Here is a 144,179-nt window from a genome sequence, read left to right as displayed (position 1 = left end):
GACACCCTCCAACAAACCACAGAGCAGGTAAGGGCCTGCAGTGCAAACTTCCCTGTGTTGCTCTGCTAACATGCCTTAGCCCTAACCTAGAGGGACCACCTCTAGGTGTAAAAGAATAATGTAGCTTCCAGACCTTTTCAATTGGCTTTTCTGTTGAAACTCCCAATCTGCTACCAAAATGTCCCTGCTGTAAGAAACTGGGTAACCCCTCCAAATCTTTAATGGGACTTATTTGTATTTCACCATAGGAGAATAAGATCCCACAATGCTAGTTAGTACCAATTGTGGTGATTGTTTTTGTGATGTAGGTGCTTATCACTGGGAACTGGACAGAGAGCACCAAACAAGTTTGACAGGAGGCACTGAGCAGCCGGAGAGGATCAAATAATAAAAGGGGATTACATTTCAGTGAATTTCCCACACATACACCTCCCATTTCATAGCCCTTCTCTACAGTCGAAATTTTATAATCTGAAAAATTTCACTGACATTTCCCCAGACTAAAAAGGAGAGCAAATATTTCACAGAACTGTTTGTGAATTCCCTCAATTTTGATTAGCTATATCCTTGATCCTGATTGGGCTCACTAGGTAGTAGCATAATAATAATACCCAGATATTGAAAAATACATTACCAAGTTAGCTTCTTTCCTATGGTCTACTGCTTGTGTCAGAATCACCATGGAATTCTTATAAAAAATGACAAGGGACTTCGAGCAAATTGCTCCATCAGTTGTACCACAGTAGTAGTTGTCCATGTGAATCCAGAAGCTCTGAGAGTCAGGCTGGATTGGCTTCACCAGGAGATAGGTGCAATTCCCCTGGAAATTATAATATGTTCCATCGAAAGTCACGTAATGTTCATTTCCCCACCCACTGCAAACACCTAGAAAGTAGAGACAGGCTTAAAGTTTGGTTTACTTTGGGCTTTCCAAATGTATGTTTTGTCAGTGACATTTGAACTCTGTGATATCTGATAGAGTTGCATCTTGTCACACAATGTTTCTTTGGCCAGTCTGATAGTATGACCTTTTTCTTTGTGACATTTCATCTCCACTGATATACTCATTTTAGTGGTCTGGTTTTGGTAGTTCTACCAGATTCCCCATGCCATAACAAAGATGAAGTGTCCCCTAAGAGAGGGCCACAAGAAAAGTTGTATAATAAGATATAACACGTTTCAGTGTCCTACATATCCCTGATCTGATACAAATGCTTTCTTTCCTTAGCCTCTTCTTTCCATACTCACTCACATATGGTCCTTTTCCATCCATTCTACTTTCCATTCTAACACCCCTACTGTGCCATATCCCTGCTCCCTTCGGCTTCCCATCTCCCCTACTTATTGTATTTACTCCCTTACAATTCCTTCCTAATATTAATTATAGAAAGCTACACAATAAAAATGACTGGTTTAAGTACTCAGAGTAGTTTGCTTCTGCCACAGTGATATGCACATTTAAGTATGAAGCAATCCCATTGAACCGAGTATAATGCAGAGCACAATTTGAACACATGGATATACGTCACTTGAGACTCAATTTAAAAACCTTATGAAAGTCAGAATCTAACTGCAATATTACTTACACTGACACTCAAACACTTCACAGCAGCCAGTTTCATCATAGTGTTTTGTGAGTGGGAAACCATTGACACAGAGGTTTAATAGCTGAGGAGGGCAATTCACTTTGGACAGTTTAATATCGTTTCCACCTCCCAAGCAAGTGGCAATTTGACAGTTTCCGAAGTCCCATGATTCATTAAACTGTTGACATTTTAAAAGAAAGAGGAAGGGAGGGATATGCATGAGAAATTAGTGTAATTTTCAGAGCTTTAGTACATGTAGGGAACAGGCCACTCAATTAAACACCTAGCATGAAGAATTTCATGCTATTTCATTCATTATTTAACTCTGGGGCTCTTGAAACATAATAATCAATGAAGACTTCATACCTATTTCTATGCAATACAATATTTTGTATAAGACCAAGTATTGCGATCATGACCACTTCTGATCTTTAAAGACCAGTTTGAAAGAGTAGTTTCCTAACTTACTTTACACTTCTTGCAGGGAAGGCACAAATATGATCCACCTTCGCATTGCCCGGATGTTCTGTTGCTAGGCGCAAGACAGAGAACCTTCATGGATCATATTGTTGTGTGCTATCCATTGCTTAGTATGATATTTTTGTTCACTCACCTTTCTAGGAGGACTGAGATATGAACAGTCTCTCATAGGAGTTACGTTGGGAGCAGATGTGTTTGCTGCACTTGGAAGAGAGTTTTCACAACGTCCATTCTGTAAAGCTGAATGACAGTGGTTGCTGGGCTGCTCAGGAGCTGTGCTCAGTCTTGGAGTGGTTGCACATTCTCCCTGGATTAATTCACTGTGGCATGAGGCATTACATACGGAGTAAAAACACCGACCCAAACCATCAGTTGTCTGAGATATGATACTCCCTGTGAGACCAGAAAGTAAATTACTAGAATTGAATTGTCCATGAGTTTGACATACTTTACCAGTGATGTTGTCATGAATTATCAGTCTCCATGTGGCACAGTATCACTTTGAATAGGAAAATTCCTCTTCTCCCACACTGGCTACAAACTGAGCAGTAAATTTTACTGGCTTGGAATGACTATCTACAGTACAGCTGATGGCCATAACCAGTTGTGATAGTCAGTCTACAGTTCTCTGAATCCAGCATAGCTGGCAGAGACTGGGAGAACCTCTCATTCATTCAATACACAACTCTTCTGCCCATAGATAAGTACATTAGTCAGAATTGTACATGTATACCAAAGAGAAGCATTAGGCCATAAGGTAATGTTTGTTAGCTCCATTGTGTGCAGTGTTCACAAAACAAAGTCAAGGGGATGGATGGCTCAGGATGCTGGCAACAGAAATAGCAGGGCCTTTCATCAACCATCTTTGGGAGAAAGTTCATATTCCCATGTCGATTTTGAGCCTTACATTCTAGAGAGTTTGGGTTCAGGGTTTGTAATGTAGCCCCCTGAAGACTGGATCTGGACGAATGGATCAGATCCAGGTGCATTACAAAGGAAAAATATAAGAAGAGTATCTGGCTATGGTATTGTGAGTATGACCAGTTTAAGGATATTTTAGCCAGTTCAGAGATCTGACTGACTGAAGAACAATGACTGTTTTATAATTAGAGAACTGATGGCTCCAGCGGCAGGAATCTGTATTTGCTCAAAAGCAAGTATTTTACTGAACAGCCAAACATTTCTACCCCTATACAAAAATGACATAGATGAAAGAAATATTCAGTTAGACTGCTACTCACCCTGAAATATCAGGTGTCCATTTACATTGCAGTAGCATGGGGATGCCCTTGTTATGGCTAGTGCTGATGTGGAAGAAGGTGCTTCTATAATGTTCTCTACTCCTACAATAATTAAAAACAGGTGACATTCTAATCCTGTATCATGAACCAGAAGATGCTAAATTTAATCTCCCCCCCATCATCTATAGTAGCCTATGTAACTGCAACACATGGAAAAAACAGAAGACAATAGAAAGAAGAAAAGTCAAATTCACTGGTCTTCCATTCCTCAAATCCCCCTTTTATCTCTCTTAAAGAAACCCTCTTTGCCCTTTCCAATCCTCCAGGACCTCACCTGACCTCCGTGACTTTGGGGAAGTGATTTCTGATTCTTCATCTGCCCTTTCCTTGGGCTTGGGCCCTGTTGATTTGGAGACATGCAGGTTATTCAGGTAGTGTTTAACCAGCCCACTTCATTTTGCCTTTGACTGCTCTCTTCTTTTAAGCTGTTATTCCATTACATGTCCTCTTACTGCTATCTCTGCAGTGACAGGGCTACTGAGCACTTTGCTCTATCCCTTGTCATTTGTTCTCCCACCCAGTTGACTAGAGCAGCTATACTCTCTTTTCCCTTGTCCAAACTTATATCTCTGCTCTTTGTGCAAGAAGCAGTACATTGGGTCATTTTACTCTTTGATTTTGCTTTCTTTACTATATTAATGCTATGTAATTTCTCCTTCTTTCCATTTATTTGTTTTTCGTTGATTCCTGGTTTCAGTTTCAGGTCCTTAAAAAGCCCTGGGTGCAACTACATTGATCTTTCACTCCCTCCCTGCCATGTTTTCTTTGCAATGGGAGTATTTTTTGGTTTGTCTTAAATATGGGGTCTTCCAGAAACAATCAGCTGGCTGGAGGTGCTTTTCTTTGCAAATGATGATCCATGCGGATTGGCTGACTTCTGGCTGCAAGGCAAGTGTAGCAAGGACAGTGCTGTGAGGAATGAGCTGGGGCCAGGAAAAAAGGTTTAGAATAAAAAGTTGGCATTAGAGCTATATGATATTGGTACTGTTGGCAGCTGGATGCAAATTAGAGCAGCCCTGATGTACTGGGAATCTGCAAAAATGGCATAAAACCATCTTTGCCCCCATCTGTCTGGTCCTTCAGCTCAACCAGACTAAAGAATGTGGCTCCATCTCTCTGGGACTTGTACAGTTTTGAATTATACGCAGCTCTTACATGTACACTGTATTATACACATAGAATTTTTCAAGGACTAGGAATCTTGGCACAATTGCAAACTTTGATATCAACTAAAATACACCAAAACTTATATAAACAAACTCTAGTACCTGGCTCCTCTATAGCAGGCACCATTGTAGGAGATGTTCCACAAGGAATAAATGTTCTAATGATATTCCCATTAGGGCCACAGACAGCCTTCCAGCAGCTGACCCCATCTGTTTGACTGTATATACTTTCATTTAAGGTGTAGGTCTTTTCCTGGTAGCAGCAGAGGCAGTCTGAGGCAGTGAGAGGGTAAATGCCATGGCAGCAGATAACATCACACCACAAACCAATATAAACAAAGACAAAATAACCCAGATTTGCCATAATCCACCCCAGACCATCAACTGTAAAGTAAAAGGTGCTCATGGCTGCAGCGTTCACTCTGTCTTTTGGTGCAAATATGTGCTTTAGAATCTAAATTTCATTTTAAACAAATGGATCCCATTTTTGCACCACTGGTGGCCAGAAAGCTGGCTTGACTAGTTCCCTTGTGTAAAGGGAAATACTGAATAGCATAGAGTCATTAGGTTTCAGAGTAGCAGCCATGTTAGCCTGTATTCGCAAAAAGAAAAGAAGTACTTGTGGCACCTTAGAGACTAACAAATTTATTTGAGCATAAGCTTTCGTGAGCTACAGCTCACTGCATGCATCCGATGAAGTGAGCTGTAGCTCACTAAAGCTTATGCTCAAATAAATTTGTTAGTCTCTAAGGTGCCACAAGTACTCCTTTTCTTTTTATAGGGTCATTAGTAGCATAGAACTGCTATTTTAAGCCAGCCCTGTGCATAACAGGCATTCCCATAAGAAAGTGGATGTAGATGGGATGTCCCTATGCATTGGCGAGACCCTCTATGGCACAGTGGCTTTCCAGGAAGCTACTGGACACCAACATTCACCAGCTAATGGGGCAGGTAACCACTATCAAAAACTTTAAATACACGAAAAGCCTCTCAGATCTCCAGGGAATGTGTGCTGAAGGTAATAAAGGGGAAGCTGTGTAGTCCAATGAATAGAGCATCATAGTGGCATTACAGAGAACTGGTTTCTACTTCTAGCTCTACCGCTGACCTGCTGTGTGTCCATGAGCAAGTCACTTAACCGCTGTTTCCCCACCCACTCTTTGTCTGTCTTGTCTATCTAGATAGCAGGCTGTTTAGAACAGAGGCGGCCTTGCATAATGTGTTATGTACAATACCCATCACAGCGGGCCCCATATCTGTTGGGGCTTCTTTGTGCTAACAGAAAACAATTATTAATCATCAAGCTGATGGGAAGGTTACCCTTGGAGTCCTCTGTGCACAGTTTTTCTTTAGGGTTGCTGTGGACAAACAACAAACAAATGTGATTAATGCTTTGTTGCCTTAAATCCTTACAGAGTAGCAAAATAAATTCACAACTGTATCCAATTAAAAAGAGAACCACCTTCTGTTAAGAAGCTGATGAGAGCTGAACTGCAGAGATTTCCTACTAGCAGAGCCCACGTAATGCCTGGCTAATAGGTGAACTCTATCCAAACCTCTTAGTATCCCACTGACCTACCACGACACGCAGTCAAGCAGGGAGACACACTCCCTTTGTTCCTCATCGTAATACGGCTTCTCAGTGCTGCATTCTGGGTAACAGCCTGGAAAGTAAACAAAGAGCATGGAGACTTTTGTCTGAGTAGTAAAGACCCAAATGCAAACACACACACTGGAATAGCTGTAAAAGATATGTATTTATCTTCACAGACAGAGCTGGAATTCTTCATGAACAGATCACCTGTCCCCTCTTTTTTCTCTCCCTATAACCAGCAACTATTCGTTAACTATAGATGACCAATAATACTCTTATAAACCCAGCATTAGTGACCCTCTAACTCTGCAAGACTTTGAAGGCATCAGGTCAAGTTTGCCCTGACTTACGCCCCTTGATGTCAATACAGTCACATGGGGAGTAAAGCAGGGAAGAATTTGGCCAGCGGTGCTCTGGGGAAGTTTGATTAGTCTTCCAAGGAAAGACAAAGCGACCCCATTGCTTAAGACATTCAAAACAAAATTGGACTAGTTTAGGCCCCTACAGGAAAGCACTTAAACATATTTTGACCCATCAAAGGCAAACAAGAATTACCTTCTAAACTATACAGCAGGTTACCACATTTTCCCTGTGGATTCCTGCAGGTCTTTAGACAGGGGGCTCCACAAGGCCTGTAGAACCATTCATGTTTGTCAGGTGGATTGTAGTAATCACAGAACACAGCTGGAAGAGAAAAAATGCCAAATCTCAGATAATGGATAAGGTCCATGTTCTAATTCTTTAAAGCAACAGGGCTCGCTAGTCATGCACCTGCACAGAAGTTAGGATTTTATCCTTCTTATCTTGAGTATGACTCACTGTATGGAGAGTACTTCTTAATGTGCATTTCTGTCTGTGAGTACTTACGACAAATGCTAGGTCTCCTCCAGTCAATACAGACACCGACTTTATTACAGCTCCTTGAATAAGCAGCTACTGAGGTACAGAAGCACTCACAGTCTCCCACACTGTCACAGCCACAGAAGTCAGACACACAAGACTCATAATATGGCATCGGGTTGATCTAACAAAATAACAAAAACTCTGTTATAACACGTATTCCTTCTCAGTAGTTTGTCTTCAGAGGAGACAAAGGGCTCTAAAAATCTGCCATTCAGTGTCAGTTTCTTTGGCAGAATCTGGATGGGCCTATGTGGGAAGTTGATATTTAAAGGGATTGGGCTATTTGACTAGCATTTTAAGCTGCCTTGTTTTCATTTGCTTGGATTGTTTTGGTAGAGCTGGACCTTATAAATTTTTTGATTCAAATGTATAAAATGATGAAACCTGCACTGAAGGTACCTTTAGAACATATGCTCTGTAGCATAGGACTAGAGCTGTTTAGAACAGCTATCTATTGTGAGACCTTTCTAATAGGCAGGTATCACTTCAAAGTAGCTAGGATAAAATCCTGGGTCCACTGAATTCAACTGGGCCAGGATTTCACTTGTCTTTAGCAACCATATGCTATATTATCCCAAAGGTTTCCAGCCAGTTCTTAGATATTACCCTCTTCTAGCCAAGCATTATCTTTTGGGTCTTTGGTCATTTAAAACAAGTTTCATTCTATATTTCCTTGAGAAGAATACAATGGGATTTCACTGGTGTAACAGTGAAAGGGTGGTCTGTGTAGCTCTTCTGCTCTTGTGTATGTATAAAGCTCTCTTCAATAGTAATAGGATTTGTGTATGTAAATCTGCTGCACAGAGAAGATAGAAAATGCCTCTGAAGTGTCAAGAGTATTGAGAAAATGAGAGAGATCACCTTACTGTGGCAGGCTCCGAAGACATTGCTCTTGATAATGCTGCAGTGCTTTTGCCCCAGTACAGATTTGAAAGGCTGATCAGCACACAGGTCAGTCATGTTTATGTTTGAGCAGCTACTGGTGACTTTCCAGCTGTTCCCAAACTCCTGCACTCTCATCTCCACTGACTGCCCTCTGGTGGTAAAGTCATTCTTTGAACGGCCATCAAAATCACCACAAAGGCCACAGACTTTGCCCTGAAGAATTTATACAGATTATAAGAAGTGCTTTCTAAAAACAAAATGAGATCTGCTTTTGCACGGAAAATGAACTAACAAACTGCTAGTAAAAGCCTAGTAAAAATATTTGCAAATTCCAAACATTCCCGAAAACACACCAACCTGCAGAATACTTCTTGGAAAGAACTGAGATATAAGTAACAAGATGTAGCCATTAAAAGCCTATATAGCCCTGTACTCTGTCCAGGCTTTACATCTAGCTTCAATAATTTGAATATTTCATACTGATGTGATCATGAAATAATTTAACTATGGCAATAAATTAGTGCCCTCTTACCCATTAGAGTGAATTCATTTTCATGCCAGGATTTTTAAACACGGGCTCCATTTTTGCAGGCATAATTTTGAGAAGAACCCCCCCCCCAAAAAAAAACAAAACAAAAACAAAAAAACAACAACCCACCTCTGACAGTTCATTACTGAAAGAAAAGTTGAGAGCACCATTAGTCACTGGCACATAATTGGCCACCATAGAAATGGAGGCACAGTTTGAAAATCAGTCCCTCAGTTGCTGCAGTTGTACCCACCTGGAAAGAGGGTGCCACCAGAACCATTACTGTGGTCTTTTGGTCCCACATGAAGGTCATTCCCAAGGAAGTTTCAATCACAATGTAAACCCCCCTGAGATCCAGCTTGTAATTCTTTACAGCATCTGGCTCAGTGGTTATCTCCTGAATTTTTCCTTCCAGGAGTCTGATTTCAATGTTCTAGAATAAGGAATTAAAATGCACTGAAGGAAACAAGGATGGAGTCACAACTGACTAGGAAACATGGCATTACAGACAGACAAACTTTTATCCCATTCTGTGCAGGAGTCTCATTCAGATCATTGCATCACACCCCATCCTATTTCTTCTACCCTTGAACTTCTGCATCTTGGCCAAGGTCCCACTGGGACAATTTACACCCATGCACCATCACTGAAGTCAACAGGGCAGAATTTGGTCCCATGACTCCATGGCCACAGAATCTTTCAGGGTAGCTTCCTCAAAAAGCCTTTTCTTGGTCACAGAAATCCACTTCTGCTGGAAATTCAGCTGCCATCTTGAGTTCTGCCTCATCAGCTCCCTATAGCACACACTCAGACGTGCTGGAATTCTCTTATAATGCCTGCCTGTCTCTTCCTCTTCCCATCCCTTAAATGTCCACACTCCCTTCACACATTCATCCGTTGCTGTCTTCCCTGCTTCCCTCCCATCCCCATCTTAAATGCCCAGTCCCCCCAGCACCCACTGATCTACTCTGTATGCCCATCCCTTCCTACCCTCACCTACCACTTCTTCCTTTTTGGCCATAGGGCTTCATTAGGGACATTTATTAGCTGCATCACAGTGTTAGGGTATAGTAAATTCATGACTCACAAAATTAAGTCAGATATCCCATTCTATCAGCTACTCCCACATAATCCAAAGTTAAGGCTGGACTCACCTCCAAAATCAATGTGATCTTCAAGGAACAGATGGACAGTGATTTCCCACACGCATTGTTCTGAGTTACAATTCGGAAGGTGCCATCATTGGGGTTATTGGGGCAAAAGTCCTTGTACAAATAAAGAAAACCATATCTGATCTTGTTATCTGACTAGCACATGTCTTAGAAATGTCCACGAGGGAGTAGTAAATGATCTATATTTCTAATAATTGACTCCACATTTATTGTCTTTTTTTTTTGTTCAGAAAAAGTTACAGGTGGGATTTTCAGAAGCGCCCAGCATTAGCCTATCTCTTCTTATGCTGAAGTCAAGGGGAATTTTAATAGGGAGAAGAGGTAGGTGAATGCTGAACACTTTTATAAGACCCCACCTGACATGTCCAAAAATATACAGGAAAACCATTCTGTAATGCGTTTTTCGCTCTGCACAGGCTCTTCACTATGAGCAGAACTGCAACCTCTACATTTCAAAACACTGAAATAATAGAGGCCTTGATTTCTACCTCCCTGCAAAAAGAGTTTCACTGCATCTAAGGTCACTAACATGCAGGTTTAACCTTCAGATGTTTCATTCACAAAAAGGCGTTGTCACTTTAGGACTGCCTGGGCTGTAGAAGCATTTGGTTTTTCATGAGGACTCAGAATTAGCCTACTCCACAAAGCCGTGCTGTTAGTGAAGTCAGTAGTGTTACACCAAGGATAAACCTGGCCCTCAATTATGTTCGCCATCTAATAGCACACACCCAACAAACAGAACACACTGGAATCAGGCCGGCATTATTTGGATGTGGGTTGGGAGGGCCAAATGCAAAAGGAAGTGTAAAGAAATCTAAACTGGTTAAACATACAGATTACACTACTTTAAGACCAGATCTCTTTATTGCTGAATGATCACCTAGAAGCCAATGGTCCAACACAAGGAGTAAGGCCATGCTGAGACTAGGAAAACAGGTCATGTTTTAAAAGGTTAGCTATCACCAACACAGACAGGGTTTTACACCTTTAAACACATGCTTGATGGTTGTGGTTAACCCTAAGATTTCACCTAGTATTTTTCTAGTCGAGATATGGCCCATTCATATCAAAATCTGGCCCTTAGAATCTCCACCACTTCTCCAAGGATACACTGCAGCCCCTTCACATCACCTCTGAACTGTGCCCTGAAGTCTAGCTGTGTTATGGAAGTCTAAATTAGGGTAAATTGGTGGAAGGAAGGAAGGTATTTATCAGGAAAAGTAATATGATGGCGTGGGCTGGTGACACCAACTGTGCTACCTACACGCAACTCTGAACGTGGCCCTGAGTCAGCCTCCACACCTTTCCCCCCAATATCACAGGACAGAGAGTACCCCCAATTTCATTATTATCTCCTCTCAGATTTACTTTTTCAGTTAGCTTGGCAGTCTTAGCAAGGAGACCAGGGACAGTGAGCCATGCTACTCAGCTGTCAGGCAGAACCTTCTCTTCGAGATACCAATGCATTAGTCACTCAGCTCAAAATCCTGTGCCCTGTGCCCAGCTCCCTGTGCTTCAGCTCTCTCTGGAGAGAATGCCTCCTGCTCTGTAGCTCCTACTTCAAACCAGAGATGAAGTAGAGATTACAGTCTTAGTGTCTCAATTCTACCAGGGTAATGACTAGTGCATCTACATGGCACAGGATTCATCAGTCTTGCTCTACCCCTTGCATCTGTGTGTTAACTTAGAGGGAGACGCCAAGGAAACCAGTGCCCCTTGTGTGGGTGTTGATATCCTGATTGCCCTGCCCTTGTGTGGTGGAACATCACCAGGTCTGATATAGTTTGGGATCTTCTATACCCATGCAGCGGTGGAGGGGCAGGCTCTTATCGGTGCCTATTATACTTGCATGTGATAGCCATCTAGTTACTCAAACAGCACTGCAACTTGAGCCAGTGAAGAGCAACAGCTCTCAGACAGGTAACGATGCTTTGTTACCTGAGCAAGAATATAATCGCAATCTCCCATGAAATCAAACTTTTCTCCATCGAAGCTCAAGTAATGTCCATTTCCGTACACAGTGCACGTTCCCTGGCAAGGGTTCTCTGTGCAGTTCCACTGTCTGTTGTTACATGTGCTAGGAGATGGAAGGCAAAATATTACAATCTTTACATCAAAGATGGTTTTACATAACTCTGGATAGTTATGGAATTACTGAACATTTAAATTAATCCCTTTTAGTGGATCACAGAACACAGTGGCCTCTCATACTAGCAGTGTTGGACTGTATGGTACTTTGAGGCCTTGCTTTAATATTGTCTTAACAATCACAAAAAGAACACGAATGTTTAATATTGAATGTCAAAGCTGGGCTTCAGGCAGCCAGAATAGTAGTTAGAGCCAGAATCCACAGTCACAAGACAGGACTCAAAAGTCAGCAGGATCAGGATAGCAGGAGGTCAGAAGCAAACAACAAACTGGAGACCAGAAACAAAGTTGGGAACCTGGGTCAGGATGCCAGGGAGATCAGAGGCAAGAGATAAACTGGAGGTCAGGAACCATAAGTCAGATCGGAGGAATCAAGCCAGGTCAGGATACTAGAAAAGCAGGCTCAGAGAGTAGGATGCATACAGTGTAGCAGGGTGAGCCCAGTTGTTCAGACAGCTTCCTGATCCTGCTGCTGGCTTCAGTAGAGCCAATCAGCCCTGGGAGTGCACCAACTGGACATCAGGGGTGGAGCCTCATACTGAAACTGCACTTCATTGATCCTAACTAAGCTGCTGCTAGGTGGAAGGTTGGAATATAGCGGCTCTTGTAGGCCTGGGTTCAAGACTGTGGATTGTGTCATTAAGACACGTATTTGACTTTTACATTTTGTTCTTTTGGTTGTTTAAATTGCATTAAAACAACGAATGAATTTTCCCAGTGTCACCCACATAAAGACCTGGAACCTGATAGTGAGGATTTTGGGGTAGGTCACTTTGGAGAAAGCCATTTCAACATTAATGAAGCATCATGGGAAAAAATCAGCTCTTAGTTACACAGGTGTGTATCCCATCTAATTCCGGTGACTTCACTGGAATTACACCAGATTCAGATCAGTGTGACCAAGGGCAGAGTACTTAGCCTGTGACCTCTTAAAGGCAGGGACTGTAGTTTTTTCCTACGTGTGTACAGAGCACCTAGCACAATAGGACATTGATCTTGATGGGGCATCTAGGTGCATCTGTAACATAAATAATTAATAATGGTGGTTTGGCAGCACAGATTAATACTTAATGCGCATACAAAATGGTGATCTACTGCCCACAGGCCAAACAGTCTTATGGCTTTTGGCTCTCCCTTAGTCTTTGTGTCCCACTGAAATGCTTGTGAGGAGATGGATATGCCATTGTCACCTAGATAGCCAAACATTTATTTACTCTTCCTGACAGATCTACAAGATGTTTCTGGACGTCTCCTCCTTGTTGAGGTGATCCTTCAAAGATATCAGTCCAACATGCTCAGCCACAAACTGCAGGCTCTGCATAAACTATAGCAGCAGCTGGAGAAAGGTTGGTAAGGACGGAAACCACCACCAGCCTCACCCCTGTACAGCTGTGTCATGAGAGGCCACAGTCTTGCTTTGAACCAGGCAGGGATTTTCATGTTTCAGGCTTCAGGCAGTTATGTGCATGACCAGTTCACAGAAGAGGTCAAAGGTAATTTAAGGTGGGGATGATACCTGTTGTTGCCATATATGCATATGAATTGGTGCAATGTGGTGCAGACAGGAAAGAGTAACACCTTTCCCCTTTTATACCTGGTGGAAAAGTGGGGTACTGAAATGAAGCTTCCACAATGGATGGGAAGATCCTGCACAGATCTCAAAATACATCCTGTTTCTGGGCATTAACTCTCATTTTTTTACTGGCCTGCATTTTACAAGTTATTACCTTATGAAGAAACAAGTTATAAGATGTTGTGGAATATCATACCATGTGTTACAGCGGACTGTGATATTTTCCCCAGGGTTATAGAAATTTCCTCCATGGACACAAGGGCACTGGTCCTCAGCAATGCAGACCCCTTTACCATCAGATATAAGCCCATTGGGACACATGCAGCCAGAGACACATTCTGTGACATACTGTGAATATACAAATACAATGCAAGGTGATGTATTAATCATCCAGGAAGGAGAAAGAAAAAGTGGAGACAATTTAGCTCTGGTTGCTACATTGCAGCTGCCAAATCAGAAGTCAAGCTGGTAGCTTTCTAAGAATCAGGTCCATGATATTCATTTGGAACCCAACTGGTTTACAGATCTATGGCTTTCTGTGCATTAATTTATTCTATACCAGTGGGAAATAAGATTTTAAAAATCATCAAATTAGACTGCTGCATATTCATTAACATGACAATGACAGGCATGGTGACAACGTGGGTAGCTATCGCTTCTCTACTGTTATCAGTGGAAAAGGTGGTTTGTGAGCAGTGCAATATTAGCATTTGTTATGCATGATCATGCATGCAAAATAATAAATAAGCCATGCATGTTCTTATTGATATGAATTTAGCCCCTTACACACTGCATGTCCTGTGTCTTACAACTTTTCTGACACTCAGATCCAGTTGCTCCTGGGCCGGCAGAGCTGCAGTCAAAGTAAAACATAGGAGCAGGACAATCTGCAAGAGGGAAAAGCCATTACAGAAGGGTCAGTTGGTGAAACTGGAATGGATGCCATCAAACAATTTGTGCCAACGTAGACATTTCCCAAAATACTGACTGAGCATGTCAGCTAGGACTGGGGGAGTTTCTTTTATACAATTTTGAGCTGTTGGCTGAATTCAACAAGTGAAACTGACAGACATTTTTTGTCTTTTCAGATGTTTTCCCCATTGAGGAACTTTACAAAGAGTAAATATTTTTCTTTTCTATAAAATGTAAGACTAATACTCCACTGATTTTCCTTATGAAGGTCAGTCTCTGGAGGTCTCAACTGTACTTATTCAAATTTAATATTTTTTCTCAAAATAATTTTCCAATATAAACAAAAATGTTCACAGAAAATTTTCATTTTGGTTGAATTTTTTTTCATTTTGAGGAAAAACCAGAAAAAAACGTTGTTCAGTAAAATGTTTGGGTTTTGGTAACATTTTTCAGTTTTTTGGTTTTTAAAAACTGATCATTTTACTGAAAATTTGAAGTGAAAATGGTTTTGGAAAACAAAAAAATTGTTAAGTTTTCTGTTTAGTTATTTGTTAAAAACAAAAATTCAAATCGGATGGCATACGGGAAATTCCTGTCCCTTTCCCCTCATGGGAAAAGGGTTTCTTATACTGGGATGTGTGTCAGATACAGCCTGGAAATCCTGTGGAGCAGCCTTGCTGTAATGCCCAATCCCACATTTGTAGTGTTGAGAGACCTCACAGTTAGAATCCTCCACCCTCTTGCCATTGGTTATCCCCATATCTGTGCCCTCCCACTTTGGTATAGAAGGGGAGATGCCAGGCTTAGACAGGAGCACGCTGCAGACAGCAGCTGCTCCCCCCTTCCTCTTGATCCAATGAACCTTGCTTCCACTTTATGGTTTGAATAGACTTGGGGGACAGGGAAGCATGGATCCCCCATCCTTTCACACTTGTCAGTTTCCACTGGCTTTAACTTCTCTCCACTGAAGGATTGAGTACCCAACCCTGGACATAGGAATCCTTTGAGTCAGGTGCTGGCTTGAACCAGAGAACCAACCTGTCAGGAGCAGAGCCAGCATGAAGCTACTGATACCACTTGTTCCTTGTATAACTGATTTTTTGTCAGGCTATTAAGGATCCAGGGAAGAAGCAGAAATTATTGGATGACTAGATGGACCAACCTTTGAAAGCAGAGCCAGCACTTCACATTGACAGTCATCGCTAAAAAAAAAAAAACCTGCTTCCACACCTTTAGGATGCAAAAGACCAAGTTCCTCCCTGAGAGGTCTTCTGAGAGATCAGTAACCAAGCAGTATTAAAAGGCCTTGATATTTTCTATCTATATCAGATCAATGGCATGATATAGAATTGCTTGTGAGAGAACTCATTCATACATATTCATTTGTACACATCCGTACACATATCTCTATTTCTACCCTGTCAGAGATTGGAATTATTTGTGATATTGGAAAGAATGCCCTTTCTGGAAAAGAAGAAACACAGAGGTGACAGACACCTCACAAATTCTAGATGTGTGTACATTTGAGATGATGTGTTCAAAAGGACAGAGTCCGAATGAACCATCTTTCCATCTTTGAAGGACTAGTTATTAAAATGACCTGAAGCATCTAGAAGTGAAAATTACCCTTTTCTCATCTCATGAACTTTGAGAGATATATCTATTTTTGAAGAGTTCAGCAAGTTTGATGACATTTTTATAAAGAAAGTTATCAATAGGCTAATACTCACCACTATAATTAACACATTTCAGGGAGAAGCAAGACATGCATACAACACAGCTATCTGTTAAAAAAATCTGACAAATACATTGAAAACTACTTTAAATTCTAAATTACAGCTCAATGGTAGAATTTAGCAAAATCTCACCTTTTTTCATTATAGCTTCTCCAATGCAGTCTAATCTTCCTCGAATACATTTGCTAAAAATATTTCATAAAATGAGAAACATCAGCTCTTCTCACATGTAAACGAGAAAGAAAACATTATCTAAAAGCTCCACCACACAGGAGAATATCAGCCACACCACAGTGAGTGGTTCATGTAATCACCCATATGCCAAGATGGAATTATCACCTCAGAGAGAGAGACAGAGAAGGGCATACAACTTTTAGAGTTCTCTCACTTGCAACAGACTTTTTTTTTTATCTTTAGGCAGTTCACTTCAGCTTTCTGCATCTGTTTCGCCATGGTACTTACCTACTTAAGAGGGGTCTTGCGATGCTAAATTAATTAGTGTTTATAAAATACTTTAAGATCCTCCAGTGAAAGGTTCTGTATAAATGCACATTATTATAATTACTGATTCTCTGTTATTCGGTGTAATATTCTGAGCTGGTTGAAAATGCCAGTTATTTTTCATGGAAAATTAAATCCTTTTATTGTTTTAGTTTCTGTCAATTTCTTGATTATTCAATTCTGGAAAATTATGATTCTCAAAGACCATTTTTGGCTCCAACGTATTCTGTTTTTGAAAAATGTAAAAAATGTTCTGATTTCCTCTCTCATTTTTCATTTCAAAAAGAAGAAATTTTCAGTGAAAATAAAAATTTTCCGCAACAAGTTGTAATACTGGCAAAAAAGCCATTTTTCACAAAATTACAAAAAAGTGAAATTTCAGTCAGTCCTAATACTGCATGAGGAGGACTCCTGAGGCCAGGCCATTCATAAATCTACCATTGTGTCCCACATTTGCTTCCACCCCTACCATTCTTTTTTCTTTTTCTGCAGCTCATTATTCCTTCCCCACTTCTCCACTGCCCTCCTATCTCCCTGCTAATGTCCCTTCTACTCTGCTAGCCCCTCTGACCTCCCTCCTCCTGAGTTCTGATCAACTCTCCATTTCTTTTCCCTTTCCATGCATTCCACCCCTGCCCATTGCAGCTAATCTCTCCTCGTGCTCCTACCAACTATGTGTGCCTCTCACCTCCCATGTTATAGAAGCCTTTTGTTAACTCTTAGAGCACTTGGATTAACCACTTCGGGGTTTGTCCATTGGACCATGGTGGAGCCAGTATTGTTAAATAGAAAATCTCATCATTCCTTGGTATGATATAAATTCGTTCAGAGATTATTACTTGCATAGACTGCAGTGTATGTTTAACATGGCAATCCATCTACCATACATTCTTCGGTTCATCTGAAACAACTTACCACATGAGTTTGTCCTCTTGGAACGATTTCCCAGCTTGAATCGTCTTGTCTTTATAGTAACATGGACAGTCATCTGGAGACACGCATTCATCAGCATTTAGGTAGGTCCCCTTGGGACAACCACAGCCCTCTACAGGAGTACTCTGGACATTACACAGCAGATCAGGCTCGCCCAGGGAGCGGCAGGAGTGGTTACAGAACTTCACATCATAGCTGAATACCATCGTTTCAGGACAATCCTTAGAGACATCTTTGCAAGACAAATAAAACAAGGACTGAAATGGGTTTGTGACCTGCAGTGTTAAATTTCACCTCTTGATGTAGGTGATAATTACATATACTGATAACTACATATACTGACAGGTTTCAGAGGAACAGCCGTGTTAGTCTGTATTCGCAAAAAGAAAAGGAGTACTTGTGGCACCTTAGAGACTAACCAATTTATTTGAGCATGAGCTTTCGTGAGCTACAGCTCACTTCATCAGATGTTTACCGTGGAAACTGCAGCAGACTTTATATACACACAGAAATCATGAAACAATACCTCCTCCCACCCCACTGTCCTGCTGGTAATAGCTTATCTAAAGTGATCAACAGGTGGGCCATTTCCAGCACAAATCCAGGTTTTCTCACCCTCCACCCCCCCACACAAATTCACTCTCCTGCTGGTGCTAGCCCATCCAAAGTGACAACTCTTTACATAATCAAGTCGGGCTATTTCCTGCATAGATCAAGGTTTTCTCACATCCCCCCCACCCCCATACACACACAAACTCACTCTCCTGCTGGTAATAGCTCATCTAAACTGACCATTCTCCAGGTTTAAATCCAAGTTAAACCAGAACATCTGGGGGGGGGGGTAGGAAAAAACAAGAGGAAACAGGCTACCTTGCATAATGACTTAGCCACTCCCAGTCTCTATTTAAGCCTAAATTAATAGTATCCAATTTGCAAATGAATTCCAATTCAGCAGTTTCTCGCTGGAGTCTGGATTTGAAGTTTTTTTGTTTTAAGATAGCGACCTTCATGTCTGTGATTGCGTGACCAGAGAGATTGAAGTGTTCTCCGACTGGTTTATGAATGTTATAATTCTTGACATCTGATTTGTGTCCATTTATTCTTTTACGTAGAGACTGTCCAGTTTGACCAATGTACATGGCAGAGGGGCATTGCTGGCACATGATGGCATAGATCACATTGGTGGATGTGCAGGTGAACGAGCCTCTGATAGTGTGGCTGATGTTATTAGGCCCTGTGATGGTGTCCCCTGAATAGATATGTGGGCACAATTGGCAACGGGCTTTGTTGCAAGGATAAGTTCCTGGGTTAGTGGTTCTGTTGTGTGGTATGTGGTTGTTGGTGAGTATTTGCTTCAGGTTGCGGGGCTGTCTGTAGGCAAGGACTGGCCTGTCTCCCAAGACTTGTGAGAGTGTTGGGTCATCCTTTAGGATAGGTTGTAGATCCTTAATAATGCGTTGGAGGGGTTTTAGTTGGGGGCTGAAGGTGACGGCTAGTGGCGTTCTGTTATTTTCTTTGTTAGGCCTGTCCTGTAGTAGGTAACTTCTGGGAACTCTTCTGGCTCTATCAATCTGTTTCTTTACTTCTGCAGGTGGGTATTGTAGTTGTAAGAAAGCTTGACAGAGATCTTGTAGGTGTTTGTCTCTGTCTGAGGGGTTGGAGCAAATGCGGTTGTATCGCAGAGCTTGGCTGTAGACGATGGATCGTGTGGTGTGGTCAGGGTGAAAGCTGGAGGCATGCAGGTAGGAATAGCGGTCAGTAGGTTTCCGGTATAGGGTGGTGTTTATGTGGCCATTGTTTATTAGCACTGTAGTGTCCAGGAAGTGGATCTCTTGTGTGGACTGGACCAGGCTGAGGTTGGTGGTGGGATGGAAATTGTTGAAATCATGGTGGAATTCCTCAAGGGCTTCTTTTCCATGGGTCCAGATGATGAAGATGTCATCAATATAGCGCAAGTAGAGTAGGGGCTTTAGGGGACGAGAGCTGAGGAAGCGTTGTTCTAAATCAGCCATAAAAATGTTGGCATACTGTGGGGCCATGCGGGTACCCATAGCAGTGCCGCTGATCTGAAGGTATACATTGTCCCCAAATGTGAAATAGTTATGGGTAAAAAACTTCAAATCCAGACTCCAGCGAGAAACTGCTGAATTGGAATTCATTTGCAAATTGGATACTATTAATTTAGGCTTAAATAGAGACTGGGAGTGGCTAAGTCATTATGCAAGGTAGCCTGTTTCCTCTTGTTTTTTCCTACCCCCCCCCCCCGATGTTCTGGTTTAACTTGGATTTAAACCTGGAGAATGGTCAGTTTAGATGAGCTATTACCAGCAGGAGAGTGAGTTTGTGTGTGTATGGGGGTGGGGGGGATGTGAGAAAACCTTGATCTATGCAGGAAATAGCCCGACTTGATTATGTAAAGAGTTGTCACTTTGGATGGGCTAGCACCAGCAGGAGAGTGAATTTGTGTGGGGGGGTGGAGGGTGAGAAAACCTGGATTTGTGCTGGAAATGGCCCACCTGTTGATCACTTTAGATAAGCTATTACCAGCAGGACAGTGGGGTGGGAGGAGGTATTGTTTCATGATTTCTGTGTGTATATAAAGTCTGCTGCAGTTTCCACGGTAAACATCTGATGAAGTGAGCTGTAGCTCACGAAAGCTCATGCTCAAATAAATTGGTTAGTCTCTAAGGTGCCACAAGTACTCCTTTTCTTTTTACATATACTGAAGGCTCTTCTCCAAAGGAAAGTGTTGTATCCCTCCTTGCCTAAGGTATTTAGAATTAATTAGCCAAAACACTGAAATATATACAATGCTATCACATATCAGGGCCCAAAAACTACATACTTCTAACATGTCCTTATGTTTAAAAACAAACAGCAGCACCCCCAGCACTTACGCTGACTGAGGTTTTTCCAGGCTGCACAGTTCCCTGTGTTGTTCCCCAGCAGGTCGGACTGCCAAAGCAGACCTGCTTTGCTTTCTTTCTAGATGTTAGAAACAGCATAATTGCCCACCATTAAGTTACCACACTGCTCTTTCTGAGCAAGAATATTTATTCTTAAAGCAAAAGCATGAAAGAAAACATATCAAAAATAATAAAAGAACCTACACACATGCTAATGAAGCTTAGCAGAGATCACCCTCCCCTGTCCAACCCCAACAAGGGCTCTGGCAGGAGTCAGTCCTTCAAACCCCACACAGGGGCTTCTCTGTGGCTACAAGTTTGTAACTCCTTTTGCTCAGAACAAGAACCCTCATGAATAGGTCAAGTCCTTCCAGTTCTTCCCAGGAAAAACTGGGGGCTCCCTTGGATAGAAGGACCTGTCTGTTTGCTGGATCAGAAAGCAGGGCCTGAGTCAGTTTTAACTGACACTATTTTATCCAAAAGTCCTTTCTTTGTCTGTTGGTACTAAAGAATCCAGTTTGAACCAGTATATGCAAGCCTCTTCAGGTGGTGGCACCCCTCTGGAGGTGTTATAACCTGAGAGAATTTGCCTAATTTACACACACACACACACACACTGTTCTTTGCTCCTGGAGGAGCTGTGGTCACCCTCTCCCATGAAATTACATACAGTCCCTGGCCCACAATGATACATAAACTTAGTACAGTAAGATCTACTGAAGATATGAGACTCTCCAATTAGGAGTAATTTGAAAAAAGAACGAACAACAACACTATTATTGTAAGTGCTGGGCAGCTGCCAGAGAACTCTCTGCTGATGACATGCTGTTGCCAAGGAAACGACATGTAGATTCTAGAAGCTCTCTGGAGAAGAACAGAAAGATGGAATCACTCATGGAGCATCCTTTGGGAAAAAGAAAAGCAAAGCCTTTGGGCTTCTCTGTGTGGACTGAAAGGCGAAGTATCAAGTCTAACAGCCCTCAGTTATCCTTCTGAGCAAGGCTGATCAAACTGCATAGGCTACTGAGGAGCGGCATCTTCAAATCTCTGCACCAAGTACATGGTAAAATAACCTTGGCTTACTCTGAGGGGTAAGTGGCTCATGCCATTTTAGCTGGTGCCAGATTACAGGGAAGAGCCAGAATGGCGGATATAACCATGAGGAGGGGCAGGGCAGCGCAGTGTCCTCCATGGCTATTGGCCAATCCAAAGGCCTCTAAAAGGGAATGAGACTTGGTGGTGTTTGGCAGTCCAGGTCTAAATTTGATGGAGGGCTGAGCCAAATTTTGGAGCCATCAGAGGGACAAACGCTGCTCCATCATTCTGCCTTTGCTGCATAGGTAACTAGTTCAAGGATGAGAGCTCTACTGTGGGATTTTCTGAGAAGATGTTTGATTACACTATTCACTGTTAAAGATGTGTAACCTTTGAGGTTTGAACTGCCTTGCATCTGGCTGCAGGCATGTCCTTTTTTAATGTCTCTGCAGTATCTGAAAGAGCCTTGGAAATCAAAGCAGTGTGAAACACCAGTGAAATGGAGCACACTCTGGCCTATTTACTCATTCTCTTATGAATAATGCTGCACAACAGATTTTATTCTTAGCACTAGTATGTTCCCAAAAGGGTACTTATTCTTCTTTACACAAGTCTGAAGGCAAAGAAGTATTGTGAAGGTTGAACAATCAGTATTTTTTTCCCAGCATTAGAGGGTAATTTGGGTATTGTTTGAAGCTGATATTACCAACTTCATCATGAGTGAATGGAAGTTTTGTTTCTTAAACCAATGCTACAGCCCTCTCCTGCTTTTCATAATGTAGTTCCTAACTTTTGGCACACACTGGAGTGCATCTTGTTCCACAATTCTTCACCTGTCACGAAAGCTTTCAATAGACAGACACTGTATATAATACATACAGCTGTATGTTTCTACTCCAATCAGCTGTAGAATACACTGTGTTCCTTTTGAATTACTGTACCAAAAATTTGTTAAATTGCTCGTACTGTAATTTTAAATTCTTTCTACTACTCACTACTCTAATTACATTGTTTACCTCATCTGGAAAATTCAAGTAGCCTCAAAGGCATGTAATTAACCAATAGATAGACAAACTAGCAGATGCAAGGGGAATCTAAATTGCATATATACCATTATCTTATGGCTTTATATTCAGAATGGTTTCCAGTCATGAAATCATTCATAGGAAAAGTGAGATCTTCCAAAACTGCTGTCAATGAGAAGCTATTCTCATGCCAATCACTTGGGAATTATTGCAAACAAACCGCACTTATGATAGCAAGAGTTAATCAGGTGAATCTACTGATCATCAATGGAAGCATGACAATGCAGAAATAAAAATGAAGGTAATGGAGAAAACTTAGTCCCCAGGTGTTTATCCTCATACAGTACCAAGCGAGGTCAGTGGAAGGTGTACCATTAACTTCAACAGTGAATTGATCAAGCCCCAAAGAAGTAACCCCATTTAGCAAAAAGAAGTCTGTGATGTTATATATACCCATTTATAAGCATAAATGCATTTACCCATATATACCCCAAAGACTATTGAAACGGTCTATAGGAGACACAGATATCTAGTAGTAAGATCAGAACGCTGAAAGCTAGACTCCTATATTATTCCTGTCTATTCTACTGACTTGCTATGTGGCCTTCTGAGAGTCATTTATCACTTCATGCCATAGACTACCCATCTTTACAATGCGGATATTAGTACTTAAATTACAGGAGAGTTTGTGGGCTGAATTCATTAATACTTATGAAGTATGTTATGATCCTCAGATGATATGTGCAAATACACTTTATGCAAGAAACTAATACTTTAATGTAACATAAAAAATCAGTTTAATTAAAATGGTGCAAGTTTGTATAGAGGTATGGACTGTAATGGTAGATGTTGTCGGTCAGAAACTGAACAGAAATGGATCCTATGGCAGCCAAGACTAAAATATATTGAGAGTCCTTTGTATTCAGAGTTTGCCTAATTCCTGACCATGCTATGCCTTGATTTAGCTAAGGATATTAATCCCTCATTTTCATGAATGCTAAATTCATCCATTATTCCCATAGAAAGAACACACAAGGTCAGACCCTCGGCTGGTTTCAATCAGTGTAGCTATCTTGACTTCAATTGGGGAACATCAATTTACAACAAGCTGAGGATCTGGCCGAGAGTATACTTCTATCCTAGTTCTAAGATACCTATCACCTTGGCATGTGAGCACAGAACATAATTGTTTCAACAGCGTCAAAGCTCCAAAATGTGTTCTCTATGCACATACACATGTTAATATGTTACACATACCACAGACCCCATGCCTCCAGCCCTTCAGGTGTACTCCTCTTGCAGCACAATCCCTGGAGTATGTAGAGAGCACGCTACACAGGGCTGCTTCACTCTTCTCAGCATTACAAGTGTCATAAACACAGTTCTAGGCAATACACAAGGAAACGGATATTATGATGAGAGCCCGAGCAGCAGAAACAAAGAGCCATTTTAAATATTTATAGGATCATAAGCTCGTTGCCAGGGAGACTTAACCCTCAATATTGGAAAGCCAAATAATGTTCTTTTTTTGGATTACAAAGCAAATAAATTCAACTTTATTATGGGACAGTGTTTGCAACTTTTAAGGTACATGGGTTATTGCCTCCTCCTAATGATACACATTTGGTTAGCTGAGACTGAAACCCTGATCCTCAGTCCTCCCTGACATCAGTGGGAGGACTGGGCCAATAAATCTCACTGAAATCAACAGGAGCAGCAAAATTATCCACAACAAAATTCATTCCTGGTTTTGGTTAATTGCAACATATTTTAAACATAGCTGGCACATGAGTTTTCAATGAGCTTTAATAATTTGGAACATTTGAAAGGTAACTTACAAGCCATTTTTTAAATGGACCCAAAGGCACATTGGACAAGACAAAGTTAAAATCCCAGGTGATTTCTAAGTGACTTGTATCAAAAAAACACTGGATTTTTTTTTTCAAATTTTTCAGAAACTTCTTTACCTTCAGAATAAACATGGCCATTTTCAGGCCAAGTCAGCTTTTCCGTATCATAATTACAGAGATGCAAAATCAGGGCTTTCTAAGGACAGTTTGTTGCCATTTTAATAGGGAGTAACTAATGTCTCTTCACCACAAAGAGTAAGATATAAAAGCTGCTGATGTTGAATATATTCTTTTTTTTAACATCTGAATTTTAAATGAAGCTAAGTGTGAAGCCAAGATGTTTCAGAAGCACTGATCTGTATTATAACATCTTTCTTAGAAGATTCCTTAAGTAACATGTTAAATTACCTTCTAGGTATAAACAAAGTGCACAGAAAGCTAGTGTCTTACCTCCATCTATTCAGTTTCTTTTATTCAGACCTTAAGACCTAAAAGTCTTATCATTTCACAATGAAAATGAGCTAGCACCATTTGTGGCAAGATATCAAACTAGTTAGTTTAAATACCTTGCTGGTTATGAAAGCCCCAGTCCAGCAAAACACTTAGGCCTATGCTTCACTTTAGACATATGAGCAGCTCCATTGACTACAATGGGGCTATGCATCGGAGCTCATCAGCCTCCTTTTCTTTGGAATCTTTTTGGTGAAAATGGGTCTGTGATGTTGTCTAATTAAAATATAATCACGCAAATCATTATTTCTACCACTGTTATATAATTGCAATGAATCTTATATAAAATGTAACTCATGGCCAGAAAGGGTTAAACAGCTTGCAGGCTGAATGACCCAACGCCAACCTTTAAAGTCATGTTAGAAAGGTATGTGAATGGTAATTAGGACCATTCATGGTAAATAAGCTAGAACTTTGAAATGCAAACCTATATTGTTAGAAGTTAGAAGCAATACTGATTGTGTGTATCTTAAATGCTAGCCAGGTAAACAGACTGTTCCTGTCTGTCACTATAACTATTAATTCAGAGATCAAAAGGGAATATTAACATTTAGATAAATCTTGGGTGAAATAATGTCATTGTCTATATGTCTCTTCAAAGTTTGTGATGATAGTGGTGTTTAGGAAACAGAAGGTTACATCAAAAACCTATTGTTTACCCAGGACTGCATGGTCAAGTGGAGGCTAGAAAACCGTATAAAAGACCATTGGGTCCTGATTCTGTCATCTCAGATCTGCTTGAGCTTTGTACAGGGGAAGCTTAGGCCACAAGGACTGAGATCCCAGTTCTCATTGCTCAAACACCCTGCAACGACATTGGACTATAACCTATGGACTATTTCTGAAAGAACTCTTTGCAACTACAAAATTCAAAGCTCACCATCTCTGCTTTGAATCTGAACCTCAATGAATTGAACCCATGTCTGTATGTATATTGATCTTTTACTCATACTCTCTCTCTCTCTCTCTCTTTTCTTTTTTAATAAATTTTAGTTTAGCTAATAAGAATTGGCATAAGTGTGTATTTGGGTTACATCTGGAATATTCAATAACCTGGGAGGTAATGTGTCCAATCCTTTGGGATTGGTAGAACCTTTTCTTTTATATGATGAAATTAGATTTTCAGAAATCGTCATCATATTTGACGTGGGTACATGGATGGAGGCCTGAGGCTGGATTACTTTAAGGGAACTGTGTTGTTTGAACTTCTGAGTAACCAGTAAGGTATAACAGAAGCTGTTTAATGCTGGCTTGATAAATCTAAATATTGAATTATCCACCAGCTTTGAGTTTTGTCTGCCCCATTCTTTGTAGCTCACCCTAATTGAGTGATCCCAGCTGGTCCCCACTGGGACCCAGGTCACAGTGGCATAGTTGTGCTAGGATACACATTACCACAGGTTAATTGGGTTTTTGGATCAGAACCACATGCTTGTCAAAAATTAATTTTGATATTGGAGAGTTTAAAGGTTACAAATCAGTTACAATGAGTGACCCATGATCAAGATCCTGACAGAAAAAGCCTGAAAGAGTTGTGCTCACAGAGGGAGTTGTCTTTTAAGAAAAAGCCCCAGAGCAGGAACTGAAAGATCTGTTAATTGCCAGTGATAAGTAAGTAGACTCAGCGAAAATGCTTTTAGTGAGAAACCAGCAGCAGTTTGAACATGCACAAAAAATAGCTGATATGAAAAGAGAAGCTGCTGAAAGAAAGCAAGAAAGAAAGCAAGCAAGAAAGAAGCCCATGCAAGGCACATGGAACGGCTGGCCGCTGAGGAGAGGGTTGTCAGACTTAAGATCCAAATCAAAAAAGCAATGGAAGAACAGCAGAAACTGTATCATCCTGAAAAGCCAGCTCCTCTCAACAACAAAGATAGGGATAGAATCTATCCAGTTTATAACAATGTTCTATGACTCTAAGCAGTTGTCTGTGTGTAAACAACTATACCCCAACACTGCCACCTTTTATGTAAATGCTTTTAGTGTGAGCTCGGATAAAGATAGCCCTATAACTTGTGCAGAGAATGTAAAAATCACTGGTAAAAGCTGTTTAGGGCAAATTACAGCTTCTAATACCACTCTGTTAAAGCAGATCTTGTCAAAAAGGAAGATTACTTACCAGATAAGAGTGTGAATATTGTAAACCTCTATGAGTTTACTGTAAGTGTGCCTTTAGCCAAAATCCACCTTGAGTGGAATGGTGTTAAACAGGAAGCTATAGCTGGTGTAAGGAAGTTATTGCCTAAGGATCTTTTGATTGAGGATGATATTAAAGCTTTGTTCAGTCAGGTTGACATAAACTAGTCACAGGAAAGAAATAATCCTAAACCTGTGTCTATTAAGAGCAAGGACTTGCCTATGGAGCGTTTCTCCGAATGTTTGTCTGAGAAAGATAGCTGTTTATCTGTGCAAAAAAGCAGTTTGTCTGCAAATGAAGTTTCTGAATGCCTGTCTAGTATCTCAGAAATGAATCTGGAATTAAATAAAGCACAGAGAAAGCTCTTTGCTCAGGAAAATGTTTCTCTAGAGCAGATTAAAGTTGATGGTCAGGTTAAAGCCCTAACCGAGGAAGAAAAGGGTACATTCTTGGTGAGTAATGGATTGTTGGCTAGTAAAGCTTCTAAAAGTGAGTCTAGCCAATGTAAAAGTGAGTTACTTAAAGTAGCTCAGTATGAGCCACTGTCTGTGGAAAGCAGAAGTTTGTCTGTTGGAAGTGGCAACTTGCCTGTTAAGGAAGCTGTCCCACTATCCAAGCATTTGTCTGTGAACAGCCATAAGTGCTGGGACAAGGGAAATGATATCCCAAGCTGTTTGTCTGTTAAAGGGGAATGTTTCTCCAGACAGAAGGAGACAGAAGAAGGCAGGCAAAAGAAGCCTGTCAGCCTGTGATGGTTGAAAATTTATCAAATGACTCAGAGTTGATTCTGGATACAACTAAAGCCCAGGAAGAAAGTGGTCCTAAATTTGTGTCTGCTAGAAATAATGACATTGTAACCAGGTTGCTTTCAGTTAATGTCAGAAATAGCTCCCAGAGACCAAGCAATTCTGATGCTTCTATTTTGCCTGTTGCTAGTGTGCTGCTGGGTAAAGATATGACAACCTCATCTTATCAGGTTGATATCATAGCCAGGACACAAGGAAAGCATAAAGGTGATTTGACTATGCTGCCCACTGACAATGTGGAAACTTGTGACAAGGAAGAAATGGTTCCTAAGCTTGTACCTGTTGTCAGCAAAGAGAGCCACAGGGGAAAAAACACTTCTAACCCTTTGACTATGAAGTTTAGCAGCTTGCCTGAAAGGATGTTGTGTAAAAATCCTCCTAATGTGCCAGAGGTGATTCTGGATGCAAATGAAACTCAGCAGGTGTTTGGTGATTTGTCTGTTGTGCCAAAGTCGGTTCTGGACATAACTAAAGCTCAGAAAGAATCTGTTGCCGTGCATGATATTGCAGAAGGAAAGGAATTTCTGGGTGAAATCTTTGAAGTCTGTGAGAAGTCAATAGCTGTGCCTAGACAGGATGAAAAGGAATTGCTTCCTTTGATTGTTAATGGGCCACTGTTGATAGTAAACAGTCTCTCCTCTGAGGAAAGTGTGTTGGTGCCTAACGGCCAAAGTCTTTTAAGTAAAAATGAATCCACTGAATTTGCTTTGGAAAAAGCTAGAGTGGATAGCTTAAAGGAGGTTTCATTAGCTAATATTGGAAGTGAACAGTCTGTGTCTCAGGTTCAAGGAAAAGGCTGGATTCCTGGCTTTACACAGAAAAGCAGCCTTATGAATAGCCCCATAGAACTTTGGATTTGTCATGTGATTTCTTAGTAAGCTCTAATGTATCTGATGCCTTGTGGGTGCAGAAATTGGTAGCTGAAAAGCAGGAGAACTGTAATTCAGACATAATGATAGAAGGCTGTGTCTCTTTAAGGAATGGTGTCTGTGCAAACTGCCTAGCTGACAAGGGAAAAAGGAAAGGCAAGCTAACTCTTAAAAAGCAAAAATGCTTTCCTGTATCAGGGCTTCAATGGCACCATTTAAAGAGCCACCTTTTAATGAGTTTTAACTATAATTTTTATTTTCCATAATTTAGCACTGCATCTTAAAAACTTGACAATAAAGCATCTTTCTCTATAAATTTTATCCAGAGCAGCAAGGCTGACAAATAACATTGGTATGTTTCTACTGTAATTCCCCCTATGTTTCTCACATAGCATGGCAAAAACATGCTATTTCAATTTACTTCCTTGTTCATGCAATAGCACCTTCGATGATGTCAGCACTGCAACTCTGGGAAGAGGGTTTGTTAATTAATTTGTGCTATCCCAGCTGGTTCCACAAACCCTTGCAGAACATTCTTAAACTCTTGTTTTATTACTTCCTCATTGGCATCAGTGCATTTATTTTTAAATAGCAAGTAGAATACAACAAGTAATCCCCACCTGATAAGAATACATTTATGGCAGGTCAAGTTTTGGACTAGACTAAAACAATTCCTTACCTTGACGTATAAAGAGGGATCTACAACAGAATGACAGGCAGCAAATACACCACTTGTATTAGACAGAAGTTCACACCAGTGCTGCCCAAATTTTTCTGAAAGAGAAAATAGGGATAAACTGCCCAAAGTCACATATGCAAATTTATAATCTCCCTCTTTCTCAATGGGCTTTACAAATCTCTAAAATGTTTTTCATCTTGAAGATATTTTAAGACAGTCAGGTAAGAGTGGAAGGAAATAGTAGACAATCAGAAACCATGGTGATGAGTGTGATTAGATTGACAGATATAGTGGACAGTTAGCTATACCCCTGTCTGAACATTTCCATTTGCTACTAATATCAGTCCTCTGATTTAGGTTTGCAGAACAGATGTTAGAATGCATTTTTCTTATTTCAATCAATTTTTTCCAATCGCTTCCAAAGACATGATAGAATTAGCCATGTGATCATCAGCAAACTGTAGATTTCATAACACATGGTGGCACTTACCAGGGCAGATCTTGCACTGAAGCCAAACTGGGAGTTTTGGGTGCACATAGGTATAGCTTGTTCAGAAAGGACAGGCGGGAAAAAGGGAGAATGTGTTGCCCTGTATATCAAAGATGTATACACTTGCACTGAGGTTGAGATAGAAATGAGAGGCAGCCCTGTTGAAAGTCTCCAGGTAAGGAAATAAGGAATAAAAACCAAGGGTGACGTTATGGCAGGGGCCTACTGTAGACCACCTAACCAGGAAGAAGAGGTGGATGAGGATTTTTTGAAACAACTAAAAAAATAATTGAAAGCATAGGACTTGATGGTGACGGGGGATTTCAAATACCCACACATCTGTTGGGAAAATAATACAGCAGGGCACAGATTATCCAGCAAGTTCTTGGAATGATTGGAGACAATTTTTATTACAGAAGGTGAAGAAAGCAACTAGAGGAGAGTCTGTTCTAGACTTGATTCTGACAAATGGGGAGGCACAGGTTGAGAATTTGAAGGTGAAAGGCAGATTGGGTGAAAGTGATCATAAAATGATAGAGATCATGAGTCTAAGGAATCATAGGAGGAAAAATAGCAGAATAAAAACAAGGGACTTCAAGAAGGCAAACTTTAACTATCTTACAGAACTGGCAGGTAAGATTTGATGGGGAGCAAGTCTAAGGGAAAAAAGAATTCAGGAGAATTCGCAGTTTTTTAAGGAATCATTATTAAGAGCACAAAAGCAAACTATCCCAATGAGTAGGAAAGATAGAAAGTTTGGTTGGAGACCACCCTGGCTTAACCAGGAGATCTTCAATGACCTGAAACTCAAAAAAGTTTGATATAAAAAGTAGAAACTAGGTCAAATTATGAAGAATGAATATAAAAAAAAAACCACACACAAGCATGTAGGGATAAAATTAGAAAGGCCAAGACACAAAATGAGATTAAACTAGCTATGGACATAAAGGGTAACAAGAAAACATTGTGCAAGTACATTAGAAGCAAGAGGAAGACCAATAAAAGGGTAGGCCCGTTACTTAATGAGGAGGGAAAGACAATAGCAGAAAATGCAGCAATGGTCAAAGTGTCAAATGTCTCTTTTGTTTCATTTTTTACCAAAAAGGCTAACACTGTTTGGATAACTAACATAGTAAATGTCAGTGTAAATGGGGTAGAATCTGAGGCTAAAATTGGGAAAGAACAAGTTAAAAATTACTTAGACAAGTTAGATATCTTCAAGTCAGCAGGGCCTAACAAAATACATCCTAGAATACTTAAGGAACTGGCTGAACAGATCTCTGAGCTATTAGTGATCATCTTTGAGAACTCATAGAGGACAGGAGACATCCCATAGAAGTGGAAAAGGGCAAATATAGTGCCTACCTATAAAAGGGGAATAAGGAGAACCCAGGGTATTATCGACCAGTAAGCTGAACTTCCATACCCAGAAAGATAAAGGAGCAAATATTCAAACAATCTGATTGTAAGCACCAAGAAGATAATAAGGTGATAAATAACAGTCAACATGGATTTGTCAAGAACAATCACATGAAAACAACCTGACATCCCTCTTTGACAGGGTAACATGCCTTTTGGATGGGGGAAAGCACTGGATGTGATATATCTCAACTTTAGTAAGGCTTCTGATACTGTCTCATATGACCATCTCATGAGCAAACTAGGGAAATATAGCCTAGATGAACCTACTGTATAAGGTGGATGCATAACTGGTTGTACTGAATGGTTTCCAGTCAAGTTGGAAGGTCATATCATCTGGGGTCCTGCCTGGATCTGTCCTGTGTCTGGTTCTGTTCAATATCTTCATAAATTATATGGTTAATGCCATAGAGAGTACACTTATAAAGTTTGCAGATGATTCCAAGCTAGAAGGGGTTACAAATGCTTCGGAGAACAGGATTAGAATTCAAAATGATCTTGGCAAACTGAAGAAATGGTCTGACTAAATAGGATGAAATTCAGTGAGAACAAATGAAAAGTTCTATACTTAGGAAGGAATAATCAATTTCACAAATACAAAATGGGAAATGACCACCTAGGAAGACATACTGCAGAAAAGGATCTGTGTGTTACAGTGGATCACAAACTAAATATGAGTCAACAATGAAATATTGTTGCAAAAAAAGCCAACATCATTCTGGGATGTATTAGGAGGAGTGTTGAAAGCAAGACATGAGAAATAAATCTCCCACTCTGCTCAGCACTGATAAAGCCTCAACTGGATTATAGCGTCCAGTTCTGGGCGCCATATTTCAGGAAAGATGTGGACAAATTGGAAAGTCCAGAAGAGAGCAACAGAAATTATAAAATGTCTAGAAAACATGAGCTACGAGGAAAGACTGAAACAAATGGGTTTGCTTAGTCTGGAAAGGGAAGACTGCAAGGGGATATGATAAAAGCCTTCAAACACTTAAAGGGTTATTATAAAGAGGAGGGTGATACATTCTTTTCCTTACCCACTGAGGACAGCACAAGAAGTAATAGGCTTCAATTGCAGCAAGGGAAATTTAGGTTAGACATTAGGGAAAGTTTCCTAACTGTAAGGGTAGTTGAGCCTGAAACAAAGTATCTAGGGAGATTGTGGAATCTCCATCAGTGAAGGTTTTAAAGAACAAGTTAGATAAACTCCTCTCAGGGATGGTCTAGATAATACTTAGAACTGCCTCAGTGCAGGGGACTGGACTAGATGACTTACAAAGTTCCCTTCCAGTCTTACACTTCTATGATTCTGTGAGGCTCATCGGGCCAGATCCTCAACTAGTGTAGTATGGTGTAGTTCCACTGATTTCAGTGGAGCTATGCCAATTTATATCAGCAGAAGATATGGAGCATAATGTTAATAACAATATATTTTTAGTCTTTAATGTTCTTTAGTCTAATACATCTTCTTTGGGGTTCAAATTAATCAGTGATCAAATCAAATGGAAAGTGCCACATCTTTCTGCATTAGTATATTTGTTCTGTTTTAAAAACAAAACTACCACCTTTTAAACATGGAAGAACAAACTTTTTAGGTTATATCCACTTCCAGAAGAAACCATTGTGTTCTCTCTTCTAATAGCACTGGAAGACAGGAAGCTCTTGTGACCATAAACTCCCTGGTTAAAAGTTTTCTAAAGCATTATAGGCTACCCAAAATACAACAGACATTTAGCTCTGGAACATCAGTGAGAATAAGTACCTTTGTCCACACTGTTTGCACAAGGGTCCTCAAAGTTGTCTTCAACATCAGGACAGCTGCCCCTAGTCTTCCATGAGTTACCAAAGGCTGAAGCTGAATCCTCCACAACTCCACTAATTGTTCGAAAGTCATCAATCTGGATGTTGTTGAAATTGCCACAAAGACCTGGGTGGGGGATAAATCACAATCAAATGGTATAAATAGGGTTTTGAGATTTAGAGGGATGAGCTTAGCTCTCTGGTGCTCTAGGTTTCTATCCAGGAAGTAGGAGACTTGTCTTGCTTGGCATATTTAATGTTCACACAGTACACTTTTTTAAAGGTATAATTTTTATTATCTATACTACAGTAGCACCAAGGAGTCCCAACAGAGACTGGTGTTGTACATACACACAGTGAGAGACTGTCCCTGTCTCAAAGAGCTTACAGACTAAAGAAATGGCAAAAAAAGTTGCAGAAACAGAATATTACCCCTTTTTACAGGCAGGAAACAGAGGTACCGAGAGGTCAAATGACTTTTCCAGGGTGTAACAGAAAGTCTGTCGAAAATATAGGAATCTAATCCACATCCCTTGAGTCCTGGCCCAATATCTTAACCAGTTTTCCTTTATAGTCTAATAATTCAAAAGATTCTCACATACCACACAATATGAAATTCAATTTATCTACCTCAGCAGAGTGGAAGGATTTAGTCAATTCTACCTAGACTTTAAGTTTTTATTGGAGGCATGCAAGGTATTTCAATATGGCTCTCAATTCATTAAGGTCAAAATGGAAGCAAGTAATTTGGACAGGAAGGGTGGTGGATGTACCATTATAATATGGGTAGACATCAAGAGCATAATATACTGTACCAGATGTATGATTTTGGTAAGAGTCATCCACTGTTATGAAGAGCTGCATAATGGGTTTTATTTGCACTTGAATCTGTACTCCCAATGAGGTCAAGATGTTGATGTAGAATGTAGAGGGTCTGAAGATAGTGATGCCATCTAAAAATACATAAATATATCTTTACCAAGAAAATATGCACAAATCTGCATATATGTGAAGAGTGGACTACAAATGTACACCTCCATTTGCTTGCTCACTGAACAGACAGTGGCCAGAAACAGATGCTTCAGAGGAAGGTGCAAGAACCCTGCAGCAGGCAGCTGTGGGATAACCTGGGGCAGATGTGAACACTGAAGAAGGAACACTTACCTCTAGTTATTGGCAGCACCGCAATGAAATTATTGATATAGACGTTTCCACAGGAACAGAGTCGGATATTCTGCAAATGGAAAATGAAATATGCCACAATGACAATCACATATCAAAGAAAGGGATGGAATTGGTGTCACATTCTGACATGCTTCAGCCTTCGAAACTTGCTTACAGAAGGGAGGGTCTTTAATAAATCAATACCATTGAAGACTCCTCCGCCCCATAACACAGTTTGATATTATCTGGTGAATGGTGTGGTCCAGGGATCTGTGCAGCAACACTGAAAAATTCTGAGAGCTGTACTGGAAAAAAAGAGAACCCATACCCTAAGCAATATCCTCGACAGCATGTGTCTCACTTAACTTTTTTGAGGACAATAGAGGAAATTTACTTAGGGGAAATTTACATCTTCAGAGCACTGTGCAGACATCAGGCCTGATTCTGTTCCCAGAGGAGTCAATTGGAATTTTGCCATAGGCTAAAGGGGGAGCGGGATCAGGCCTTCCATCTGGAAAACGATGTGCTGTTATGGTGACTGTACTCCGCAAAGGAGATTATAGCAGATACAGCACAAGGTAACAAAGGTACTGTCAGGTCTCAAGAATCTTATTGATAAGAAAGTTATAAGGGACCTGGGCTTCTTTTTATTTCTTGGAAAAGAGGAGATGTTTTTGAAGTAGAAATACTCAAAATTATGAAAAGGACTGCAAAGGCTGATAGAGATCCTTTTTGAACCTCTTACCACTGTGAAAAATGCAAGAGGCAGAATCTCAAAAGTTAGGAACCTAGGAGAAAACAGAGGATTTCTGTAGAACTAAGCTGGTAAACATATGGACCTGATCCTTAGCTGGTGTAAAGTGGTGTAACACCATGAATTTCAATGGAGCTAGGTTGATTTACATTACCAGAGGAGACCCATAAAACTGAATTCAAGCCCCTTTCCCTTTTCCCTTCAAAACAGTCAAGAAGGAATGCTGCAAGGGTGGTGATACTTCAGATTTGTTTTTGGTGGCTCTGCCTTACCCCCACCCCATATATGTATATAAGAGTTGCCTGACTTAGTTTGGAGGAAGTTCCCAGGAAACATAATTGAAGCAAAAAGTACAAATGAATTCAATAATTCCTCAATGATTTGTTCCTGGAGTAGGAGAGTATGTGGATTATCAAAAAGCATGCGGGTTAGAGAAAGAATGGTCTTGTGATCAAGGAACCTGACAGAGACTCATGAGATCTATGTCTGGTTCCTGTCTCTCCCACAGACTTGCTGTGTGGCTTTGAGTTAACTCAGTCTCTGTGTTCCACAGTTATCTATCAAATCGGACAATACTACATCCCCTCTCCCAACCTTCATCAGTCTGGTCTGTTTAGACTGTAAAATCTTTGGGGCAAGGACTGCCTCCTCCTATGTTTTTATACAGAGCCTAGCACAATGGAGCTCTGATTTTGTAGGGGAATATTACAAACATTTAACCGAAAAAGTGCAGGCATGGTGGGCCAGATGATCTTTCCTGGTCCTTACATTTCTTTTTAACCTAAGTAGTTACCAATGACTTACAAGGGCTCTTAATGTGACTAATACATTCTTCAGGCAAGTCATAGTGCTTGATATCCCACACTGAATGATCTCTCCAACAACCACAAAGCTGCTGCCAATGTCCTGAAAAGAAGCCAGAAAAACAGGTATGTGAACCATTTTCTATCATATAATGAAGAAGCAAGCAGTGGGGAGAATAGATCCCTAAAACATTTACAGGGAAATGGGAAAGGACCCAGGCATGCCAACTACAATTGCAAAATGTTATCTTTCACTCCCACTTTCAAAACCATGCCCATTAACCTTTCCCTTATGGTCCATTCCTTCAGTATCTGCTACTAATCTATTTTTCAAGGGCTACTTGGAGGTGGGTCTTTGGAGAAGAAGAGGCCAGCTCATCCACCTTCCTTTGCCAGACAATTGTCCACCAGGACAAAGTGAGGAAATCTAGGCTAATAGGTCCACTAGAAAAATAAATATTTTTTAAAACTTATTTAAAATGTGTTGATGCAGAAAGGACCCACTGATAAGCACAGAGCAGATGGGATCCAGAGTTACGAGGTAACAAATAGGACCACTCATGCTTAAAAGTTAAGCACATGCTGAAGTGCTTTGTTAGATTAGGAGCCATCTGAGCAAATTAGGCAATAAAGCTCTAACATAGCTTAACTTTTTATCCTAAATAGATTGAGAAATTAAAGAAGCTATTTTTCATACCTTAGCTAAGACATAATGACAATTGCCATGAAAAATGAACTCTTTGTTATCAAACGTAGTAATGTGGAATCCTCCCTTCACATTGCAATTTCCAGAAAGAGGCAGAGATACACAAACCCATTGGCCCCCAGCACAGGTACTATAAAAAAAAACAGGAACAGTTATAACCGGAATACATGTAACGAGATATCATCTGTGTCCAAAACTTCAGATGTCTGTATAAATCAGTCACATCTTCTTCCTCTTGTGAGTAGAGCTGGCTGAAACTTAGAATTTCCATTTCATCGGAAATTTCAACATTTTGAAATTTGTATCCATTCTGAATCAGAACAAAAACAAGTATTTTCAAAATTTCCTGCCAAACAGAAATTCCAAATTGGAAAAATTTCATTTTGGAATTCTGAAATTTTGTTTTGAATTTTATTTTATTTTATAATATTTTTTATTTTTACATTACTTCATAACATGCACTAGTGTAAAACTCACACATCATAATGTGACAGACTATAATGATTGAAATAGTCTATTACTTTTATTTCATTTCATTTTTAAAATAATCAGTTGCAGCCGCTACTTAATACTGATTGATTGATTGATTGATTATCTTCCTTTCTAGACCAAATAGTTTTCTTGTCATGTTGTAATGAAACAGTTTGAATAAAATTTCAGAATTCCCTGAAACAAAGCTTTGGAACTCCCCAAACAAAAATTTCAGAAACAATATTTTTTTAAATTTAGAAATATTATTTTGCCACTGGAATGTCAGAGACAATTGACACATTTTTTAAACAACGTGTCAGTTTCTATCCACAATGGCATATTCGGTTGGAAAAACATTTCAATGCAAAGTTTCAGACCAGCTCTAGTTAGTTTGTTACTCAGCTACCAATTCAATGCAATGCTCCTCCCAAATGTATAAGGCTTTGCATCATCAGGCCCTGAAAGAATAAAAGCTTACTGAAATTAATAGAAAGAAATTCACTTTGGGTACTTAAAGAACTAGTTGAAGCAATCTTGGAATCATTAACCATTATCTTCAAGTGCTATTTGGAGGATAAGTGAGATCCCAGAGGACAGGACAAGGGCAAACATAGCACCTATCTTTCACAGAGGGGGACAAAGATGACCTATGAAATTACAGACTAGTCAGCCTAACTTCTATACCTGGAAAGATACTGGAACAAATGATTAAACAATCAATTTGTAAGCACTTGAAGGATAATAGGCTGAATAAATAATAGCCCACATGGATTTGTCAAGAACAAATCATGCCAAACTAACCTATGTTCCTTCTTTGACAGTGTTATTGGGCTAGTGCATAGGGAGGAAGCAGTAGACATGATACATCTTGATTTTGATGAAGTCTCTCATGACTGTCTCATAAGCAAACTAAGAAAATATAGCTAGATGAACCTACTGTATATGGTGGGTTCATAACTGGTTGGAAAACGGTACTCAGAGAGTAGTTATCAACAGTTCCCAGTCAAGCTGGAAAAAAATATCTGCAGGGATCTGTCCTCTGCCTGATTTTAGTCAATATCTTCATAAATGATTTGGATAATAGCATAGAGCGTGCACACAAAGTTTGCAGACAATACCAAGCTGGAATTCAATAACAAGTGCAAAGTACTATATTTAGGATTAAAAAATCAAATGCACAAATACAAAATGGAGAATAAGTGGCCAGGTGGTAGTACTGCAGAAAAAGGTTTGGGGGTAATAGCGGATCACAGTGAACTGAATATGAGCCAACAATGTAATGCAGCTGTGGAAAAGGTTAATGTCATTCTGGGGTGTCATATATAAGAAATGAGAGGTTATTGTTTTGCTCTACTTGGCACTGGTGAGGCCTCCTCTGGAGTATTCTGTCCAGTTCTGAGCACCGCACTTTAAGAAAGATGTGGACACACTGGAGACATGTTTAATCTTGAGAAAAGTAGCCTGAGGGGGGACCTGATAATGGTCTTCAAATATGTTAAGGGCTGCTATAAAGAGGCCAGTGACTAATTGTGCTCCATGTCTACTGAAGTTAGGACAAGAAGTAATCGACTTAATATGCAGCAAGGGAGACGTAGGTTAGATATTAGGAAAAACTTTGTAACTATAAAGATAGTTAAATAGCAGAATAGGTTGCCCAGGGAGGTTGTGGAATTACTACCATTGGAGGCTTTTAAGAACAGGTTAGACAAACACCTGCCAGGGATGATCTAGGTATACATGGTCCTGCCTCTGTGCACACGGATGTACTAGATGATCTGTTGAGGTCCCTTCCAGCCCAACACTGCTATGATTCCTTTAATTCAATGGGCTTTAATTCAGGCCCTTGAAAGGGACACTGACTATTTCAAAACCCAGGATGTTATAATTAGTTGAGAAATATCTTACAGATTCTAAATCAATAGCTTTCTTTCCCCAGTGTTGCAGAGAACATAAAAGAGTCTGTATGCAGGACCTACACTACTTTGTGCTGCAGATGCAGCTGTTCAGCAGGTATGGAGAACTCAAGATAACAGGCAACCTTCATTCTTAAAGCTATGCACATATAAGGAAACCAGCAAAACATGGGCATATTGCTTGGACTTTATGAGGAACTAGGGATAAAGGGAAATTTTGCAAATAGGAAAAGACAATGCCAGCAGGAAAAACAAACCTGTTTGTTGAGCTTCTCAATGGACTCTAGAATGATGAACAAAAGAGTAAAATGAAAACTGGCAAACAGCATACATGACAGGTCTTCAGTGAAAACCTTCTAAGGTGAAGACTAGAGATTGGCTCAAGCTGCAAAGTTTGGACCCAGACCAACACATTCTCAACATTCAGGGGGGTTTAGATCCAGGGTTTTGAAGCAGACCATTATTTCTATAGGAACTAATTGTGAATGCAACCCACACTAACACAGTGTAACTGTCCCACCATAGTGACTAGACCACATAGAAGTTTGAGTCAGCTAATGCCTCCAAGCTAACAGACCTGATCCTTGATCTCAGACAGGGGAGGCTCATGCTTTCAGATTCTGAAGTCTCGGGTTCAGTATCTGCAAATGACTCCCAACTAATGTCAAAACTACATGATGTTCAGATCTCACTCTGACAGTGGGTGGTGGTGATCAGATCCTAAGTTTTGTATCAGTACTATCTTTAGTTAAGACAAATATTAGGACCGGGGTATGGAGACAATGACATTTAACTCATCAGTGCTTACTAATAAATGCATTTGCTACATGAATATAATTAGGATTGTAACAATACCAGTTTTGCGAAGGCGTAGAGTAGGACCCTCCGCTTGCATAGACTTTGCCTTGAAACATGCATGGACAGGTGTCAATGGGGATGCATTTGTTGCCATTCATGTCATCAAGAATAGACCCTGTTCAGAAACACTGGCTAATTAATAGTTCTTAAGTGGGGAAAGACACTGAAGAAAATTGAAAAAGTAAGAAAACACAATACATCATACTTGGACATTTCTGCAGGTCTGGCTTGGGGTGAATATGTTTTAAAGGAAAATAATGTCTTTTTGGTCATTGTCTGTAGCATTCTGAAAGTTCATCTGTTAGCTGATAGGAGGCATTTCTCACCATGGCTAAAGTGCAAATGGTTTTAATTGCAATGTGCATTTCTGATCCCATGAGGCTGTGTATTGTCACCTTGCTGAAAAGTGACACCATGTGTGGCACTATTGTAAAGGGCCAAATGCAAGATTATGATCCAGACTCCATCCATTTCTAATACTGGTTCAGAAATCAGAAAAGAACTTCAGGGCCGCAAGCCAGCCTCCAGTTATCTATGTGCAAGCCTGCATCTGCACACACATTTTTTGTATTTGACTTCAGGAAGAGTAAGTTCCCAGTGATTTGGACACAAATCGAAATCTTAACTGAAACCATGGAGGTGCCTGACTACCCATCCAGGCTCACACAACATTTCTCTGCCTATATTCTCCCCATTGAGACAGGTTTTCCTTCCATGCTCCTTCCCCAACCAGAGCTTGCCTTTTTCTCTGGTTCTACACCAGTGACCCTCCTGTCTTCCTTTCCATTTTAATGAACCTGATCCTTTAGAGGACTGGACCAGGAGAAAGAGATGTAATTCAAACCAGTCTTTACATTAATCCATTCTTCTGTTATAAGAAACTGTTGGTTCATCCCTAGTCATCAGTCAATACTGGATATTCCATGACTGCCTGGGATAATTCATGCAAACTTGTAAGACACAAACTATTATCTATCTACTTACAAGTTTTCCAGACATAGGAATGTAAAATTCTGTCTACAGTTTTATTTAAGTAGGTTCACATTTTAATGAAGAAAAATGCCTTTCACTGAACAACAAGAGGTATCTCCTCATTAGTCCCTTGATAAGCAGGGCCTGTTATAAGAAGGATGCTACTTTACCAGCAGGGCAGAAGCAACCATCAGTACATGGGGCTTTACAAATCTTGCTCCTCTCTGGATTGGCACATGTGTCGGCACAGGGGTTTCCACATTCCATATATTCCAGGTTATTTGGACATTCTTGGACTGCAAACCCAAATGAAGCAGTTGTAGAGGGTAATGTACTAAATCAATGTTCTAAATGTGGTTTATCATTTTCCAAAGGAAACTAACAATCTTGGTTATAAAATGTTCTATCCAGAGCATTAGTATAATTTTATCCACTTTAGGAACCAGTTAAGTATATGGTTACTTTGGTTTTATGAGCCAACAGCTCTCGCAGTTTTTAAATTGGAGGGCATTATAGACTGTAATGTTATTTACACTAATGATTCACTGTTTACTCACTCTCAAAATGAAGTACTCACTGTTGTACCATGCTCTGTCAGGCAGATGATCATCACACACACTCAGAAGCTTGGACTAAATACCTGCATTATTAACCTTTAGTTAACTTGCTCAATTCTTGGAATAATCATTCTAAACAGAGAATTTTATGAAAGTACATAATTTCAGAAGCTCTTATAAAACACATTAAAAGGAACACTGCAGTTTCCTTCTCTGATAAATACTGCTAAGGATATATAAATTTTTTCTTGGATGCCAACTGAATTGGTTACTGAATTCAAATTCTGTAGTTACTTACAACAAAGATCTTTGGTTCTCCATTTCCCAGGGATTCCCCCGTTCAGGACACAGTCTCGGGAATACTGGCTAAGGGTACTGCATATGCAGCTGGAAACCAAAGCAGAATCAGAAGAAGAATTCTTTGCACAGATGCACATGTCTCCAGTGCAGGTGGCTACATAGTCATCAAAAGCAACCACTCTGGAACAGTTCCCAAGATGGGCTAGGAGTTTCTTGCATTTTGATATCTATAATGAAAGAAAAAGGAATAATCCACATCTTAACTTGGGGCCTGATCTTCAGCGTAGCTCCATTGACTTACAGAGTCTGAGAGTTTAAGGCCAGAAGAGACCATCATATCATTTAGCTTCAATGAACTCTCCGGAGCTATGCTGATTTACACCAGCTGAGGATCTATCCCATGATCACTACGCCCACAGAAAAGGCCTGCCAGACATCTGATGTGCTCATTTGCTGTTCTTCTTGGACTGGAGGCTGTAATTCACTCATGTGCGTTTTTCCACTATAAACATCTGTAATGCTATAACAGCAGATTCTTACAACTTCATTTTGGGCTCTGATTCATGTTTGGATTCCTGAAGAATTTTAATTCTTTGAACATTGTTTATATAATATTTGCCTCAAGATAACCTCTGGAATTGTACTTTATTGTATTTCAGGGAAGTTTATACTTACTGTGACACTGGCCGCACACACTTACATATTTACTACATTTATTTTTTTGATGATGAACGTGACCTTTATGGTTTTTGGCATCTTCATCTTCAGCTACATCAGGGCACTTTTCTGTAGGCTCCTCTACTTTGTGAAGGTTTCCAAACTGCCTCGGGAGTAGTTTATAACCTGGAAAATTCCCAAGTTCATCCTGAATACCAATCAGATGCAGAACCGATCTTCAGCTCTGCTTCTGTATTGTGAAGACATATTTAATTATTGTGCTCTAGGGCAACATGTTCTTTACCCAAATTATTTAATATAACCCAGACACTTGAAATATAGGGACTGACAGATTTACATCATTCCTATTGAGTTAGAATCCTGAAATAAGGAACACTTTTATTAGGAACTGGTAAGTCTTTTTTTTTAAAAGTGAACTTTGATCTTTCACTTAAAGGTCATCAGTCTTAAGGGGTTTCAACTGTTTAAGTGCCTATTTGAACTAAATGGTAAAACTGTCAAAAGTATTTAAGTGGCTTAGGTGCCTAAGTCTCATTGACTTTCAGTGAGACTTAAGGTGAAATTTTCAAAATGGTCCTACATGACTGAGTCCCATTGGAAAGTAATGTAAATTTGGTCCCTAAATCACGTAGGCCATTGTGAACCTTTTGTCTTTAGGCTCCTAAGGCAATTCTGAAAATGGAATTGAGGTGCTGTTGAAAGTTTTACCCAGAATCCTGAAGTTCCCCACATCAGCCTGATAGGGTTATGTAAGTCTGGTAACGGGTACACGTAGGGTTCCTTTCATTTCTCCCCTTTTCAGGGACTGAGTGCAGTTGAAATCCTCACATTTCTCACGTACCCAGGAGCTATCAGCAGCACAAGGTTTTGGCTGATCCAGGCTGTGAGCACTGCCGATGCTGTCAATGTGCAGTGTGGGCCCAGAATGGATTTGAAAGTAATGTTGTTTGGACATAACCCTTTATTTCCTAATTAAAAATGGTTTGGAGAACAGTGCTATGACGAAGGTATTTTGCTCAACCACTCTAGCTTTTGTGTCTAGGTAACACTCGGTTTCAACTCAGAGTTTCTGTTGAATTCCTTCAGTCAGGGGGAAGGGATGTTCCCTTCCCATGGAAGGAGATTGGGGTGTTCTAGCCCCAAAACATGCAGATCCCTCAGGATCCAATGGAGGCACAGTGCTACCACAGAGAGGGGCATTGCTTGGGGTTACCAACTGTCTAACCACACAAACCCAAAAACCCTTGCCCTGCCTTCTGCCCCGCCCCTTCCCTGAGACCCCACCCGCTCACTCCATCCCCCCTCCCTCTGTCGCTTGCTCTCCCCCACCCACACTCAATTTCACTGGGCTGGGGCAGGGGATTGGGGTGCGGGAGGGGGAGTGGGCTCTGGGCTGGGGCCGAGGGGTTCAGAGTGTAGGAGGGGGCTCAGGGCTTAGCCTGTGGCAGGGGATTGGGGTGTAGGAGGGGGTGTGGGCTCTGGGCTGGGGCTGAGGGGTTCAGAGCATGGGAGGGGGCTCTGGGCTTAGCCCGGGGCAGGGGGGTGAGGTGCAGGAGAGGGTGGGGGTGCAAGCTCTGGGAGGGAGTTTAGGTGCCGGAGGGGACTCAGGGCTGGGGCGGGGGGTTGGGGTGCGAGAGGCAGTGAGGGGTGCAGGCTCCGGCTGGGTGGTCCCTAACTCGGGCGGCTCCCGGTCGGTGGTACAGCAGGACTAAGGCAGGCCCCTCCCAGAAGCAGCCAGCACATCCCTGCAGCCCCTGAGGGATGCCTCAAGGCCTGTGGGCACTGCCCCTGCCTGTGGGCACCCCGCCTCCGCAGTTCCCACTGACCACAGTTCCTGGCCAATGAGAGCTGTGGATTCAGCACTCAGGGCAGGGTCAGAGCGCGGAGCCCCCTACCCCCTACCCCCAGGGGCTGCAGGGACATGCTGGCCACTTCCGGGAGCAGCGCGGCGCCAAGCCAGGTAGGGAGCCTGCCTTAGCCCCGCTGCGCCGCCGGACTTTTAGCAACCTAAAATCTCCTGCTTTGGCTTCAGTAGCCTCTGGGAGGTTGAGCCCGATTCCAGGAGATTCCCATCCAAACAGGGAGGGTTGGCAACCCTACCCTTGCCTCTTCAGTGCTGTTCGGTCCCATGAGTAGCTGCAGGCCTCAGATAGCATGGCTCCTGCAGGAGCCATACTGCAAGGGGCTTCCCCAATCACTGTGTGCCCCTGGAACTACCGCAGGGCATGAACTTTAAGTTAATGAAGACTCTATTTGCTTCCTGCAAAGATATTGGCAGGGAAAAGAATCCTCCTGGGAACTCCACCTGCAAAGCCCAAACCTGAGGAACATCCAGGAGTGGAGCATGATGCCGGGGGATGCTCCCCCTGCTGCTCCCCTTCTGTACTGATCCAGGGGTGCAGGCTCCCCTCCATTTTCAGAAGCAGAGGGAGCATAGGGGCCAGAGTTGAGGGTTGCATTGGCCTCTTTCCAGCACAGTAGCTTGCACTATGGTTTTTGCAAACATTATCCTCAGCTCACTGAAGTTTCCGGAAAGTATGGATCACTGTTGATTATTTTTAACAATATACAAATGCAAAATCACACTGGTTCCCAATTGTAAGAGCATGAAAATGTGAAGACTTGTCAGGGAAGGAACATCTACCCATCCCTACTATGAAAGTGCAACTACCTTCGAACCTATTACTGTCAAGGGGAAATATTTAGGGTTGCCAGGTGTCCAGTTTTCTACCGGGACACCCAGTCGAAAAGGGATCCTGGCGCCTCCGGTCAGCATCATTAAAAGTCCGGTCGGCGATGCTGCAGGTCTAATGAAGGCTAGTTCCTACCTCTCCTGGCACCACACTGTGCCCCAGAAGCAGCCAGCAGGTCCGGCTCCTAGGCAGGGGGGCCACGGCACTCCATGTGCTGCCCCCACCCCAAGCACTGGCTCCACACTCCTATTGGCCAGGAACCATGGCCAATGGGAGCTGGGGGGGGTGGTGCCTGCGGGCAAGAGAGCTGCATGGAGCCTCCTGGCCCCACTGCGTAGGAGCTGGACCTGCTGCTGGCTGTTTCTGGGGCACAGTGTGGAGCCAGGACAGTCAGGGAGCCAGCCTTAGCTCTGCTGCGCCGCTGACTGGGAGCCACCCGAGGTAAGCCTGTGCCTTGACCCTGAGCCCCACCCCCCTGCCACAGCCCTGAGCCCCCCGAAATGTAGAGCCCCCTCCTGCACCCCAAACCCCTCATCCCCAGCCCCACCCCAGAGCCCACACCCCCAGATGGAGCCCTCATCCCCTCCCACACCCCAACTCCCTGCCCCAGCCTGGAGTCCCCTCCCACACCCTGAACCCCTCATTTCTGTCCCCACCCCTGAGCCCATATCCCCAGTTAGATCCCGCACCCCCTCCTACACCCCAACCCCCTGCCCCAGCCCAGTGTAAGCAAGTGAGGGTAGGGGAGAGCAAGCCACCAAGGGAGGGGGAATGAAGTGAATGGGGGCGTGGCCTCAGGGAAGGGGTGGGGCTAGGGTGTTCCGTTTTATATTATTAGAAAGTTGGCAACCCTAAATATGGTAGTGGTACAATATGAGAGGTCTGCATTTAACTTTGGTTCAATGGGGTTTTTATGTGAATCTTTTCAGGTTTGCAACCCCCCGAGAATCATGAATCAGCCTTAGGTTTCTCAGAAGTCACCCTAGGTTTGTCAAAATGTGTATATCAGGGTACCTTTCAGCAAATCAGATGAAAATGTTTTTTTAGGTTTTGTATCATGCTTCATAAAACTCTAGGGAACACATAATATCCAATTCCTACCATTCAAATGCAAATCATTCTTCTCATTGCCATCATAGTTCCCACACAGACCACATGTTTTCCCCTTGTATGTATCTTCCAAGTCCAGCTACAAAATAAAAACAAACAGGAAGATCAGGGTTTTAAGTGGTTCAATGTGGAAAAGCACTAAGGTGTCAAATTTCTTCTATCTTGTGAAAACGTTGAATGGTATGTCTGAACAAAAGGAAACTCTCTAAACAAACAGCTGAGCCACATTCCTTTAGTGTTTAGCTCTTAATTTTTTGGAGCATTATTTAATGTACTGTGACAAAGCTCTACCTTGGTGAGTCTTGCGTTTATTGGCGGATTTGCTCGCCTTGGAGCTTCATGGCAGCCCTCAGCTTGGTCGTTTTTTCTGAACCCACAGTCCAGATCGACTCCCCCTGTGTCTGACCAGGAGTTGGGAGGATTTGGGGGGAACCCGGGCCCGCCCTCTACTCCGGGTTCTAGCCCAGGGCCCTGTGGAATGCAGCTGTCTAGAGTGCCTCCTGGAACAGCTGCACAACAGCTACAACTCCCTGGGCTACTTCCCCATGGCCTCCTCCCAACACCTTCTTTATCCTCACCATAGGACCTTCGTCCTGGTGTCTGATAATGCTTGTACACCTCAGTCCTCCAACAGTCCACATTCTCACTCTCAGCTCCTAGTGCCTCTTGCTCCCAGCTCCTCACACGCACACCACAAACTGAAGTGAGCTCCGTTTTAAAACCCAGGTGCCCTGATTAGCTTTCCTTAATTGATTCTAGCAGCTTCTTGGTTGGCTGCAGGAGTTCTAATTAGCCTGTCTTAATTGTCTCCAGAAGGTTTCTGATTGTTCTGGAATCTTCCCTGTTACCTTACCCGGGGAAAGGGGACCTACTTAGCCTGGGGCTAATATATCTGCCTTCTATTACTCTCCTATAGCCATCTGGTCCGACCCTGTCACAGTACATAATTTGCTTCAATACCTTTAAAGTATGAAGACTCAGTTAAATATAAAATGTTGCTTTCTTCATTATATACATTTGGTCTTAACAAGTCCTTTCTCATTACACACTCTGTGGCCCAAATCCTGAGGTCCTTACTAGAAGGGGCACATCTGCCCTCAGTCACATGGTAGTAGTAGTAGTGCTGGACTATCTATAGTTACTATAGATTTATACCAAGGTGGCTGAGAGTAGTATTTGGACCTCAGTTTTCTTCAGGGATATTCCCATTGATTTCAGTGGAGAGCTACCTGAGTAAAAAGCTGAATAAGGGCTGTAGAATGGACCATATATACTTGCAGCTTAATTAAAAAAAGGGATGGACAAATTCTGAGTATTACTGAGCATAAAAAATGCTCATGAAACATCTATTGAATTAAGATCAAGAAGCCAGGAAAATAATTAGGAGTACTTTACCCAAGCTCCTCCAATTAGAAACTGTTTAGATCAGGGATTGGCAACCTTTGGCACATGGTCCATCAGGGAAATCCACTGGCACACCAGGACGGTTTGTTTACCTGCAGCATCCACAGGTTCAGCCAATGGCAGCACCCACTGGCTATGGTTCACCGCTCCAGGGCAATGGTGGCTGCGGGAAGCAGCGGACAGCACATCCGTCAGCCCATGCTGCTTCCCGCAGCTCCCATTGGCCTGGAATGGTGGACCATGGCCAGTGGGAACTGAGATCAGCCGAACCTGCAGATGCTGCAGGTAAACAAACCATCCCGTCCACTAGCGGATTTCCCTGACGGGCCGCATGCCAAAGGTTGCCGATCCCTGGTTTAGATAAACTCAACTACATCAAACAAAGGAATGAAGGTGATCCACCCCAATAGAAGGGTGGGGGGAGAAATCAGATTACAACATATATGTAAACTTGCAAATACAAGTGAATGTATTATAAGATGTAAATATATGTTAGACATATTTGCAACATTATTGTTTAGTAATAAACCTGTAACAGAACTTCATATGAGACAGTCCAAATTCAAAGGAAAAATAGTTAACAATTGCTATTCCTACCAGATAAACAACTAATTGCAATATATTACACAGCTAGGTCAATAATACAAGTATCCTATGGTAGGGCAACTTCTTCCCTCCCCATCTCAGGCACTACAGTCCTACTCTAGACAGGATGCTAAATGTTCACGGAACAGCGGAACCCTGGTGAGAATGAGCTTCTGGTCACTTGATAGTGATATTGGCTTATCCTCTTCACCACTGGATTGAAAGGCAAACTTCATAGCACTTCTACGTCTTGCTGGCTAGGGCAAATAGCAGACTAAATCAGAATTTGAACTAGCATGTGACTGTAGAACCTTTTCCCATATGGATACCAAGCTGGCCTTCTATCCACATGAGCAACTTTTCAATCTTTTCCTATCTGTTCTATTCCCTTCTTTAACTCTCTGAATTGTGTTGCAGGGAATAAAAATCTCTGAAGCACCCATTATGTGGATAATTAGAGAACCACAGTCTCCAGGACTGTCAACCAGCACCTTTCAGCAGCACTAAAATTCACTAAAAGAAAACCAACTAACTGGATCTTCATACTAAGAGAGTGTCAGCCCAGTTCCACTTGAGAGTCAGGCCAAGTGTGGATGTGACTTGGAAGTAAGTACAGGTGTCTTCAATCAAAATGCTCTTCAAGCTGAAGGGGAGTGGAATCCTAAAAAACAGAGCAGAAAAAACCAACAAACTATAAAATAGAGCCCAAATCAAATTAAAAGAAGTCAAATTGAAGCAATGAAAGGTATAAGTATGTTCATGTAAAAGTTAGGGTTGGTCTCCATTTATGCACAATGCATTCTTTTATCTTGTCCAGTATGCCCGTTTGCCAATCCTAATCCACAAGGCAATGTATTTTGTCCATTAGCCTGTTGATACTGGGCCATATCTTCAGCTGGTGTAAACTGACTGACTCCATTCACTTCAGTGTAGCTATGCTGATTTATACCAGCTGAGGATCAGATCCATCATGATAGTAAGAGGAGCCATATCATAGTACTGTGGGGGGCATTGCTTCTCTGCCCTGGGGACTCCCCCATGTGAGGTACCACAGGTTTCTATTCTCTCTCCACTGTCTTTAAGAGGTATGGGACATATAGAGGTGCTTTGGCCTGCAGTGCCATCTATATTGCTTTTGCATCTGAGCCAGATGATAGTCTCTCACTTTGCCCATGCCTGGCTGAGAAAGGAGTTTGGATAGCTAGCAAATGCTCCGCCTACGTAAGACAAAGCAGGGGTTCCTCAACCTTTTCCACTGTGTGAGCCTCTCTTACATACCAGGACCATGCTGGTGCCCCATTTCATTTAGCAATACAGGAAGGGTAGGTTGTTTGGTTGGAGAAATAACTGGAAGAAATTGCAGATTTTTTTCTCCTTTGATTGACGAGATGCACCTGCCTTTTGTCACTAAGATTTGCAATCTAATGGCTCTTTCCTATGTTCCACTACTTCTGGATGTCTAGACAGAAACAGCGGCCAATAGTACTTTTTCCATCTTTGCTTGGCAAGGAGGGTGTGAGTGTTTCTGCTAGGTGTAGCCCTTGCCCATGCTCTTGACATCTCTGTGCTAGAATATGGCAATGCACTTTACAGGGGGTTGCCCTTGAAAAATCATTCAAAAAAATTCAGCTCATTCTACATGTGGCTGTCAATGTATTTAGTAGTGGTTCATGCATGGATCATACTTACCCCATGCTCCACAGAGTGCTAGCAGTTCATTTCAGGTTACCATTTAAGGTGAAATGCCATATGAATACTATATTTGTATAATTCATAATAGGAGAAGACAGTTTCTGAATTGAGCTTTTAGTTGTGGAAGAGTCTTTCAATTCTTATTCTGATCATCACCTAATTGTGGATGTGATGTTGCACCCCATAATTCTTTATGGAAATATGCTTATGAATGTATACATGACATAACTGGAATATGTTTTATGCTACATGTGCCATGTAACATATCTCTACAAAGGTTATGATCTACTGAATATATTCATCCTATTTGTATGCATGTATCATTTTTGTATTTGAAGTTATGAATATTGGCTGTGTACTTGTTTGATTTTAAGTAGCCTTAGTAAAGCATTTGGTCAGCTTCTTGAGAAAGGAATGTGCAAATTAAGTGCCCAATCAAGAAACACTTAACTGACAATGGATCTCGGAAGACTCCAATCCACATAAGAAGTCTTCCTGGAGACATTCAAGATAGCATGTGGGCAATGGCTGCTGTCTGTAAAAACTGAGTCATGCATGGACATGTGAATTGCCCATGTGACTCCAAAACTCCATCCTGGAGCTGGATTTTGTATAGAAGAGAGGAGGGGGTCTCCATCCACAAGAGAAAGTCTATTTAAGCCCCTCCATTTTGTCTTCAGCTGGCTCAAGAGATAGCCTCTCCACCCCCAAATGATACCTGAAAGAAACTGGAACAAAGGACAGTAACCACAGGGGTGTGAATGATTGCTAGACCCAGACTAGAAGGAGACTTGTATGTAAAAGAAGCTTACTGGAACATCTCTGAGGGTGAGGTTTCATCTGTAATCACTTTCTTACTGTATTAGGCATAGACTTTTATTTTATTTTGCTTGGTAATTCACTTTGTTCTGTCTGTTATTACTTGAAACCACTTAAATCCTACTCTTTGTATTTAATAAAATCACTTTTTACTTATTAATACTGCGGGGGGGGGCAAACAGCTGTGCATATCTCTCTATCAGTGTTATAGAAGGTGAACAATTTATGAGTTTATACAGGGTAAAACGGATTTATTTGGGATTTGGACCCATTGGGAGCTAGGCATCTGAGTGCTGGAGACAGGAACACTTCTTAAGCTGTTTTCAGTTAAACCTGCAGCTGTTGGGGGACGTGGTTCAGACCTGGGTCTGTGTTTGCAGCAGGCAAGCGTGTTTGGCTTAAACAAGGCAAGGTTGTGGAGTCCTGGGCTGGGAGGGAAAATGGGTTAGAAGTAGTCTCAGCACATCAGTTGGCATTTCCCAAGGGGTTTTCTGTGATCCAACCCATCACAGTGGGTCTGACCAGATAGTAAGTTTTAAAAATCAGGATGGGGTGTATTAGGCACCTATATAAGCCAAAGGCCCGAATATCGGGACTGTCCCTATAAAATGGGGACATTTGGTCACCCTAGTCTAATCCCACACTGCAGTAAAAATTGGATGGAAATGTGTATGTGTTATGTAGAAAATCAAACTAGATTACCATAAGGGGCCCTTTTGTCCTTACCATCTATGAACTCTAATGGAACCCTTGCCAGGTGCTGAGTGCCTCATCTCCTATTAGGGTCAGTGGCAGCTGAGATGCGCTCACAGAAATTGTTCAGCACCTCAAAGGCTCAGTCCCTGTATAACTTTCTAAGAGTTTTCAATGGCAGAAGGACTTTAATTGCACTAACTAGGATACAAACTACAGTACAAGCTCTGTCAGTCCTCATCCTTTGTGGCACAAGCTGACCTACCAGATGGGTGCAGGTTGAAACCTCTCTCACCTGGTATACAGACACATTGCATAATGTGGGGCATTTTGAATGTCTTATTCCTTCCTTTGATGAATCTGCCAAGTCCAGAAGGGTCATTAATGCATTGCTAATATACAAGAGTGTACTTAAAAGGGAGAACAAACAACATAGTCCAGAGAGAACAATAAATGTTTGCTTACTCATGTCCATTCACTGTGATGCCTGACTCTTTCACCTCTAGAAGCACTCCATCAATGGTCGCAGTGAAGCAGACTGGAAATCCATTTTTGTCACTACGCCTGACCTGGATGTTGAAGTCCTGGTAACTGTCATTGCAGTGCGAGGCGAAAACATAGTGGCAGATTCCGGGGAAATCGAATTTAACATGGTCAAATGTCTGAAAGTGGAAACTGCCCCAAGTTGAACATTCACTCCTGGTGACTGCAGGGCGCTGGACTGTAGAAAGAGATAGGTGGGTAATGTTATCAGTGTGTATTGGAGGCTTTTATTTACACAGTGCCTAGCACCTGCCATTGAAGTGGCACTTTAAAGATTTAAGGGGGAGATTTTCAGCCATCCATGGCACTTTGGCATCCAACTCTTATTGGCTTTCAGCTGGAGTTAGGTACCTAAGTGCTCTTGGTGCCTCTGTAAACCTCCCCTTAAACTGTATTAAAGCAGGTTGGAAACTGGTTTGCACTCTCTTCTATCGGGCTCTCATCCAACAAGTGCCACAGATAACATCACTTTTCAGCAAGATGGCTGCCTCCAGCAGTAGACTCAGAAATGCCGGTTGTAATTAAAAACTTTTCTAAACGACACTGCATTTCATAGGTTACTCAAATTCAGAAGTGTGTCTAATATTGACTCAGCAAACATTTCCCTTCATTGAGAGGGATGCCAGAAACAAACTTTTGCTGGACCTTAAATAGACCTCCAACTTCTAGTACAACTCAGTCCCATCTCAAAAACTTTGGGCCAGAACCTTGGCCCTTGTGCAGCCAATTTGTGATGCTTAGAGACACCTTTTCTTCATCCCCCACTTAGGACTGAACCCCTCGAGTTTTCAATTGCATATGCTAAAGTTACGCATCAAAACTTTCTTTGACTGTGTATGAAACTACGTCTCAGAAACAACCTCAGACTGCGAAGCTAAGCAAAACTGGTGTAATTCTCCGTTAACGGAAATTACACTTTGCTGCAATATGCTTTAAGCCTCTCATTTTGCCTACCTGGCGGAATGGCAGGAGAAAATGGGACGGTTTTCCTGATTTGTTGGTGTGATGGCCTTCAGTAATATTAACCGAGCAATATACATCACAGATCAAATCAAAATCAGCCCTTAACATACTCTGTGAACTCTGAAATGTTATGAAATATTCATAACTGGGAATCAGCAGGGGTGCATTCAAAATGTATTTTATTTAAATAAGATGCATCAATAAAACACACTAAGGTGCCAGTATTTTTTTACAGATTGCATTTGGTAATAGGCATTTGTAACACTAGAGTAGAGTGGAATAAAAGAGCACCTTTCTGCATACGAGGCAAGGGAAAATAGGTAGGTTTTACTCATTTGTTGGTGTGGAGTTGCTAGAAATACTAACCCTGCAGCAGCCAACACATGAATTCACAATCAACTTTGTGTAATAAATGAACTCAGAAAGCTATGAGACATTCAGAACCAGGAATCAGAAGGTAACAGTGCAGTAGGGGGAAAAATAGAATCCCTACTACAGTGCAGGTACCAGGCAATTAACTCTGGGGGACATCATGCAGAAAAATTTCCCCTAGAGACTATATAAAAGTCAGACAATTAAAAAGGATGTCACCATTTTCTATATTACAAACTGTGTCCAGCAAATCTGTTCTTTAAACAACTAATCTTGGAACCATGGAATGGCAGATGAATTGCTTTTTAATGCAAAGAAAAACAATTAATTACTTAAATGAGGTTCATTTGTAGTGTACATACACAGTGCTAAGCGATTTACAGCATGCACATATATCTCAGTCTAACCAAGTTTTTTTAATTTGACATTTGTATTTGTTATTTAATAGAGGTAAATATCTAAGCAAACAACTTCAGAGTTAGATTTTTCTTACCTATCTGCACTGGTGTTTTGCTCTCGCAATAACTCCAAATTAGGCAAAATATCCATAGTGACCCTCCCTTTTTTTTCCCCATCACACCTACTAAGAGGTAACTTGAAAAACCTCCCAGGGAAATGCTTTTTTCTTGGCTTATCGGCACAGTTTTATAGTCCAGGAATTTGGCGTGAGAACAAAACATTGATGGCAGAGTCCCTGAAAGGTGGAGCTTCACTGATTATTCCCTCGCTGGTTCAAGCTTAAAAGACTGAGCGCTCACATTACCTTCTGAAAAGACAACCACGTGTTTTTGTGGTATTTAATTCTTTGGGGATGAGCATGAGGGGATTCACTGCAGCTTTTTCCATTCCCCTTTTAAATACTTTAAAATGGTGTTTCTTTCTTCCCTTCCAGTTTTGTCTTTTTCTTCGTGGCAAACATCTTCCTTTTTATTGTGACTTATTGGACACAAGCACTCATGGCCCTGATTCAGTCCCTTTACTCCTTTGTTCAGACACCAGTGGAATTGCTCTTCCTCAGGATCAGTTTGTTGGTTATTATTACATGCTCCCTCTGCTGGCTGGATGGCTACTTCTGAGCAACAGAAGAAAAAATACTGTAGGGTCAGGCATAAAGCAATGGCTTATTTAAAGAAAAAAATATTGACAGCTGAGTGGTGGACTTTAAAAAGTGAAAGGGGCCAGGTTAGCTGCACTGGACACTGAAGTAGACTTTCCACAGAACAGGTGCAATGTTAGTACAGAGAATGCAAACTTCTTACCCCTACCATATAAATGTGTCTCAACCTTGCTTTGCAGGGATAGGAGGATGATTTAGCCTTCAGTCTCATAAAGCTGGAATTCATTGGTTCATTGGAGTTGGTTTTCATTGTGAGGCTCTGAGATTTCAAAAGCCCAGTTTACACAGGCCCACCAAAATACCATTAGGGCTCAGTCATGAGCTGGTCTATGCACTTATGCAAGGGGATTACCTTGAGGGACACAAAATATCTCTGCATCACCAGTCACCTCAAATCAAGGCCCATTACTTAGGTTGAAGAGTAGCTTGCTGGAGTCAATGGGACCACTCGTGGAGTAAGGTGCTTCTCAATGTGAGTAAAAGCATCAGAATCTGGCCCGAAAACATTAAGCCAAGGGGAGAGTCATTCTTGAACCCTGTATGTTTGTGAACGTCTATGGACAGTGATTTCTCCTGCAACAGTTTTCCCTGATGTTCCAGCATCACTAGGGTCAGAATCACTTTATTCTCAATGAACTCAAGACTGTGTGTGACACTTTACTTATGTACAAATGGATGTGCCTAGGTGCTAATGAACAGAGCTGGGTGAATTTGTTTGACAGAAACGTTTTCAACAAAAAAAATGCAGGTTCGATGACCCTGAAATATTTAGTGACTGAGTGTTGAATTGTTTCAGTCAAAAAAACTAACAAATTTCAGAAAAAAATGAAACATTTAATTCCAACACTTTTGAAGCAAAACATTTTGATTTGAAATGACTTTTCATTTTGAAATTTTCTTTAATTTTATTTCAAAAATTAAAAAGCATTTAAACCTCAAAATTGAAATGAAATGCTACAGATGGAACAAAACGTTTCATTCAACCTAAAACTAGGTTTTTTGATGAGTGATTTGCTGAAAATTTTGAAAAATTTGGTTTTGGTTTGACCAGTACGTCCCTCGGCCCACGCCATTTCCCACAGCTCCCATTGGCCGGGCACAGCAAACCGCGGCCAGTGGGAGCCGCGATCGGCCGAACCTGCAGACATGGCAGGTAAACAAACCGGCGGGCCCGCCAGGGGCTTTCCCTGAACAAGCGGTGTCCCAAGTTTGGGAAACACTAATCTAGTCTGTTCTCCTGCACATCTCAGGCCACAGAACCTCACCCACCCACTCCTGTAATAGACCCATAACCTCTGGCTGAGTTACTGAAGTCAAACCATGATTTAAACACTTCAAGTTACAGAGAATCCGCCATTTACTCTAGTTGAAACCAGCAAGTGACCTGTGCCCCATGTAGCAGAATCTGCAGCAAATACTTTGTGGGAGCTCAAAATCTGAGATTCTCAGCCCCAACATAAAAGAGGGTACAGTGGTTTTCAATTGGATTTTTTCCCAATATTCATTCTGTTTACATCATTCTATCTATACCATTCATTGTATCTATCAACATACATTATACCTATAGCTGGATGAATCATTAATCATTTATACTTTGGCAATCTTTCCACTTTCTCCCTTTGCTAATTTTCCATAAACAGATTGTAACTTTCTTATCACACTTATTTGTTGTGCAAGGTTATTTCCTGTGACTAACTCTTGGGCTTGATTTCTTGATGTTAGGGCTGATTTACCCTACTCTTCCAGTACAAAACTGCCTTATAAGCTGGCTTACCTGCTCACTGGAGGATATCCTCAACCACCATAATAGCACTTGTGCTAGCTGCCCTCCCGCCCAGCCAATCCCAGCTGCTGAGATGGCGCTGCGTGGCATGGATTCCTTTACAGTTGGCTGCTAGAATGTCTTTTTTGGGCCTAGACGTGAGCCAGAATGACCCTAGAATTGGGGAGCATTTTGACCTCACCCTCATTTAATGCCCCTTAGCCACAGCTCAAGATAGGGGCACACTGACAACACTGAATTAACTTCTTGTTCAGTGTGCAGTGAACAAGTCCTTGTGCACTATGTTATGGATGGTTTGCTTGCTGCTTTACCAGACTCTTTGGCATATACAAAGTTAAGCATCCTAGATCTGGCTCTTTGATTTCTTACTGCAGTTTCCCTGAAAGGTTTATGGGCATTCAGTGAATAACTCACAGAAGTGCAGGTGCAAGTCTCTGCCTGATGAAGATTTGCTGGTGCCGTTGCTTTTAAGGAAATCCCGCACCAGCAGGTGAGCACATTGTGCAGGACACGACACGTGGGTTCACATTGCCCCTTTCCCACTGCCTGTGCCCCATTACCTCCATTGTCTGTCAGTCACAATTAAACCAGGGCCCTCTGGGAGGTAAAGTCTGTTCCTGAACCTTTGCCATTTTGGCTGCTGCACAAAGCTGACATTAGACTTTATGGAACCAAGGCTGGAACTGCTGGATTTCTGTCCCCTTGCCTTTTAAACACAGCTCTTCTTCTACTCCATGCCCACCTGAACACTTAGGATGTCAAACCACAGAATTCCAGATAGATAAATCAGAGTAAGAGAATATGCGTTAACGGATATTCAGGTGATCCTAATTCCCCTTTGTTCAATAGGGTACTATTGTAATAATCAGGTTCAGGCTTTGGTCAAACAATGCTCCAAGTGAGCCAGAATTGGGTCTCCCCATATGTACTGAAGGCCATGCGGCTGCTAGCAGTGATGACATTAGGGAAGGGTGATTAAACCAAGGAGAGACTGTTCCAGAATTAGTGGCTCACACAGACTGATATTTCAGGGGAGGAGCTATATCAAAAAGGTGTGTTTGGCCAAGGGTGAGGAGGGGATACTGAACTCGGCTGAAACCTCCCCAGTAAGACCCAGTGGCAAAGTCCTGGCATGTTGGTGTAGGCAGGTATTGCCTCCATGGCTACTGCTCAGGCATGCTGCAGTGAGGTGAGGGAAGGAAGAGGAGGGCTCAAGGGGCCAGATTCTCAGCCCTGCTCCTTTCCTTTTATATCGCTCAGGCAATGCAAAGGCAGCAGCAACCTCCCAAGAGCTCCTTGCTGAGGATACCCCTAATGTGGAGGAGCCCCCAGCATAATTAGAGCTAGCAGAGCTGATTACTGCAGGTTCTGCCCTGAAGCCGCCATGCATGGGGTGTTCTGAGGGCATGTCAGAAATGGCAGAAGGAGTGGATGGTGTGTGACTTGCTCCAGCAATCGCCATCTGGTAAATGTTCCCTTGGGGGAATATTGCCAGCTGGCACAAGTTAAAGAAACCCCCCACGCTGCTTCTAGGGAACAGGGCTGGGTAGAGAATCAGAGAGCTGTTATCACTGCCACCCGCCTTTGCTGCATTCAGCAAAAAAAATTGGCTTAAGTTAGCTGCCATCCTTTCCTGGGAACAGAACAAGCAATTTGGAAGGCTTTTACTGCCTCAGCAAAAAGGAGACCCTTCTCCCTCTTCTTCCCCTTTTTTCTCTATCTTGTCAGTTTTTTACCTGTGCTTGGGTCCTCTCTGTCTATTTTCTGGGAGCAACATTTGCTGCCAGTAACTGATGAGGATGTTCCGTTTCCAGTTCCTCTCCAGAAAGATGCTCTGCCACACTCTCAATAATCACTAGAAGCAGCCACACACTGGGCAGTGATTTCAGGAATGCTGATACGATAAGGGATTGAAGTAGCTTTTCGTAAGCTGTCTCATACCAACAAGGAGCCTGTGGGTATGCTGAACCCACAGCACTGAACCAATACCACTGCATGCTTTCAACATATAACTTTTGCCTCTGTAACAATATTAGAATAAATAACTTTTCCTTTTATTGGGCCCCCTGGCCCAAGAGGCAGTTGATCTAAGCTTCTTGCTTTCCACAGATGTCCTGCCAGAGTATAATTATCTTGGCCTTTTTACAGCATATTTCATGGATCATTTGCCATTGAAGGGCAATTGTTTTTAGTTAATACAGTAGGTAAATATTAACTCCATTTTTTATCATATACAGAGGAAACACTTTGGTGGGCCAGATTCACCCATGCCTTACTGGAGATTTGCTGGCATGGAACTGGAGTAATGAAGGAATAAATCACATCCCATACCCTTTTCTAGACACTTGTTAATGACACACTTATGCTGATACTTATTGAATAACTGAGGGAATTAATACCATCCATCTCCAACTGCTTTGGACCACAGTACTTAAGTTCAGCACTTGCATTCATATCATTCAGTTGTACTGAAGGGTAGTCCTGTATGGATTATGTAAGTGTTGCAGCTAACCGAGATTTAAGCAATCTTAAATCTTGTCACTTGTGCAATTATGGAAATAGTCTGCATGCTGGTAGGATTCACACTGAAACCTTCTGACACCCCAGTTAATCTCGGATTAGAGAAAATGTGGCTTTTTTAACATAAATATCACCATAAAACACTGGGTTTATCCAGTCCTCTATTGGATAATGAAGTTTACTTAATTAACAGTGGACGGTTAGCCAAGATAGAGTGAGATTTGCTCATAGTCTCATTCCTATTAGTGTAAACCATAAACATAAATTTGGCCAAATCGAACTAGCAATGTCTTTAGGGTAAGTGGTTGTTACATTAATTTTTTTATAGTTAGTCACATTCTAGTTTACCAGTAGGGCACAAGTACAAAATGGGAAGAATTAATCCCTGGTATAACTCCAATGAATTCAGGGAATTTACACCAAAGATTAATTTGGCCCACTCGATTTGGGTCTGATCATAATCTCGAGTCCATGGTATAAAAGCATTTTGCTTAAAGGTGACCTGCAAAGTGTGAAAAAGTGAGGTTGTGTCCTTGTTTGCTTCTTTATGATGTACAAAGTAGGAAGGTTTTATTTTATTTTTTTTTAATTTAAAAAAAAGGGTTGGGGTTTTTGTTTTTTTGTCTCAGAAATTTAAAATTTTACCCACTCAGATTTTGCCATAGGGTTTGTTGAATCAGTGATAAGAATTGGGAAACTTTGTTAGCCCTTAACTGGAAGGCTCCCGTCAATGGCATCAGGTCCTCACTTCCGTAAGGAACAAATTCACACAGTATTTTTTTTAAAAAGAATTTTTTTTACCAATTTCTGTATATAGTAACAAATACATTGCTGGCTGGTGCTGGCATTTGCACAAAAACACTGACAGATCTCAATAGGCTTTAGGCAGCGCTCTATGAATAATGGATTTTCAGTTCACTGGCAGTTCCAAAAAAAATCATTACAAATTTGTCCTTTCAGGTCAACCCAAAACCAATTTTTTTCAGAATTTTTGATGAAGCAAAAAAAAGAAAAAAAAATCATTTTGGGGTCAAACAAAACATTTGACCCAAAACAAAAATTTTTCATTTAGATTTTGAGAGTTTGATGTTTGAGGAGAGTGGTGCCTGTTGATCATTTTTTAGCTGGAAGGTTCTAGTTAAACTTCCTTTATAAGAAGACAAAGCATGCAACAAGGCCGAATGAAGAGATGAGCCCTACAGGCCTGTGCCGGAGTCATGTGCTGAAATCAGACTCTCTTTTTATTTTGCACAAAATGTTTCTCTAGCCCTCATGGATGTGACGAAGAAGCTTAATAGCATGGCCTGTCTGCATTTGACACCTGAGTTGCATACAGCCTGAAACAACAGCTCCATCAGTAGCAACCTATTCATCTTGACTGAAAATGGGTGCCATGCTGTCACTTGGTTAACCATGCAAAGGCAGGCCTGGAACCTGATTGCCTGTATTTATGGTGCAACGTTATTGTTATAGCCATGTTGGTCCCAGGATATGAGAGAAATGAGGTAGGTGAGATAATATATTTTATTGGACCAACTTGTGTTGGTAAAACAGACAAGCTTTCGAGCTCCACAGAGCTTTTCTTCTTCTATTTATGGAGTTCTGTGCCATATGGAGTTCTGAAGCTGAGCACAATGGGCTACATGATGTAATTCTAACACAGCCAACATTGTCATTGGTTTAAGTGGGAGTTTTGTCTGGGGAAGACTGTAGGATTTGGCCTACAGAATCCATCAATGCAAGGAACTGAACGTGGGAACAGAATACACTAGGCTAAAGCAACCTTATAAACCATATATGTAATTTTAAACACTGCAGATAGGTTAATAAATAACCGCAAATAGGGAATTCACTTGATGATTACCTGTTCTGTTCATTCCTGCTGAAGCACCTGGAGTTGGCACCTGTCAGAAAACAGGATACTGGGCTAGATGGACCATTGGTTTGACCCAATATGGCCATGTTCTTCTGTTCTTAAGCTCTTCCCTCCAAAGAGGAACCTATGGTACAGTCCAGCTTCCCCTTCTCGCTAAATGGAATGCCTTCCACCAAACAGGAATCCCTATAATTAACCAAGAGTCCTTCTTATTCCAAATATAAGGAAGCCCATTAATCATTCCCACTTCCCCTAGAAAAGAACCCTTATTGGTGTGAGGAAACCCCAAACTCCCATTACTGCCAAGAGTCCCTCCAAAGAAACATCCAAGTTACAAACTGTCCCCTCAAAAGGGGAACCACATTACAGCCAGGAACCACCCTGCAAAGATGGACCCCCCTTCATAGTCATATCCTCTACAGAGTAAACCCCATTACAGGCAAAAGCACTCCAAATAGTATAGAGTCCCCAGAGAGATCATAGAATATCAGGGTTGGAAGGGACCACAGGAGGTCATCTAGTCCAACCCCCTGCTCAAAGCAGGATCAATCCCCAATTTTTGCCCCAGATCCCTAAATGGCCCCCTCAAGGATTGAACTCACAACCCTGGGTTTAGCAGGCTAATGCTCAAACCCCCTGAGCTATCCCTCCCCCCAAACACTGGTCTCTCACACTGCAAAAAGGACTATACCCCAGAATCCATTTCCATCCTCAAAAGATAAGCCCAGCTACAACCAGTAACCCCACTTCCATAGTACAGCCAGAAATTCTATTACCTGGGTGCAGTAGTTTTCAAACTGGGGATGTGCTCCCCGGGGGACACGGAATGTATTCTGTGGGAGGGTGAGCAGTTCTCTGCCCTCAGATCTGGGCAGCCGGACAGCAGCAGCTGCTGGCTAGGCACGCAGCCCTGAAGTCAACGCCGCCATCGGCAGCAGCGAAGGGTGTCAATGCCGTACCATACCACCCTTACTTCTCCGCTGCTGCTGGCAGTGATGGTGCCTTCAGAGCTGGGTGCCCGGCCAGCCACCACTCTCTGCGCTGCCTTCGGAGGTATATGTACTTGTATGGCAGAAGTGGGGGAAGGGGCTGGTAAATGACTACAGACACAAAAAAAGCGGGTATGATCAAAAATAAGTTTAAGAACTACTGCGTGTGTGTATCTTTAATAAGATCTGACACACAGGTCTGCTGGCAGGAAATGATTTTTCATTTCCTGGCTCCAGTCAGGGTTCTGAAAGGATCTGGTGAGCAAGAATGATGGACTGCAAAGACCAACAAACTGCGCAGATCTGTATCTCCTATTGCCATATGTTTTGCAGAGCCTGCTGTGGGGGTGCATGGGTATACAGATGAATATCAGGGCTCATTAGAGTCAAAACTTAAACTCCATACTAAGCAAGGGATAAACTGCTTTGTGTAGGATGAAGTCTGTGTGGGCAGCTTGCTTTCCGTCCCTTAAATAACGTTGCATTCTTGGCATCAGAATTCCCTGTTATGATGAAGCCAATACCTGCCTTGTTATCAAAAGCATTTTTACAGACTGTCATTAAAGTGTGTCACAAAACTTTGCTGTTTAGAAATATTTGCAGGGGGAGAGGGGGGAGTATTTTTTTTTAGGCGAGGGGAAGAATCAATTCAAATATGAAAGGATGGCAATGAGAAAAGATGTTTAGATCTCAAATATAAATTTAGCATGTATTAAATTCAAACATGGTGATGTGGAATATATATATTTTTAAATGACAACTCCTTTTTCCATCCTGTTAGACAAGGGGTGGACAAACTTTTTGGCCTGAGGGCCACATCGGAGTTCCAAAACTGTATGGAGGGCTGGGTTGGGAAGGCTGTGCCTCCCCAAACAGTCTGGCCCCACCCCCTATCTGACCCCTCCCACTTCCCGCCCCCTGACTGTCCCCCTCAGAACTCCCCACCCATCCAACCCCCCCCTGCTCCTTGTCCCCTGACTGCCCCCTCCTGGGACCACCCATCTTCTATCCCCCAGGACCACCATCCCCTATCCCTGTTCCCTGTCCCCTGACTGGTCCCTCCTGAACCTCCGCCCCATCCAACCACCCCATGCTCCCTGTCCCTTGACTATGCCCCGGGATCCTCTGCCCCTTATCCAACCCCCAAACCCCAGCCCCCTTACCATGCCACTCAGAATAGCATGTCTGGCAGCCGTGCCATGCCGTGCCACATGCTGCCGTGCTGCCCTGCATAAGCGCGCAGCCCCGCCACCCAGAGTGCTGCCCGCGTGGTGGCGTAGCTGCGGGGGAAGGGGAACAGCGGGGGAGGGGCCAGGGGCTAGCCTCCAGTGCCAGGTGTTCAGGGGCCAGGCAGGACAGTCCCACTGGCCGGATGTGGCCCGCAGGCCATAGTTTGCCCACCACTGTGTTAGAGGGAGGTAAGCACTTGATCCATGGACTCTGCTTCTCCAATGTAACCAAGCATTTAAGCCCACAGCTCAATGTACATATGAGTCCTGTACCTCATTTCCTTCTCTTTCTACATGCCATCCTGTAGGCTTCCACACAGCCAAACCAGGTGTATTAATTCATGATGAGTAGCTGAGGTAGATGTTACACAAACATAGCTGGGATAGGATAGCCACTTCTGATGTTGCACAAACAGGCATTACTAACTTTTTCTAACCCCTCACCCCAATTCAGTGCCAATTAAATCAATGCAAAGACTCCTGATGACTTCAGTGGGAGTTGGATTGATCCTTATGGGAGGCTTGCTGTATGCAGTGTTGTTGTCGCTGTGTTGGTCCCAGGATATTAGACAGACAGGGTGGTTGAGGTAATATCTTTTATTGGACCAACTTCTGTTCCTGAGAGAGACAAGCTTTCTGGCTACACAGAGTTCTTCCTCAGGTCTGGAGAAAGTACTCAGAGTGTCACTGCTACATGCAAGCTGGGACAGATTGTTTAGAATAAGTAGTTAAGGACCATTTCAAGGGACCATTCAGGGTGAAGTGGCTAGTTAACACTGTTGGCATGCTGACATTTCTATCATATCAGGGTTAATTTCAGGACTCCTGATACCCACTGCAGCAGTCTTTTGTAGCCCATCAATGTTCCATTTAAACATCTGGTCCTAAATGTATAATAAAGTAAAGCGGGGGGGGGGGAGTTACCTCCATATATTGGGCGCCTAGGTAGACATGAAATGGATAATGATATCTTGGCCACATGAAATCATATCAAGAATGGGACAAAGTTTAACATACCTATTGCCAGTCTAGATGCAAAACCTTTAATTGCATAAATTATTTAAAACATTGTTATGCCTAAAACAATGGAAAGAGATCACCAGCTCTATGTCTTGACATAACTTGAGGTGCCTCTTTTTATAATAGCTATCCCAAAAAATGTCTGGTCTGGGGTAGAATGGTAAGAGAAAGCAATGTGGGTACGAATGGTGGATTTGCATTTTTTATTCCATGTAATACTTTGTCATGGTATGAGACCCAAGAGAGGGTTAATTTAACTCTCAATGGTTGACGGGTGCTAGTGGCCAGCCGTAGAGTAGAATCTATCAATGAAACTCTTGTGATGATATAAAGCTTCTGTCTTGTGTTCCACTTACTGTACTGTGTATCCTTGGTGATGAATGCCTGCTTAGATGACGTGCATTTAGCAGGCCAAAAGATGGGTGGAATAGATGATACATAATAGGATGGAAGCTAACTTTTAGCATACAATACACCATAACTACAGAGGTTGGCTTCTATGTCATTAACTCGTCTGCCTTATTTGGCATGGACGCATGTATTTAAACTATGCCCGTGGCTATGCACATACAGATTTATTCCAAATTGCTAGGTGGGTAGACTACAATTTCCGCTTACCAATGAGTGTGCAAATATTGCCACAGATTTCTGCTAGATGCACTTTTCACACACAATGTAACTACATGGCCCTCAATTTTCAATTCCTGTGAGTAAGTGCAGCTATTTTTATTTGATGACTGACTGACTACTGGATCATCATTCACCAGAAGCAGCTCTTCAAGCATTTCTAATGCATAAAGAACAAAGTTGAAAACAGAGAGGACCTGATAATGGGCTACAGAGAATATGTCTGAAAATAACCCCAAATCGTCTGAAAATGGCTGCTTTCTAGTAAATTAAACCTGATCTTTCCCATGTTTTGTTTTAGCAGACATAGCATCATAATGCTGGTACAGAAGAGCCTAGCCTTGGGACCCAGAATCTAGACCTCTACAGATTCTATCACTTAGAGAGCCAAAATAGTTATTCAACTGACTTAGAAAATCTGGCACTTTGCTGCTTAGGCCTTCGACAGATCTCCCTTCCCTTTAAAGCTCTGAAGGCTCAAGAGTGCTGGTGAATAAACACATAAAGAGCTCTCACATCTGAAATGAGTTTTTAATCATTTAAAGCAAAAGAAACTACGTTAAAACTAAACAAAAGAGACTCTGTCTCTTTTGTACACAAATAAATAGAGCACAGTTACAACTGGTCAGAGAGGGCACAGAAGAGGAGGAAGTCAGAAAAGGCAAAGCATTGATTTACTCTTGGAAGATGAGACTGGTGCATAGACCCTCCTAGTACTTTTTGTGCGCCATGACTTTTCTCCCCTTCATTTCAGTATTTTCTGAATGGCCCGCTTGACACGTTGGATGGTACTCTTTTCTTCACTTTCCTTGGACTGTTCGTTGCTCTTGGAATTTTCTGAGGAGTTGGATTCTGTGCACTTAGTGTCAAGACATTCACAACGGTCCACATGCAGGTAGCGGTGCATCACAGATTTCCCATTGGGGCATTGCAGTAGAACTTGCTTCTTGCTAGTCGCTGCCTCCCTGCAGCAGGAACACTTGTGCTCCATGGAGTTGGCCTCAGCAGAGTATCTGTTTGTTAGTGTGGAAAAAGATACCATTACACTTTGCCATAAGCTGGCATGCATTAGAGAGAGAAAGAGAGAGTGAAATGAAGTACGATGAGCAATTTTGGTGAATAAGCTGCTGTAAGGAATTGGGAATAATATGTAAAAGGGGCCCTCTGATGGTGAGAGTTAGGGGAGCTGCTCCTTTAGCTCAGCTGGCAGAATGCTAGGCACCCAGGTTCAAGTATCATGTAGTCTGCTGTTTTAAAAACCAAGCCATCAAGGCTAGGATTTTGAAAGGGGCTTAAGGGAATTAGGCACCCAACTCCTATTGGAAGTCACTGGGAGTTGGGTGCCCAATTTCCTTAGGCTCCTTTGAAATCCCTGCCCCAAACCATTTAAGTTAGATACTTTCTGTTCACAGCAGATCAGATGTAGTGTAGCCAGCTTCAATATAACCCTCCCTGCATCATCCTTCCAATGAAACCAGCCCTAACCATCCTATAAGGATCAGCCTAACTTAGACAGTAAACTCTTTGTGTCAGGGGCCATCTTTTTATGTTTATATACAGTGGCTACCCCAACGGGATCCTGACTGGGGCCTGTTGGTACTGCAGCAGTACAAATAAATAATCCCCATGAGGAATTTATGATTCATTTTCCACATTAACCAAAAACGGGCTTTCCTCCAGATAAGGGCTGCCAATTGTATTCAATGATAGGCTGCAAAGGATCATTCCAGTGGGAAATTCTGGTTATAGACTTAATTTGTCAGATGGTGTTCAGGAGCTGTATTCCAGGTTTCTTGCCAGGTTTTAGCAGCTATACCTCTGGTTTCTTCAAAGTTCTCTCATTCCAGAGCAATAATACTGACTCCATTATTTCAGGAGTCACAGACAGCCCTTGAGCACGCATCCTTTCAGTTCTTTACCACACAACAAGTGTCTCCCTCTGAATCCTTCTCACAAAGTGTATTTCAATAAAGTGTCTCTCTCTCTTCCCTCCTCCCGTTATATGTTCGTCATTGGAAAGTAGCTTCTCTGCTGTTGAAGTTCAGACACGGCTACCATTAGGATATTCCTTGCAATGGGAATGAACTCAATGCCACATATCCAAGTTGCTCTAACACAAATGACAAATGAGCTGGCTCTCGCTTTGTAGGCAATAAGAAATCAACATAGCTCTCTGGAAGCAAAGATGCAGCCCCATGTGTCCTTTTGCTTTGGACTTCATCAACCCTTCAGCCAGTTTCACCAAACCAGTTACAAATTTCAGTACTCATGAGACTGGGAGTCGAGCCAGTTCTAGCTCTTCTACCATTCTTCAGCCTGGCTATGTATTGTCCCTTTTATAGGAACAGTCTATATGTCAATTAAATTCAGCATCTCCTTGCCTGCTTCACTTTACTTACATTGAGAAGGTTCCACATGATCCTTCACATTGAGTCAGGTAGACTTTGTCCACAGAACGGCAGCCCTTATGGGTGATATGGTCCCAGATTTGGGTGACAGAACACGGTGATGGGCTTTCACGAGGTATGCCTGTGGGAGAAAAGAGTGGGAAAGCCCTTCAGTCAAATGGCTCCAAAAGCACCATGCTGCTTCATCACAGGCTGTGAGTCACTGATGCTTTGAAATAACTGTGTGTAAAACACAAAAGTAGCCAGAAAGGCCAAACACCTTAGCATTCAGCTTTAGCCCTTAAACTGTAGCTGTCTATTGATTGCCTGGAGAACAGACTATCTACTGAACATGTCCCTAATTGGAGCCGCTGAATGGCAAAGGAAATGATGAAACAAGTGAGGAAGAGAGAGAATGGTTCATTTATCATATATTGTTTAGGTTTATAGAAAATCAAAGTATGTGAGAGCGTTTGGGAGTCTGTGGAGAAAAGAGTGAAGGCTGATTAAATCAAAACAATGATTTCAGAATGATTATTGTTTGGTGCTATCAATGTTACTAGTGTCCAGATCAGTGCTCAGGAGCATGTTTTGCTAAGCCACATGCAGTAGCCAGTTATTAGAGGTGTGTCAAATAAACTGCTGGCAGGAATTGTAACATACCAGCTTCCAGGGCAGAGTTTCAAACCCAAGGCCAGAAAGAAAACTCTTATAATTCTTATCTAGATATTTCTATGGCCCACTTCACTGCATTAGGCACTGAACTCAACAATTCAGAAGGGAAAGTCAGAAAACCCCCCGAAATACAGTAGGTGAGCTACATTAGGAATGTCTTCCGATGCCATTGAGTTAGGTCCTTTCCTTCACCTGCCTTTCCTGTCTCAAAAGGCACTTTTGCTGCAAAGCCCCCTGTATGGCAGCACCGATTTATTAATAACAACAAAATCTGCTATGTGACCACATACTCAGCCAAGGCTTTTGCTGTGTAAATAATTTACTTTTCTCAGCTTAGACTGAAAGCTGCTTGGGGCAGAGTCAGCGTCTGACTGTTCTGAGCATACTTTATATGCTCCACAAAATAACTAGTATGAAAGTACTTGCATCTATTTAAATTAATATGTATTAGCAATAGCTTTCAGATAGGAAAAACCGGTCCCCATTTTGTTTTGTAGTGACTATATGAACACTGAGTAATTATACTCACATGTTTTACAGCAACCATTAGGCAGCAGCGTAACAGTGCCCTGAAAACAAATCAGAAAAAAATATGTTATCTGTATTTTGACGTTTTCTGCATGCACAGTGGGGAAAAATAATTTGTTCCATGGCAGGAATCACTGGTTGAAATTGTGTGGCCTGTGTTATGCAGGTGGTCAGATTAGATGATCATGATGGTCTTTTCTGGCCTTAATATCTATGAATTCACAATGGAATCTGTTGGAATATGTAATTCTCTGAAGAAAGGCTTGTGACATATAAAGCTCACCACTTACAAATTACTGTTTACCATGAATTGCACGCTGTTTTGTCTGACATACCACAGTATTTCCTAATACTTTCAACAGGAAATAAGTGTGGGGTAACTCCTATTTATTGCAACCACTGTGTCTACAGGACACTCATGAAAATATGCTGTCTCATACAAACAGGATCCTGCAGACTATAGTGTGATAGGACATTATAGCCCACTACTGGTCAATTTTTAAGCCATGGGACACTAATTACCTACTATAAACCTCAGAACCCATCAATAAATATGTAGTATATGCACCATATGTCCCTTTTGTAGGATGGAAGCATGCTTCAAGTAAATTAGTACAACAAAAAATCATAACCCCCTCCCCCGGGCTTAAATTCTTATCTACTATTTCCCGGAGCCCCTCCACGCCCCTCCCCATTTGCGGCTTGCGGCTTCAGCCCTGCGGGAGGAGCTAGGGCTTCGGGCTTCAGACACGGGGCATGCCAGTGCACGCCCCACAGGTTTGAAAATATTTGCCAGAGCTCCACTCCAGACAGCACCGGCTGAATTTGAGCCCCGATAATAACAGTTATAGCAGCTCCTCTGCCCAGTAGTGTCTTTTGACAGTAAGGTGGCTGGATCAAACTAAAATGCATTGCCAAAAGGGGTGAGAGTGAATGTCCCAAATTTACTTACAGCTTTACAATTCTCCTCATTGAACGATGGGCAGGTAATCTCTGAGGTGGAGGAGATGAGCTGACCTTTGATCGACACACAGCTATAAACGGTGCAGTTGTTTTTTGGATCGTTTTCCATTTCACCAGGCTGTATACAAAAAGGAAATTCCACATACTCAGAAGGATTCAGAATGGGCTTAGACAGAAATCTTCCTATCTTCTGAAAAAACTCTCCTCATTTCTCAGCATAAAAATACTAGATAAATAACTGCCTTGGTTAGCAGGGTAGTGACTGTATTGTGGGGTCCCATGGGTGGAGGGGATCTTTGGAGCTCGATATGGAATTTTCCTTGGGAAAGAAAAAAATCCCTGTGTGGGACCAAGGGATTCTGGAGATAAGGACAAATAAGTGGGTGACATTTTGATTAGGGATGATGAGTAAACTGGTAGCTATTAAATAGGAATAGCCCTTTACTCAAAAAGGGCAACACAATTGAATCATGTTCAAGCTTTTCTGGGACCTTTCCACTTCTTGGTCAAAAAAACTGCAAGAAAGGCTCTTCTCATAGTATTTCTGAGAAAGGTTGGAGATCTTATCAGATCAGGCTGTCTTCCAGATCAGAGAAATTCAGATAACTTTCTTTCAGATGAGCAGCTGAACTTTTAAATGCACATCTGAATTTAACCACTGAACCTTTCCTTTCCCCCATCACTAATTGCCATGTCTTTCCTCCCAGTTAACACTTTGAAGAATACAACAGGAATGCTACAAGTTTAGTAGACTCCTAAGAACAGCAGCACACTTACATTCAAGATGAGGACAGTGTTGTCATCCTTATTTACAACACACTTGGTCTGCACGCATTTTGGACAGCATTCCCCTTTCACATCTTTAAGTTCATATCCCTAGGAATTAAAAAAGCACTAGGTTAAAAGAAATATTTGAGAAACAAACAAAAATGTAATAGTCTGAGCACCAGATTAAGGCGCTCTGTAAAAACCCAGCTAAATAGCAGCACTGATTATGATTTTAAGGATAATCTAGATCTGTCGTGTTTTCTAACAGACGGAGATCACCAGGTGAAGAGAAAAGGGATAATGAAAGTAGAAAATAAATGAAGGCAACAAAGGCATTATAATAACTACACTGTGCTTAGATGTCACTTTATCTTCAAAGCATTTTTTAAAACACGGTTAGCTAATCCTCACAACATGACTATGATGCTCATAAGTATTATTATCACCATCTTTAAGATGCAGAAAACTGATTGCCCAAGGTGAGCCAATGTCAGAGCTCGAATTAGGACCTAGGAATTCCCACTCATTTGTTTAGAACATACCTCTCTCAAGCATGGCTACTTTTCAAGAAAATGTGCATGAAAAAAAATTTTTTTAAAGTTTGTTACTTACTGGCTGGCACACTTCAATGCACGGAATGTGCTTGCATGAGATGACATTCAGACCACTACTGTTCGATTTGTCAGTGCAGACACAAGTGTGGCACTTATCAGCAAGGACTGGGGAACCAGGCTAGATTTTTTTTAAAAAGCAAGAGTTCTGGTATTAGCAAGGCATGATGTGTATGAGAAACGTATCTCTAATATCCAATACTTCCCCCACAAACAAACATCCACTAGGGGAAACACGTCATAGACACAGAGGACAAATATTCATGCTATGCATTATGGTGCATACGAAGTGGGTAACTTAATATCTGTCTGTATTAAATAAATAAAATAATTACTGGAGCCAATAGAATTATAGGGGGTGTAAGCCAGTACAGAATGTGGCCCTTACCCATCCCTCTTTATTTGTGACAGCAAGGCCTTAATATCATGCAGCAAAGTGCTGATGTTAAATGTGCCTTAATTTTTTAGGGATATGTACATTGTGTATTAAGAACAAATCTTTATATCCATGATGCTGCTGCTTAGAGCCAGTGCTTCATTCTCTCTTACCTGCAGCAACTTTCTCTGAAAAGTGTTACACTCTGTGTAACAGATAAACCCCTGACTACAGCTTGGGGTGGTGGGGGGAGGGGGGAAGTTGTCTCTAAAAATTAATTGTACCAAATGCAAACTGCCTCAAAGCACGTAAATTAAAGAGTGTTCTTGGGACTCAAATGTTTCTTGGGACCCATGAGTCCTTCTCATGAAGAAATGGAAACTTACCAAGTACTCAGCATTCTGAAGCACACAAACCTTCTTGGGAACTGTGAAATAAGGCAAAAGTTGTATGGTTATACATGCAAGGAAAGTGCCAAATTTTATTATCCCAGTCATGCAAATTTCCTCCACAAATAATCACAACAGAAATGTTAAAAGTGTCACCCAGATTCTCTTTTTGCAGTGCAAATTGTGCAATACATGGACACAAATATTGTAAGGTACAATTTGCACCCACAAAAGAGAAAGGCTGTCTGGTTTGAATATCTATATCCCAGGTTTTACATCCCAGGATGTCCACTGGACAGTTGCAAATTGTTTCCTGATATGTTTAGTTGGAACTTTCCAGGAATGGTCATCTGCTTTTCCTATCGCTAAAGTTCATAGGGACAATTTCTTATGGGAGGACTCAAGACCCAGTCAACAATCCCACTATTCTTACATAGGCATATAACCAGAAATATTTGACCTGACCAGGGTGAGCTATCTCTCATCCACCTTGCACTACCATTTTCACAGCTACTACTTGGGCTCGCCCATGGTAGCAACCTAGAATCTAAGCCTGGTTTTGTTGCCTCCTCCGAAAGAGAAGCATACAGTGTTGGCTACCAAGCTTAATGCTCAAGCAATACTGACTGTTCTCATATATTTAAAAGTGACTTACCGCACTCATATGTAGGACAGCACTTGCCAGGGGGAATATCGCCAACAAGTTTGTAACCCAGTTTACATTTAGGAGGGATGGTTGTGCAAAAGGTCACATTGCATCCTGCAAAGGGAAAAAGCCAAGAGAAATGTAAAATACCGGCTACAGAGAGAAATATGCCACTTGGCCGGGCTCAGTCCAAGCATTTAGCTGGCCTGGGCTTCACAGACTAATCTCAATTAATTAAACACAAATGAATAATGCAACCATTATTGCAAAAGAAAGTCTGAGGGGCAGTAGAGTGCTGTAAATGAAGCAAAAGGGGAACTTACTGCAGGAAGTTATGTTGCAGCAGATGTTGGCAGGATTGACTTCAGTGACCTCGTAAAAGCCTTCATCACTGCAGCTTGGTTTATCCTCTTGCTCTGAACATTTGAGGGGCTCACAGACAATGCCACTTCCACCCTCCAGGCAAATGCAATTCTTACAGTCAGACTCAAACCTTTCCCCAAACTGTCGTTAAAGAAAGAGAAGAAAGCAATTAAATGAATAGTTAGTGAAGAGAAAAAAACCCATAAATCTGTTGTTTTCAGTGGGCTGTGCTGTGTGTTTAAGTGTAAGTATGTGTACATGTATGTGTTAGGAGGGAGCAGAATGGAATTATAAATTATCTATTTTGTAGTCTGGAAACTGATCATCAGGAGCTGTCTAAAGACAATATCTCCCACTAATGTATAAGTCAAGCTGAGATAAATATAAATCAAGGATTTTCAAAATTCCACTCACCTACCAAATAAGTGTATGGATGAAAACCTGGGAGTCTTTACAAAACAGGACTGGTATGGAGGAGAAACAAAATACTTGCAATGGCAAAGCAAATGTGTAACATACCTCTCTAGGTTCATTATCTGGTCCAACACACCCTGCAAATAGAGCAAAATAAATCTCCATTACCACTGATACGATGACAGGTAGCCAGATTCAGAACTATATTGTATAAATGACCTGGCAACAACAAAAATGAAATGCAATACATTTAAATATGGTAACACAACCTACCACAGATTTTTACACAGACATCCACACCATCACCATAAGGTATTGTTCCCTCAGGACAGAAGCAGCCTTCCACGTGACTGGTTTGATTTTGTGCAACTTGGCTGTACAAGACAAAAAAGACCACCATTATCATCAATGACACACAGTGGAAGGTTGGCCAAATATATTTTATCCAGAAATATATGGGCAAAAGAAACTGCATATGTGACATTTATAGACTGTAAATCATCCTGATTCTAATCTTAGTTTATTCCACTATACAGTATTTGATTCAGCTGTATGAGAGGATACCAGGGCAGATACAATGATAACCAGTTAAAGGCTGTCTCAAAGATTTCTATTTTAAATCAAGATTGTTAAATTGGATATTCCTCACTTCTCTGTAGATTATCTATCAGTGGGTAGTTGCATGGGACCTGACTGGCAGGAAAGTTACTATTTACCTTGACTGGCAGGTCACCTCTTCAATAGGACCACATGCTTTGTATACTTTGTGTGATGGGCACTCAAGAGCTTGAATGGAAGAAATACAGAGAAAGAAATATTTCAGCAAGACCATCATAAGCAGGTCCAGCAAGTGTACACCTTTGACAATCTTCAAACAAACATTGGAAACAAATAGATTTAAAAATATGTCACACTCATTCAATAACATTGCAGGTCTGACTGAGAACCATAACAACCAAGAAACTCAGACTTAAGAGGGAAAAATCCATCCATGGCCCCTCCCGCAAGTAGACAGGTATTGCAGGGCCTCTGGGTGGTAGGTGATTTTACATTAAGTAACATATGCAAAGCACATCCCCATCCTGTTGTGCCAGGGTAAGGACAGGATTTGACCTTCTGAATACAAATACTTTTGTTTGCTAGGGTTTCTTAGAGCCACATTTTCGAAGATAGGAATGCCCCCACACTGCACCAGCAAAAAAAAGTTGGTCTCCCATTAAATATGTAAATGCACCCATTGTGCCTGCAAAATCCACATACTAGGCACACAGGCATTTGCTCAAACAGATGTAGAGCATTTCACTCACAATGAGAACACATGCATTTTTACAGGCTCATCTATTTCCCCCATCTTTGAAATCTGGCCTGTAAAATTATTTCAACAAAGCTTTTGGTGTTTATTACAGTCATTAGAGACTTGGAGAGCCAAGTAACCCATTAACGGAAGGGGAACTGAAATAGACCCTACAACCAATAGTTCGAGTTAAATGGCAGAAAAATGTCTCTACTTACGGCAGGTATCATGGGTATGTCCTCTCCAATCAACACAGACACCCTGGTCAGCGCAGACGGCAGCGTAGCTTTGCAAACTTGCACACTCCAATTTAGAATTGGGAACAGCACAACTGTCAAAAACGCAGGCTGCATAGAAGTGGTCAGGGTTGACAAAGGGATGGCATGCTTTGAACGGGCTAGAAGCAGAAACATGTATCATTATTAGTTACTGAATGATCCGTGCTCAGTTTAATATGCTGTATGCCATATTTTAGCATGATGGGAGATTTGAACAGGACTCATCAATGATAGATCAACATTTCGCTGGAGTGCAGCCTTCCAACACACTTAGACCTTAATCTTTAGACTATCCACCCACTACTCTCTTTCCAAAATACTGCTTCCCACCTAGTAGCTGGAGGAATATAATTGAGCGTTGCCATGAATTAGAGTTGTGGATAAGACTTGGTTGGACATTTCCTCTTTTTGAAGCCACATCCTGAAACTCAAGCATGAGATCCCTTTGGGATCTTCAGGGGACCTACATCTACTGCTGAGAGAGCATGGTAGAGGAGCAAAGTGGAAAGGGATGGAGAAGGCCAAGGGATCCCAGAAGAGTATGAGAGGGCCAAAGAATCATTAAAGAAGGCTGAAAGGCAGTGAGCAAGTTGCAAAGATTAAAACAGATTAGGAGGGAAGCTAGAGAGAATGGAAAAGAGGGAATGGAAGAGAGAGAAGGAGCTGAAGCAGCTGCAAGAGATGATGAAGCAACAGCAAATATTTGCATTTCAGATTGCCACTGAATTCCAAAATTAAAGGTCTGTACACACTTCTAGTATATTTACCCTTCTTTAATGAGCTTGCAGAGATCAGATGGTTTGCAGGGTGGTGGGGTGATAGGAGGTGCCTTTGTAGGTGAGGATGGAAAGCAGTGTGGCTTTTCAGGGTCATTAATCACCCAATGATCTGCCATGGTTTCACAGTTATTTATGATCTCTCCACCTGGTAACATGCAGTCATCTGCTGTGTTGTTGGTACAAGTGCCTAAAATTGACAACAGGAAGAAGAATTCACACACAAATCTTCACTATCAAATAATCATTGTATTTCCATCCATCACAGAGAACCAGCAACACATCTCTCTTACTGCCAGAGCTTACATTTAACTTTTTGTATTTCATTCTAAAAGTAGAAAAATAGATCCTCACCGCACTGTCCTTGGGTGTTGTTGCCAAACCTCTGGTAGGGCAATCTAATTGAGAAAGCCAATCCATTGTAGGTTACGTTTACCCCAAGTCTAGAAATGTCCACTACATGATTTATGCCTGACTTAAAGACTCTCACGCCGTATTTTTCGTAAGGTGTAGCCACTTCCATATTGTTTACCGTCACCTAATGTGTAAAGGAAACGGAGAAGAGACATTTTGTATGATGTTAATAAAAACTATCTATCAATCATTAACTTACATTGGAGATACAATATAAAGGAAAGTAATGTTTATGTCTCAGAGCTTCCTTGCTTTCTATTTCTAATGAGCTATATGTTTTTGCACATGTGACTGAAATGTTGAACTCTCTCTCTAAGGCCCAATGAAGGGGTACATCAGCCTGGGGATACATTTGCAGAATTTTGGAGAAATGAGGATGGAATTTAGAATGCAGCCCCCCTTAAATGTAATAGGAGATGCCTGCTAAATTTTCACTGCACCTGAGCTGAAATTTTCTCTCTCTCCCCAAAATGCTCCAAAGAAAGGGAAACCTTTGATCTACATTTGTACAAAAATGGAATTGAATGAAATATGGGGAGAAATTTTTTATCATTTACTAGTTCAAAACAAGGTGGTGGGCCTAGTGCAGCGATTCTCAAACTATGGGGTGGTGCAGGAATATGTCAAGGGAGGTCCGTGGGGACGGGGGGTGTTGTTTGTTTTTTAAGAGCTTGGGCTGTCAACCCTGGGTGGCTGGTGCTTGTGCGGAAGGACTGTGCACAGCTGAGAGGCAGGGATAAAGGGGACAGCCAGAGCCCCACCGCCCAAGCTCAGGCTCCTGCCTTATCAATCCCTCACTGGGAAGGAGCCCATGCTCAGGCTCTCCTCCTGCCCCCCCTCCCATCCCTTACATGGAGGTAGTGTGGATCAGGCTTTCAGCCCTGGGGCAGCAGGGCTGCGCCTGTCAGCAGCAGTGCAGAAGTAAGGCTGGCAATGGGGCACTAAGCCTGCGGTGAAAAGGGATAACAAACATCACTTTTCACATTGCCTCCCTTACTTCTGCACTGCTACACCTTTACTTCTAAGTCTGCTGTGAAAAGTGATATTGACGAAAGTCACTTTTCATGTTGCCACCCTGACTTCTGTGCTGGTGCAGTGTTGCCTTCAGAGCTGGGTGCCTGGCCAGCAGCTGCTGCTGTCCACTCTACCTTCAGAGCTGGGTGGCAGTACATGTACTTGTGGGGAGGGCGCACAAATGACTACAGACACCAAGAAGCTGGGCCTGATCAAATAAGTGTGAGAACCACTGGCCTAGTGCATCTCCCTTAAGCTCATCTAGGACTGATAAGTTTTGCTCAGTCTCAGGAGGCAATGGGGAAGTTAGCCATATGTTGTAGTCTTGCAACACTTTACCTGTAGTTGCACCTCTAAAATTCCCCACCTTAATAGTCCAAAAGTCAACAGAGATCTGCTGATGGAAAATAAGGAGGTGAAGAACCCTAAAAGTAAGTACTTCCAACACATTTTGAAGAAAACAGATTATATTACATGCCACAGCCTAATCCTTGGAACATGGTGGCTAAATAATGACATAAAACTGATGACAGCCCTTCACTTGAAAAATCAAAAATGGAAGCATCTTAACTCATCTTGAGGTGTGACTACTATCACCAAGCCATTGGCCTGTTGAGGATGTCTTTTAGAAACATCTTGGCCTACCACTTTGATTCCCATCTCTAATTCAAATGTGGTCTTTTGTTCAAACCCCAAAAAGATCCAATGCCCTCCCGCAATCACTCCCTCAATCCTGCTTTACAAGGACAATGGAATGATCCTTGCTCATTGGAAACCCTTTGGTCTATTATAACATTTATTCCTTTAGGCTGTTATCTACATTAAAATCCTTAAAAGTCATAATACAGTATTCCATTTTATGTTGTCAGCTAAAATGGATTCTTCCTATAATCCATGTTTTGAACGGTCAGGGGATTGTAAAGATCTGAGTTTAGAAAAGGGGATGAGGGGGATGATCTCTTTCTATATGCAGATGAAGTAGTGTTCCTATAAAACTCCTTCAAAGCAACCCACAGAACAAATATTCCATTTTCCTAACATTGCTGCCAAAGTTATCAGCTTTGAGTGCCACTAGCGTATAAAGATGTGAATCTGATTAAGTGAGGGCAGGTGTAGCTGTATATCAATACCAATCTGAGCATGTACATTTGGTTTATTAGTCACTTTCCAATACCTGTATTTGGAAAGGAAACATTCTGAGAGTCTTTATGCGCACTTCCTGGGTCTCGTGTCTCACGATGAGTGTGCGTGGACAGGACACTCTGTCCCGTGCATCACAGTGATAATTGTCAATGTAGACTCCAAAGTTGTCAATCTTTTTGTTAATCTCTTCCACGAGGACATACGTACAATTCCCTTGGTAGCTATAGTACTGTCCATCAAATGTCACATAATGTGGGTCTCCCCAGCCAGTGCAATAGCCTACCGAGAGAATGAGAGTTAGTTTAGCTGTATATGGTGACATATGAAAGCAGAGCTAGACTATGAATAAAGTCTTTAGTAAGTGGAAGACCAATATACCCTACTAGCATTGGAGTCAAATAGGAACGAGAGAACCTGGATGAAGCGCACTATAGATAAGTATAGAGAATTAATCTAAAACCTCAGTTGGACCCAAAGTGGAACTTTTTCATATTTAAAGAAGCTGAACTGTTTCTTTTTATGTTTGTTTGTTTCTTTCTTTCTATGTTTACATTTTTCATTTCCTGGATCTCCAGATTTCAGACAGGACGTCAAACAGAAATACCAAAAATTCTCTGAAAGAGGCTGTTCTTGTGCTATTTCCTACCAAGTTGAAATCAGTAAGTGCCATTACTCTCACAAGTAGGCCTGTACTTGTGAGAGTTTCCGGACCAAAGAGTTCAAGATCATTTCAAGCAGCTGTCTCAGGATCCAAATTCAGCAGCTTGGACCCATCTTTAACGTAATCATATAGGGCCACATTCCACCACTCTTCTCCTGCCATGTAGTACCATATGCCGAATTATTTTGATGGGACTACTCGTGTAGTGAACTACCAGTTGACATGAGTAATTAAGTGGTATCATCAGGTCTGTATAGATGACATCATAAAAAAAATTGCCAGAGCCAAACAATTTGAAGAACAAAATCTGAATGCATTTTTTCATTGTTAACCTTAATTTATATCAAGGGTTCATACATATTAATTTGTAATTGAATAATTCAAATAATTTAATAGAATAAAAAGCTAAAATGAAAGACTGAAGAATATAGCATTTCATGAAACATTGTTAAAAGCAAGTGCTGTGGCAGAGCTGGGGGGCACCCAGGACTAAGCTAGCAAGTGGTACTACAGTTAAGACTGAATTGCGTTGCTAGGGATATGAAGGGCTAAACTTGCACAGCACTTGCCCCCACTACAAATAGTGTAGCTCTTGTAACTATTACTGTCTCCATCAGAGATAAAAATATCCTTCAAACTATATACTCACAGTCACACTGCCACTGCGGACAGCATTCACCCTGCACCAGCACAGGAGAGAGCCCATTGGTACAATTGGGCTTAGGAGGAAGTTCACATTCAGTCGTAACCAGGTACCATATGTTGTTGGAAATGCATATTGCCTTGGTGCAGTTACATGGCCAGTAGCTTTCACCTGGCTGGATTTAAGACAGAAGAAGAGGGGGGTGGAAGGTGAGATCTACAATGAAGCAATCAGACTAATAAACAAAAAATTGATTTCTGGATATTTTACACAGCTTTATATTCCCAACATCTTTATTCCAAACAAATATTTGAAAGTGAGAATAAAGCACACCATTCAGCACTGTCATCAAGGTCTGTAAAATGAGATTGCTGCATTGATAATTATTAACTGTAAAGGATTTATTATGAGCACTATGCCAGTCACCAAGGTTTTATTCTGATTTCCCTTCCCTGGGTCACAGTGTAAAACAGCAGCTGCACCGGAGGTATTGACAACTAATAGTCTTTTTGGAAAGATTATCATCAGTCAACCAATAGATGGATCCAAAATTATTTTGTATGTCACATTTCACAAGCAAAAAGTAAAGGTGCAGGTGAATATGCCGTGCCTGTAAAAACTTTGTACACTTTAATAAGTCTTTAGTGCAGTGATTCCAACCTTGTGCTACTAGAGGCAAATACACCCTTTCAGAGCACTTCATGAGGCGCTATCTAAATTTGTTTGATTTGAGCTCCTCTTGCTATCCCTGGCTTCAGAAGCCTGCTGATCAGAGGAGTGGTCCCCATGCAACTGATGCATGCAAGGTAGAACACAGTGGCAAAAAGAAAATGGACTGGCATTGCCAAGACCCCTCTTTGGCCCTACAAGAAGTGTCTCAAGTTTCTTTCCAGCTGGAATTATAAATGGAAAAAGAATGGAGTAACACGTCCCTTCCCAGAACAAAGAGCCAAAATGGAGGGGAGATCTGATCATATAAAATGGAATCATAGTGAGACACAAAGTAATTCTGGTGCAATGTTCCGAGATGTTCACCTCCATGCATCATGACAATACAGGATGATGTTATATTGTCAGTATATCATAGCATGGTTATTTTTGTCTCTCTGCAACTGCATTTGGTGATGAAGAGGATCACCGTCTCTAAAAGGCTGAGCACCACTGTTTTAGAGTAAGACATTTTCAACTGCTTAGGAGAAAGCAGCCATGAGCTACAGATTGGAAAGTTACTGGGTCAAATCCAGAAAGGGGCTGGGCTATTGACTTCCGTGGGAGTTCCAGGTTTTAACACATTCTCTGTGCCATTCAGAATATGGCTCATTAAATCTGACCAAAACTACAGTTCATGACTGATTTGGGTTGGTAGATGAGTTAATACTTTGGCATAATCATTCTGACAAACACTAGAAAGATAAAGAGGAAGGGATGGAATGTGGAATTTGCTGCTGGTAAGAGACTTTTTGGTCACTCTTTCACAAAAGCTCCTTCACAGTATGACAAAGCTCTGCACTGTGATATGATCCCTTGAAGAAATGCCACTTGAGAGCTTAAGTTCAAAGAATGTTATGATGTCTGAGCTACCATAATGAGAGAAAGGGTCACCGAGTGCCATGACAATAGCCAAGAAATTAATATGACATAGATGGAAAAATCTTTATATACCCAGCATAATAGAGGATCACTATGTTAATGAATGAATTAAAATATCACAAGATAGCATCCTCCAAATTGCACATATAGTAGTACAACTTGGTCTCCTTTCATAGACATATAATAAAAATGTGAAATATACTTACTGGAATGATAGTATTATTAGGTAACTCACATCCGTACGGGGTGGTAGAAGTTGCTATGGTAGTGGTGATGGTAGGTGTCGTCGTCTGTGGGGTAGTCGTTACTGTGGTGGTGGTGGTAGGTGTCGTTGTTGCTGTAATGGTGGTGGTGGTAGGTGTCGTCGTCTGTGGGGTAGTCGTTACTGTGGTGGTGGTGGTAGGTGTCGTCGTCTGTGGGGTAGTCGTTACTGTAGTGGTGGTGGTGGTGGTAGGTGTCGTCGTCTCTGAGGTGGTTGTTTCAGTGGTGGTGGTGGTAGGTGTCGTCGTCTGTGGGGTAGTCGTTACTGTAGTGGTGGTGGTAGGTGTCGTCGTCTCTGAGGTGGTTGTTTCGGTGGTGGTAGGTGTCGTCGTCTGTGGGGTAGTCGTTACTGTAGTGGTGGTGGTAGGTGTCGTCGTCTCTGAGGTGGTTGTTTCGGTGGTGGTAGGTGTCGTCGTCTGTGGGGTAGTCGTTACTGTAGTGGTGGTGGTAGGTGTCGTCGTCTCTGAGGTGGTTGTTTCTGTGGTGGTAGGTGTCGTCGTCTGTGGGGTAGTCGTTACTGTGGTGGTGGTGGTGGTGGTAGGTGTCGTCGTCTCTGAGGTGGTTGTTTCAGTGGTGGTGGTGGTAGGTGTCGTCGTCTGTGGGGTAGTCGTTACTGTAGTGGTGGTGGTAGGTGTCGTCGTCTCTGAGGTGGTTGTTTCGGTGGTGGTAGGTGTCGTCGTCTGTGGGGTAGTCGTTACTGTAGTGGTGGTGGTAGGTGTCGTCGTCTCTGAGGTGGTTGTTTCGGTGGTGGTAGGTGTCGTCGTCTGTGGGGTAGTCGTTACTGTAGTGGTGGTGGTAGGTGTCGTCGTCTCTGAGGTGGTTGTTTCGGTGGTGGTAGGTGTCGTCGTCTGTGGGGTAGTCGTTACTGTAGTGGTGGGGGTGGTGGTAGGTGTCGTCGTCTCTGAGGTGGTTGTTTCTGTGGTGGTAGGTGTCGTCGTCCGTGGGCTAGTCGTTACTGTAGTGGTGGGGGTGGTGGTAGGTGTCGTCGTCTCTGAGGTGGTTGTTTCGGTGGTGGTAGGTGTCGTCGTCTGTGGGGTAGTCGTTACTGTAGTGGTGGGGGTGGTGGTAGGTGTCGTCGTCTGTAGGGTAGTCGTTACTGTAGTGGTGGGGGTGGTGGTAGGTGTCGTCGTCTCTGAGGTGGTTGTTTCGGTGGTGGTGGTGGTGGTAGGTGTCGTCGTCGGTGGGGTACTCGTTACTGTGGTGGTGGTAGGTGGTGTTGTCTCTGAAGTAGTCATTGCTGTGGTGGTGGTGATAAGGAAATCAGATATAAATATCCAAATCATTTGTAAAAAAGTTACTATAGTAAATACATATTCTACCCGTACCATGTTGCCTCTTGTGATAATGATCTCTTTGACAGAAGGTACCATGAATCCAAACTATGCTAAATGACATAAATTTGATTGTACAGAGCATTACTATGTCCTGGATTCTTAAAATTCTACCTCAGCTTCACATAGGTTGTGTCTTTCTTGTAAGAACATCAGTGTTATTCACTAGAATTCACCAGAGGCCTGGTGGAATCAAGGACTGCATATATTTAGGGAAAAGACAAATGTGATCATTAATATGCACATCCAGTGAGGCTGCAGTCAATCCTTCCATTCAAGCCTTACATGTGGGAAGATGCAGGAATAATAGCTAGATACAGGATGCTGAGCATAAAGTTATATTAACTCCTTTGCTCATGAGCAGCTCAGCATCACTTGCCTAAATAGCAGTAACAGCAATTGCTCTGTGCACTCTTTAATACCTGTTTCATCCTTCTGAGCTTTGGAGGGACAGGTGTGGAACCAGTTTACACAGGAGTAAGGAACATAACATGCCTCTTATTCCCATGTAAACCGTGGCCAGGATTTGTTCTAAGTAGTAATATGCGTCTCTATTATAGTATTACTAAATCTCAAAAAAACCTTGTTTCAAATCAACTGTCAATAGATAGCTTTAAAATATCAATTACATTTAAATTAACACATGGAAGGACATCTAAGACCACATGTATAATGTTCAAAAATGACATTTTTCCTGTTGATGCTATATGTCGTGTAATATTTTGTTAGAAATTCTGGAAGGCTAAACAGAGATGAACCCATTAAATAAATCTTTGATGTTAGCACAATTCTGACTGTAGCCTCTGTATCCACCCTACCATATCTGAATTGTTAATGATGGTTACCTGTGGCTAATGAGAATCACGAAAGCTTATGCTCAAATAAATTTGTTAGTCTCTAAGGTGCCACAAGTCCTCCGTTTCTTTTTGAGAATCACATGAACACCTATAGAATTTTGTTGTTATCATTAAGTGTGGGCAGTGATCATTCAATACTTACCTGTTGAAGTGCTGGTTTTGGTTGTAGTAGTTGATGTTGGGATAGTGCTAGTTGTAGTGGTTGTCAGGGTGGTAGTTGGAGACTCAGTGGTGGTGGAGGCTGTGGGGGTTGAGGACTCAGTAGTCGTTGGAGTGGTAGGTGTAGGTGTGGAGCAAACTGATAAGCAGCAGTAAACACTGATCTCATAATCGTAGCATACTGGAATCAGGCTCTCGACTTGGTCTTTATTCTTACAGGTAAGCCCAGTGGAAACATCACATTGCACTTTTTGTCCTAAATCTTCAATGGGGACATCAGGGAGTTTCTGAGCTCTGCATGAAATATTTTCTGGTTTCTCACATATTGCTGAGGCGTTCCATGCTCTGATTTTCTCATAGGTTTCATCATCACCTTTATCTTCACCATATTCTGGGACACTGACACTAATCCAGGAAGACCACCAACAATATTCAGACATAGGTGTACATGGTGCTGCAAGACAACAATGGAACACAGAATTTAGAAAGAAGAGAAACATGCATGACATGGTAGTGAGGTAAGCAGTGCTGAGAGTGATGCACTGGATGTACATTGGTCCAAACAAATAACTACTGCAACCTACAAAGATTTGACATGAGAGCAGGATTATGATCTCATCTACACCAGTTTAAGTCACAAGTGTTTCAATTCAAGTCAATGGAGGTAAACTAGTCTAAAAATAGTGCAAGATCAAAATCAGGCTGTGAATGTGCTAAATTGGTATTTCTTATGCACAGAAAACAATATAGCATGAACAGTTACATGTAAGAGTAGAATGGTAGAAGGAAGAAGATCAAGTAGGCACTTCCTACTTTATCTGACACCCTCCTGTTAGTAGCTTTTCCAGCCACTTGCATCTGATGGAAATGATACAAGGCGGCGGGGGGGGGGGGGAGGGGAAAGGGGAAGGAAAGCAGATGTAAGTATCCCAATTATTTATAAAACAAATTTAACTGTAGTAAATACATTCGCCTCCCCTCTCACACACACAGTTTTCTGAGATAATAACCTGTCTGAGAGAATCCAAAATTTGCTAAGTTGTATAAAATATAGACTGTAGAGAATGTCCCTCATTACAACACAAAGGATTCTATCCTAATCACTAAAGACAGAGCAATTGCAGCAGTGGCGCAAGGGTGCAACCTGGCTGGACTCCGCAGATGCATTCTGGCTGCCTCAATTGGAAAGCCTCTGGGCTTCTCGAGGAGAACATGGCAGACTGGAGGACACAAAACCCTTGGAAAGGGTGCAGCATCTGTTGCTTATGTGCAGCCCTGCTCCAATGAACTGTGCAAGAGATGCAGAACAGCAGAGCCATGTTCTCCTCCACTTTGGGATATGCCCAATGTCACTGATAGTATTAGATACCCAGGTCCTTGCGAGATGGTTCTCTTTTGGCCCAGATGTGTGAGGGATCTCAGTCCCGCCACCCCTCTTTCCACCTTTGTGCACTTTTGAAGGGCTAATCGCAATCTAGGGAGAAAGGAAGTTCTTTGACACCCCCACAGCAACAGTGAACCAGAGACTGTAGCACCATACAAAGTAAATAAGAGCAAAGGGAGCCTTACCTCACCTTGCCCCGTCTAACCTCCTACAAAATTCCTGCATTGGTTAGTCACAATAAATATCCTTGCACTCTTCTCAAGGAGCAATATGAGCTCATCCTCACTCTGCATGCACTATTTTCTAGATTCTTAAAATTCCACCTTTTCTACCTGGAGGTTGTATCTTTTTTATAGGAACATCAGTACTATTCACTGGAATTGACACCATAGGACAGAAAACTCCCTCTAGGACTGGTGGAATCGAGGGCTGCATATATAGAGGAATACATGCAAATATGATAAATATTAGGCATAGCTGGGAATGCAGTAATCACTCATCCCACCCAAGCCTTACATGTGGGAGAGACATAGTAACAATAGTCAGATGACCAGTCTTGGGCAGGAACACTGTGTGTATACTTATATTAACTCCTTAGCCCATGAGTAACTCACTATCACCTGCCTACAAAGCAGCCCCAGAGAAGCTCTGCACACTCTTTAATACCAGTTTCAGCCTCCTGAAATTTGGTGGGACAGATATGAAACCAGTTCACACAGGAGTAAGGGTCTTAATATGCCCCTTACTCCCACGTAAACCAGGGGCAGGATTTGTTCCAATTGAAAATACAAGTCGCTATAATTTTATTCCTAAGCCTCAAAAAATACCTTGTTCAAAATCAATTGGCAATACATATTTTTTAAAAATATCAATTACATTTAAGTTAGCAGGTGGAAGGGTATCTTGGCCAAAATGTATATTGTTGAAATAAAAGAAGATGGGGGAGTTTTTTCCAGTTGATGCTATATTTCATATGATTTTTTGTTAGAAATTCTGGAAGGCTAAACAGAGATGAACACAGTAAATAAATCTCTGCTGTTAGGGTTCTTCTGTTTATAGCTTCCATGTCCATCTTACTATATCTTAATTTTTACTGATGGTTACCTTTGGTTAATGAGAATCACGTCAACACTTAAAGATTGTTATTCTTATCATTAACTATGGGCAGTTATTCTTCAGTTCATACCTACTGAAGTACTGGTTGTGGTTCCTGATGTAGCACTTGATCGTGGCATGGTGGTAGCTGTAGTGGTTGAAGGCTTAGTGGTGTTAGTTGAAGTAGTTGTTGGTGTTGGGGTTGGAGTGAGTGTCGGATGCTTAGTCGTGCTAGTTGTCAGGGTGGTGGTTGGAATGGGTGTTGGTGTCTCAGTGCTGATAGTGGTTGTTGGTGTGATTGTGGGGGTGGTTGGTATGGGGATTGGAGGCTCAGTATTAGTTGCGGGTGTGGGGGTTATGGGTTCATTGGTAGTTGTGGTGGTGGGTGTGGGGGTTTGGTGAAATTGTCATTGTGGCTGTGGGGGTTGGAAACTCAATGTTGTGTTGGTGGGTGCGTGGGTTGGTGGATTGGGGGTAGCTATGGGTGTGAGGATTGGGGGCTCTTTGGTTGCTGTACTTGGGGCTGAAGGCTCAGTGGTAGTTTTGAGTGGAGGGTTGGGGGGCTGGTGGTAGGTGTACTGGTCAGCACTGGGGGCTTTGTGGTCATTGGAGTGGTAGTTGTAATTGTGGTGCATTGTGGCCAGCAGCAGTATTTGCTGATCTCTGAATTGAGGCAGACAGGTATTGGAATCAGGCCCCCTGGGACTTGGTCTTTATTATTACAGATAATCTCAGTGAAAACAACACATTGCACTTTTTGTCCTAAACTACAATGGAGGTGACAGGGAATTCCTGAGCTCTCCATGAAATATTCAGTGGGTTCTCATATATCGCTGAGGAGTTCCACACTGTGATTTTTTTTCATAGGTTTCTAATAATCATTTTCTGGGCCATGTAAAAATATCAAAGATTTGCCTTTCAGGGAGATGCCGGCTCTCTTACACCAGCCTTTACATCATCACTGATTAAGGCCTAGAGACTTTTATGTGTATCATAGCTGGTTACACCAGGTCTAAAGTTGTCTGACTGTTTAAAAGCAAGCTTTTTGTTTGCCACTTAATTCATAAAATGCAAGGATGAAATACACACGTACACACACATATTCTTTTACCATTCTAAAATGAAAATGTATCTCTTTTTCTTTCTTGTCCCTTATTTTCTACCTACCATGTTTCACAATGAGGAGCTTCGTAATAAAGAAACTTACTTGTAGAGGTTGAAGAGGTTGTGGTGGTAACTGCAATGGAAAAATAATAGTATCACCACAAGAGTTCCAGAGGAATGAAAACAGTAGCTAAAATCCCACCAACATTCAGTTCAGGATTTTTGTCCAAGACACTAAGGGCACCTTCCATCAGTGCACCAGCCCCAAAGATTTACAGCACTTGCTTCAGACTCCCAGCTGTGACCTTGGGATTCAGGAACATTTTCATAATGGTGAGACCATCAGTCACACCAATATCTGAGGTTTCCCGCATTGAAGGATAGAGCAACATCTAATATTTCAAAACTTTCTTAGTTCACCATGATAAAACCATGCAAAAGCATAGTTATAAACAGTTGTAAGAAGCCAAATTTCTATGCAATCTATCTGTAAAACTCTTACCTGGGGTAGTCGTTGCTGTGGTGATGGTGGTGGTAGTTGTTGTCTCTGAGGTGGTTGTTTCCGTGGTGGTGGTGGTAGGTGTCGTTGTCTCTGAGGTGGTTGTTTCCGTGGTGGTGGTGGTAGGTGTCGTTGTCTCTGAGGTGGTTGTTTCCATGGTGGTGGTGGTGGTGGTAGGTGTCGTTGTCTCTGAGGTGGTTGTTTCCGTGGTGGTGGTAGGTGTTGTTGTCTCTGAGGTGGTTGTTTCCGTGGTGGTGGTGGTGGTAGGTGTCGTTGTCTCTGAGGTGGTTGTTTCCGTGGTGGTGGTGGTGGTAGGTGTCGTTGTCTCTGAGGTGGTTGTTTCCGTGGTGGTGGTGGTAGGTGTCGTTGTCTCTGAGGTGGTTGTTTCCGTGGTGGTGGTGGTGGTGGTAGGTGTCGTTGTCTCTGAGGTGGTTGTTTCCGTGGTGGTGGTGGTGGTGGTAGGTGTCGTTGTCTCTGAGGTGGTTGTTTCCGTGGTGGTGGTGGTGGTGGTAGGTGTCGTTGTCTCTGAGGTGGTTGTTTCCGTGGTGGTGGTGGTGGTGGTAGGTGTCGTTGTCTCTGAGGTGGTAGTTTCCGTGGTAGTGGTGGTGGTGGTGGTAGGTGTCGTTGTCCCTGAGGTGGTTGTTTCTGTGGTGGTGGTGGTGATGGTGGTGGTAGGTGTCGTTGTCTCTGGGGTAGGTGTTGCTGTGGTGGTGGCAGAAGGGAATTCAGATGTAAATATCCAAATCATTGGTAAAAAAAATGACTATAGGAAATACATATGCTACTCTTACCACATTACTTCTTGTGATAATGATCTCTTTGACAGTAGGTACCCTGAATCCAAACTATGCTAAGTGACATAAATATGGTTTGTACAGAGCAGTGCTACATCCTGGATTCTTAAAATTGAATCTCAGATTCACATAGGCTGTGTCTTTCGTATAAGAATATCAGTGTTATTCACTAGAATTCACCATAGGAATGGTGGAATCAAGGATTGCATATATTTAGGAAAAGGACAAATGTGATAATTATTATGCATATCCAATGAGGCAGCAATCAGTCCTTCCACTCAAGCCTTACATGTGGGAGACATAGAAGAATAATAGATATTAACTCCTTTGCTCATGAGCAGCTCAGCATCACTTGCCTAAATAGCAGTCATGGGAATTGCTCTGTGCACTATTCAATACCTGTTTCATCCTTCTGAGCTTTGGAGGGACAGGTATGGAACCAGCTTACACAGGAGTTAGGGACTTAACATGCCTCTTATTCCCATGTAAACCGTGGCCAGGATTTGTTCTAAGTAGTAATATGCGTCTCTATTATAGTATTACTAAATCTCAAAAAAACCTTGTGTCATAAATATAAAGGGAAGGGTAAACCCCTTTGAAATCCCTCCTGGCCAGGGGAAAGCTCCTCTAACCTGTAAAGGGTTAAGAAGCTAAAGGTAATCTCGCTGGCACCTGAACAAAATGACCAATGAGGAGACAAGATACTTTCAAAGCTGGGAGGAGGGAGAGAAACAAAGGGTCTGTGTGTCTGTCTATAGTCTGTCTTTGTCGGGGATAGACCAGGAATGGAGTCTTAGAACTTTTAGTAAGTAATCTAGCTAGGTATGTGTTAGATTATGATTTCTTTAAATGGCTGAGAAAAGAATTGTGCTGAATAGAATAACTATTTCTGGCTGTGTATCTTTTTTGTAACTTAAGGTTTTGCCTAGAGGGGTTCTCTATGTTTTTGAATCTAATTACCCTGTAAGATATCTACCATCCTGATTTTACAGGGGGGATTTCTTTATTTCTATTTACTTCTATTTTTATTAAAAGTCTTCTTGTAAGAAAACTGAATGCTTTTTCATTGTTCTCAGATCCAAGGGTTTGGGTCTGTGGTCACCTATGCAAATTGGTGAGGCTTTTTATCCAACATTTCCCAGGAAAGGGGGGTTGCAAGTGTTGGGAGGATTGTTCATTGTTCTTAAGATCCAAGGGTCTGGGTCTGTAGTCACCTAGGCAAATTGGTGAGGCTTTTTACCAAACCTTGTCCAGGAAGTGGGGTGCAAGGTTTTGGGAAGTATTTTGGGGGGAAAGACGTGTCCAAACAGCTCTTCCCCAGTAACCAGTATTAGTTTGGTGGTGGTAGCGGCCAGTCCAAGGACAACGGGTGGAATATTTTGTACCTTGGGGAAGTTTTGACCTAAGCTGGTAAAGATAAGCTTAGGAGGTTTTTCATGCAGGTCCCCACATCTGTACCCTAGAGTTCAGAGTGGGGGAGGAACCTTGACACCTTGTTTCAAATCAATTGGCAATAGATAGCTTTAAAATATCAATTACATTTAAATTAACACATGGAAGGACATCTAAGACCACATGTATAATGTTCAAAAATGACATTTTTTCCTGTTGATGCTATATGTCATGTAATATTTTGTTAGAAATTCTGGAAGGCTAAACAGAGATGAACCCATTAAATAAATCTTTGATGTTAGCACAATTCTGACTGTAGCCTCTGTATCCACCCTACCATATCTGAATCGTTAATGATGGTTACCTATGGCTAATGAGAATCACGAAAGCTTATGCTCAAATAAATTTGTTAGTCTCTAAGGTGCCACAAGTCCTCCGTTTCTTTTTGAGAATCACATGAACACCTATAGAATTTTGTTGTTATCATTAAGTGTGGGCAGTGATCATTCAATACTTACCTGTTGAAGTGCTGGTTTTGGTTGTAGTAGTTGATGTTGGGATAGTGCTAGTTGTAGTGGTTGTCAGGGTGGTAGTTGGAGACTCAGTGGTGGTGGAGGCTGTGGGAGTTGAGGACTCAGTAGTCGTTGGAGTGGTAGGTGTAGATGTGGAGCAAATTGATAAGCAGCAGTAAACACTGATCTCATAATCGTAGCATACTGGAATCAGGCTCTCGACTTGGTCTTTATTCTTACAGGTAAGCCCAGTGGAAACATCACATTGCACTTTTTGTCCTAAATCTTCAATGGGGACATCAGGGAGTTTCTGAGCTCTGCATGAAATATTTTCTGGTTTCTCACATATTGCTGAGGCGTTCCGTGCTCTGATTTTCTCATAGGTTTCATCATCACCTTTATCTTCACCATATTCTGGGACACTGACACTAATCCAGGAAGACCACCAACAATATTCAGACATAGGTGTACATGGTGCTGCAAGACAACAATGGAACACAGAATTTAGAAAGAAGAGAAACATGCATGACATGGTAGTGAGGTAAGCAGTGCTGAGAGTGATGCACTGGATGTACATTGGTCCAAAACAAAAAACTACTGCAACCTACAAAGATTTGGCATGAGAGCAGGATTATGATCTCATCTACACCAGTTTAAGTCACAAGTGTTTCAATTCAAGTCAATGGAGGTAAACTAGTCTAAAAATAGTGCAAGATCAAAATCAGACTGTGAATGTGCTAAATTGGTATTTCTTATGCACAGAAAACAATATAGCATGAACAGTTACATGTAAGAGTAGAATGGTAGAAGGAAGAAGATCAAGTAGGCACTTCCTACTTTATCTGACACCCTCCTGTTAGTTGCTTTTCCAGCAACTTCTATCTAAATTCTGTCATTGCTACAATGGATTGGCTAGTATAGTATAAAGACCCAGAACAAAGCAGCCATAAAGCAGTGTTTCATCCCCAAAAGTAGACTTGCAGTGGCTCATTGGGCAAAGAGACGGTATCCTGAGGTAGTATGTCACAAGGATAGAGAATACCCATGAGGCATAATGAGATATTGTAATACCAAGCCTCAGTCCGCAATCGCTGTGCTGGGCATATACTGAAAATATAGTCAGTAAGTCCTGCTGTAGAGAGTTAAACAAATACATATTCATGCTTTTGTGGAATCAATACTTTTCATAATGGAACTTGTGGTTGTTACTGATGGATACGACACAAGTGGGGGAAAAGAAGAGCAGATGTAAATATCTAAATTATTTATAAAACAAATTTAACTGTAGTAAATACAGGTTTCAGAGTAACAGCCATGTTAGTCTGTATTCGCAAAAAGAAAAGGAGTACTTGTGGCACCTTAGAGACTAACCAATTTATTTGAGCATGAGCTTTCGTGAGCTACAGCTCACTTCATCGGATGCATACCGTGGAAACTGCAGCAGATATTATATACACACAGAGATCATGAAACAATACCGGGTGGGAGGAGGTTGTGTCTTTTTTATAGGAACATCAGTACTATTCACTGGAATTGACACCACAGGACAGAAAATCCCCTCTAGGACTGGTGGAATCGAGGGCTGCATATATCAAGGAATACATGCAAATGTGATAAATATTACGCATATCCAGGGATGCATTAATCACTCATCCCACCCAAGCCTTACATGTGGGAGAGACATAGTAACAATAGTCAGATGACCAGACTTGGGCAGGAACACAGAGTGTATACTTATATTAACTCCCTAGCCCATGAGTAGCTCAGTATCACCTGCTTACAAAGTAGTCCCAGAGAAGCTCTGCACACTCTTGAATACCAGTTTCAGCCTCCTGGGGTTTGGTGGGATAGATATGGATCCAGTTTATACAGGAATAAGGGACTTAATATGCCTCTTATTCCCACGTAAATCAGGGGCAGGATTTATTCCAAGTGAAAATACAAGTATTTATTATTTTATTCTTAAGTCTCAAAAAATACCTTGTTCAAAATCTATTGGCAATACATACTTTTTTAAATATCAATTAGCTTTAAATTAGCAGGTGAAAGGGTATCTTGGCCAAAACGTACAATGTTCAAATAAAAAATAAAAAGGTGGTGGGCTTTTTTTCCAGCTGATGCTATATTTCTTATTTCTTATTTGTTAGAAATTCTGGAAGGCTAAACAGAGATGAACACAGTAAATACATCTCTGCTGTTAGGACGCTTTGTCTGAATTTTTACTGTTGGTTAACTTAAGTTAATGAGAATCACATCAACACTTTCAGAATTTTATTCTTATCATTAATTGTGGTCAGTTATCGTTCAATGCTTACCTGTTGAAATGTTCGTTGTGGTTCCGCTTATAATATTTGATGATGGCATGGTGGTAGTTTTAGTGGTTGGAGGCTTAGTGGTGCTAGTTGTAGTGGTTTTTGGTGTTGGCATTTGGTGTTGGATGCTCAGTGGTGCTGGGGTTGGCAGTGTGATGGTTGGAGTGGGTGCTGGGTGCGGCTCAGTGCTGATAGTGGTTGCTGGTGTTGTGGTGGGGGTGGTTAGTGTAGGGGTTGGGGATCTGGTAGTAGTTATGTTGGTGGGTATGGGGGTTGCTGGAAGTTGTGCTTGTGGGTGTGGGGGTTGGAGGCTCAATGGTCACTGTATTGGTGGGTGTGGGGGTTAGGGCCTTCATGGTAGTTGTGGGTGTGGGGGTTGGGGTCTCGTTGGTTGCTATATTTATGGGTGTGAGGGTTGGGGGCACCTGGTGGTAGTTGTGCTGGTGTGCGTAGGATTTGGGAACTCGGTGGTAGTTGCAAGCGGAGGGTTGGAGAGTTTGTGGTAGTTGTGACTATAGAGATTGGGGGCTTGGTGGTCATTGGGAGTGGTAGTTGTAATTGTGGTGCATTCTGACCAGCAGCAGTAAACACTGATCTCACAATTGAGGCAGACAGATATTAGAATCAGGACCCCTGGGACTTGGTCTTTATTACTACAGATAAGCCCAGTGGAAACATCACCTCACACTTTTTGTCCTAAAACTACAATGGAGATGACAGGGAATTTCTTAGCTCTGCATTAAATATTTAATGGATTCTCATATATCGCTGAGGAGTTCCATACCGTGATTTTTTCATAGGTTTCTAATCACCATTTTCTGGGCCATGTGAAAACGTCAAAGATTTGCCTTTCAGGGAGATGCCAGCTCTCTTACACCAGCCTTTATGTCATCACTGATTAAGGCCTAGACACTTTTATGGGAATCATATCTGGTTACAAAAAGAAAAGGAGTACTTGTGGCACCTTAGAGACTAACCAATTTATTAGAGCATAAGCTTTCGTGAGCTACAGCTCACTTCATCAGATGCATATCGTGGAAACTGCTGCAGACTTTATATATACACAGAGAATATGAACCAATACCTCCTCCCACCCCACTGTCCTGCTGGTAATAGCTTATCTAAAGTGATCATCAGGTGGGCCATTTCCAGCACAAATCCAGGTTTTCTCACCCTCCACCCCCCCACACAAATTCATTCTCCTGCTGGTGATAGCCCATTCAAAGTGACAACTCTTTACACAATGTGCATGACAATCAAGTTGGGCTATTTCCTGCACAAATCCAGGTTTTCTCACATCCCCCCCACCCCCATACACACACAAACTCACTCTCCTGCTGGTAATAGCTCATCCAGACTGACCACTCTTCAAGTTTAAATCCAAGTTAAACCAGAACATCTGGGGGGGGGTAGGAAAAAAAAAGAGGAAACAGGCTACCTTGCATAATGACTTAGCCACTCCAAGTCTCTATTTAAGCCTAAATTAATAGTATCCAATTTGCAAATGAATTCCAATTCAGCAGTTTCTCGCTGGAGTCTGGATTTGAAGTTTTTTTGTTTTAAGATAGCGACCTTCATGTCTGTGATTGCGTGACCAGAGAGATTGAAGTGTTCTCCGACTGGTTTATGAATGTTATAATTCTTGACATCTGATTTGTGTCCATTTATTCTTTTACGTAGAGACTGTCCAGTTTGACCAATGTACATGGCAGAGGGGCATTGCTGGCACATGATGGCATATATCACATTGGTGGATGTGCAGGTGAACGAGCCTCTGATAGTGTGGCTCATGTTATTAGGCCCTGTGATGGTGTCCCCTGAATAGATATGTGGGCACAATTGGCAACGGGCTTTGTTGCAAGGATAAGTTCCTGGGTTAGTGGTTCTGTTGTGTGGTATGTGGTTGTTGGTGAGTATTTGCTTCAGGTTGCGGGGCTGTCTGTAGGCAAGGACTGGCCTGTCTCCCAAGATTTGTGAGAGTGTTGGGTCATCCTTTAGGATAGGTTGTAGATCCTTAATAATGCGTTGGAGGGGTTTTAGTTGGGGGCTGAAGGTGACGGTTAGTGGCGTTCTGTTACTTTCTTTGTTAGGCCTGTCCTGTAGTAGATAACTTCTGGGAACTCTTCTGGCTCTATCAATCTGTTTCTTTACTTCTGCAGGTGGGTATTGTAGTTGTAAGAAAGCTTGACAGAGATCTTGTAGGTGTTTGTCTCTGTCTGAGGGGTTGGAGCAAATGCGGTTGTATCGCAGAGCTTGGCTGTAGACGATGGATCGTGTGGTGTGGTCAGGGTGAAAGCTGGAGGCATGCAGGTAGGAATAGCGGTCAGTAGGTTTCCGGTATAGGGTGGTGATTTGGAGGTGGAAAACCTGGATTTGTGCTGGAAATGGCCCACCTGATGATCACTTTAGATAAGCTATTACCAGCAGGACAGTGGGGTGGGAGGAGGTATTGGTTCATATTCTCTGTGTATATATAAAGTCTGCAGCAGTTTCCACGATATGCATCTGATGAAGTGAGCTGTAGCTCACGAAAGCTTATGCTCTAATAAATTGGTTAGTCTCTAAGGTGCCACAAGTACTCCTTTTCTTTTTGCGAATACAGACTAACACGGCTGTTACTCTGAAACATATCTGGTTACAGCAGGTCTGGAGCTGTCTGTTTAAAAGCAAGCTTTTGTTTTGCAACTTAATTTGAAAAATGTAAGGATGAATTACACACGTACGCACACATATTCTTTTACCATTCTAAAATGAAAATGTATTTCTTTGCTGCCTGGCTATCTCTTTTTCTTCCTTTTCCCTTGTTTTCTACCTACCATGTTTCACAATGAGGAGCTTCCTTATAAAGAAACTTACTTGTAGAGGTTGAAGAGGTCGTGGTGGGAACTGCAATGGAATAATAATAAGTATCACTATACAGTCCTAAGAGTTCCAGAAAAATGAAAACAGTAGTTTAAAAAACCGCCAACATTCAGTTCAAGATTTTTGTCCAAGACACTATGGGCACATTCCATCAGTGCACCAGCCCCAAAGATTTACAGCACTTGCTTCAGACTCCCAGCTGTGACCTTGGCATTTTCATCATGGTGAGAGAACCAGTTACACCAATATCTGAGGTTCCCCGCATTGAAGGATAGAGCAATATCTAGCATTTCAAAGCTTTCTTAGTTCAGCATGATAAAGCCATGCAGAAGCATAGTTATAAACAGTTATGAGAAGCCAAATGTCTATGCAATCTCTCTGTAAAACACCTTCAAGGAGAAAAGTATTAGATGTCCATCCACACTGGAACTTTACCGATATTACAGAATACATACCAATATGATAATATTATGCATATTCAGGGAGGCAGCAATCACTCCTCCCACTGAAGGCTTACATGTGGGAGAGATCTAGGAACGATAGCCATGTGGCTAATCTTGGGCAGGGATGCTGAGAGTATCATTATATTAACTCTTAATCCATGCGTGGCTTCGTATCCCCTGCCTAAAAAGCAGCCATAGAGATGCTCTGTGCACTCTTTAATAACAGCTTCAGCCTTCTGAGGCTTGGTGGGGCAGGTGTGGAACCAGCTTACACAGGAATAAGAGACTTAAAAAGCCCCTTCCTCCCATGTAAATGACAGACAGGATTTGTTCCTATCAATATTATATATATATCTATTATTTTATGGTTAAATCTAAAAAAAATATCAAATTCCAAATCAATTGGCATTCAGTATATACTTTTAAAATGTCAACTGAATTTAAATTAGGAGGTGGAAACATATCTGGACAAAATGTATAATGTTTCAAAAAAGAGTGATTTTATTCAGATAATGCCATATTCCATAAAATTTTGTGACAAATTCTGGAAGGCTAAAGAAAGTAGAAAGTATTAAATGAATCTCTGCTGTTAAGGCAATTCCGTCTATAGCTTATAGTTATTGTTAAATTCTTGCCTGTTGTGGTCTCTGTTGTAATTGTTGATGTTGGCACAGTGGTAGTTGCAGTGGTTGTCGGCGTGGTGGTGGTGATGGTGGTGGTGGTTGTGGGTGTGATAGTAGGGGTGGTTGTTGAAGGACAGCCTGCAAGAAAGAGCTTCTTTGTGAAGTTGTTCTTCTAAGAAATGATCAAGAGCAACAACATGCCAAGACATTTATGAAAGTGCCTAAGGTAAATCTGATATTTTTGAGTGTGTGAGAGGTGCACCTCTAAGAGCTATACCTGAAGCTAAACTATGCAACCCTCATTAATTTATATTTGCATTTAGGAGGAAGCTAAGATATATCTAATAAAGCCCTATGTAGGTGAGGTACATAAACTAATTAGCAAGAATAGTAATTTCATTTAGAAGCAGGGTTACAAAAATACTTCCTAATACAGTAGCAGATCTAACATAATGAATCTGTTATAAAATACCACATGTTCTTGAGGGCTAAGTGGCTTGAGCTGAAAATTAATATTTTAACCCTAACCCTAACCTTAACCCTAACCCTAGGATATTGGGGAAGGGGCATTGTTCTAACAACACCAAAAGAAAGGGGCAGTTGTTACACTTTGATCTTAAATCAGCCTTCACTTTTTTGTCATATCCTTAGATGTGTGAGTGATGACTGTGAGGTTACAAAGTGTTACCCAATTTTTCTTTTGTGCAATCCTGGCTAGAGCTGCAAAGAATCATTCAAAATCATTACTAAATCTCCCATGGAGACAGATGGAAGAGATACGTGGCATACCTTTTCTTTCCCTTTCCAGTTTGCAAAAAGAATAAAATGCAATTTACCTGGGACAGGTTTGCACACAATATTTCCTGTTGAGATGCAGACACTAAAAGAAAAAAAATTCAGTCAAAATGAACATTTTTGCAAACCAACAGCAGCCCCTGCAGTAATTTCTCATGAATCCCTGCAATTAATTTATAGCACACTATTTGCAGGGGCTAGGAGTCTAAAAACTTAAAAACAACTTTATCACTCAAACTTCACCTCATGAGACTGGATATTTCTTTGGCAGTTGTTTGCTCCAATATTGAGAATTGCTATTTCCTCCCGATACAACCACCGGCTTTCCTTCCTCCAAACACTCTTCCTTGATATAATTAATTACCCTCCATCAGGAGCAGGGAAAATATAATATGACTAACAGCCACTGCTCCCTTAAACCATTTTGCTCCATCTCTGCTGCACAGATCCTTATATCTCGACAAATTACTGATCAGGGGTATACTGAGGAGGGCTGAGGGTGTGAGGGAACATGGCCAGAGACATTTGTGCTCCAGTGATCCCCCAGCTGGTTCTATCTGGCAAAATGTAGAACAGCGTAAGGGCTGCGCTAGGTGTAATTTCCAGATATGACATATTAAAAGTAATATTTAATGCCATTATCAAAAGATATATTAATGGGACATTATCAACATGAAATAGTCAATTTCAAAACATGAGTTTAAAATAGTTTTAGGCACTACATCTGCCTCTGAGTTTTCCTGTCAATTTTTGAAGTTTTACAGCCACATGTTCCTATTTTTAAAAAAATCTCTCCTCCGCTGTTGCAGAGACAGACGTGAAAGACATACAGGAACAACAGGTGCAACTGACTTTAGTGAATAATTGAAAATGACTATACACAATATCCTGTTAAATTCACAATGTGAATAAATTCAAAAAATCTAGGTACTTTTATTTCTCTAGTCTCTCCCAGTTATAGCAATCTGTGGAATTACTTCTAACAATTGCAGGTAAAAAAATGCACAGAGAGAAATGTGAGTAGAAATAGATGGCATTCCTTTGAAATCCAACTGTATTGTAACTATGGTGTTCCCCTCACCCACTATTTCTATAAGGCAAGATCTTCATCTGGGGTAAATCAGCATTTATATGGAGAAGGGCCAATTCACACAGAGGTTCTTGCAGGTAATCTGTAATATTACAGCCTTCATTCAGAAGAACACGACAGCATGGTCTGTTCACAACAGCAGTTAAGCATGTGCTGAAGTCCCATTGAAGTCAATGGGATGTAAGCATATGCTTCAGCATTGCTTACATCAGTTTTGAATTTCCACATATATGCATTGCTCCATCAGTTTTGAATTTCCACATACCATCTCTGACAATGTTTTTGGGGGTATATTTCTTCGCCAGGTTTATAACGAATGCCATTTTCGTCATAACAGCCACATTCCTCTTCAGGTACACATCTGTAGTGGTCTTCATCAAAAATGGGCGCTTTTTCAGGGCATCTGGGGTAGCAACCTGTTGACCACAAATGGTCCATTTTGTAATATTAATAAAAACTGTTAACTTAGTGATTACATTCTCACGGGGGGCCTGATCTAAGGCCCAATGAAGTATGAAAAGACTACTGATTCTAGATCAGGCCCTGGATGATGAGCACTTCCAAAAAGTGGTGAGTTATTCACTGTAAATCCTGAATATTTCCCATTGATCCATCCATTAAGAAGCCAATATTTACCAGCACTACAATGTCTGAGATATTAGTTATTTCTTTTTGCAAGGATACTGAGATACTGCAGTATCTCAGTTACAGCAATGTGTAGCTGACACAGCAAAAATAAATAAAAAGTTTAAAAGAAATAATTAAGCAATAAAATTCTACTTTTCTTTACCACAGTAAAAATCTTTTCTCCCCCTTGAGGTACTCTTAAAAAGGTATTGGCCAATGGGGATGGTGGATAAATCTTATACTACAATTCAGGAATATACTGCACGTGCTTAACATGTGAGTATCATCCCATTGATGTCAGTAAACAGTATGTTACACCATACCAAATGCTTGTGTATGATTATAGATTTAGGAATGGCCAGGAAATCAATAGATCTCATTAGCTAATAGCTCCAACTCCATCAAGTAACATTTCAACTAAACCTTCATGATATGTTATACAAAAACAATTAGGAGTTTCTTACCTTCCAGATATGGCAATGAGAAGTTGGTGCTGACATTGTTAATGATCCTGCAGGTCAGAATTTGACGGCCACAAGGCTCGTAGTGCCATTCGCACTCATTACGAGGGTTGTAGTAATCACAAAATATTGCTGATAGAAAACAGAAACTGATCAAAAAAACAGCCGACAGAACAGAATCCCATTCCCACCTCTAACCATGCCAGCCAAATGACCCTACACGGTGCACCAGCAGCAATATTTCCCTTGACACATGGGACCTGGATTTTTTTTTCCTACTCAACCTGGATACAGAACACATGAAACTCTGGATTTCAGCACCTTCACGTTTAACACCACTGTTGCAGGAAACAAATGTTTGATTGAAATCACACAACTGCTCAGAATCAATTTTGAATTCAAGCTGTCTGTTGAAGTGTTGTGATTTTTTTTTTTTTTACTTCTCTGGACATCTGCAAACTCTTAGGGCTGATGGTGTGTATAGGCTGAAATCAGTTTTGCCCAGATATATCAAATGGAGTAGTCACATGGTGTTCCTCCAGTAAACCCACATGGACATGCACAAACTCTTCAAACCTGAACCTTTATGGGGGAAAGCTTAACGCATTCAAAACCAAATTCCTCAAACCATATGGCCTATGAACCAGTGTGACCACATGGCTGCAAAATAAAATTTGCAAGATTTCTGAGTTGAGAAGTGATGTACTGTGTGTAAGAACAAGTCCACACTGTGAAAAGCTTAGTTACTGCTCCTACTGGTTGGATCGGTGGAAGTGTTACCCGTAACTCATTTAGTATGATCACCATCCCAAGCTGACTTTTGGTGTCAGTAGCTATATGCAAGAGGCACATACAACAGCCTAAAATGAAGTCAGTGGGATTTTATGAGTATAACTTAAACACAGTTTGGCCTAGGGGGACTAGTCACAGGTGACTGTGCTATACACAAAATGTAAAAAAAATACCAGTAACAATTCTGGGTGGGAGATTTTGCCAACTAGATAAATATGCTGGGAAGGTCAGTCCACCAGTTGGCACACAGAATGGGAAGGATCATTTGAAATGTCATTTAAGGGTCAACCCATAGTGACAATTTAAATACACTGAAGTCATTGTTACAATAATGGGCAGCTGCTTATACTGAGATGATGAACCCTTTCCACTGTGTGCCATAGCATACAATCCTGTGTCAACACACTGCTGCAGTGATTAAAACTTTGTGATATCGTTCTGATAGGTCCAGTTGTACTCAGTGGGGAATATTTGAAGGTTACTCACGGCATATATCAGGAGTTCTCCAGAAGACACAAGCTTCAGCCTTAATGCACTCTTGGGCATAAGCAGCAACTGCGGAACAGAAGCACTCACAGTCTCCACCACTGTCACAGGAGCAGGCATCATGAACACAATTGTCATAGAACGGAGCTGGGTCCACCTGTGGGGGAAACACATGGGGCAGCTGTTAACACCAGAGCTATCTTTCCAATTTGGAATCTCAGATGGAAATCCTTTAGACCAGAAGTTGCTTACTGTCTGTCAGGTAGCAGATCTGAGCTAGGTTAATTTCCATTACATTATCTTAATTTCTTCTAATGTGGTTATGGGGAAAAAGGTAACTAAAAGAAGTGTCTTGTGCATTGACCATATCTTCTGATGGGCATCATTTTAGTTTAATGACAAAAAAAATTATTACTCCCAGCACAGGACCACTGTACCAATGTCAAAGCAAAATTTTATTCTATTCTGTGTCCTGCATTATCAACACAATTATCCGCTGAGTTCTGAATCCAGACTCTTTATCAATAAATATGATGCACAAAGTAGAAAGAAACACTTTATTGAATTTACAAAACTGGTGATTAGAAAAAATGTGGTTTGACTGGCAAACTGAACTATTTGGACAGGAAGAAAAGGAGTACAAGTGGCACCTTAGAGACTAACCAATTTATTTGAGCATAAGCTTTCATGAGCTACAGCTCACTAGCTCACGAAAGCTTATGCTCAAATAAATAGGTTAGTCTCTAAGGTGCTACTAGTACTCCTTTTCTTTTTGCGAATACAGACTAACACGGCTGCTACTCTGAAACCTATTTGGACAGGGGAGTTGCTGATGGAGAATAAAAATAAGACAATTTGAGGTTATTTTTACAACTGCTCTTCTAACCATAACCACATTCTGAAAACAATTTTGTTAAGCCTCCCTTCTAAACCTATCTGCTATTAGGATAGTATACTTCAGCTTTCAAAAAAAAAATCCCTGCACTTAAATTAGCCTCCTTTTACAAGCATCTAACTTGGACACTCTTCAGGGTGCCATAAGTACCTCACTCAGGTTCTCTTCTTCTTCTTCTTTAAAGTGAATTAATCTGCTAACTGTATCACCTTCTTCAATCTACTGTACTTTATGGCTGCTGATACTACTGCTGATCTAAAAGAAAATTTGATTGAAGTTAATGAAATTTTCTCTTCAGTTAGTTAACCAGCCAGGTGGTGTACATCTGCCAGACATACCATCTGGTATCAGAGAAGAAGCAGAGACAGTTCTATACCTGCCTAGTGTTGGTGCATCCTGTCATACATTAGCAAATGCTTTTTTTCCACTTTGGATGATCAGAGGGAGAACCCAGACTGGGTTTTATGCCCCCACTGAAAGGGGCATAAAAGCATATGCTAGAACAACAGGAATCACAACTCTTTGTCCTCCTTCCTATACTTATAATGCATGTAAAGCACTTTGAAAAACTCTGTTAAGTGCAAACTATTATTATTATTAAATTATTATTACACTTCAATTGAGGGTCATGGCTTAGATAAATTACATAACACTATGTATACCTTGAGCCTATAACACTGTGTTTTGTTATTATGGTTTGGATGCATTTTAATATGAGATAGGGTGATGTAAGCATGCTTAAACTATGAGCTGATTGATACCAATTATCACTTAAAACAAGGAGAGTGCAATGCAACAGATGGAAACATCTAAAGTCTGTCCACAGTCAGAACCACCATCTGTGATTGGAGAGGGGGAGGATCCATAAAAACCCAGTGACATACTGGATAGGGATCCCAGTCTGCACACTAGAAAAGAACCTCCATTCTATATGTAAACAGAGTGTTACTTCTGTGTGGCTCACAAACAATACCACGGCAGGGAATTTCTCCCAAACTAGAACAAATGGATGCTTCAGTCCAATCTATGAAAACATACCAAATCCCTGGTTTGACTATCCCAAGGAATAGCGGATGCCTGAACATCTAACTTGCAAGTGTAGTACCTCTTCTTATCAGGGGGATGAACCTGATGATCTCAAACTTATTGAGATCCTTACTGAGAAACTTTCCAGTTTCTAACTTCTGAGGCTACTATGATTCACTGTTCCCTCACTCAGCTGTGCAAATTCAGCCTTCCTCCGTCTTCTTGCACAGAGGTTCACTTGTAGGTAGTAGCCACCGGCCTCTCTACTAACCTTGGCATGACAAACTTTAAAGACTTCACTCCGGATGATGCTGCACTCCTTCTCTGCCCAGGACTTGCGGTGAGGTTTCAGATTGCAGGGCAGGATCTCTTCCACCACATCAGGGCAGGAGCCAGACAGTTTCCAAGAATTACCAAACTCCAGAGGATTGGTCACCAGCAGCCCGCTCCTTGTTGTGAAGTCATTGTTGGACTTGTCATCAAAGTTGCCACACAAACCACAGATTTTGCCCTGAAAAAGCAAAAGTTGTTTGATTTCAGAACATGTCATCAGATTTTCAGTTTGCCCAGTAAGTGAACACCAGTAGAGTTAGAACCAAAATAAAGATACAAAGTGAGGGAACAATTTCTCTCTGTATCTTACTTATTTTCATATTTACTTCAAAATCATGTGTATAAGTTAAACTTATTTTTGTGTGTTTATCTCCCTGGTTAGCAAGCTACCGATAGCCCAGGCAAAGAACCTGTGTCTTCCCTTTCTGCTACATACAGTATCTAGTAACTATATCTATATTTCTTTGCAGCCTCCCATTCAATTTATAGGGATCCAAACAGTGGCTACACTTCTCTCACCTGACAACAAGCCACCTCTTTACAGTGCATTGTGGTATGCAGCAACTTAGCTGCATGATTCCTATTAATATAAATAGGAGTCACATGACTACATTTTCCCTTACACAATGCACTGCAAATTTAGCCCTAAGTCTATTCAATGTTAACTGTGAAGAGTTGGCTGATCATCTTTAAGGCAGATTTCCATCATTTGCAAAGAGTAAGACGGAATAAGGAAGAAATAAAGCATCCTTGAATAAAACTTAAAAGTCAGTACAGTGGCTTCAGTGGGTTTTGATTGGCTGGCATCCTTCTAGTCAAGGACGTGTTTGCAATAAAAACTAGGAATCTTTTGCCTCTCTTTTTCTTCTCCCTCCATTTTTTTAACCCTACTCAAGCTATTTCAAGGTTTCCAGCAAAGTGTCATGAAAACATTTACCCTCTTAGGAAAACAAACTAAGCAGTGTCATAAATGGACACAAGTGTGGGGTCCTAAAATGTGTGCACAGCCCCCAACACTACAAAGGGCTGCTTGAGTCTCTTGCTAAATAAGTCAAATGCTTTATAAGGGAAGATGTCCGGGTTGGAAGCGTTTCATCAATAAAGGACTTTTAGTTTCTTTTCAGACAGGTCCCTTACACAGAGGCTGTGAGATGTTGCCACACTTTGCACTACTTGAACCACAGCTGCATTTCCCCAAGGTAAAATACGTTGCATTATTATTTGAGAGCTGGAGTTATTCTGTGGCAATCTTGTGAATTTTTGTTCTGTCTTCTATTGGGGAATTACAATGTTTTAGCCATTTCTTTGGTACTAAGGGTCATACATATATAAAATACGCACGTACGCTATACTATTATGTATAATGAATAACTTGTGATTTAATAGTGAAATGCCTCCAAATATAAGTTGGCCTCTACCACTGCTTGAGAGCTCAAGCCTAGCAATATAGCTCACTGTCTGGAAAATAGGGCCCCTGTTCTGTTTTTCCCTTACTTTACAATATAGAGCAAAGTTTTGGTCTATAATGATGAGAAAAATTATGTCTGGGGTCCCAAGAGTTTATTCTTTTGGGGCCTGATCCAAAAACTCATAAAAGTCAACAAGAATATTTTAATGAACTTCAGTGGGATTTGTATTAGAGCATTAATGTTTACAACTACTGGAAAACCACAGGGGACTGCTCATCCATATTGCAATAGTACACAATACACCCACTGGTATTGTTGCACTGGATCATACCATAAGAAGCAACAGACAATGGCACCCGCCATCATGGATAATGCAAGATATATATGAATCATCAACATAAACAAGATTTAGGGACACTATTAAGAGTAACAATAAAACATCATCCATATTTACCTGCATTCAACTATTCATAACCATATCAGCAGATTCCCTAATATTTTAGAAAAAAGGACTGGAGTTGCTCACCTTATAATTAGGAGTCAGCTTTATGAAAATAGTAGTCTTCTTATCCCAGATGAGCATCACACCATTGCTGGCCTCAATAACAAGATAGAGCCCCACTGTACGATTCCAATATCGTACATGTTCGCCAACATCTCGCTGAATTTCTACATACTGCTTCTCCTCCAACTTCAGTTCGGTTTTCTGAAGGACAGAAAGAGAAGGGATATAACAGCACTGGCTTTATAGTGAGGCAAGCTATTGGAATGATGATGCTGATGGACTTCATTGTGAAGCTAAGACTGCCAAACCACAGCCTAAATCCTTAGCAAGTGGAAATCACCATAGTTCCATTCACTTTAATGGAGCTATACCAACCTTCAGTTTCAAGGCACATGACTACAAGCAAAGGGCAGTTTTGATCAGCTGCATTCTAGGGCTGAACCCATCCACAGCCACCACTCACCCCTAGAAATATTTTAATAGCCTTTGAGCAAGTGACTCCGGTGGTTCCACATGGAACATTCACTGTGACAATACTAAGCGAACCTCTGGGATCCTCGCCACAATAATCCTGTTGAGAGTGGAAAAAAGAAACAAGTCAATGAAAGGAACCATATTATTTATTTTGATTTCAATCTAAAATAATTTAAAATTATTCTTCAAATTCCATTACACACACACACACACACACCCCTGCGTGCCATTTAACTCTATGTTTACCAAATACTGGGAAAGAAGTGGGACAATTGAATTAAACAATATTTTATGTCCCTAAATATATGGATGATATTTGTTTTCCAATTTCAGAATCAGCCATTTGTTTTGGAGTAGCATTGAGCTGACAACTTTCATTGTTGAGCTAGCCCAGTTGTGTACAATCTGCAACAACATCAGCAGAAGAAATGTTCACTCAAGGGCCATTAATTTCCTTGCACAGCTGGGATTTGTTGCAAATATGGAATTTAACTTGGCAGAAGTTGCAGTCATCACAGAAACAGTGATCTTAAAGAAAAAGGGTCTAAGAGAGGTGGTCCAAGAACCAAACTGATAGCTATGTTGTTGTGAAACTTTTCATTCTTTTTAGAAGTTTTGTCTGCTCACTGCTCCCATTGGACATTACCTGGGCAGCCACATATTCACAGTGTCCATCAAAGTCATAGTATTTTCCATCAAAGCTGATATAATGGCCACTTCCATATATAGTACAAGTCCCATAGCACACATGATTGGTGCAGGTCCATCTTCCTTTTTGGCAGGTACTAGGGAAAGAATAAAAGAGTTGGATGAAATCTGAAAAGTGAAGTCGGAATGCTGATGTATGCTGCTTTGGAAGCTGCAGGATAAATCACATAGCTGGCTGACACAAGGAATCCATCACATGCATAATATTATGTTACAGGGTATTATAAGACACCATCTCATCAACAGTCCCCACATGGAATGGGCCCACTGACAAATTTATAGCATGGTTGTTAGCTCTGCACAGCTTCCTTTTTTGTTCCCGCATCAACACTACCCAAAACTTACACTACTGCCCAATCAGAGATGCCCTTGGCAGAGAGATGGATTCTGAGCTCAGTTACAGTGATCACCCTAAAAACTTGTCAGTTTTGCCTGAGATAAACAGAGATAATTACCTTAATGTTTGTAGTATTACCTAAATTTACACAAAGGGAGTCATCCGAGATCACAAAGAAACCAGAGTGGAACTGAGAATCAAGGCTTGTATACCTATATCCTGCTCATCACAGTGGTATTTAAACCATTTCATTACTATTCATTTACTACAAGAAATATACATCAAAAGGAAAGAAGAGACCTTTACAGCATCTTACCATTTGTTGCAGCCCACTTTTACGTCCTCTCCAGGAGAATAAAACTCCTTGTTATGAATACATGGACAGTCCTTCTCCTTGACACAGCCCCCTCTGCCATCATCAATCAGTCCATGAGGACACACGCATCCTGAGACACACTCTGTCTGGAACTAAAGAAGATAAGACAAAAATTATATTATTGTATAAGAAAACACGACTTCTCTGTTATCCCACTTCTTCTACAAACATTCATCCCATGTGCTTCATTCCCTGGTTTATAACTCAGCCATTTTTATTTATTTAATTCTATTGGTCTCATCTCTCTAGTATCTGAGTGCCTGAGAATTTCCTTCATATTTTACAGAGACATTAAGTTCAGACTATCTTACTTTTGTTCTACACGGAAAACTAATGTGCTGCATTGTGAACAAAATGTCTATCCATCCAACCCATGATTTTCCTACTGAGAAAAGAGAAGACAAATCAGTGAAAAGAGAAAGGATGGCAAAAAGTAGTGGAGAACTAGAACAAAAATGATGAAAGAAAAGAAAGGATGGAAATAAAAGGAAAGAAGAGAGAAAAGACTAAAAGATCATGTTAGTCAGATTTGCACTGCTTCATTCAGGGACTAGGGGAAAGAAGAAGCCATGCCATAATCAGAGGTAAAATGAAAACGTACATAGTCAGTATCCAGTGTATGACAGCTTAGCTGCAGAGGGGTTTGTGAAGACCAAGACTTGACGCTGCTGCAATCAAAGTGAATCTTGGGGGATGGACACTCTGTAAAACAAAGATACCATGTTAGATGGGTGAACTCTGAAGATCAAGGGAACAGAAAAGAAATAGGAAGGTATTCGATACTGAGACAGAAACAGCAGTGTGTACCCCTTAAAAATAATAAATGTAAACATCGTTTCTAATACAAGGTAAAATCCTTGGCCAAAAGCAAAGTGAAAGGTGGTGACTGTTTCACAGAAGGGAAAAAGAAACAAGTGAAGAATTCAAATGAGAAACTGAGATATTTCTCTCTAAAGCATTTCACTTACTGTCATTTATTATCTTCACTTGAGTGCAATGGAGAACTGCATTTCGGCAAACACTACAAAGGGTGAGAAGATAGAAATTCATAGAACGTAAGCCTAATGTTTTCAAATGATGAACATCTGAGAACAATTTGCAGAGGCATAAATGAACAAATGAGATTATTACTTCTGCCAGACAATTATTCTTTTGGACCGTCAAAAATTCCCTATTGCTGTGGTATGTTCTTAGGTGATAAAGTAATAATGAACCCATTAATAATGATCTATTAGTGGAATAATATTTAGCAGTGGCCTTTGTGAAATATGCGCCTTGGGGAAGAAGTCCCACATGATTTCAATAGAGATTTCACAGTGAGCTGGGGAAAAGTTTTGCAGAACTTTTGAATGTTACATTATAAACAGATGGTAAATTCATGATTTTCAAAGAATGGCCACAAATTATCCTGCAAATCCTCAAAATTGTACTTTTTAGCAATCAAGGGAATACATAGTCATACCCTTTCAGAGCATGTCCTTAGCCTCCAATAAATACATGAAAATACATATCACCATTTTATGCCAATTCCAGTCAAATGCAATAACCTCATTGGCCTGTACTCTTATCTCCTAGTTCTCTCCTCCTTGAAAGGCAAGGAAATATTTTACCATTCACAGCATGAGTCACTAGAGTTCATGCAAAAGACTATTGCTTCTGGGAGCCTGCATGTTGGTTTTGGAACTCATCATCTTGATTAAATGGGTATCAATTAGTAACTGTTACAATGCAAAGTGAAATGGAATAATCTGTTTTCAGTGAGAAACCTGCTAATTGCTCATGTAGCTTCTTTTCCCCATTGCCTAGCAAAACTCCCATTGGCTTAAGTGGTGCAGGATCAGGTCCAGGGTTACCACAAGAGGCCACCACACACCTCATAAATAAAGAGATATGCCATACATATTAATAAGTTAAGTCACAGCAGTATGACGTTTTGTTCTGCTACGGTGGTGGCAGGTAATATATACCTTTTATCTACACGGTATCACCATAGATATCAATATATAAGCAAAGATAAGAAGTGGGGGCTTTCACCTCCACAGTCCACAAATGACAAGCCATAAAATAACCTACCAGCGTTCTTCTTGTTTCACGATGACATCCCCAGGTTCCAGGTATGACCCTTTATAGTAGCATGTACAATGGGAGATGGGCACACAGTTACCCTTCTCATTCATATAGGTGTTATCAGGGCAGCCACAGCCATCAATGGGAATGAAGCCCTCCAAGCAGTGCTTTTCGCCATCAGCAAGGGAGCGACAGGTATGTTGACATGTGGTCAGATTGTAACGAAAGACCTGGGATGCTGGGCAAGAGGACACTTCTTTGTCTGGAGAGGGGGGAAAAGACCAATGGTTGCTATACTGGCAAATAAAAAAACCCTGACTGGGCATTATAGAATTTAAATCTTTCTTTCTGATCTCTGCCCATGCAGTATGTAATAGGAAAAATGAAGGGACTCCCTCCCATTGTATGATAGAATAAATTATGGCAATTAATAAATAGTGTTGCCTTCACTTTGTCCTACCTTCCAAATTACCACCTAGGAAGTAATACTATTTCTACTCTAAAGGGTATATTCTTCCTTTAACGAACAGGCATAATTTCTTTTATTATAAATGGGAGTTGAGTATATAGAGGAAGCAATGAAAAGATCCATTAAATACATGTAGCGTTATTTCTTTTCCTTTTCCCTTTAGTTAATGGATCTTTTGCTATTGGAATTTGCTTTCTAATAATAATATCTTTTTCTCTGTTGCTTCATAGCCCTATAACCCTCCAACAGAAGCGCAGTTTACCAAAGCCCAGTTCCCAGTGTTGATGGTACCATTGATAATGCTGGTCCACACCCAAGAAAATAAATAAAATGGAAGAGCCATGACGGCTTATATTCCACTGGACAAAGAAAAGACAGATTAGTGTTTGTGAAGTGGTAGAGGAGAAGACGATAGGGAAAATAATTACTCCCCCGTTCATGAAGTGGTCCTATAAATGAAGGACATTTAAAGAATACAGCTTTAACCATTCAAAATTCTTGACACTGTCCCCTTAAATTGTATTGGGCATCTCCAAGGCACCTCTAAACTCTTAACACCGAGGTTAATGTAACTGTAGTCAGGTGCACTCCGTCCATTCCTATGACTGGTTTCAAGGGGATTACAGTGTCATCACTTACTGCAGATAGTTTGTCTCCAGCCCCCGAGCATGATTCCTTTGAAGGCACAGGCCCTTGCGTAAGAGGATAGGGCCCCACACAAGCATTCTTCACTGTTCTTACAGCTGCAGGTGTCATATTTACATCTCTGAGACAAATAAGAAGCAGATTGTTAACAAGCCTGCAGGAGGAGGATTAGAACCATAAAAGGAAGACTGTGAAAACTGGGGCTCCAGTACAGTAACTGTAGAACACCCAGTACTTTCTTTCCCATGTGGCTTTCATTCACTCCCAGAATCAGAGAGCACAGCAGATGAGCAGAGAGCTGAGGGACCAACCCCAAAAGGCTCAGGGTGTGTTTGATTAAGCATGAAAAATGTGGATAGTTCGCCAGCCCTTGTCTGAACAGCCAAACCTTTTGAAAGTCCAGTGTTTAGCCAGCTTCCTCACAGCAGCCTTTTTTAAGGGAACTTTGATACTTTTAATTCCTGATCAGTCACAACTCGGAAATGTGCAAGCCCACAGAAATTAAAAATAATAAAAGCAAATAAATTAGCTGAATGGGTTAAGATCTTCACAAATGTTCAGCTCAGACTGAATTGTAAAAGTGAGGGGGTTCTTTCTTTTCTCCCCAGATTGGTTTGTTTATCCCTCCTCAACAGAATTGAAAACAGAGGGAAACAGACCAGGAATAAAATGACACATAAATGGGTTGTTGTTTATCTCCCGATCAAGTAAACTCAATTTATTCTTTATTAAACCACAAAATAGATGAATGGTTAAGGGCTGGCTTAACATGTGACTGTCATGGCTCAGTATTCCTGCCTCTCTTGAATTCTCATATGAAAATGAGTGCCCTTTCACCACACACAAGCTCCACCCCCCAAAAAAGCACAATGATTTCCATCTTCTAAATTAGCATTCTATGAGAAAGCCTATTGTAGGAGATCAGGGATGCACTCAATGCCATTGGACAGGTAATCATTACAAAATTTGAACCAATTCTTATGGCCAAGTTTCAATAATCCCTTGAACATATGAATATGGTAAGACACGTATTAGACCAATGCCAGAAGGTGTCAGTATAGTATAAAATCCACACCTTATAATATTCCACAGGATCAATGACTGAGTGACATCTGGCAAAAGGAGATTCTGAATTTTTCAGAAAGGAACACCAATATTCAGCATAATTTTCTGTAACAAAAGCGGAGAGAATGAATTATTTTCCTTGCATCATACCCTGTTTCACCATACTGTCACATTACAATATGCAAAATAATCTGACCCAAGCAACAAAATGATAAAAATGAGAACCCTAAACTTTTCTGGGAGTGGAGAGATTGCACAGAACCACTATAAATTTGGCCCACAGTCTCTGACTCAAATACCTAGTGGCAAACACAAAGTGGAAATCATATCCTATTAATGTAGTCTGCCTGCACAGGATTGTCTTCCTCTAGCCTCCAATTGTTTGAGAACCCATGATCAGAGGATCACAAATCCAAGCTGAACATAAAAAGAAGCAATAATGCTAAGAAAGGTGCACCACTACTCCAGACATATATTTTAATATATTAACGACTTTTCTTCTATGTCTTTCAACACAGGGTTACCCCTGCAATTTCCCTCTGAACTGTTCATCTCTTTTATAGAGTCACAGATTCAAAGGCCAGAAGAGGCCATTATGATAATCTAATCTGACCTCCTGTATAACACAGACCATAAAATGTCCCCAAAATAATTCCTAGAGCAGATCTTTTAGAAAAGAATCTAATATTGCTTTTAAAATTGTCAGTGATAGAGAATCTACCAGGAGCCTTGGTAAATTGTTCCAGTGGTTAATTGCTCTCACTGTTAAAAAAAATTCTTATTTCCAGTATGAATTTGTCTAGCTTCAACTTCCAGCCATTGGATCAAAACCTACTGCCTGAACAGAAAACTGAACACTAGACCCTCAGATTAAGAATCTGACACATTACCACGTAAATTCTCCAGGGTCCCATAAATGATTAATGGAATTTTGAAATAACAGCCTTATTTTGTATTTATTACCATCTGAACCAGGCAGAGCAAGGACTTGACCTTGGGTCTTCCGCAGCCCAGTTGCATGCCTTAACCATAGGACAATCAATTACTCCAAAGGAGAAGCACCTGTTAGCTGGCATGTGCAAGCCCACAGTACATCAGACAAGCACACACATTATTAACTTGTCAGCCTTCTAAATAAAGATTATTATTCTGAAACTGCTATTTGACTGTGTATGAGATATAGAATTGGAGGAAAGAGGATCTATGAAAATGTAGTATTCCTACCGCTTTCAAAGCTGAGAACACAAGGGTCTTCCAAATTATCCACTTGGTCTTTACAGGTGGCTTGTGCTTTCCAAGTGTTAGCAAAAGCAGATCCTGTAGCTTCTACCAGCCCACCAGCTGTTTTAAAATCATCACATTCTATGCCATTGAAATTCCCACAAAGACCTGTTGAGAAAAAATGTGTTTTTTAAAAATTATTATTCATTTTTCTTCTAAAAGAGCAACAAAAGAGGAAAAAGATGATTTACCACATGACTAACAGTCAGAACATCAAACAGAGGGCTCCTCCAACTCAGTATTAAAATTGCAATCACAAAAGTAGGCATTTGGGGGGTCTCACTTTAAAAATCCAAGTTCTGGAGCAGGTGGTCTTCAACTGGTCTTCGGTGTTTTGGGTGATTCTCCCTAACATTCTTTTATGGAATAGTTTCCAAAGACTGGCTACTTAAGTAATTTAAAACTAGACTGAACAAATCAGAGCTGTAAACAGGGGAGTTTGAGTGGGAGTTTGAAAGGGGAGTTTGTCTTGTGGTGCTTGTTTTTTGCTGTGGGTGGTGGTGTTTTGGTGTGGTTTGTGTTTCCCAGATTAACAGGATTTAGGTGGGAAGGCAATGACAGATACAGAGGTAGCAGTGGGAGTGACCCATGTAGCGGAAGACACAATGAAGATGACTGAATGTGGAAGCTGTGGTATGTACATGATCCTGGAGGGGGCACCTGGTAAGAGTATTGTCTGTATGAAGAACCTTCTGATAGAGCTGATGGAGGAAAAGATCCGAGGTTTGGAGATGCAGGTGGAAAGTCTGGTAGAGTTTAGGAAGGGGTTTGAGCAGATTATGGAGCAAAGACATGAGGTATCTGAAGGGAAAAGCTCAGACTTGCAGATGGGAGCAGGACTGGGGAATTCTGAGGGGAGACTGGGTGAGGAAAGTGGTCAGTGGAAGCATGTGACTAAAAGAACCAGGCAGAGGAAAAGACGGGCTAGTGAAGGAGAAATAGAGCTTAAGAATAGGTATGCAGAATTGGAAAATGAAGAAGGGGCTCAGCAGGTAGTCACTGAAGGTGGAAGGGCAAGGAAGAAGAGAAGAGCGGCTAGTTCTATAGGAAAAGGGGAAGAGTTAATGGAGATTACATGAAATATGAGCCCCAGGAGGATACAGGATGGGTTGAAGAGGATTACTAGGGAGAATAGGAATGGAAAGAACTTGCAGCCAGAGGGAACAGGGGATAGACTGGAGAATAGCACCGTCACTAGGAAAAGACAGGTCTATGTGATTGGGGACTCTTTACTTAGAAGAATAGATAGGCCTGTAACCAGAGCTGATCCGGAGAATAGGAGAGTGTGCTGTCTTCCAGGTGCTAAGATACGGGATGTAGACCTGAGGTTGAAAAGGATTCTAAAGGGAGCGGGAAAGAATCCCCTAATTATCCTTCATGTGGGAACAAATGATACGGCTAGATTCTCGCTGGAAAGTATTAAGGGAGACTATGCTAGGCTGCGGAAGACGCTTAAGGAAATTGAGGCTCAGGTGATCTTTAGTGAGATTCTCCCTGTTCCTGGAGAAGGGCAACAAAGGTGTGACAAGATTATGACTATCAACAGATGGCTTAGGCAGTGGTGCTATAAGGAGGGCTTTCGGATGTATGGCCACTGGGAGGCATTCATGGATAGAGGACAGTTCTCTCGGGATGGACTTCATCTGAGTAGGGAAGGAAATAGACTTCTAAGATGGAGGCTGGCACAACTAATTAAGAGAGCTTTAAACTAGGAATTAGGGGGAGATAGTTGGGAGATGTCCAGGTAATCTCCACGCTGGATTTTAGCATTGAGAGGGAAGAAAACAAAGTAAGAAAGGATACAGCTGTGGGTAGGAGGAAGGGCAGTGTAGATACAAGTCTAATAGGTTATACTGGTAGTAAAATGACCCGTGCCTAATAGGGTACAGAATGTGAGTGAGGCCAAACAGCAAAAATTAAGATGTTTGTACACTAATGCGAGGAGCCTAGGTAACAAAATGGAGGAACTAGAGCTACTGGGGCAGGAAGTGAAACCAGATATTATAGGGATAACAGAAACATGGTGGAATAGTCGTCATGACTGGACGACAGGTATTGAAGGGTCTGTGCTGTTTAGGAAAGACCGAAATAAAGGTAAAGGTGGTGGAGTAGCATTGTATATCGGTGATGAGGTAGAATGTAAAGAAATAGGAAGCGATGGAATGGATAAGACAGAGTCCGTCTGGGCAAAAATCACACTGGGGAAGTAAACTATTAGAGCCTCCCCTGTGATAGTGCTTGGGGTGTGCTATAGACCGCCGGGATCTAATTTGGATATGGATAGAGCCCTCTTTAATGTTTTTAATGAAGTAAATACTAATGGAAACTGTGTGATCATGGGAGACTTTAACTTCCCAGATATAGACTGGAGGACGAGTGCTAGTAATAATCATAGGGCTCAGATTTTCCTAGATGCGATAGGTGATGGATTCCTTCAGCAAGTAGTTGCTGAACTGACTAGAGGGGATGCCATTTTAGATTTGGTTTTGGTGAGTAGTGAGGACCTCATAGAAGAAATGGTTGTAGGGGATAATCTTGGCTCAAGTGATCATGAGCTAATTCAGTTCAAACTGAATGGAAGGATTAATAAAAATAAATCTGCAGCTAGCGTTTTTGATTTCAAAAGGGTTGACTTTCAAGAATTAAGGAAATTAGTTAGGGAAGTGGATTGGACTGAAGAATTTATGGATCTAAAGGTAGAGGAGGCCTGGGATTATAAATCAAAGCTGCAGAAGCTATCGGAAGCCTGCATCCCAAATAAGGGGAAAAAATTCATAGGCAGGAGTTGTAGACCAAGCTGGATGAGCAAGCATCTCAGAGAGGTGATTAAGAAAAAGCAGAAAGCATATAGGGAGTGGAAGAAGGGAGGGATCAGCAAGGAAAGCTACCTTATTGAGGTCAGAACATGTAGGGATAAAGTGAGACAGGCTAAAAGTCAAGTAGATTTGGACCTTGCAAAGGGAATTAAAACCAATAGTAAAAGGTTCTATAGTCATATAAATAAGAAGAAAACAAAGAAAGAAGAAGTGGGACTGCTAAACACTGAGGATGGAGTGGAGGTCAAGGATAATCTAGGCATGGCCCAATATCTAAACAAATACTTTGCCTCAGTCTTTAATAAGACTAAAGAGGATCTTAGGGATAATGGTAGCATGACAAATGGGAATGAGGATATGGAGGTAGACATTACCATATTTGAGGTAGAAGCGAAACTCAAACAGCTTAATGGGACTAAATCGGGGGCCCCAGATAATCTTCATCCAAGAATATTAAAGGAATTGGCACAAGAAATTGCAAGCCCATTAGCAAGAATTTTTAATGAATCTGTAAACTCAGGGGTTGTACCGTATGATTGGAGAATTGCTAACACAGTTCCTATTTTTAAGAAAGGGAAAAAAAGTGATCCAGATAATTATAGGCCTGTTAGCTTGACATCTGTAGTATGCACGGTCTTGGAAAAAATTTTGAAGGAGAAGGTAGTTAAGGACATTGAAGTCAATGGTAAATGGGACAAAATACAACATGGTTTTACAAAAGGTAGATCGTGCCAAACCAACCTGATCTCCTCCTTTGAGAAAGTAACAGATTTTTTAGGAAAGGAAACTTAGTGGATCTAATTTACCTAGATTTTAGTAAGGCATTTGATACCGTGCCACATGGGGAATTATTAGCTCAATTGGATAAGATGGGGATCAATAGGAAAATTGAAAGGTGGATAAGGAATTGGTTAAAGGGGAGACTACAACGGGTCCTACTGAAAGGTGAACTGTCAGGCTGGAGGGAGGTTACCAGTGGAGTTCCTCAAGGATCGGTTTTGGGACCAATCTTATTTAGTCTTTTTATTACTGACCTTGGCACAAAAAGTGGGAGTGTGCTAATAAAGTTTGTGGATGATACAAAGCTGGGAGGTATTGCCAATTTAGAGAAGGACAGGGATACCCTACAGGAGGATCTGGATGACCTTGTAAACTGGAGTAATAGTAATAGGATGAAATTTAATAGTGAGAAGTGTAAGGTCATGCATTTAGGGATTAATAACAAGAATTTTAGTTGTAAGCTAGGGACGCATCAATTAGAAGGAACGGAGGAGAAAAAGGACCTTGGAGTATTGGTTGATCATAGGATGACTATGAGCCGCCAATGTGATATGGCTGTGAAAAAAGCTAATGCAGTCTTGGGATGCATCAGGAGAGGTATTACCAGTAGGGATAAGGAGGTTTTAGTACCATTATACAAGGCACTGGTGAGACCTCACCTGGAATACTGTGTGCAGTTCTGGTCTCCCATATTTAAGAAGGATACATTCAAACTGGAACAGGTACAGAGAAGGGCTACTAGGATGATCCGAGGAATGGAAAACTTGTCTTATGAAAGGACACTCAGGGAGCTTGACTTGTTTAGCCTAACTAAAAGAAGGTTGAGGGGAGATATGATTGCTCTCTATAAATATATCAGAGGGATAAATACCAGAGAGGGAGAGGAATTATTTAAGCTCAGTACCAATGTGGACACAAGAACAAATGGATATAAACTGGCCACTAGGAAATTTAGACTAGAAATTAGACGAAGGTTTTTAACCATCAGAGGAGCGAAGTTTTGGAATAGCCTTCCAAGGGAAGCAGTGGGGGCAAAAGATCTATCTGGCTTTAAGATAAAACTTGATAAGTTTATGGAGGAGATGGTATGATGGGATAACATGGTTTTGGTAATTAAATATTCATGGTAAATAGGCCCAATGGCCTGTGATGGGCTATTAGATGGGGTGAGATCCGAGTTACCCAGGAAAGAATATTCTGTAGTATCTGGCTGATGAATCTTGCCCATATGCTCAGGGTTTAGCTGATCGCCATATTTGGGGTCGGGAAGGAATTTTCCTCCAGGGCAGATTGGAAGAGGCCCTGGAAGTTTTTCGCCTTCCTCTGTAGCATGGGGCACGGGTCACTTGCTTGAGGATTCTCTGCTCCTTGAAGTCTTTAAACTACGATTTGAGGACTTCAATAGCACAGATATAGGTGTGAGGGGTTTTTTTGTAGGAGTGGTGGGTGAAATTCTGTGGCCTGCGTTGTGCAGGAGGTCAGACTAGATGATCGTAATGGTCCCTTCTGACCTAAATATCTATGAATCTATGAATCTATATTCCCGCGATCCATTCTGCATTGACATGGGCCTGATGGGTTTATTTAATCTGTAGTATCAATAATTCATCTGTAAAATGTGTGAGCTGTGGGGCCATTCTCTCATGAAATTTTGGATTCTGCTCTCATTCTTTCTATATTCAACCAGCTAAGCATTTCTGTCTCTAGAGCCAGTGCCTTTTAAAAAATATGTATCACTAAATATCAAAAAGTATTCATTTGTTAAGTCTATACTAGTATCTTACAGGCACACAGTTCCCTTAGTATCTTAATTAGTATGGAAGATTCATTAGCTCACAATTTCTTGCTATGCCAGTCACAGACACATCTCACCATCAATGTTAAGAACACACAGCACTTCAGTTGTAAATATTTTGGCTGCATCTTTCTCCTTTAGAAGTAGACATAAGTAGGCACTTACCTTGCAGTTTTCCTTGGGCAGATTGATCCACAATCACAAACAGCTGCATGATTGGAACCAATTGGATTTGTAGCTTGAGACCAAAATAGGTATGCACAATGAGATGGTATGAAGTTGGCTGGAAAATTGAGAAGCTTGCTGGAAAAGGAAAGAAAAGTCATGTTTCCCTGATTTTTTTTTATTTGTTTTTATCACCTCTTTCTGTTATCATCCAGAAATGTCACAGACAGGAAAACACTAGCCTGCTGAAAGCAACACTTTACATGAGCAGCCTGAGTCACCATCTGCCCTGAAAACTGCAACAGGCAGAGGACCAAGGATCAGATTGTGACAGATCCAATGCTATGGAAACATGGAATATTCAAAGACTATTGTATCAACTTTTACATGTATCATTATGCGCTAGTTAGTGATTGTATTCCTGGCTCGATGGGTGAGCTAAAGGATGCTTCCCACAGGAACTAAAGACACTGGATAGTAATTAATGCAAATCCCCAAGACCGAAACCATGCAGGTAACAAATCTTGTAAAGTTTTGCACCCTCTGGGCAATAGCATCTACTGGTTTGACCTAGTTCAAAAAGTCTTAACAGGCAGAGGACTTGAAACTGTACAAAATGACAGCCATGACCTGGGAGATATTCTCTCACACATGATCCAAGAACTTGCATGAATCTGTGTCCAGAGACAGGCTTTGTGAGAGGGCCCAAAATACTTTAAAACCTACCCGGGATTCCATGTGGAAGATGGGTGATTGCTTGGTAAGCCAGACATACATATAAACTGTTCAGAGTTTTAAAGATATGCTTTTTTCTGAAATGCTTTTGTTCTGAATAACTAGTACTTGGCTTTATGAGGGCTGGCTGGTCACTGTTAACCCTATCCTCACTGTCACTGAGAGAACAGCAGGTGCTGGACTGAAGTCAGATCTGCTGAGGTAATCACAGTGCATTGCAGAAGTCTGCAGGCTAAGCCCCCGTCTGAAGGGAGCGGGTTGTGGGGGATCCTGCCCCAGGAAAGGTGATGGCTGGATGCCTGAGAGATAAGTGGGGTGCCCTTCCAGAGCGGGAGAGGGTATGAGAGGTACAGTTAACTCAGGACCCGTGACACAAACCTCTCTTATTTTACTCTGAAGAACACTGACTGCTTAGCTATAGTGCCAGCCCCTGCTATACTAACAACCCAGCTACTTATGATGACTGTGCGGGATCAGGAATCAAACAGATCACCGCTGCTCTGTGGCATGACGGCTCACAGGGCTGAGTTATATGCTGCTGTATTAAAAGCTTTTTTGAAAAATCACTATCTCTGCCTATAACAGTATAACAATAAGTAAGAGTCTCCCTCCCGATGCCCCCTGCTTAACTACCATTGGTTCCTGTTTCTATTTGAAGATCTCCTTGTTCTTCCAACTTCCTCCGTGGGCTGGTCTATTTACTTAAGGGTTTGGTGCCTCAGGTATCACAGTGAATGCTGGGTACAATGAAAGGGACAGCAGTGACAGTGACTCAAAGGGGTAACTCCCACTATCCTTTTGAGAGGAGAATGACGGTGACTCATAAGTTTCTGCCACTGTAATGACGAGTTATTCCAGTCAGATTCCTGTTTTAAAACCAGTTCAATCTAACACAAGATACCTGGAGCAACTAATGGTAAGACCCTGGATATCGCCCCAAATAGAGAGAGGAATTGCCATACCAGAATAGACCAATGGTCCATCTAGTTCAGTGTCCTCTCTCCGATATTGGCCATGCTGGCTAGCTCAGGGAAAGATGTTAAATCCCTGTCATGTGCAATATTGCACTGCAGGGAACATTTCTTCTGGACCTCACCCAGTGATCGATGTATGCCCTTAAGTTTGGAGACTGAGATTGCTTTCACCATTTTGTCCTACATCCATAAATCAGTGTAGGAATGGATTGTATGCCATATTATATCAAATGGAAGCACTACTCAATTGTAAATCTTAAAAAGAAGTAGCTCTTGAATAAAAGTAGCATCCCAAAATTGAACTCCCTATTAAACGTTCCTTGCTTTTAATATACAAGTACTGAACTTAATTGATGCTTGAGTTGAAGTCAAATCCAAAGAACAAAAAGAAGAGTTGTTTTTGAAGCTACCCATATATTTTTTAGCGTAGGGTTTTCCAGTCACCCATATTCCTCAGAACTGGAATTCTCAACCTAAGTCACAAACAGGTGTCAGGAGTCGTAACTACCCTGCCCTTCCCATATTGCTAAATGGGAGAGGAGTCCCACTATGGAAAAGAGTGTCACAATATGGAAAGGTTTGAAAACCATAGCTGTTACTGATTGTGGCTGTGGCTATTTATGCCCGGGAACTGAACTGGGTGAAAGTTAAACCAGCTCTCAGTATGTGACAGCTGTTCATAAAACACTCAAAAACAGCTGAGCTCTGACACACTTGGAGGTATTATATATAGGCAATACAGCATTATCAAGCCTGAGTGGAAAAATCAACAGAACAGCCCTACAAAATAAATAAACTGGAAGAGCTAGGCCCACTGATGCCTCTGTGATGTTGCCCAGAGAGAGTCATATGCTAAGGTGAGGCTATTTAATATGTGGCCTGTAGATTATATTGTTCATTCTGTAGAGTACTTTGATCTGGATCCTTTCTACCAGGCAATTACAAACTTCTCCTTCCATGTGTGTCTGTCCTCCCTCCCCTCTATCTATGCAACTGAATAGTTTTTCGTAGAGGGGGCAGTGACTGAGAAGTAGTGCTGATTATGGAGCTGGTGACTCTGCTGTTTAAACCTCCACAATAAGCAGCACTAAAAGGATTTACAAATTTGGGGGAGGTTACTTCAGGATCCTCTGTTCTCTGTTTACTGATCTCCCACAACAACCCTCACAGATTCTGCCTCACTGCAAACATCTTTCTAGCGGAATAAGGCTACATGTGACTCTTTCTATGCGCCATGAGCACTGCTCTGCGCATCGCCACAGGGTGTTGTTTGACACAAATATAAAGTAACTGCCTCATTAAAGCTCCATACCCCAAATATACCTCCACTGAGCTTTCTACGAGGTCAGCTCAGCGACAGAGAGACCTAAGATCAGTCCCCAAGACCACCAGCCTTGAAAAGAGTACTTAAAGGGAAAAAAGGAAACAAGAAGAAAAAGATCCTCTTGTTGGAATTTAAGTGATAGATATAAATCAGAAAACTTTTTCTCTCTCCTAACCAGAGTATATGGGTAAAAATTACCCGAGTTAAATATGACATTCCTGCTCCTATACAGAACATATGCTGGCAGTGAAGTTCATTTCTATCTATTTATGTGAGACACGTGCAGATTAAGCTGTTTGCCCAACATCATACGGGAAGCCTGTGCAGAACTGGGGCTCAGGCCAGTGCCTTAATCACAAAACCATTCTTCTATCCTTACTGATTAGCCTCTGTACACAGAGACACCATCTCGTGGTTAGGTCACACTTTCCTCCATGTATTTTCTCAAGTCCCCTTCCTCTCAAGCTCTTTACATTGCAGTCCAGTTCATTCCAGCACAAACATTCAAGAAATGCCTCTCTGCCTTTCTTTCATCAAAGGCTCTAACACATAAAGAGCTTGCTTTTCCCTTAACATCAGATATGCATTGGAGAGGTGGTCACATTCCTTACCTGTCACATGGGGCAAGTGCACTTCCAGTTCATTCAGCAGCACAGTGCCATCTGATCTGAAAACCAAGATCTGTGTGCAAGCAAAAAGAACATGTTTAAATTACTGCAACTTCATGTATACAGAGGGAAACAGACCACAAACATTAACCTTAAAACTGGGGAGACAAGAAGGGATCACGCTACTTTATGCAGACGAACTCAATATTCTAGTCACAGTTTTAAAAAGGAGCAATCTAATTAGCTAATGAAGATTCTGTCTGCCCTAGCATCCAGTACATGTACAAAGCTTTGGGCTTGTTAGACAACTCTTTAATGTATACTGAAACAGTTTCTACTAGAGAAAAAACGCTCCAAGAAAGTCACTTATTCTGGATACCAATTTTGCCAGGTGGCTGAAAGCATTTGGCGCTTGACAACAGTGTGTGTAGGGATTTGCTATACGCACACACCTTGCCATGTGTTATTTCTTACATAATTGTACAGCATTGGTAGAATCATAAGGAAGTGCTTCAGGAAATTCTTAATACAAATTTTAGTATGTATTTTTGGGAACATAACTAGTTTCACAAATGTTACTGTCCAGAGCCAAGAAGACCAGAACTATATGGCAGGAAAGGAGGAGAAAAAACTCACAGAGGTCTAGATATTATGATGATGGGAGCATTAGAGATAAATTAGAGAGACAGAACAGAAAAAAATAGATTAGGCAGGAGGGCAGATTGAATAAGAGTGAGAACTTTCCAAGTTCCCCCTTCACTATTAAACAAGAGTGAAATTCAAACAGTTGAGAAGCTTGGCTTAATGAGTATTCAAGAGTTTGACTCCTAACCAGAACATCTTAGGTCTGCAAAATTGGACTTAAATCTCAACAAAATAAAATATCAAGGACTTCTTATTTCCAATCAAACTGGAAATGCCAAGAAAGCAGACTCACAATGCTTCCAGCACTGGGCAGAACCAGAAAGAGCGAAAAGAAAGAAAGAAGGAAGAAAAAGTCAAGCAAAAACTTTTAACTCTGAACTTCTTCAGACTGTACAGAGCTGGTCTGATTTGTACAAACATTTGGACTGGTTTTTATTTTTTCTGTATTCAACCATCCTTACTCAGGATCCCCAGAAAAAGATTATCAAAAGTAAGTAGGGAAAGAGGAATCAGGGAATACATAGATAGAATCCACTCATCCAGCAGACCCCCACACATCACTTACATTTTTCTTGTGGTCTATTAACAGCACAACAGTCTTCAAACAGGTCTGTTTGTCTGTGGAGCCACAGGGAGACAGCTCTGCCAGGAGGGCGTGAGTGTCATTTATACTTTCCTGCAGTCAAAGTGGAAAAAACATAAATTAGTACAGTATGATGGGTTGCATAAACCCCACACTGGCTGAGAAGGGGTTAACTGGAGCCTGAGCGCTTTATTACCCCCACATTATTACACCTGGAGTATGTGTCAGGCTTAGGAATGAACAGGGCTGGATTTAGGGGCAGGCTACCTGGGTGACCGCCTGGGGTTCCAGGCTTGGAGTGCTGTTTTTGTTGTACAGATCCTAGCATGCAAATTTATTGTCTTATATGACATGGATAAATCATGCATACAAATTGTGAATCAAAATCATGAAATGGGCTACAAATGCAATAAAAAGTAAGGCATTCAAAAGTTTAACAAATGGAGGGGGGGCGCCAAAGACGTTCCTCACCTGGGGTGCCATTTGGTCTAGGGCCAGGTTAAAAGGAAGGAGTTCAGTGTAGCTGGAAGAAGGAGAGAGATGATCTGGACTTCCATCTCTGTGGGAAGGGTCAGGTAGGATCCACGCAGAGAGAGAACCAGGCGAAGGCTACAAGCATGCAATTAACTACTAGAGTGAGCCTTGAAAAAGGAGCAGGACTCCAAAGAGACCGCCATGTGGATAACAGTTCCGCAGAAGAGCGGAGAACACGGGGAAACCTAAGATAGACTAAAGTCTGAGATGGGTAGAAGTTGCTTAGTTTGTGTTTTGTCTGTTTTTAGGGTTTTACTGGGGGATTCCAAGGAGAAGGCCTGAGACCTTCTGCTCTGGAAGCAAAGTGAGACTGAAGAGCCCAGGTGAGGTGGAAGGCATTATATTTGCTACCATTATTTTGTCAGACACTGTTTGGGACATTCATACTTCAGAAGGGATGGAACTATAGTGTGACCTGTCTGGAAGGCCAAGTCATCACCAGACCAGACCACTAACGTTCCAAGGAAGAGAGCTAGGTGGAGTTGCTGAAATGCTGTTTCATGCCACACAGGAGCACTCTGGGACAGCGAGTCTATGACACACAGGAAGCCCTTTCGTATCCTGAGCTGATTTCTGTCACAGAGGACTGAAATCATCTGTTAAACTAACAAACACTGTAGAGCTTTGCTTTTGAGAACTTTCTTTCTAGCGCTACCACTGGAACGAGGACTTCCTTTCAAAGCTCCAGTGGCAAGCATTCAAGTGTTGATAAAGTCAGATCCTTGTTCTCTGGAGCAATGGGGACCAGGCACTTCAGGGACAAAGGGATGACATAACTCGCTGTGCTCTCCCCCACCCCTCCGATTGACTCAATATCACCCGAACACAAGCATAGGTATATTACAGATTAGGTAGGACACTTCCAATCCTCATTTCAGATCTATTAGGCAGAGCTGAGTCCTTCAAGTTGCAGGTCCAGCCATCTGTTCACTAGCACCAGTGTGCTCCTCTGGACTCTTATAAGTGAGACTGGGTTGGGTAGCATAAACCTGTTCCATAATCATCATGAAATTGGAAACGACTAAGGCAGTCAGAGTCTAGCAGGTGAGCACAAACCCTCACTACCACATCAGTGGACACTGGGGATCATGACTCACTTTGAATTCTCTGGTATAGACTCTACAGTGTCCTCCTTCCCAGGCTCAAAAAGTATAATGAAACAGTGATCTGCAGCCACTAAACCAGAAGGCAGATGCATCTATATTTGCTATCTGAGAGAAGAGACCTTTAATACACGGTACCTTGGACAGCACATAGTAACAGTCTCCGTGGAAGGTGTATTTCTTCCCGTCAAAGGTGGTGATGTGAGCACCTCCTTCCACTAAGCATGAGCCTGGACAGGATAACTGCTTGCACACCCACCTGCCTGAATCACAGGTGCTAGAAACACAAATAAATAAGGAATCAAAAATGGGGTTAGGTGTCAGAGCGACGGAAAGCACTGAAAAACATCTGTATACAGAGCACCGTTGGGACAAAGTATCCCTAGGTGCTTTGAAAATTTGTCACTGGCTATTTATTTAAAACTCTCCTCTTCCACATATTACAGACTCAAGATGCCATAAAATTGGCTCACTATAACATCTTGACATTGCAACACATGTAAAGGCACCAGGACTTTTGCAGCAGGACATATACAAATAGGTAGCAACTCTACTGACAGACCCGTGCACAGTCATTCTGAGAGCGGTGTAGAGTCAATTGTAATCCTTACCATTCTTCACATTCATTGGTGATATTTTGCCCAGGTGAATACAGAAATCCATGCTGTTTGCAGTGACATTGGTTGACAGACACACAGCCTTTCCCACTGATGTCATCATACACAGTTCCTACAAAACACAACCATAGGCTCTCATAGTTCATGTCAAAATACCTGCACTAACCAACCCAGGAGAAACTCTTGGAGCAGGCACACTCTCAACCGGACCCAGAATTAATGGTAATTGAGGCTATCAAAAGGGGATTAGGCCACAGAGCTTCCATTGTTTTTAATGTTTAAATTAATATTTTAATGGAAGTTATGTGGCTAAAGCTCCTCGGCCACTTTGAAAATCTCAACTTAAATCTGCACATTCTAAATGGTTGGATTTAAAATTCACCTAAACTATTGTTGTTGTGCTATCACTGTGAAGGTATTTTCCAAGGTTGGCAACAGGGTCTTGACTATTACATTTGAGCTCATTGTCACATATTATTAATAATATCTCCATGGAGAAAATATATATGTAATTATGCCCCTTCTCTGGGTTACCTACAGAGTCTGAATCCAGAAACTCTGCATCTAAAAACATGCATGGCTACTGCTTAACCCGAAGGACCAACTCTCAGTTCAGAGGCGGTAACAGTCTCATAAACCATGTGGCCTAGCCACAGACAGAAATAAAGAGCCTAACTGGGTTAGTGTGAGTTAAATAAAGCCAAGCTAATGCATGACTTTTGTAAACATGCTAGAATTTTATTAATTTACAGGAACAAATTTACTCCACTGGTAAAATGTATTCATTTCTAAAATGTAACTTGCTTTATACTGAATATTTCAATCCTGAATTTCTTGATTTTTTTTTTAGTGAAGGTAAAGTATACAGCCTTTTTCAGATACATTCTGGAGTATATGAAGAGACTTGAATCCAAACCTATTGTCTCATATAGGACTGAGAGAGACACCTACCTTCAGGGCAGAAGCAGCCATCCATGAAGTGTTCCTCACAAAGGTTGCTGATCTCCAAATGGGAACATGTGCTAATGCATGGTGAGCTGCTTTCCTGGTAGATCATGTTTCCAGGGCACCTCTTAGCTAAAATAATGAAAGAAAAGATCAGTGACTTGAATATAAACTCTGCGTTCCACAGAAACCAAAGAACATATATTGGATCCAATGAAATCAGTGGAATGGACTCAGTTGGCTGCAATTTGGCCAAATGTATTTAATGTGTTTGATTTCTGAACCGCTTTTTTTCTTCTCTACATTCTTTTCTTGCTTCTTGAACAGAAGACAGTGATCCTAATCATGCTTCCACTGTAACTAATGGCAAAAAATCCCATTACTTTCACTGGGAGCAGGATCAAACCATATGGCTTTCCATTGGAACATAATTTCTACTTCCAATAAATGTCCTTAATAACAAAGGCAAGGGAGGGGGAAACAGGAAATATACAAGATGAGCAGTTTTAAATATTTCACCCAGGATGAACTGATTGCTCTGCCAAGTTTGGGAAGATGCTTACGGCAAAATTCTTCTGTCCTCCAGCTTCCAGGCCGGCCACCAGCATGGGAACATTGGCGAGAGTACTCAGAGATGGTGCTACAGAGGCAGAAGGAATCCTCGGCTCCCTGGCAGGCACACTTATCCTGCATACAGGCTTGAACGTACTTCTCCAGGTTCAGACGGAACTCACAGTCAGCGAATACTGAAGAAGTCAGCAGATTCAGACACTCATCACGCTAAAGAGGTGGGGGGGGGGGAAGAAAAGTTTAAAAGGCATCCCTGGCACCTGAGTTTCTAGAGAGGATCCTTTGTGCTAAAATGGTGCTTTGCTTCTGGACATCACTAATGGTTGCAAAAGAGGGATGGGTCCAAGTCTTAGGTTATCTCTGGATAATTCTGTGTCAGAAACAACACACATGCAACTAAGATCTTTCATCAGTTCTACTCCTCCTTTTAGAAGGCATAACAATGTTAATGCCTTTGGAGTTAGTTAGGGACACGGTATGTGCCTTGGAAAGTTCAGGCTGTTACCCATCTCCACACTCAGTGGTCTCCCCATATTGCAAGGAATGTCTCCACCTGCCAGCTAAGTAAAGTTGACCACTATGATTACTCACATGCTGATTACAGGTTGAGACAGTCTGTGTTTCATCAGGGTCCTCACATAATGTGTTGGGTTTGTTTATCTTTTGCATATTTCCAAATGTGATGGGATTGAAGATCATGTCTGTGAGGGAGATGTAAAAAAGTCTTGATAAACACAGCAAACTTAACAATACACATCTGATTCCTGGCACTCTAGTGATCAAGCAAACTGTTTATTATATATCAGGCACTGTACTGACTATTTTAATACTATTAAGAAAATCCATTTCAGAAGGACATGAAAAGCTCACTAATATTCAAACAAGTGAGAAAGTCTACACCAGAAGTTCTCAAATGGGGGTCGGGACCCCTCCGGGGGTCACGAGGTTATTATGGGGGGGGTCATGAGCTGTCAGCCTCCACCCCAAAATCCGCTTTGCCTCCAGCAAATTGCTTCCGGCTCTAATAGAATATCAGGGTTGGAAGGGACCTCATTTAATGGTGATAAATATATTAAAAAGTGTTTTTAGTTTACAAAGGGGGTCGCACTCAGAGGCTGGCTATGTGAAAGGGGTCACCTGTACAAAAGTTTGAGAACCACTGGCCTACACCAACAGAGACACCACAGAATCAGCTGATTCACATGGAATATAGTACACTATTAATAATTTATCTCTCTATCTCGTAGCAATCCCTGGAAAATCTCAGACAGAATTTAAGTTCCTGTACTGTAAATTCTACCTTTACCCTCTTTGATGCTTCCACATACAATATCTATAAGCCTGCCTTATATGGTATCTCTATAGACTATCAGACCACTTACCGTTAGAGAGAAATTCATTGTAGAGCTGCTGTCCATTGTAATCCCCACAAAGACCACATGTATTGTTGTTAAACTTGGGATCCAGCTCCAACTAAATAATGAAAACAAAACCAGAAAGAAAATCAGCTGTAGTGCTAAAAAAAAACATTCCCAACAAGAATAAATTCACTAGGAGGGGAAGTTAATAGAGGAGAGATAGTGAATGCCTCTCCATTGTAAATTAGGTTTCAGTACATCTAACATAATAGTAGCACCATCCAATGCAAACAATTACCAGGGGAAAATAAAAACCGTATCATGGAAGAATGTGAGACGTTACTATACCATGATGGTGCCTCTTGTCAACATTATGTCAAAGCTTAGGAAGAAAATGTGCTTTAAATAAAAAACTTTTCCCCTTAAGGGGTGAATTTATTCCTTGCTGGGAAGCTGAATAACAGAGCACAGCAATCCAAGGGACAAACAAACGGATTGCAGATCAGAATTTGTTAGGACTTTTTAACCAAAATATTAGCTGTTTCTCATTTCCGTCTCATCTTCTCTTGAGAGTGAAGAAATGTTCATTTCTATGCCCAACTCCAGTCACATAATGGACAAAGGAACCTTCTCACCTGAGAATAAACTATCTCCATTCCCAGTTGGAAGAGGCTGCTTAACGCAATGACTCTGTTCAACCTATGCTAATTTGTTAAAACCGAATAGTAGCAAAAGTAAAGTTTAGTGTCATACATACCATCAGTGAATCTTCACGGTTCCACATTAGAACAAGGCCTGCTCTTGCAAAGACTTTAGTGTAGACTTCATTGCTCTCAATCAGCAAACCAGAACTATAGTATGGTGTTGTTACACTGAGAAGAAGACAGTCAGAGATTTGTTACTAGATCTAATGTAGAAAACAAAAAAGCAGTAAACTGAATGTCTTTGGTGCTGCAAGAGGAACATCAAAGGGCATGGAAGAACCAGGCTCTGCAGATTACACTTTTCTGGCCTCCATCTCTGAGTCCCACACAGCTGTTCTCTGCTGTATAGGACAGACTCTGTTTAGCGGGGAATTAAATCCCCTTCCCTTCAGATACTTGCTGAGGTAAGTTATATTTTGTTTGACCCGGTTTAAATTGCTCTAATCAGCATTCATTCCAGTTGGTCACAGAAATCCAGTTCAGATTCTTCCTATTTCAAGGCAGTTTTGAAAACTTCACTGCCTGATGCTTGCACAGACTTCATTAGATAACAATTATCTCCTGTGGCCATCACATATAAAATTTCAGACTTGATATTTTGGTGCCAACTGGAATTTACCATGACAAGGCAAGGCAATCTCAGAGCCACGGGCTCCTTAAAGGGATAGATTCTCTATCTCAGGCTAGGAAAGAAGGCAAAATGCCAGTGAAGAAATGTGATTCAGTCAGTAAAAGCACAAAACAAAGGATCTGAACCTGGGAAAGCAAATATTCACTGCTCGCCCATGATTGAGGTTCACATAGCAAATAGGCACAAGAAACTGAATAGTGTCTGTCATTTTCCAAAAATCATATACTGTTTCAGGAGACTGGATATCCCCTTTAAATAACCTTTATTATTTGAGAGAATGGCTTCATGATTTGGGATGGGGCCTGATGGTCAACATAGGTGGGAGAAAAATGTGGGGAGAAAAGAGCTTCTTAAAAGCATCAGAATTCAATAATCTAATAATCTAATAATAAGAGATGAATTATTAATAGAATCAGTAGAGGGCATTAATTTGACCTGAGTATCTCAAAGAGGATTGAGCAAAGATGCTGTTGACTGATAAAACATTGATCCACCCCGCTGTTGCACGACTCCCTTATGCTCACTTTGTACACAAGCCACAATGCAGAACTTGGTTCCGTGATAAAAGCATTCCCGCAAACAGCTTCTTACAGTAAAACCTAAATAGCTCAACACTTGACCAAACAGAATTAGTTACATTGGAATCCAGCCAAACCAATGAATAGCTGTTTCCTTCTCTAAACAGTTCTCAGAGCAAATGCTATTGCTAGTTTAATGGTGTGTGCCCATGCATACATCCCCTCTCACAATTTCTTTCCTAGCCTTTCACAAGAGTATTTTAAGTCTTAATTTCTTGGTGCCAGAGCTTTTCTAACTACTCATCTTGCACATTTCTAATGCATGCAATCACTTTAGCAAGGGTCTAGACACCAAATAGAAACTGACATTCCTACCACAAGCTACAGGTCACATCATGAACATTGGAGCATGAACATTTTTTAAAGAGAATTGTAAAACACTAGGCATCTACTTGACAGCATGGACTCTTCTGGGATAAAGCTTTTTCTAATGCTGACTTTAAGCTAGGGAATCAGAACAGAGGAGTTTTGTAGCATTTATGGAACCAACACCGTAGCACCAAGCCTTTATATAAATAACTGTTCTTTCTTCTATTCTAATTTCCACCTTTGTACATTTTATTTCTTTCATTCTTTGATTTTATAATCGTTTCTTTTCTTATCTTATACCTTATATCTTTTCTTATCTTATACCTGTAAAGTAGTAAAAATCTAATTCTGAAGATTGCCTCTGTGGAACATGCAACTATATGCAGATACTGGAGTTTGCAATGGGGACCCACACTTACTAGGATGGCTATGAGTACCTGCTATGGGATTGTGTTTGGCTTGCCTGTATCAGCTATGCCATTGAAATGCATAGAAGTGGCATTTCAAAAATCTTTATCTGCTCTATGGAGCCCAAAATTCTGTGGCGATCCACAGAAGAACTAGAAAGTCTTAGGATATGTCGACACTACAAATGTAATATAAACTAGTAATTACTACAGTGGTGCATGTTCACACTACCCTCCTTGGGTCAGTGGTGCAGGTCCTCAACAGGAGTGCTCTACCAGGAGAGCCCTCTCAGCTCTGCTGGGAGCTCCCTGCTGGGATCCAGGCTGCCCCACAAACTCCCAGGTTCCCGGTGAACTGCCTCCTCTTCCTTCCCCCTTCCCCGCTGGGAGCTGGGGGAAGCCGCCTAGGGCTTCTTGCCCTCGGGGAGCGGGGTCCAGTTGCCCCCCCTGCTCCCCGCCCACCCCCACCCTTGGCACCCCCACCCTGCTCCCCGCCAGGAGCCGGGCAGCCTTGTCAATTTGAAATTGACAAGGCTGCCCCGCTCCCAGTGGCAGGGGGGAGGGCACCAGGGCTTCTTGCTGTGGCTCCCAGCTGGGAGCGGGTTCCGAAGCTGCCAGGGCTTCTCACTGTAGTGCAGACCCTGACATAATTAGGTTGACAGAAGCTGCCTTATGTCGACCTAACTGTGCGGTGTAGACCAGCCCTGAGAGACTCACTCTTTCCTGCCCTCTGCTGATTGATATCTCAGGACCCCTTCGAAGCTGCAGAAGTACCACCAGTGGTGCAGGACTAAGTCTGAGTGCTGAACTCAGACCCAGCCCATCTCCCCTAGGCAGAGCATGATCCCCAAATTATTCAATATTAAGATATAACTTGGAAACCAGATGTCACCAAATCAGCATGTGAAGAGCTATTTGATTACCACAATATCCAGTATTAATTTTGTAAAAAGAAAAGGAGTACTTGTGGCACCTTAGAGACTAACCAATTTATTAGAGCATAAGCTTTCGTGAGCTACAGCTCACTTCATCAGATGCATATCGTGGAAACTGCAGCAGACTTTATATATACACAGAGAATATGAACCAATACCTCCTCTCACCCCACTGTCCTGCTGGTAATAGCTTATCTAAAGTGATCATCAGGTGGGCCATTTCCAGCACAAATCCAGGTTTTCTCACCCTCCACCCCCCCCACACACAAATTCACTCTCCTGCTGGTGATCAGGAGGAGGAGGGTGAGAAAACCTGGATTTGTGCTGGAAATGGCCCACCTGATGATCACTTTAGATAAGCTATTACCAGCAGGACAGTGGGGTGGGAGGAGGTATTGGTTCATATTCTCTGTGTATATATAAAGCCTGCTGCAGTTTCCACGATATGCATCTGAGGAAGTGAGCTGTAGCTCACGAAAGCTTATGCTCAGATAAATTGGTTAGTCTCTAAGGTGCCACAAGTCCTCCTTTTCTTTTTGCGGATACAGACTAACACGGCTGCTCCTCTGAAACCTGTTATTAATTTTGTGTTGGTAGTCAATGGATTGGGTCCTCCCCAGGCACTTTAAAAATTCTATAGCTTTCATTGCACTGGCATGTAGTGAGACATGTGCCACAGGTATGGTTTAAAGAGTATGAAAGTCTATAGAACACTGGATCCTATATACAGTGAAAACCTGTTCCACAAGTCTTCTTTTATTAGGGTTTTATTGTTTTAAGAACAATACATAGGAGAAGAATAGGTTCAGTGCATAGGAAAGCAATCTTTAAAAGACCCCTAAAAAGCTGCTTGTGAATTTCTTTTTAACACTTTTGTGCACAACTAAGCAATCTCTCATTTTTGGCAGTAATATATGTCAAAAAACTTCATGATATTTCTGAATATATTCTGGGTTGGTGCCTGGAAAATAGAACGCTATTTTCTATTCCTTAGTAGGCATTCACTGGAGTGGGTTTGACCGTTTTTAATAAAACCTGGGCTCTAGTTAGAGGCAGCAATGACAACAGAGGGGTACATATTTATTTGATCATGTTAAAATCTGTTAAACCTGATCCAGGTTCTGGCACCCTTAATCCAGTGCCACTACCTTACCTAGTAAGTGTCTCATTCGCTTTAGTGGGTCTATAAGCAATATTGTGTTCCTTCCCCAGAATTTCTTTTGCCTGGTGAAAGGCTCACAATAGATATCTTAATGCTACATATTGTACAGTTCTGTTTGTCTATGGATGCATCTTACTGGACATTCTTTCAAGAATTATAATACTAGAACTCACATTTCCTGATCCACCACAACCGTATTTCGGGTGAGGTACATTACAACATCCTTTATGGTGATCAGGACATATTGCATTTCAGGGTGTCCATTTTCATTCACAGCACGCTGGACATGGACTGAGAATTCCTGGTAAGACCCTCGGCAGTCAGAAGCAAAGTTGTAATCACAGAGGCCAGGGAACTGGTAGAAGTCTCCATCAAAAGTTTTGAAATGATTGTTCCCCCAGGTACTGCAGACATAGTGGCCATGGTTTTGGGTTCTGCCTGTTAAGTGATGGAGAAGGGATGAAGAAAGTGAAATAAAGTAGCTAGCACCCATTGATAATAATCAACATTACACAACAAGACAGCTAAGGAATGATACTTAAACGATTCAGCTATGGCATGCTACTAGGTTTACACAAGAAGATAATCTGCTATATATACAGAACAAGCCATTTATAAATATATACTCAACAATTTGCCAAAACACCAAATCCTCAGTGTTAGCATAATAAACAAATGATATGTGCATCTCTCTGGCTGAGAGTCGTGCATTTTTACATGCAGCTGGGGCCTGGATACCTCTTGGAGTTCTGACTGCATGTGTGAGGGATGAGAGCACTTGCCTGTCGAAACTGAGAAGCAGAAATGGGCACAATTGGTTGCACAAATAGTTTATTCACTGAAAAAAGCAGTTTCAGTAAGCCCAAAACTATTTCTGAATTTGAACAAAGTTGCCAAATAGGTTTGTCTCAAATAATGTAGGGAGGTTCTATTCACAAAGGGACTCAGGCTCCATTCACAGAAGAAGAAATGGTGGCAACTCCTTTATACCTTAGAACCCTTAGTGGTTAGGGCACTCCCCTGCGATGTAGGAAACCTGGGCTCCATCTCCCCCCCTCTGCCTAATGTAGTGCAGGGACTTGAACTTGGGTATCCCACATTGCCAGAGTCTGCCATAACCGGGATAAAGAGTCGTTCTCATACCCTCTCTCTCTGGCCCAATGACTAGTCAAGTATTTTATACAAAATGGAATAGCTTTAACAGGAGAAACTGAGGGACACCCCTCCCCCCGGAATAGCTGATAGCCCAGCAGTTAGGGAACAGGCCAGGTGAGTGCCCTAACCACTGGGCTAAAGGACGATCCTCTTTGGCCTTTTTATGAATCTAACCTCTTAATTTCCCTTGCTTGTTATTGTTAAAATGTCCAAAAATGAAACCTAATGCTCTATTCAACTTAAAATAATTTCTGTTGACTTTTCTGATTCACTGATTTTTTTCAGAATTTGACATTTGGTTTGACCCAAAGCAATTTTGTTATTTATTTATTTTTCAGAACTGCGAGTAAACAAAATAAATCAGTTATTTTCCCAGCTCTACTGAGAAGCTTTAACACTCCTGTCATATGACACTCCCATACCATTAATGTAGGCTCAGGCCAAGTCTATTAATTTATTCTAAATATTTTTGTCACTTTTCCAATTTTTTTGCAAGATACTTTCTTTATAGGAATTAATCCCTTATGTAATCCAAATTCCAAGTGTGAATTCATTATTTCCATTAAAAATAATTACTTGGAGTACCATCGATATTCACAAGAACTCAAGATAAGACAACAACTAAATTATGTCAGGACGGTAAGAAGAAAGCAATAGCAACCAAATGTTTGGAAGTCTCAAACTCATTCCACCACCATTTGTCCACAACAGTAACTGACACAAATTTACCACAACCTACAAACCATTCTCAAAACTGGAATTGCAGGGATTGTTGTAGATTAGGTTTGAGGTTCATTGTCAGAGCTATGTGTGGTAAGGGAAGCAGCCAAGCAAGCATCAGCACACCTCACATTCATAAACACTAGGTTAACTTTTTTTTAAATTGAGTGAACAAAACCATAGGTCCCCTTGAACAATTCATATTTAAAGGCATCAAGATATGCTGTATGTAATACACACAGCAGAGCATCACATTTTCAGTTCATGGGTCTACTTTGAGGCTCACTTTCTCCAGAGATCTATATGTAACACCGACAGACCCTGGTTGTCGGTGGGCGGGATCAAACCTGGGGTGTCTGGAGCATAGTGCATGAGCCTCTACCACATGAGCTAAAAGCCAACTGGGCATTAGCTAAGACTGTAGAGCAGACTCAATCTCTCTCTCTTTAAGTGGTCTCGGTGCCACTAGATGGGACAGAACACTACACCCAAGAGGTGTGTGGGTTACATATAGATATTGTTTGCTTTGGGAGAAGTGCAGGGATCCTTTAGATCTCCTAATTTCTCTACTTTCTACTCCATCCAAACAAATCCTTGTGTTGCAGCATCCCCCTCTTCATTTAAGGACAGGTTCACATCCATCCTTCCAAAGCCCATCAACGCTGATTCTTGCATCCACTAAAGAGTGGGATTGGAAAGCAATGCAATGTGTTCCCTTCTTTCCAATTACTAACATCAGGTGCTCTCCTAGCCATAGCATATTCAAGAAGGGACCATTCCCAGGATCCAACCCCCTGATCACCTGCACAGGAAAGCATCACCCAGCTGTACCAAAATATTTGCTATTTTTCAATAATACATATTCATCCTAACACCTCAAGCAAATTAAGTCGGAGACTCATTCTTTTAGAAAGGTAGATTAAGAGATCATGGACTAGGATTGCTGAAGTAATGGGTTAAAAATGAGCTAGTCCAAGTGTTAACACTATATACATCTTTTGGACAAGAAAGCATATACTGCTATTTCTGAATAGCCCAAATGCAGAGTTTTCCTTATGACACTCATCCCCTTTCTCGGTTGCTATTGCTCGGTACCTGCCTAACTCCTGCAAACCTTCATGCTAGGCAATTGTTACTTCATCACATACATCAAGCTGGAGATCAACATAATGGATTCAGCCAGCCACAGAGCTCAGAAAGAAAACTATAGAATCTTCCACCAAAAGAAGTCGCATCTATTTCAGCTCATACATTTGGTCTCAGCATTTGAATGTTAAAAATGAAGGGAGGATATTTGATACCATAATATTCCCCTTAATTATTTCATCGCGTGATTAGCTTTTTCTTAACTACACTAGTTAAATCTTTCCACCCTTTTCTAGTGGGAAATTCCTCACCATCCCATTTCTAGCTCTTACCTTTTTTAATTTCGTTCGCACAGGAAAGAGCCAGCCACAGTGCAAAAAGGCTGGCAAGTCTTAGCCCCATGGTGGCTAAGCTGCTTGCACTGAAAACGTCTTCAGAAAACCTCTCTTTATATAAGGCCCTTTGGTACAATTAATGCCATCACAGTGGAGGACATGTAAAGTGAGAAGGAGGAGCAGGAGGAAACAAAATGGGTGTAACGTTTACTGAGATAAGAAAGTAAACAGACATAGTTGTTTGTCATAGTAAAATTGGGAATCCGGCATACAGGATACAGGACAATATTGATTCAGTTATCATGCAACTGGAATTTTATTGTCTTTTTATATTTCTAGCTCATATAAGCTTAACCCACAGTAACTCTTGGCAACAGAGAGCGAACATTTTGGGGGCAGTTGAACAACAAGGGAATCCCTGAAATGAAACTTAACCTGGGATATCCTCAAGTGTCTGCTTTGAAACCAAGAGTTTTTAATTTTGCATTATTGCTCAGAGGTATTTATGTACAGATTAAATAATGTTTGTAAAGAACCTTGAAGATGAAATAGGCACTTATGGGTAGGGCCCGACCAAATTCACAGTCCATTTTGGTCAATTTTACATTCATGGGATTTTAAAAATCACACATTTCACGATTCCAGCTATTTAAATCTGAAATGTATGGTGTTGTAATTGTAGGGGTCCTGACCCAAAAAGGAGTTGTGGGGGGAGTTGCAAGGTTATTATACAGGGAGTCGCAGTACTGTTACCTTTTCTTCTGCGCTGCTGCTGGCGATGGCTCTGCTGCCTTCAGAGCTGGGCAGCTGGAGAGCAGCCGCTGCTGGCCGGGAGCCCAGCTCTGAAGGCAGCGCCACCGCCAGCAGCAGCACAGAAGTAAGGATGGCCTGGTATGGTACGGTATTGTCACCCTTACTTCTGGGCTACTGCCTGCAGAGCTGAGCCCTCAGTCAGCAACCGCCGCTCTCCAGCCGCCCAGCTCTGAAGGCAGCAGCACAGAAGCAACGGTGGCGTGGAACGGTATTGCCACCCTTACCTCTGCACTGCTACTGGCAGGGCTCTGCCTTCAGAGCTGGGTGCCCAACCAACATCTGCCGCTCTCCAGCCACCCAGCTCAAAAGGCAGCGCAGAAGTAAGGGTGGCAATACCAAGTCCCCTGCAGCTCCCTTTTTGGTCAGGCCCCCAATTTGAGATTTGTTGGTTTCCCCCATGAAATCTGTATAATATATGGTAAAAGCACACAAAACACCAGATTTCACAGGGGGGAGAACAGATTTCATGGTTCATGATGTGTTTTTCATAACATTGAATTTGGTAGGGCCCTACGTATGGGCTAAGTGTTATTATTATATGTTATCTGTTGCAAAATTACAGTGCAAATAACTGTTGGGATTTCAGTTCTGGGATTCATACAGCGCTAGATCCTCAGATGGTATAAATTACTGAAATACACCTACTGAAGATCTAGCCCATAAAGTATATTGTATTGAAAAGTATTGAAAATCTGTGGGGGTGATCTCACGCAACTTCAGGTACTCCATACCAAAGGCAAGGTCCACAAAACAGCTCTGCAGTGCTACAAAGTCCACCAAAAGTTTATGGAAGGTCTCACAAAGCAAACACCACTATTTCAGGCTTTAAGTAAAGAAGGAAGAAGTTGTAGTCCACACCCATCAGCATTAAACCTAGGCAATGCAGGTTTTCACATAGAATGCCCCCTGCATCATTTATTTTTGTCATAAATAAATTGCTTACGTACTGCTTTACTGATAATCTGTCACTCCCTCTTATTCCCCTAGCCCGCAGGCCAGCTGTTTCAAAAGACTGCAGCATGAAAAAGGCTATCCTGCGGGCTCTGCTCAGTACAGACACAGGAGAGAAAAAAAAGGGGGATTCTTGTGAGAGTTACAAAAACTAAAATTAGTTCATAGCATTGCTACGGAAATAACTGCCTTCTACATGAACTTTCTTCTCTCTCTCTCTCTCTCTCTCTCTCTCTCAACTGTTCCTGTCATAAATATAAAGGGAAGGGTAAACCCCTTTAAAATCCCTCCTGGCCAGAGGAAAAATCCTCTCACCTGTAAAGAGTTAAGAAGCTAAAGGTAACCTCGCTGGCACCTGACCAAAATGACCAATGAGGAGACAAGATACTTTTAAAAGCTGGGAGGAGGGAGAAAAACAAAGGGTCTGTGTCTGTCTGTATGCTGCTTTTGCCAGGGACAGAACAGGAATGGAGTCTTAGAACTTTTAGTAAGTAATCTAGCTAGGTATGTGTTAGATTATGATTTCTTTAAATGGCTGAGAAAAGAATTGTGCTGAATAGAATGACTAGTCCTGTCTGTGTGTCTTTTTTGTAACTTAAGGTTTTGCCTAGAGGGATTCTCTATGTTTTGAATCTAATTACCCTGTAAGATATCTACCATCCTGATTTTACAGGGGTGATTCCTTTACTTCTATTAAAAGTCTTCTTGTAAGAAAACTGAATGCTTTTTCATTGTTCTAAAATCCAAGGATTTGGGTCTGTGGTCACCTATGCAAATTGGTGAGAATTTTTACCAAACCTTCCCCAGGAAGTGGGGTGCAAGGATTGGGAGGATTTTGGGGGGAAAGACGTGTCCAAACTATGTTTCCCAGTGAACCCAGATAAAGTTTGGTGGTGGCAGTGGAAATCCAAGGGCAAAGGGTAAAATTAATTTGTACCTTGGGGAAGTTTTAACCTAAGCTGGTAAAAGTAAGCTTAGGAGGTTTTCATGCAGGTCCCCACATCTGTACCCTAGAGTTCAGAGTGGGGAAAGAACCTTGACAGTTCCTCATCACAAAAAGTTTCTCTGTAACCTTCCTTAGCAGGGAAAAGACACCCTCTCATTTCAGTTTGTCTTTAACACTACTGCTTCTCAACACTCACAGGCTCCTCCTAGTCCATTCCCTTTATAATCCCCAGCAAGAGTTTCTCCTTGCAGTTTCTCTACATAAACCTCTAATCCTTTCAGCAGCTCATTCTTTGTCTCCTTCTAGTTGCTCTAATAGAACTTTTAAACCTTTCAAAACCACCGTGGAAACCAGACTGTCTTTAAAAAAGTGTCTCAAAAGGGAAGGAATAAATACAAAAAAAAAGTCAAGAGTGAGTTTTGGAATAGAATATTCAAGTAAAGAGGATATAGATCCTTGGACTAAGTGTTCCATTTCTAGTCTTTCCCCTGACTGGCATCAGATATAATAAATCTCCAAAAATAGCATCTGTGTCCGGTCCTTTGCCTGTGTTCAAGAAACTTTCACTCAAGTGCACAGCAGAGACAAAATTAAATATGAACTCTCTAAGAAACGGAAAACTTGGGGCTCTTGGAGGACTTTAACAGCCTTAACAGAGACATGTTGTTTGGCTCCACAGAAACCTGCGCATAACATACTTTATACCTGTGCTAGGGCATTACCGGTATGTACATGACTCACCACCAAAAAAAGCGTGCAGTGTTGTCACACCTTAATAGAAGGAAACCAAGAGTGATCAGGGATCTGTCCCCTGATGTCAAAGAGAAGGATCACACTGAAAAGAAAAATCATATCCAGTCTCTCTGCACCTTCTCTTTCACCTCCACAACTCAACTCACAATAGATTATTGATACTGAAAGTACCATGAGGTGGTGGCAGAGGGGTGTTTTGGGTGGTTTTTTAAATAAACCATTACATGTTCCATAATAGAGCTTAAATACTTTGAGAAACTTCAGTTTGGCTTGTCACTATACCATAGTAATGAAATTACATTGTTCAGGTTTCAAATTTTAAATTATTTTAATTACTGTCAATGGGAGTGATAAGATTCCCAGTGACAGACATAAATTGAATATACTCCCAGACCATCTTAAGCTCCTTGCCAGAGTTTGATCCAGGTGGTGCTCAATCCGCACCCTTTGGGATTTGCCATGATGATGATGATGATGACGATGGGTGGATGGATCATGGGCTTGGCAAATAATGAGTTCAATCAGAAATCTGTTGTGTAAATACACCAACTCTCAGGCCCAATCCAAACCTCCCCCCCCCCCTCAGGGATCTTACGACTATTTTTAAAAAGTGAATTCAGTGTTGTACTTGTGAAAAGCTCCAATGACAGCATCAACATCAATGTACTTGGGACAATACCTGTAGGTTTCCAAGAGAATGACGCTGTGAAAATCAGTTCTCCTTTGCCTCTGCCCATTCACCAACCAGCCATTCCCATACCTAAATCACATAGAAGCCTGAGCATACAGAGATCACATAGAGTGAATCCTTCAGGATGGGTCACTACATTGCCTGAAGATACTCTTCCCCCCCTCTCATATTTTGACCCAGTAGATCTGGTTTTCCAGATCTATCCTCAGTTTGGGAAATATTGGAAAGAAGGATATGATTGTGTATCTTTGGGAGTTGGGAGGTGAGAAGGAGTTCGTACTTCTTTGAAGAAGTTATTTTGGTGATACGGTTCAGTATGGAGTTGGGGAAAGTGCAAAACAGAGTTTGCATAAATAAGCACTTATTTTCAGGTTGGGTTTTACCTTTCATAGAATCATAGAATATTAGGGTTGGAAGGGACCTCAGGAGGTCATCTAGTCCAACCCCCTGCTCAAAAGCAGGACCCATCCCCAATTAAATCATCCCAGCCAGGGCTTTGTCAAGCCTGACCTTAAAAACTTCTAAGGAAGGAGATTCCACCACCTCCCTAGGCAACGCATTCCAGTGTTTCACCACCCTCCTAGTGAAAAAGTTTTTCCTAATATCCAACCTAAACCTCCCCCACTGCAACTTGAGACCATTACTCCTTGTTCTGTCCTCTTCCACCACTGAGAATAGTCTAGAACCATCCTCTCTGGAACCACCTCTCAGGTAGTTGAAAACAGCTATCAAATCCCCCCTCATTCTTCTCTTCTGCAGACTAAACAATCCCAGTTCCCTCAGCCTCTCCTCATAAGTCATGTGTTCCAGACCCAGACTAACACGGCTGTTACTCTGAAACTAATCATTTTTGTTGCCCTTCGCTGGACTCTCTCCAATTTATCCACATCCTTCTTGTAATGTGGGGCCCAAAACTGGACACAGTACTCCAGATGAGGCCTCACCAATGTCGAATAGAGGGGGACGATCACGTCCCTCGATCTGCTCGCTATGCCCCTACTTATACATCCCAAAATGCCATTGGCCTTCTTGGCAACAAGGGCACACTGCTGACTCATATCCAGCTTCTCGTCCACTATCACCCCTAGGTCCTTTTCCGCAGAACTGCTGCCAAGCCATTCGGTCCCTAGTCTGTAGCTGCGCATTGGGTTCTTCCATCCTAAGTGCAGGACCCTGCACTTATCCTTATTGAACCTCATCAGATTTCTTTTGGCCCAATCCTCCAATTTGTCTAGGTCCCTCTGTATCCTATCCCTGCCCTCCAGCGTATCTACCACTCCTCCCAGTTTAGTATCATCCGCAAATTTGCTTTGATATTATTTTCAGTATCAAAGATGTTTGAGGTGGGGAAGCGAGGAAGTATCCAGCAGAACCGGAAGGTGTTCTGCTTGTCTGTAATTCTAAGTTCTGAGATATTAATGTTTTCTTTCATCTTTCTACTTCTAACCCCATTGATACCTTGTCACAAAAAAACTGGACTGTAGTGCTCCAGCTCAGATCACAGTGTTACTCTCTATGCACATCCCTCAGTTTTGCAGTCATATGCAGATGACTTTTGGATAACACTCCAGCAATCATATGTACTCCCTGGTCATTAGAGTGCACTTTGGTCCACACTCCTACTTCAGGATATTCTCACTATAGCCATTCTTCTATTGAAAGATTAAGATTATTTCATATTTTTCTGGGGAGGTTTATTTTACAGCCTAACTTGTTGACTATGGATAGCATTTCTGTTTAGCTGACAATTTCACAGGCTTAGGATCAAAGGTCAATATTTAGGTAATCAAATCATGCTCATCTGAGCAATTTACATAATTATTCAAAGTCCTTGCAAGAGACCACAGAAACCTTGGATGGGATATATATTGACATTCTGGAGATGAGCATTCCATTTTTCACTTCCTAGTCCTAAACCTGTACTGGATTTACAGGGCTTACAGTACGCCTTTCATCTAGTCAGCCATTGTGTACATAACTAAATCAATAATTTACGGTGCTCACCATACAGAGTGAAGGGACAGACAACATCAAATATGAAAATATGCCTAGCTTGTATCTGAGTCTTCCAGCTGTTACACACATTTTCCAGGACAATAGCTTATCATTAAACTTTCAATCATCAGAAAATACATCACAGATAAACACTGAACCAAAACAGAACTTTAGTTTTTTCTTGTTTTTATAAGCATTCTATAAAAGTAGTAGTTGGACAAAGCATTGGAGAACAAGCACTAGAAAACATACCATCGAGAAGAGTCCTGACATGGCAAAGGAAAGGAGGAAAATATTAGTTAACCTAATAAATATTTTCTACCCCTTATTTCTCTGATTCTGTGGTTTTAATGCCTAAGGACCAGATCCTCAAAGATATTTAGGTGCCTAATCCCCACTGATTTCAATAGGAGTTGGTGCCTAAATATCTTTGAGGACCTGGGCCCAAATGTATAAAAGTGTGTATATTCAAGATGTATTATATCCCGCTGGAGTGCCTACCCTCAGTTTCCTGGAATCACACAATTCTCCAGACTTTGGGGTAATATTACAAACCTTATCAGGTGCAAGACATAGGCAATGTGGAAATGGATAGGAAAAAGGACAGAAAAGATCAGACGTGACATTGATTGACACCAGCTGAGAATCTGGCCCTAAAGGATTAGAGATAGCATTGCTAACATTTAATATCCAGGAACAGGCTAGTTAAATGCATAACCATTATTTTTAATGTACATTTTTCATAACACAAAATAAAATAAAACCAACACTCTTCCCTAATTTTTCTTTTTTCCTATTTTGTATTAAATGTCAGTTTTGCAGATTAATTTATTTACCTTATTAGAGGCCCAAAATAGCATCAGTGCCCAGTAGCATTCAGTGCTGTACAGGCACATAGTAAAAACATTGTAAGCTCTTCAGAGAAAGGACTATCTACACTCACAATATAAAAGGGTGGGAAACAGAATTATTATGAACCCAAATTACAGAGAGGGAATGCAGGCAGAGAGAAAATAAGTGCCTATGTAAGGTACTTATGTGACCCCATTATTGTAAGATCTGAGCACCGCAAAACCTTTAATGTAGGTATCTCTACAACATCTCTGTGACGTAGGGAAGTATTATTATCGCCCGTTTGCAGGTGTGCAGTTCCACAAGGCAAAAGCAGGCACTCGCTAGAGAAGAAAAGGAGCCATTAAGAGACCAAGCAAAAGAAAGCGGTGGAGGAAGGGCCCCTAATTAACAGGCATTCTGAAATTGACTTTCACCATGAACGTGTTACTCCAGGGATATACAGACAGGCTGCATTTTACTGGGCAGTGCTGCGCCACATGACTGATGAACTGTGCATGCTTTGAATGGGCATTCTGCAAAGCCCATTGAAGTCAATGGAAAGACTCGATGAGCTTTAAATAAGGTCTTGTGTACTTGATTGCATTTACCAAGCCTGCATGTACACTTTTACAACTGCTGCTTTTCCTGCTAACTACTTGCCACTTTTCACTGCTGTTCTTTGCTTAGACTTGTTTATATTTTGGGTGGTTTGTATTTTACTCTTCTCCATTTTTGCCCCTTCTCTTCCAGTCACTCTGAAGATATAACACCCATTTCCCAGGAACCATACACAATACATCGTCTAGATTAATCTTTTGTCAATATTAATTTAATTCCAGGATATTCTGGTTAATAGTTTCTTATAATTTACTTGGTGCATTGCTTGTATCATAGGTAAACAGTGTTCCACAAATGCACATATACCGTGTGTGACACCTAAGTATATAGTATTGCACAAACAGACCTTGGCCTTTTAAAAATAACTTCAGTACATCTGTAATAAGTGAGGGTGCACACAGTTGTTGTATAAAACCCCTTCACTTACCTCTTGTATGTTTAAAAACCAGTTTATTTATCTCTTCCTCGTGTTTATTATATTACACATGGTTGATGATTGCAAGTGGCTTTCATATAAGGAAGCTAGAAATTAAAGGTTCATTGTCAACTTGAAAATGACATTTGTCTGACACATTTCTGTCTAAAATATTTACAGGTAACTCCTAAAATTACTAAAACTGAAATAAATTAGCAAAAAACAAAACAAGCCCTGTATATAGTTAGTCTGTTCCTTTTGTGTATTTGACAAAATTTTGTGAGTTCTCAGTTTCATTGTTCCCCTTTACAGTTGTCTGTGAATTAGGGCCAGATCCAAAACCCATTTAAATGAATGGGAGTCTTCTACACAGATTTCAACATGCTTTGGATAAGGTGTCCTGAGAGTTTGTTTCTTGCTTGTAAAAAATTAAAAATATAAAAATAAATATATCAGTATCTAGTACTGAAAATATGCTGTATCAGATTTTGGAATTTGTTGAATTAAAAATTAAATTAAAAATCTGTTCAAGTTAGTATCCTTTTTACTACTTGTGTTTAAGAGGGAGATTGGCTGAAAAGACACATGCATTCTTTGATTCACACATCTGAATTTCCACAATATCCTGCATGGAAAAGAAGACCACTTCCCCCATAAAGTATTATAAAATTAGAAGATAGTAACATTAGTTGGCTCATGGAAAATTTTCAGATTACAAATAAATTTGTTATAGCATCTTCAAGACATTTCTGTTTTTCTCATTCAATCTCTCCCATTCCATTGTTGTCCAGCCAAGGAGTCTTTAGTTCCCCCTGATAATCCTGTATCCGAATCTGGCCATTTAGCCTCATTTTGTGTTGTTAACTCAATAATTTTTAATGAAGACGATAGATACAGTGTAGAGAAGCCCCTCTTGTTGCCATCTGAACAGAAAGTTATGGGATTAATGAATATGTGGCTTCGATATGTGGGGTCTGAATGGCTAAGCGAGAAGTCTGTCTTGTAGAAAATTATCTAAAGCCCTGATGATGGAA

General features: G+C 41.5%; 2 protein-coding genes across 2 annotated transcripts in view; both read right to left on the bottom strand.

Moving 5' to 3' along the window:
• LOC140912580 (mucin-5B) overlaps nt 1–53,591 on the bottom strand; it is a 67,808-nt gene extending 14,217 nt beyond the window's left edge. Inside the window, exons 1-33 of the mRNA XM_073347195.2 lie at nt 53,486–53,591; nt 51,580–51,835; nt 48,457–48,571; nt 45,913–46,000; nt 42,141–42,283; nt 41,439–41,667; nt 40,754–40,879; nt 39,609–39,726; nt 36,361–36,499; nt 35,665–35,766; nt 34,107–34,176; nt 33,758–33,895; nt 32,905–33,069; nt 29,234–29,328; nt 23,643–23,769; nt 17,402–17,651; nt 16,118–16,170; nt 14,124–14,224; nt 13,534–13,685; nt 11,555–11,693; nt 9,599–9,709; nt 8,698–8,877; nt 7,892–8,128; nt 6,995–7,151; nt 6,683–6,811; nt 6,113–6,197; nt 5,854–5,891; nt 4,636–4,806; nt 3,642–3,707; nt 3,308–3,409; nt 2,200–2,459; nt 1,587–1,764; nt 635–885 (exon numbers count right to left, since the gene is read on the bottom strand). Coding sequence (XP_073203296.2) covers nt 635–885; nt 1,587–1,764; nt 2,200–2,459; nt 3,308–3,409; nt 3,642–3,707; nt 4,636–4,806; nt 5,854–5,891; nt 6,113–6,197; nt 6,683–6,811; nt 6,995–7,151; nt 7,892–8,128; nt 8,698–8,877; nt 9,599–9,709; nt 11,555–11,693; nt 13,534–13,685; nt 14,124–14,224; nt 16,118–16,170; nt 17,402–17,651; nt 23,643–23,769; nt 29,234–29,328; nt 32,905–33,069; nt 33,758–33,895; nt 34,107–34,176; nt 35,665–35,766; nt 36,361–36,499; nt 39,609–39,726; nt 40,754–40,879; nt 41,439–41,667; nt 42,141–42,283; nt 45,913–46,000; nt 48,457–48,571; nt 51,580–51,835; nt 53,486–53,567 — 4,653 coding nt within the window. The 5' untranslated portion in view covers nt 53,568–53,591. The remainder of the gene's footprint in view (nt 1–634; nt 886–1,586; nt 1,765–2,199; nt 2,460–3,307; nt 3,410–3,641; nt 3,708–4,635; nt 4,807–5,853; nt 5,892–6,112; nt 6,198–6,682; nt 6,812–6,994; nt 7,152–7,891; nt 8,129–8,697; nt 8,878–9,598; nt 9,710–11,554; nt 11,694–13,533; nt 13,686–14,123; nt 14,225–16,117; nt 16,171–17,401; nt 17,652–23,642; nt 23,770–29,233; nt 29,329–32,904; nt 33,070–33,757; nt 33,896–34,106; nt 34,177–35,664; nt 35,767–36,360; nt 36,500–39,608; nt 39,727–40,753; nt 40,880–41,438; nt 41,668–42,140; nt 42,284–45,912; nt 46,001–48,456; nt 48,572–51,579; nt 51,836–53,485) is intronic.
• Nucleotides 53,592–64,851: 11,260 nt separating this feature from the next.
• On the bottom strand, nt 64,852–135,196 carry MUC2 (mucin 2, oligomeric mucus/gel-forming). Its single transcript, XM_078853442.1, is given in 51 exon segments — nt 64,852–65,166; nt 66,553–66,682; nt 67,745–67,784; nt 68,696–68,824; nt 69,484–69,582; nt 70,087–70,206; nt 70,848–70,888; nt 71,506–71,610; nt 71,820–72,000; nt 72,379–72,410; nt 72,547–72,647; nt 72,990–73,059; nt 73,786–73,964; nt 74,613–74,811; nt 74,976–75,159; nt 77,224–77,471; nt 78,503–78,671; nt 80,293–81,584; nt 82,678–83,148; nt 86,780–87,478; nt 89,481–89,951; nt 92,387–92,554; nt 94,643–94,708; nt 95,727–95,886; nt 96,551–96,594; nt 97,905–98,015; nt 98,691–98,819; nt 99,966–100,122; nt 102,158–102,397; nt 104,155–104,334; nt 104,597–104,704; nt 105,254–105,392; nt 105,969–106,120; nt 106,630–106,736; nt 106,994–107,049; nt 108,102–108,357; nt 109,204–109,330; nt 110,285–110,379; nt 111,499–111,663; nt 117,112–117,249; nt 120,756–120,825; nt 121,963–122,073; nt 123,756–123,894; nt 124,229–124,346; nt 125,186–125,311; nt 125,743–125,959; nt 126,341–126,450; nt 127,132–127,222; nt 127,865–127,979; nt 132,007–132,271; nt 135,127–135,196. Coding segments are annotated over 51 exon segments (9,258 nt in total). The 3' UTR covers nt 64,852–64,898.
• Between the last annotated feature and the right edge of the window lie 8,983 nt (nt 135,197–144,179).

This window comes from Lepidochelys kempii, chromosome 6, assembly GCF_965140285.1.
Source record: "Lepidochelys kempii isolate rLepKem1 chromosome 6, rLepKem1.hap1, whole genome shotgun sequence".
In the NCBI taxonomy this organism is placed as follows: Eukaryota; Metazoa; Chordata; order Testudines; family Cheloniidae; genus Lepidochelys; species Lepidochelys kempii.
This window is presented reverse-complemented; position numbering and strand designations above follow the sequence as displayed.